The sequence below is a fragment of the Podarcis vaucheri genome, assembly GCF_965113315.1.
Source record: "Podarcis vaucheri genome assembly, chromosome: 16".
Classification (NCBI taxonomy): Eukaryota; Metazoa; Chordata; class Lepidosauria; order Squamata; family Lacertidae; genus Podarcis; species Podarcis vaucheri.
This window is the reverse complement of record NC_138754.1, coordinates 12123552-12231033: the sequence shown is the minus strand read 5'-3', so window position 1 is coordinate 12231033 and position 107482 is coordinate 12123552. Positions and strand designations below refer to the sequence as shown.

General features: G+C 47.8%; 5 protein-coding genes and 2 long non-coding RNA genes across 11 annotated transcripts; 1 reads left to right on the top strand and 6 right to left on the bottom strand.

Moving 5' to 3' along the window:
• Nucleotides 1-343: 343 nt before the first annotated feature.
• RPS6KA4 (ribosomal protein S6 kinase A4) lies at nt 344-37075 on the top strand. 2 transcript variants are annotated; one of them, XM_082202150.1, is made up of 17 exons: nt 344-741; nt 5932-6003; nt 7670-7888; nt 9149-9264; nt 14189-14296; nt 17418-17498; nt 21889-21992; nt 23394-23544; nt 24170-24331; nt 26841-26966; nt 29504-29637; nt 30940-31033; nt 31329-31499; nt 32537-32728; nt 34351-34510; nt 34959-35122; nt 36314-37075. In XM_082202150.1, the coding sequence occupies exons 1-17, from the start codon at nt 690-692 to the stop codon at nt 36521-36523; spliced, it is 2316 nt and encodes a 771-aa protein (XP_082058276.1). In that variant the 5' UTR covers nt 344-689; the 3' UTR covers nt 36524-37075. The 2 variants fall into 2 exon arrangements, with proteins under 2 accessions (XP_082058276.1, XP_082058277.1); XM_082202151.1 differs by lacking the exon at nt 344-741 and adding an exon at nt 1168-1188.
• An 866-nt stretch (nt 37076-37941) lies between these two features.
• Nucleotides 37942-39192, bottom strand: LOC309520725. The gene is made up of 2 exons (XR_014214342.1): nt 39154-39192; nt 37942-38816 (listed from the first exon to the last, which is right to left on the bottom strand). It is a non-coding gene; the product is annotated as an uncharacterized lncRNA (long non-coding RNA).
• Nucleotides 39193-41618: 2426 nt separating this feature from the next.
• On the bottom strand, nt 41619-51005 carry LOC309520631 (calmodulin-1). The gene is made up of 6 exons (XM_082202628.1): nt 50758-51005; nt 48076-48106; nt 47261-47404; nt 45911-46017; nt 44196-44331; nt 41619-42267 (listed from the first exon to the last, which is right to left on the bottom strand). The coding sequence occupies exons 1-6, from the start codon at nt 50758-50760 to the stop codon at nt 42239-42241; spliced, it is 450 nt and encodes a 149-aa protein (XP_082058754.1). The 5' UTR covers nt 50761-51005; the 3' UTR covers nt 41619-42238.
• LOC309520801 lies at nt 48203-50748 on the bottom strand. Its single transcript, XR_014214435.1, has 2 exons — nt 49892-50748; nt 48203-49771 (listed from the first exon to the last, which is right to left on the bottom strand). It is a non-coding gene; the product is annotated as an uncharacterized lncRNA (long non-coding RNA).
• A 2074-nt stretch (nt 51006-53079) lies between the features above and the next one.
• Nucleotides 53080-78282, bottom strand: SLC3A2 (solute carrier family 3 member 2). Of its 4 annotated transcripts, XM_082202263.1 has the most exons (11): nt 78135-78210; nt 67636-67690; nt 63892-64353; nt 60855-61028; nt 60465-60565; nt 59607-59675; nt 59180-59244; nt 57795-57999; nt 56995-57138; nt 55130-55240; nt 53080-54157 (listed from the first exon to the last, which is right to left on the bottom strand). In XM_082202263.1, exons 3-11 carry the CDS (start codon nt 64343-64345, stop codon nt 53810-53812), a joined length of 1671 nt encoding a protein of 556 aa, XP_082058389.1. In that variant the 5' UTR covers nt 64346-64353; nt 67636-67690; nt 78135-78210; the 3' UTR covers nt 53080-53809. The 4 variants fall into 4 exon arrangements, with proteins under 4 accessions (XP_082058389.1, XP_082058391.1, XP_082058388.1 ...); XM_082202265.1 differs by lacking the exon at nt 67636-67690 and having other exon boundaries at nt 78135-78282; XM_082202262.1 differs by lacking the exons at nt 67636-67690; nt 78135-78210 and adding an exon at nt 65141-65277.
• Nucleotides 78283-78662: 380 nt separating this feature from the next.
• On the bottom strand, nt 78663-82293 carry TMEM223 (transmembrane protein 223). The gene is made up of 2 exons (XM_082202557.1): nt 81254-82293; nt 78663-79699 (listed from the first exon to the last, which is right to left on the bottom strand). Exons 1-2 carry the CDS (start codon nt 81726-81728, stop codon nt 79407-79409), a joined length of 768 nt encoding a protein of 255 aa, XP_082058683.1. The 5' UTR covers nt 81729-82293; the 3' UTR covers nt 78663-79406.
• A 1042-nt stretch (nt 82294-83335) lies between these two features.
• Nucleotides 83336-102712, bottom strand: NXF1 (nuclear RNA export factor 1). The gene is made up of 21 exons (XM_082202220.1): nt 102410-102712; nt 100798-101011; nt 99409-99550; nt 95551-95634; nt 94472-94576; nt 93988-94068; nt 93564-93633; nt 93025-93113; nt 92454-92561; nt 92244-92353; nt 89700-89736; nt 89539-89607; nt 89252-89307; nt 88372-88479; nt 87714-87772; nt 87111-87226; nt 86542-86584; nt 86345-86417; nt 84967-85149; nt 84761-84821; nt 83336-84177 (listed from the first exon to the last, which is right to left on the bottom strand). The coding sequence occupies exons 1-21, from the start codon at nt 102438-102440 to the stop codon at nt 84139-84141; spliced, it is 1878 nt and encodes a 625-aa protein (XP_082058346.1). The 5' UTR covers nt 102441-102712; the 3' UTR covers nt 83336-84138.
• Nucleotides 102713-107482: the final 4770 nt, after the last annotated feature.

The window sequence follows — 107482 nt, the reverse complement described above, 5'->3', positions numbered from 1 at the left end:
CTATCTATCTATCTCTATCTGGAGGAGTCCTGTGACCCATTGAAACAAATGGACATGCCTAAATATTACATCTACGTTTTTCTCCGAGTAGACCCACTGAAATGAAGGGTCCTAAGTCAGTCCTGTACAATCATTCTAATGGGTCTGTAGGACGAGCATTGGCTGCAGGTACAGCCCCTAATTTGGATCCATTCATTCCAATGGGTCTACTCAGAGTAAAACTTAGGTGACGAAGATCCCCCGGGAACAATCGCGCTCCTGCAGGGGTGCAAGGCGCTGGACAGCGAGAAAAAAAACACCGCGCGCCTCCCCAAGAAGCAGCGTGTCCCTGGGATTGGCCGAGACGGGCCCCGCAGGAAGTCCGAGCGTGTGTGCGTGTGTGGTGGGAATCCAGGCACGGGGGTGACACGGAACTTCGGTCAGGGGGCGCGTTAAGCAGGAAGGGGGTCCCCTGTCCCTCCCTGGGGCGGGTCCCCTGATTTCCCTGGGCTTTTTCCTCCTCCTCTTGCTTGCTGTCACATTCCTGCCGCTTGAGTCAGGCCTGGAGGCGGCGGAGGCAGCGGCGGCGGCGGGCTGCTTGCTGCACCAGGAAGCGCAGGGCCCGCACCATGTAACCAAAGCGGAGGAAGGAGGAGGAGAAGAGCGCGAGAGGAGGGCAAGGAAGGGAGCAAGGAGAAGCCGGCCTGGCCATGGGGGACGGCGGAGCCGAGGAGGAGATGGTGGAGCTGCCTCTCACTGACGGTAACCAGGCGATCGAGGGGGAGGAGAGCCGGGCATGTGTGTGTGGAGGGAGGGGGCAGCTGGGTGGGTCCCCCTTGGCGCGCGCGCGGGCGGTCCTTGGAGACGTGGAGCCGCTGGCCCGGGCGCCCCGGGATGGGATCTCCGGCGGGGCGCGCGGGGTAGGGGCTGGGGTTGGCTCGTTGAGGGTCCCGCAGACGAAAATCTGCGGAAGGGGGTCAGGAGGACGCCCGACCCTCCAGGCGGCGTCTCCTCCTCCGGGAATGACAAGATGACCCCCAGCAGGGCGCACCGTAGTGGCGGCGGCGGGGTGGGACCTTGGGTTTCGGCTCAGGACCCGGTTGGAGGCGCGTGGAGGAGGAGGAGGAGAGGGCGCTGCTGGAGCGCAGGGAACGCATCGGGGGGCGTATCGACCTGATCCGAGGAAGGCGCACGTTGAGAGACAAGGAGGTGGGGGGTGTCGGCTGGTTGCACGGCTTCTTATGGGCGCCGATCGCGGTGTGTAAACATGATCGGGAGTGCGCGGCGTTAATATTTGGAGTGAGATCAAATTGGAGCGCGTAAACTGGAATAGGGGTTTTGTCCGCCGTGGGGACAACGGCACGCAGGTCCCGCTTCTCGTCCGTGATAAAGGAGCTTATGGAGATCGGGGGTGCCTGCAGATCTCGGTGCATAAACTGGGTCGGTGGAAGGGAGGAGAGCGAGAGTCATCTTGGCGGTGATGCACTGGATTTCGGGGAGGGCGGATGAACGTGACCTGGGCGCAGGAGGAGGAGGAGGAGAGACACCAGTTGCTTTCTGCCCTTGCTAAAACAGCCAGCTTTGCAAAGAGAGCAGATATCCCGGCTCGGCTGTGCCCGGAGACCTTTGCCGAGAGACAGAGGGCGCGATTGGGCAACGCTTAGACCCGCCTGGGGTTGCGGAGAGACGTCGGGAGTCGAGAAAGAGAAAGAGAACCCTTTCCTATCCCACCCGAGGGCCTGGGAGAGTGTTATCTTTCAAAGTGGCGGAGCTCCGCCCCTAATTTATGCACGCCCCGCCTCCCGACCCAGCTGGAGTGGGGGTGGGTGTTGCTGAATCACCAGCCCGCCCCCGCCTGGATTGGCAGGTGGGGGCAAGGGGAGGGAGCCGTAGGGGCGGCTGGAGGCGGTTGGCAGGTGGGTGGTGGGAAGTGGTGTGTGTGTGTGTTTGTGAGAACAGTGTACAGTACTGGCGAAGGCTGCCTGGAGTAAGAGATCTGCTCCTTCTCTTCCTCCCCCCACTGAAAAAAAAGTCGGCTCGCTGCAAGAGAGGGGCTCTTCAAACGATCTGGCCATCCGTGCATCCTCCATTTAAAGAGGGGTGGGGAAATAGCGAATAATAAAGAGTAGTTGGTACCAATGATTGCATGCTTTGTGGTGCAAACTTGCAGGGAGGCTTATATTTCTGATCCAAACATCTTGACCTTTCACTTCCAGATACAACTTTGTGTTGGTGAGTGCTGTGATGATGAAGCAAAGGTCTTTGCTCTTAAGGCAAGGGTGGGACAGCTCTGAGTCCCACAGATGTGGTTGGGCCCCAACTTCTATCAACCCCCTCCAGCATAGTCAGTGGTCAGGGATGATGGAAGTTGCAGTCCAACAGCATCTTGGGGGAGGGACACAGGTTTGGAAGAGTTTGGATTTGATATCCCGCTTTATCACTACCCAAAGGAGTCTAAAAGCGGCCAACAATCTCCTTTCCCTTCCTCCCCCACAACAAACACTCAGTGAGGTGAGTGGGGCTGAGAGACTTCAAAGAAGTGTGACTAGCCCAAGGTCACCCAGCTGCTGCATGTGGAGGAGCGGGGAATCGAACCCGGTTCCCCAGATTACGAGACTACCGCTCTTAACCACTACACCACACTGTTCCCCAGCACCTCCGTCAGAGGTACTTTCGTTTGTTGATTTGCATAATCCCAGGGCAAAGCACCCACCATTAAAAAATAAAAGAAAGGTTGAGCCTTGGCATAAATAAAACATGGTATCTGATACCACTCTTGGAGTAAGTGTGTGTGTGTGTGTGTGTGTGTGTGTGTGTGTGTGTAAAGCCTTTTTTTCTGTTCATTATACAGATGAGAAACAGAGACCCTGACAGACTAAAAACCATTTACATCAATTGTGGGGAACCTTGGCTGTTTATCCCAGATGTGGCTGAACTTCAACTCCTACCATTCCTGGCCATTGGCAATGCTTGCTAGGGCGGGTGGGAGTTGTAGTACAATTCTATGATTCTATGGACATTGGGTGGGCCAAGGGTTCCCCACGCCTGATTTACACACACCGCACACAAGAGGCACATGTTTCTCAATCCTTTTGGCATATGAGAAGCAGAATGTGAGAGTCTGGCAGCAGCATCCTAACTGTACCTTGCATGCCAGGCTGGGACAAATGTCTTAATTTGGGTGAAGGTTAGGAGTTGCTCAATCACACTGTCTGTCTGGCCATGTCACTTCCTTATGCATGACCTGAAATGCACTCCATCCCCTCTCGTTTCTCCTTCACATGCACTTGAATATCTCAGTCATATGCAGGTAACTGCACCAGGCAGCGTAAACTATAGTTAACTGCTGCCCTCCCTCCTCCTCCATACACCCCAGTTTAGGGCAAGCCAGGTGGGTTTTAAAGTGGAGTTGTCTATAGCAGCTTTTGCCACTTTGATGCTCTCCAGACCCTTTGGACTACAACTCTCATCATTCCCAGCTAACACAGCTGTAGTCCGAAATATTTGGTGGGCACCTGGTTTGGGCAAAGGTGTTGACTCAGATGTGGAACTTCCATGTTGAGAGGTAGTATACCTTTGAGTACTAGATGCTGAGAACAGAGAGCAGGCCTTGCTTGTGAGGAAGGCGGTATATTTTCATGCCTTGCTGCTGAGTTTCCCAGAAGCCTCTCTTGCAGACAATGCCAGATTAGATGGACTTTGGTCTGATCCAGCAAGGCGATTTGTATAGCACCTGATCTTCCCCTGAATATTTTCTCGTAAAAAAGAGAGAGAGAGAGAGAGATCTTTATATAACAGGAAAACAGGGGACCTGTCTGCTTCCACACTGTATTTGCTAGAAACTCCTTGATGGCAGATGTACTCTGCACATGCTCAAAGTGAATGTTACTGTTGTTGTTGTTGTTATTTCAGTTTATAGCCCACCCTTCCTCCCACCAGGGTAACAGAGCTGAGGCTGCTGGCATTAAAAGCAGGTTCTTAAGGAGACCTATGGGGAGACAACTGTATTTTAAATGCACTCAAGAGACTTGGGTCTTTTATTTAGTGAAATGCTTTTAGCCAATAAATAAAACAAAACTAGCTATTTGCGAGGGGATGAAAATGAGGAGGGTAACAATTAAAGGCACACACACACACACAGCTTTTTAAAGCATGACATATAAGACTAAGAAAATATTGATACCCATGTATAGGTCACAACCACATGTATTTAAAGCACCAGGATTCCACTGCAACTGTCATGGCTCCCCCCCAAATATTCCTGGGAACTATTCCCCTCAGCATCCTGTTTTAAAGTGAAGATGTGGCCATAAATGTGCAATTAGCAATAAATTGGAAAACACTGTAAGCGATAAGCCACCGGGCGGCAGCCCCACAGAGGGTGTTTCATAGTGGCTGTGTTTTTGTGGCAGGCCTTCTTGGGCTAGGTGTTCCTGTGGGCAAGTGCGGGCCCGTTCCCCCCCCCCTCAGAGTTGGCCAAGTTGTGACTCATAGGCCGGAAATGGGGCCTCCTCCCCTCTGCACCCGAGAACCCCAGGGAAGAGGGTGGGGACGGGTGCCGTGCGAGAGCAAAGGGAGTGTGCCATGAGGAGAAGGAGGGCCAGAAGTGGCTCATCAGCACCATTGGCACAATGCCCGCCCCCCATGCCCCATAGCCAGAGATTTTGTGATAGGTCCTGGTGGTTGGGCCTAAGTGTAGACCCTCGGGAAAACGGGTGTAGCAAAACGCATCATTCGCAAGATCCGAAGGGCCGTATCCAGCTAAATTCCACTCAAGAGTAGACCTATGGAAAATAGTAGGCTGAAGTTAGCCGGGTCTATTCATTTCAATGTGTCTGCTCCGAGCAGGACTAACGTTGGATACAGCCCAAGGTATTTTTTCAACATGCTATAATATATACCCAGTGTAAATGCTTTCTGTCAGTTTTACTAATTCTCTTTTCTAGAAAGTTGTTAAATAAATAAATAAATAAATAAATAGCGACCACCTTCATTAAAAAATGGGCCAGCATGTTTAATTTAAAAGTTATTTCATTCGTCTTAAATCACTTCAATACTGTTCAAAAAATAATAAGCACCAGTCTCTTGTAACACTTTGTAAATCTTCTGAACGTAAATTGTTTTAGCTTATTTCAGTATTGTAATGGTACATTGCTGTAACCTGCCCTGGGACCTTGTGCTGAAGGCCGGTTAAGATATAGTATCTATTAATATTATATTTATTATTAATACTTGTAATAGCAATAGGCCCCCAGAATGCCAGAAGGCAGAATAAAATTTAACTTCTTTATGAGTAACTGAGAAGATTATGGCTCACACTGCCCACCCCCATGCCTGGCCCTTCAGTCTCCATTAAGTAAACTATGTGGACCCCAATCCAACTGAAGTTTGTGAAGACTAGGGGTGGTGTCGCATAAGTCCATCCATTGAAATGAATGGACATCAGTCATGTTAGTTAATTTCAGTGGGTCTTTGATTAGGACCAACACAACACTGGATCCAGTCCTAAGCTTGCAATCTTTCTACACTTAACTGGGAGTAAGTCCCATTGAACTCAGCAGGGCTTTCCTTCGAGTAGACATGTACTGTACAGTATAGGTTTATGATGTGGATCCCACTGAAAGCAAGGAGGTTGGCAATGAACTTGTTCCATTCGTTTCAATGGGAGTCAAATCGGGACCAGTGTTAGTTGGACTGGGGTCTTAGGCTGCAATCCTAACCCCACTTACCTGGGAGTGCACCCCACTGAATTGAATAGGGCTTACTTTTGAGTAGACAAGGTTAGGTTTGCACTGTTACTCTTTATCCTTTTCATTTTTAATGGAAAGCTGGAAAGTCAGGAAAGGGGTCTTGGAGGTCTCCCTGGTGTTCAGCCTCTCCTTCCACACACACCCAGCTCTACCTTATTCTTCCCACCTGAAAAGTGTATGTTTTTGAATTTTCCCTCAACAGCAAACTTGACAGGCCATGAGGAGAAAGTTGGCATGGAGAATTTTGAACTACTCAAGGTCCTGGGCACTGGAGGTGAGTCGAAAGCAGCTGTATATTAGAATCTGTTTTATTGGGGGAGAGGTAATACTGCACACAAATTCATAACAATCAATAAGAAAACCAGAGTTGTAAAGCAGAAGTCGAAAACAAAGCAGTGTTGCAAAAATATATTTTGATGACTGACAGAGAGCTTGAAACGAAAGATGGCATATGTTTAGGCTCAGTTTTCTAAAGTGGTCAGAAACTGAAGGTGGAAAAATGAAATTCTTTGGAGTTACTTGCTGATATTCTTCAAGGCAGGGACAGGGAACCTTTTTTAACTCAAGGGCCATATTCCTTTCTGGGCAACCTTCTGAGGGCCATATGTGAGGTGGGTGGGTCAACAGATGTAAATATTATGTTTGTACATTAGGCTAGTTTCTGCACTCATCCGCCCTCTTTACCCTTCATCCTGACTAGCAGAAGGGGTTCAAGAACACATTCCAGCCATGCAAAAACCCCTGGGGGTAATTGGGGGGAGGTCAGTGAGGGGTGTGACCTGGGGGGTAGTTCTGGAAGGCCATACTCAACCTCTGAGCCTGAGAATTCCCCACCCCTTTTCTAAAGCAATATCATTGAGTTAAGCATGCTTTCGCCATATGGACCTGCTTCCTTGCTGAGGTCTAACAATGGCTATTCATCATGATACCTAAACAGAGCCCTTATGTTCAAGAGCACTTTACCTCTGAATACCCGATGCTGGGAACATAACAACAGAAAAAAGCTATTTGTTGCTTCAGCTTGCGTTTGGACTTCTTTGGAGCATCTGATGGGCCACTATGGGAAAGAGGATGCAGGAGTAGATGGGGTCTTGGATCTGATCTGGCAGAGCTGTTTCATTCTTATGAAGAGTCTGCGCTGGGTGTCCCCATCATCGGAGACAGGGCCTTCTCAGGGGTGGCACCCAGGCTTATGGAATCCGCCCCCCTAGATATGTTCATCTGGTACTCAGCTTTCTCTCCATTCAGTGGCAAATTTAAACAGTTCAATTCTGTCAGGCATTTAAGGAAAAAGAAGTTTGAAGCCTTCTAAGGACACTGCTTTGCTCCTGCCTTATTTGATGTTCCTGTCCTATAATTATAATTTTATTTATTTATTTAAATAATATTGTGCTGTTTTTGTTAGCTGCCTTGAATACTTTTGACAGAAAGGCACAGTGTAAATACTTTAAGGACATTCATCAAATGACCCAAATCAAATGCTTTTCCACACGCTGCAATTAAAAGAAGCAATGGAACTAAGAATATGGGAAATAGAGGCAGCCACTGGGTAGGAGAGGGGAACCTCAGACCTCCAAGATAAATGGATTGGGACCCAATGCCATCGGGGGGGGGGGTTTTATACGCTACTCCTAGTGCGATCTGCGCCTGAGGAGTGAAACTGGTGTCAGGCAGCAGATGGAGGCTGATAGAACTGTTTCAGGCTGGGTGGAGGAAGACCTCCACCCCATCTCGCACCCCACCCCAGGCAGCAAGAGAGACCAGAGATTTAGACTGCAGCCTATTACAACAAAGGCTGTGTGTGTGTGTGTGTGTGTGTTTTAAAAGGCCTGATTGGATTAAAAGGCCTTTCCCCTAAGGCCCACAAGATAGCAGGCGTAGGGGTTGAGTAGGGGACTCTGAGGATGGCCATCCTAACCCACCTGCCATTTCCACTCCAGCCTATGGAAAGGTGTTCCTGGTTCGCAAGCTCAGCGGTCACGATGCCGGCAAGCTGTATGCTATGAAGGTGCTGCGCAAAGCGGCCATTGTGACCAAGGCCAAAACAACAGAGCACACGCGCACCGAGCGGATGGTTCTGGAACATGTGCGCCAGTCGCCCTTCCTTGTGACGCTCCACTACGCCTTCCAAACAGACTCCAAGCTTCACCTTATCCTAGGTATGAGCATTGTGGGGGTGCAAACCGGGGGACGGATGGACATGGAACTGGGAGGAGGGATGAGGGGAGGCAATGATTCTGTTTCAAATAATATTTGTTATGGTTTTACTTATGTATTTATTTTGAGGTTTTGTATGCTGGTTTTCAGTGGGGTGGAATGACCACACAGTGGTTTATACTTATTATTGTTATTACTACTACTACTACGACTTCTACTGCTAAATGCGGTGGTTCCCAATTAGCTAAGTACTGCAGACCCACTGTTTTTCAAAAGCCAAGCCGTGGACGCCCTACTTTTGAAAATGTTGATATCTCTATGGTAGTTTTTGTTATGTGAATGGTGCCATGGACCCCTTGGGTGGGTTGTGTGGACCCCTTGGGGTCCACGGACCACCAACTGGGAACCACTGATTTAACGTATTTATATCCCTCTTTTCTCCTAAACTGGGACTCATAAAAATTAAGCATAGCAATAGGAACAAAACAAACCCCAAATAAGAATACAATTAAAATCCCAGCAATGAAATAATAACAATCAGCATAAAACACAGAAGGACTAGAGGTTGGAGGGTGGGGAAGTAAAATTAAAATAAACATGGTCTCTGAAAGGTGTGTGTGGGGGGGAATAAATACCGGTATTTGTTTTAAGCATCTGTATATCACTTTTCATATACAACCTCTCTAATGAATTTGACAGTTTGTTTAAAAGACAACAATCATATCAATTTCGGGGGGGGGAGCTCTTTATTCATAAAGACAAATTAACATCAGTAATAAGGAATATGTTAAAACAGAAGGACATGGCAATGGAAGAACTTTGAAAAAAAAAGTCAGGGAAAGTCTTTAGTCCAGAAACTGAACACCCCCCAAAGCCTGGGTGAATTTAAAATGAAGGCTACAAAAAAAGATAACAAAGAGGATGTTGCATGAGAGACATATCTCCCTGGCAAGTAAGTTCCAAAGGCTGATCATAACATACCTCATCTCAGATGATGTAGAGACCCCTAGAAAGGCCTATGAGGAATAAATAAATAACACTGCAGTTTCGTTTGGAAAAAGGCTGTCCTTGAAGTATCCTGGTCCTAAGTCCTCATGAAGAGGAATTCCTAACCATTTTTGGTCATGAACCCCTTTGAGAATCTGTCGAAAGCCATGAATCAGGAGGAGGGCATAATATTTTGAAGGTGGGGGGCTGGGGGATTGTTTTCAGGTTGGACCCTGGGAATTAATTAACCTTTTTGCCTCCCTCTTCCCTTCTAGACTACGTGAGCGGTGGGGAGCTGTTCACCCACTTGTATCAACGGGACCACTTCTCCGAAGACGAGGTTCGGTTTTACAGTGGGGAGATCATTTTGGCGCTTGAACACTTGCATAAGGTGAGAAGTGGGAAGGGAGGGAGGTGTGACCGAACCAGGCAGGGTTTGTGCTGTTAGTATAATTGCACGGGTGCTCTTCAAAAAGTAAATAACACACCTGGATTGGGGATGAAGGGCTTTGCGCCACTGCCATCCTCATCCAGATTCCCTCCATTTCAGGAGGGATACTCCTAGTGGCAACAGCTGTGCCTCAGGCAAACAGCAGTCGCAGAAGGGCCCCAGGGACTCCACCAGGCTGGAAGCAGTTATCTTATGCAGACAAAGAAGCCATTGTGATTGGTGCTCAGTTATCAGAGGCGGTGTGCATCTGTATACCTGCCGCAAATAGGGAGTGTGCTGTTGCCCACAGTTTCTGTCTGTGACTTTCCCATTGAGGCATGTGGTTGGTCAGTGTGAGATGGGCTGGGACAGGGATGTGACCAGATGCTGTAGGATGGGTGGGCTCTGATCACAGAACAGGATCCATCCCACAGATTATGGGTTATTGGCAAAGGATCACCTACCACAGGGCAAGAGCAGCCTAGCCACCTTAAGCTCCCAGCAGAAAACATGCTAGGCAAATATCTTTTGACAAAATGATAAGTTCACCAACAAGAAAGCAAGGAAGAAGTTGTTCAAGAAGGCTAGCAGTTTAACGATTATATGGTTCATTAGTTATTGAATAATACAGCACAGTTTGCTTGAACTTTGCAACTATTTGATTATCTGTACTCTTAATTGTAGGGGTTTTTTTTGCAAATAATGCTTATAAGATGCTGTGATGATTCATAACTTCCTGAGATCTGTAAGATATTTTGTTTGCATTCCGGTAAAGAAAGTTTGATAAAGTAGATGCTTTAATAAACATGAATGTCGATTCGAAAGATAGGCAAATGGTTTACAGCTATTTGTGAGTATATCTTAGCTGAGTACTAAATTTTATAATTATATATAGGACACCCGATCACAGTGATCACAGGTAGGTAGGTAGGTAGGAGGAGTTACGCTAGGACCAGACCATGTCATTACCGAGGAGTAAGGTTTAGTCATTGTTTGGAGACATAGGCTCCCAGTACGTTTCCAAGCGCAATTCAAAGTGTTGGTGCCAACCTTTAAAGCCCTAAACGGCCTTGGCCCAGTATACCTGAAGGAGCATCTCCACTCATATCATTCAGCCCGGACACTGAGGTCCAGCTCTGAGGGCCTTCTGGCGGTTCCCTCACTGCAAGAAGTGATGTTACAAGGAACCAGGTAGAGGGCCTTCTCGGTAGTGGCACCTGCCCTGTGGAACGCCCTCCCACCAGATGTCAAGGAAATAAACAACTAACTACACAACTTTTAGGAAACATCTGAAGGCAGCCCTGTATCGGGAAATCTTTAATGTCTAACGTTTTACAATTTTTTATGTGCTGTAAGCTGCCCAGAGTAGCTGGGGAAACTCAGCCAGATGGGTGGGGTACAAAAATAATAATGATAATGATGATGATGATGATAATGATGATGATGACGACGACGACAACAACAACAACAACAACAACAACAATGATGTCTGGTGTGGATATGAAAGCGACAGAGGCTGGTCCATCAAGGCAGTGGAGCCACCAAACTCAGTCTGCCCCTCAGCCAGTCCTCATCTGCCTGCTTTCTTACTTATATCCAGCCCCGTGGGTAGCATTGCTTGTCAGCTTCCTTCCTCCTCCTCCTGTTGCCCCAAGTAGAACTCAGCAAGGAGGAGGAGAGGCAAAAAACTGGAATGAGTTGGCTTGCCTGCCATTGACTCTGGCTCCTCCTCCTACTGGGCTCCTTGCCTTCCCAATGGGCAGCAGCCACCAGGGTCTTAAAGGCTTCCCACCTGAGACCCTGAAGATCTGTTACCAGTCAGAGTAAAATCACAGTGAACTGAATGGACAAATAACCTGACCATATAAGGCAGTTTTTCATTTCAGAGAGCATCTTCGCTTCTTACTCTTCTCCACCAGCTGAAACTCAAGGCCACAGCTATTTCTCCTCCCCACTTCTTTCCTTTTCTCTCTTAGATCAATAGCTTTGCCTCTCTCCACCTACCTGCTAATCAAAACTACAGATTGGGAGGGGGGATTTGCAGCCCTGGGCCTACCTTAATTTGGCCCCCAAGAGTTTGGATGGCCACCTGCCATGCATGTTCTAGTCAAGAGTCCTGTATTGCAGGGGGTTGGACTAGATGACCCTCAGGGGTCCCTTTCAACTCTACAGTTCTATGATTCTATGAAAAGAAGGAAAGGAGTTGACATAAAGGTAAAAGTAAAGGGACCCCTGACCAGTAGGTCCAGCCGTGGCCGACTCTGGGGTTGTGGCGCTCATCTCGCTTTATCGGTCGAGGGAGCCAGCGTACAGCTTCCAGGTCATGTGGCCAGCATGACAAAGCCGCTTCTGGCGAACCAGAGCAGCGCACAGAAACGCCGTTTACCTTCCCGCCAGAGTGGTACCTATTTATCTACTTGCACTTTGATGTCCTTTCGAACTGCTAGGTTGGCAGGAGCAGGGAGGGAGCAACAGGAGCTCACCCCATCACAGGGCTTCGGCAAGCCCAAGAGGCTGAGTGGTTTAACCCACAGCGCCACCCAGGAGTTGACATAGAGAGAAAGAAAAAGGTGTGGCAGGAAGGAGAGAGAGAAAATTAGCATTGCCCACCCTCTTTTCACTCTGGCCCCGCCCATTAGCTGTATGTGGACCCCTGATAAACTATGTCCTAAGGGCATGCAACTCTTAACAGAGAAAGAGGCTCCTCACCTTAGATTGTAAATTACTTGGGACAGGGATTTGCATTTATTTTGTTTGTATTACTCTGCAAAGATTTGTCAAACATTCTGCACAATGGACCTGACATTGCACTCAAAGGCTTGATCTCATGAAGCTTGAGATTATTTGGCCTGTAAACTGTTGCGACAAGAAGTTTCACTGGATCAAATGGGTTGTCGTCAATACCATTCCTGCTCAGAGTAGACCCACTGAAAATAATGGCCATGACTAACTGAGTTGGCTACAACCCAATACATTAGTAAATGCATATGAAGCTGTTAGAAATACAAATATTTCGGCAATATATTTCAACTGTTCATGGTCTATTCTTTTTTTAAAATTTGATTGAATAGGCTTTATTATATGTTTGAGGATGTGTTGTATTAAAGTGAGTGGATTAGAGTAGATCTGCATGCATCGTAAGGTCAGCTCTGCATGAGCTATTCTGCAGAGAGCTATGTACTTTGATGATGTTCTTTAAAATAATAATTGATACAGTACAGTATAACAACAATGATAATACCATTATTATTGTCATGTGTGTGGGAGGCCTCAACTCAGGTAGCGTCAATGCTGTGTAAATGGAACAGAACTTGGGGCCTTTCTAATTCAAAGACCTTGAACTTATTATTTAAATATATTCCGAGGCAAACTCATGGAGGATTGTGGGCATGTCTGTCTTGAGAGACAGTGGAGTGCACCTCGGGGGGTGAAGTCTAACTGCTGCGTTTGCAGCACAGAAGTAACCACTCCAGGGTGCAAACCTCTACAGTGTGTACTGAGGTGCTGGGCTGCCTGGACGACAAGACCCTCCTCTCGGACTCACTGATGTGGTCCGAAGGAGAGCAGAGCAATATGTTTGGCACCAGCTTGGCTGCGGGAGTTGCTGGAAGGCACCATCCAATCGTCTTAGGGACTCCAGATTTCTGTAGAGTTTCCTCCTTAGCCTTTTCTTCTCCCCAAGATATCCTGCAAGGCAGCGGAGGTTTAGAATCAGAGTTTTCCTTCTCCTAGATGGGCTACCTTCCCAGACTGACGAACCTCATCTGCCCCCCACTTCCCTCTACAGCATGTGCAAAAACCGCCTTCTTAACTGTTGGACCCAACTACAGTCATACCTCGTGTTGCATTAGGTTCATGTTGCGTCTTTTCGGCTTGTGAATGTGGCAAAGCCGGGTTTCGCCGCGTGCACAGAAGCGTTCTGCATGCTACGCTCCGGTGCAGAAGCGCTCTACAGTGGTACCTCGGGTTAAGAACTTAATTCGTTCCGGAGGTCCGTTCTTAACCTGAAACTGTTCTTAACCTGAAGCACCACTTTAGCTAATGGGGCCTCCCGCTGCTGCTGCACTGCCACCACGCAATTTCTGTTCTCATCCTGAAGCAAAGTTCTTAACCCGAGGTACTATTTCTGGGTTAGCGGAGTCTGTAACCTAAAGCGTATGTAACCTGAAGTATATGTAACCCGAGGTACCACTGTACTGTTCACCCCGGAACAGAACATGTCCGCAACTAGAGGTACCACTGTACTCTCATTTGCTCAATCTGCCAGAACCTGTCTTCACATGCAAGGGAAGTCCCTAACTCACTCAGGGTTTAAGTCCCATTGGCTACCCTCACTTGGTTTAGCCGGCCAGTCGAAGCTGCTCCAGGGTGCGGCCATTGTTGCATGCTGACATCATCTAGGAGCCACAGGTGAGAGCTGAGTGCAGGGTGGGGACCAGAGGTGGACAAACTGCCCCAGAAAGAGCATGATGTGTGTCCCCCACCAGAGGCATTACCCCTCCCCTAACATCCCTTCCACCCCTCATGGAGGGTGGCATTTCCTTCAAGAGCTAAGAAGCTTTGCAACAAATATTGTGTGTATGTAAGGAGCTTCATCACTGCTGCTCAGTGAAACACTTCTGAGCTCAGTTTTGCTATGTCGCACTTCCACAGTTGGAGGCAGTTTACATCTGAATATTAGTTGCTGGGAATCAATCACAAGTGGAGAAAGAGTGCTGTTGCACGCAGATCCTGCTTGCATGCTTCTTCGTTAGGGCTGAGCAATTTCTGGTTTTCAACATTGTGATATATCCAGCAATTATCATTGAGATGGAAGGTTGTAAAGCAGGAAGATCTCTGAATTTGCACAATAAGCTTTTCAACACTGACCCTTTCTTGTCCATAGCTCGGCATCATCTACCGCGATGTGAAGCTGGAGAACATCTTACTGGACAGCGAGGGACATGTGGTGCTTACGGACTTCGGGCTGAGCAAGGAGTTTGTGACTGAGGATGTGAGTCTTGTTCCCCCTGGCTCTGCACCCTCCCAAGAGATTTATCAGTGTTAAGGCCTATGAGATAAGTCAAGATCTAGGGAGCCACGGAATTGCGGGTTGACAGTTAAGAGCAGCCTTCACTAACCAGATATTTTGGGCTGCAACTCAGCCCAGCTATCACAGCCATGATGCTTTAGAGCAGGCATGACCAAACTTGGCCCTCCAGCTGTTTTGGGACTACAACTCCCATCACCCCTAGCTAACAGGACCAGCGGTCAGGGATTATGGGACTTGTAGTCCCAAAAATATGTGGAGGTCCAAGTTTGGCCATGCCTGGTTTAGAGGGTTAAAGCCAGCTGTCATTGGAGAACAAGCTGCAATCAACACATATCATCCTCAAGCTGGAATTATTATTTTTTTGCGTTTGATACCATCGACCATAGCATCCTTCTGGACCGTCTTGAGGGGCTGGGAGCTGGGGGCACTGTTATACAGTGGTTCCGCTCCTTCCTCCGGGGCCGTGTTCAGAAAGTGGTGGTGGGGGATGAGTGTTCAGACCCCTGGGCTCTCACTTGTGGGGTGCCTCAGGGTTCTGTCCTCTCCCCCATGCTTTTCAACATTTACATGCAGCCGCTGGGAGAGATCATCAGGAGGTTTGGGCTGGGTGTTCATCAGTATGCGGATGATACCCAGCTCTACCTCTCTTTTAAATCAGAACCAGTGAAGGCACTGAAGGTCCTGTGTGAGTGTCTGGAGGCGGTTGGAGGATGGATGGCGGCTAACAGATTGAGGTTGAATCCTGACAAGACAGAAGTACTGTTTTTGGGGGACAGGAGGCGGGCAAGTGTGGAGGATTCTCTGGTCCTGAATGGGGTAACTGTGCCTCTGAAGGACCAGGTGTGCAGCCTGGGAGTCATTTTGGACTCACAGTTGTCCATGGAGGCACAGGTCAAATCTGTGTCCAGGGCAGCTGTTTACCAGCTCCATCTGGTACGTAGGCTGAGACCCTATCTGCCTGCGGACTGTCTCGCCAGAGTGGTGCATGCTCTGGTTATCTCCTGCTTGGACTACTGAAATGCACTCTACGTGGGGCTACCTTTGAAGGTGACTCGGAAACTACAACAGCTAGACTGGTGACTGGGGGCGGCCGCCGAGACCATATAACACCGGTCTTGAAAGACCTACATTGGCTCCCAGTACATTTCCGAGCACAATTCAAAGTGTTGGTGCCGACCTATAAAGTCCTAAACGGCCTCGGTCCAGTATACCTGAAGGAGCGTCTCCACCCCCATCATTCTGCCCGGACGCTGAGGTCCAGCGCCAAGGGCCTTCTGGCAGCTCCCTCATTGTGAGAAGCAAAGCTACAGGGAACCAGGCAGAGGGCCTTCTCGGTAGTGGCGCCTGCCCTGTGGAACGCCCTTCCAGCAGATGTCAAAGCGATAAACAACTACCTGACATTCAGAAGACATCTTAAGGCAGCCCTGTTCAGGGAAGTTTTTAACGTGTGATATTTTATTGTATTTTTGGTTTCTATGGAAGCCGCCCAGAGTGGCTGGGGAGGCCCAGCCAGATGGGCGGGGTATAAATAATAAATTATTATTATTATTATTATTATTATTATTATTATTATTATTATTATTATTATTATTGATGTGGTAGGAAGCTTAGGAATATATTAGGGGGAAGGTCCCCAAGTCAAGGCAAAAGGGGGGGACTAAACAAAAACATTTTAATAAAAGTAAATTTACATAGCAGAATATGCACAAATTATTTAACCTGCGTGAGCATCCACTCATACACACACACACACACACACCTCTCAACCTCCAATGTGAGGTTAGAACCATACAGCTGCATATTCACCATACATTTAAAGCACATTGGAGGTTTTCTTGCAATCAAAGCAGTAGATACGGTCTATTTATTAAAGCAAGAAAGCATGGCTTTCCCCAAAGACTCCTGGGAACTGTAGCTTACCCACACACACCCAGAGAGCTGCAGTTCCTAGCAGTTTATGAAACTACAGTTCCCAGAATTCAAGGGGGGGGTTGTGTGTTTTCAATGTATGGTGTGTACACCTCCCTGACTTACTGCGGACAGCCTTGCTTTCTTGCCCCTATTCCTGGTGTGTTAGAATTGTGGGAGCAATGAGCTGCTCGTGTTGTCATTCCTCAGGGTCCAGCTCCCTCCCCAGCATCACAGAAATCAAACCTCTGAGTGTGTGTGTGTGTGTGTGTGTGTGTGTGTGTGTGTGTGCAGAGGGTGGGTTGATGGGAAAGGAGATGGATTCCTTTTGTCTCTGGCTCACATGTAGGTCGGCACACGTGCATGGAGCCTAAGGCACCATGGTGTGCACAGCCTGCCCATTTCACACACTGCAGCTGCCAAGCTATATTTGGAACTGTTGATACCATTGCAGAGGACAGTTGTGTTTTTGAATCTTTATCGGAAAAAAGAAGCACCTGCCTCTTGGCTTTTGGGTCAGTGCTACTGCAGAGTAAATGAAGGCTGCGTACACACCATATGTTTAAAGCGCCTGCCTTTCTCCCAAATAATCCTGGGGACTGTAACTTGTCCTGCACAGAACTACAATCTCCCTTGAAAACTACATTTCCCACGATTCTTTGGAGGAAGCCATGTGCTTTAAATATCCTTTAAATGTATGGTGTGTGCACAGCTAAAGACAGCATACAGCCTAGGAATGAAGAGCCTTCAACAGTGTATATTGGGGTGTGTATGTAGGTGAAAAGATGGGCTCATAAAGTGATCCTTGAGAGTTGACGCAAGCGCATCCCTATTTTCTTTGGTGCCGCATAATCTCCTGTTCATATAAACTCAGCCCTCTGAGATGGATCACATTGCCAACTGACCAGGAAAACAGAAAACAGCCCTGCTCTTATGGCTTTAACAGCTGTGTGCTTTTCCAACATTGGCAGGTGAAGCTTTCACGGTGGAGAGATCAGCCTTGTCACCTGCTCATAATAGTTGTGCTAAAAGCACAGCAGCAGTACCTAGCCTTAAAAATTGGGAGACCCAAGAAGGGTAGATTTGGAGTTGGATATGTTCAGTGTTCCCCTTCCCTCTGACTCTCTGTACCTTTCTCTCTCTCTCTCTTGTCGTCCACTCTCCACCACTACAGAAAGAACGGACCTTCTCCTTTTGTGGCACCATTGAATACATGGCCCCAGAGATTGTCCGAAGCAAAAGCGGACACGGCAAGGTGAGTTGTGTGGCGTAGATGGGGGAGGGGTTGGAAGCTGGGGCAATCATTCTGACAGTGCAAATCCAGCAGGCAAAGAAAAGGAAAGCGGCTGATTTCATATCTCAAAAATACGGTTACACCCACCTCACTCATCCACAGGCTGATTAAGAACAGAGATAGGGTGGAATCCAAGAGGTCAAGGGCAGAGCCAGTGTGGAACCCACTGAATTATGGGTTGGGCAAGGCAAATCTGGCAGATTAGGATGGAACCAGGATAGTTGGGTTCTGAGCAAAGCCTTGCAGACTCTGGCAGGTCAGGGAACAGATCATTATTTGCAAGGAAATCCAGAAACGAATACAAAAGACTTTGCATGAAAATATGTGTGGGCAACCTCTGGTCCTCCGAATGTTGCTGAACTACAGTTCCCATCAGTTCCAGCAAGCATAGCTAATGGCTCAAGGTGATGGGAGTTGTAGCTCAGCAACATCTGGAGGGCCAGAGGTTTCCCCACACCTGCATTAGGAGGAGGGTGGCCCTTATTTTTCCAAGGGAAATTTAACAAGCTAAGTACATAGAACCAACTGACCAGAGCTTCATTTGTAAACAGCATGTCAGACAGAAATTGCTGTGGAAGTTGTACCATATAGTAATTAAGCAGTATATGCACACAAGATAGAAAGAAAGAAAGAAAGAAAGAAAGAAAGAAAGAAAGAAAGAAAGAAAGAAAGAAAGAAAGAAAGGCGGGCAAGTTGCAAAAGGAGTGGGGTTAGTTTAAGAAAGACAGGGTTCTGGTAATGACGGGGCTTCATGGCAGAAATTTTAATTATTTGTATGCTGTTTGCAATTTGGAAATTGGAGAGTCTCAACCTAAACAAAAAATAAGACAGCCATATTGGTCTGTAAGGGGGGGCAAATACCACCAAAGTGTACAGTTTGGTCATGCCTTTAAGGAATTAGCTTTAACCCGTTCCTTCCTCCCACCCACCCCGGCTCCCAATTTAGCAATCCTAGTAGTCCCTCCCAGCAAGGCGTGGAAACTGGCATGTTTCATTTCCTCTCCAATTCTTGCAATCCGTGGTTGCTTTCTTGCTTGCTTCTGCTAGCTCCAAGCTAGGCACCAGCGGCTTACAAAGCAAGCAGTTGTGAGTTCAAATCCTCCTTGTTCTTCATTTTGTTCAGTCTTTTGTACTGCAGAGGCCACATAGAAAACCTACAATGAGCCTTCTTGATGAAAATTGTAGTTCAGGGGCTAGGTCCCTAACCCCCCCCCCCCCGTGAGTTTGAAGCCCTATTTAATGTTTCTTTCTGGTCAAGGAAGCCCTTCTATGCAAAGCCTTCAGCCAGTTCCCAAGAGTGGCTTACCCCAAAAGTAAGAACAAGAAGTTCTGTTTGTGCTTGGCTGCATTTTCGTTTTTGTTTGGAAACTGCAGACTCTAGATTCTCCAGTGGTATTCTAGGGAGACACTCGTATCCCTTTAAAAGTTGGCTCTGAGCCCTCTTGGCAAAGTAAGCTGACTGTAGAACCAAACAGTTACACGTCCAAATCCCCTCTTTGTTGACTTCATCTCTTAACTTGGAAAATCTTATTTTTCCTGGAGCCCCTGAATTGGGGGGAGGGGGGCTGATGGGAACTGAAGACCCACAACATTGCGGGGGGGGGGAGGTTCCCCACCTCTGCCCTAGACCACGCAAGACCTACTGTTCAGCAGCTGCTTTAGGCCATTTCTGAAAAGTTCAAGTCCCAACAGGTGACTTTCATTTCTGTTTTTCTTTTTTTGCACCGAGGCCACCCAGAATGGAAACTTTTAAGAATGACTTTCTGATGCACATTTCCCAACAGTTGTTGCCTTCAAGAGCCAGCTGTTGAGAGTTCAAATCCCTTGGACAGCTTAAACTCACTCTCTCTTCTTTCTGTTGAAGCAGGAGTGGGGAGCTGTTCTGACCTAGCGGGCCAGATATTTACCCCTGTGGGCCAACTTCAGCAGGTGAACAGAGCCACCCAACTGCCACACATCTGCCGCTAGGTGACTGGTGGCCTCACCCACCTGTCAAAGTTGACCCATGTGGGGGGAGGGGTCTGCTTTGCCTTCACGTTCCCCACAGGAAACAAACTGACAAAGCAGCTCCAGTTTAATCCTATCTGCGGGGATCTGCTTTGCCAATGCACTTGCCATGGGAATACACTCATGAAGCAGCGACCAGCAGGATTGAACCCCACCCAGAGGGGGTCATGGTTTTGAGAAAGTCGCCTTACAAGCCAAACTGAATCTCCTAGCAGACCAAGATTCACCCCCAGGCTGGAGAATTCCCACCCCTGTTGTGGAGTCAGCTTGGGGTTGTAGCTTCTAGGACCTTTGTCCAGGATGCGTTTTGTAAGTGCCCTTAGTCCCGCAGGCAAAGCCATTGCCCTATAGAGTCTGTTATTATGGGTCCACATCCTACTTGTAAGATTGGGTGCATCTGTCTTTTTGTTCAAAAAGGCTGCTTGAAACTTGAGCCTCAAGAATGACTTCTGCAGGTCTTTGCTAATCCGTTGGAATAGCCCAGTGAGGAAGAGAGGTGGGCTGGGGAGCCAACAGGTGGGAGTTCAAGGCCCAACAGGTTGTCTTAATTTTAATTTTAATCTAATTTCTCTTTTGACTGCTTGGGATTTGGAGCGTCTGCAGATCTGTACACACACACACACACACACACACACACACACATTTGTGTGTGTTTATTTGAATGTGAATGTTTATTTGTTTGCCATTAAAGATTTGATAAAATAACAGTTGACAAATAAGCAGGTCATGTAAGTGATTTATAGTGGTACCTCAGGTTACATATGCTTCAGGTTACATATGCTTCAGGTTACAGACTCCGCTAACCCAGAAATATTGCTTCAGGTTAAGAACTTTGCTTCAGGATGAGAACAGAAATTGTGCTCTGGTGGTGTGGCAACAGCAAGAGGCCCCATTAGCTAAAGTGGTGCTTCAGGTTAAGAACAGTTTCAGGTTAAGAACCGACCTCCGGAACGAATTAAGTACTTAACCCGAGGTACCACTGTATATGCTTTGTCCATATTTAAGTTTAAAAAACAACAACGCATTAGGGGTGTGGGTAGGGGAAGATAGAGGCTTGCTGGACAGCATTCAATTCCTATGTCTAAGTATTGGACGCCAGCAGGTTTACAGAGCAAAAGTACCATGCAAGGGATTTTAAAACTTGCAGCTGCTGGCTTTGCAGCCGAAGTCCTTATCCAGCATAGGCGCTCTCAGCTGCTGGAAACGCCTCCTCCATTCCAGAGGCCCCAATTCGAGACAAGCATGCCTTGATAAAAGGCAGCACAGAAATAAAGTCAAGAATGGGGGTATCTGACTCTTAAGAATCCTACCAATGGACAGCCACTCATCTCTCCCAACTGCTATGCCCACCTTACTCAAGTTTCCTGGGCAAACTGTTCAGAAAGATCATTTTAGAGGCAAGAAGGAATTAAACAAAGAATTAAAGGGCATAAAGTATTTGAACTTGTTAGCTGTGGGCAGTGCAGTCAGCTGCTGTAATCCGCTAGGGTATCCACCTCATAGGAAAAGCCAAAAATCACCTGTATGGACAGTAGTGCCCTCTCCAAATGCCCATTTATCTCCATGGATTTACAATGCAAACTTATATTGTACTCATGCCACTTTAATGCAGAGCACGGATGGAGAACCTGCAGCCTAGCAGATGTCATTGAACTACAACTCCCATCATCCTTCACTGTGCTGAAAGGGGTTGATGGGAGGAGTCCAACACCTCCAACAGATTTCCCCCATCCCTGATATAGAACATTGTTTTACTGGCTTGACCCATGTGGCTTAATTGACAAATCTAGGGGTTGGGTATTGGGATTGTTTCTTAGGGTACATCTACCCTGTACCTTTGAAGCAAACTTGTACCGCTTTCACAGTCATGGCTTCCCCCAAAGAATCCTGGGAACTGTGTCTTGTCACAGAACTACAACTCCCAGCACCATTCACAATACATTGGTACCTCAAGTTACATACGCTTCAGGTTACATACACTTCAGGTTACAGACTCCGCTAACCCAGAAATATTGCTTCAGGTTAAGAACTTTGCTTCAGGATGAGAACAGAAATCGTGCTCTGGTGGCGCGGCAGCAGCAGGAGGCCCCATTAGCTAAAGTGGTGCTTCAGGTTAAGAACAGTTTCAGGTTAAGAACAGACCTCCGGAATTAAGTACTTAACCCGAGGTACCACTGTACAGTTTCCAGGGATAGTGATGCATGGTGTAGACGTGACCTTAGAGGTAAAAGGACAATGAAACCTTGACGTGTTCAATAGGAAGGGAAGGGGGGGAAAGGATATGTGTTGTTGCTGCTGCCACCCCGTGTTGTTACCCCATATGCTTTTTGCTCCTTTCTTGTAGTCTGTGGACTGGTGGAGTTTGGGCATCCTGATGTTTGAGCTGCTAACAGGTGCCTCACCCTTCACGCTGGAGGGGGAAAAGAACTCGCAGGCCGAGGTGTCCAGGTGAGGCGGGCGTGGGATTTGGGGCTGATTAAGGAAAACAGGGTCTTGGGGGGCAGGATGGACTGACTCTACTGGAGAAACAAGGGCTGCTGGGTAACGTGCAAATGATTGGTGTGAACTGCCAGGGCTGCTGGGTAACAGAGGGGAGTTTGCCTGGGCTGATGGGTAATGGATTAGCGTCAGAAGTGTGAGTTGATAGATATTGTGAGAGAGCAGACACAGGCAGAAGCTGATGGGTAGCAGGAAAAGATTTAGTGGGAGACGCCAAAGTTGATAGGGCAAAAGGAGGGGGTTGACATGAGTAGCAGTGCCTGGACTGTGATTGGATGGGGCTTACCAAGAGTGGCAGGAGCTAATTGGTGGGTCAAGGGCTAAAACAGAGGTCACCAATATGGCACCCTCCATCAACTACAACTCACATCATCCCTGACTAATGGCTACGTTTGCTGGGGTAGATGGGAGTTGGAGTTCAGTAGCATCTGGGCGGCACCTCATTGGCTAGCCCTAGCTAAAGAGAACAAGACATAAAAATCTTAATAACAGTCCTGCTGGATCGTGTTGTGGGGACGACTCTTTTTGAGTGTTACTATAGTATGTATTAGGGACGCGGGTGGCGCTGTGGGTAAAAGCCTCAGCGCCTAGGGCTTGCCGATCGAAAGGTTGGCGGTTCGAATCCCCGCGGCGGGGTGCGCTCCCGCTGCTCGGTCCCAGCGCCTGCCAACCTAGCAGTTCGAAAGCACCCCCGGGTGCAAGTAGATAAATAGGTACCGCTTACCAGCGGGAAGGTAAACGGCGTTCCGTGTGCTGCGCTGGTGCTGGCTCGCCAGAGCAGCTTCGTCACACTGGCCACGTGACCCGGAAGTGTCTCCGGACAGCGCTGGCCCCCGGCCTATAGATGTGAGATGGGCGCACAAACCCCAGAGTCTGTCAAGACTGGCCCGTTCGGGCAGGGGTACCTTTACCTTTACCTTTATAGTATGTATTGCTTTTTTATATTGTCAACTGCCCTGTGATCCTCAGACAAAGGACGGTATAGAAATTTAACTGATGATGGTGATATTCTGATCAAAATTCCATCTAGCCCAGCCTCCTGCTTCCCCAGTGGCCAGCCAGATGTGGCTGGGAAGCCCACAAGCGGGACAGGAAGGCAATTGCCCAATCTCATTGTTTGTCCTGTGATTACCTCTCGCTTTCACTGTCCTCCCGGCTCTGAACCTGAAGGGAGCCTCTGGCCATCATGGCTGATAGGCATGGGTAGCCTTATCCTCCATGAATTTATTTGTAAGAGAAAGGTGAAGTAAGACTGTGTGTGTGTGTGTGTGTGTGTGTGTGTGTGTGTGTGTGTCTTGATGGATTTAGGGCAAGACTTTCCCTGACGATGAATCTATTCTTGGTTTCTAGGCGGATCCTGAAATGCAACCCTCCATTCCCGTCGCTCATTGGCCCCGTGGCTCGCGACCTGCTCCAAAAGCTGTTGTGCAAGGAGCCCAAGAAGCGCCTGGGCTCAGGGCCCACTGGAGCACAGGAGATCAAAGAGCACCCCTTTTTCAAGGTGAGGTCCTGCACCCGAGTTGCAAAGTGCACCTTCTGAGCCAGCCTTATCACCATTCCCCAGCTCCTTCTCTCCCCCACATCCGAGTCACTTACAATATTTGAAGGAGCATAAGCATTGCTTAAATATATAACATGTAAAGGTAAAGGTAAAGGGACCCCTGACCATTAGGTCCAGTCGTGGCCGACTCTGGGGTTGCAGCGCTCATCTCGCTTTATTGGCCGAGGGAGCCGGCGTACATCTTCCGGATCATGTGGCCAGCATGACTAAGCCACTTCTGGCGAACCAGAGCAGCGCACGGAAACGCTGTTCACCTTCCCACCGGAGCGGTACCTGTTTATCTACTTGCACTTTGACATGCTTTCGAACTGCTAGGTTGGCAGGAGCAGGGACCGAGCAAGGGGAGCTCACCCCATTGCAGGGATTCGAACCGCCGACCTTCTGATCGGCAAGTCCTATACTCTGTGGTTTAACCCACAGCGCCACCCGTGTCCCACAAGAGCCCAGAGCCCTGCTTAAAAAAACCAACAACAACTGAAACTCCCAGGATTCCATGGGGGAAAGTCACGGCAGCCTGTGTCCACAATGTTCACCATCTCCTTCACCTGCCATCCTCTTCCCCCAGGGTTTGGACTGGACAGAGCTAGCGGCGCGCACAGTGAAGCCCCCCTTCAAACCCCTCATCCGCAGTGAGCTAGACGTGCGAAACTTTGCCGAGGAATTCACCAGCTTGGAGCCCATCTACTCCCCCGCTGGGACTCCTCCCAGCCTCGAACGTTTCTTCCATGTGAGTGCCAAAGGGGGCGGATCTCAACCTGTAGTGTGGCTTGCAGTTGTCGCCATGCTGGGTAAAAATTCCTGGCACCTGTTTCCAAAAGGCTATTGAAAAGGTGGGAAAGGTGCAGGTGAGACAAGATGACAGAATTGCAGACCGGGGGGGGGGGGCGTTTCCCTGTGAGGGAAATCATAGCACATTTAACATGCTTTTGGGGGGAGTGGGAGGGGGGAAGAGGACTGAGGGGAGATATACTCTGGAGAGAGTGATCAGAGAGAAGTCCCTGAAAAGTGAAGATAGGAATGTGTCAGATTATATGCACTAATACAGTGCTACCTCGGGTTAAGTACTTAATTCGTTCTGGAGGTCCGTTCTTAACCTGAAACTGTTCTTAACCTGAAGCACCACTTTAGCTAATGGGGCTTCCCGCTTCCGCCGCGCCGCCGGAGCACAATTTCTGTTCTCATCCTGAAGCAAAGTCCTTAACCCTAGGTAATTTTTCTGGGTTAGCGGAGTCTGTAACCTGAAGCATATGTAACCCGAGATACCACTTTCTGCCTAACCTCCCTGGCTTTAAAGCAGGGCAGGGGGACCTGAGGCCCCTCCAGATGTTAGATTACAGCTCAGATCATCCTTTGCATTGGCTGGAGCATCTACTTCACAAGGTGATGGCAACCTGTCTTCCCTCATCTCCTCTCTCCCTCAGGGTAGACGTGAAGCTAGTGCAGCCCTAAGATGGCTACAAGCTTCAGATGATTGCTATAGCTCAGCATCACTGGCCATTCAAGGTGCGGTTCAGGATAGCAACTCCGTTCCAAGTTTGCAGGCCAGGGCAAACATTGTACTAGGAACATAGGAGATCATTGGTCCATCTAACTCAGTACTGTCTACTCTGGCTGGCAGCAGCTCTCCGGGATTTCAGATGGGGGCATTCTCAGCCCTACTTGGAAATGCTGAGGATTGAACCTGCGACCTACTGCTTGCAAAAGCAGATGCTCTGCCATTGAGCTCTGGCCATTCTCTCAGGAAGAGACAAGACATTGATTTTTGAATTACAGGATTATATTAAGTAGGAACCTTTCTGGGGTTTCGGACAGGCCTTCCAGGCTTGTGGTTCCTGCCCCCCACCATTTTACAAAGACAAATAAATTAGAAACCTTTTTTAAAAAAAGTTTTTTTGATGGCAAAAGCGTCATTTCTTCCTGTGTGAGAAAGGGGGATGTCTGTTCTAAGGCAAGGCCTGCAGTGATATAGGCATGCAAAATCTGGCAACGAAAGTATGCTCATTTGCTTTTAGAATTCCTCCCCCAATTATATATGCAGGTATAATTGATCAGTTGCCCAGCTAACAACTGATTACAATGTTACCAGAGCCCTGCATTCATTTTCAAAAATGTTTATGTCGTTTGAGGCCTGCTGCAGATGAGACTCGTTCCCCAGCTCAAATGCAGCTCTTTTTCCTAATCTGATAATTTTCAGGAAGTATCTTGCACACACTTCCTCATTATGTGGAGCACATCGTTAGAATGAAAGTGCTTTTCTGTCCCCCCCCCCTTGTTGGGGTTTTTTTGTTTTGTTTTTTACAACCCTCCAGGTTTCTCCCGGCTGCTCGTTTTTTCAGCTGCAGTCTTGAGCTTCCTCATTTTCCTTCTCTAATTTGCAGTCGCCTAGAACCAAATGTGCAAATATTCTGCGGGAACATAGGAAGCTGCCACCTGCTGAGTCAAACCATTGGTCTATGTAGCTCATAGCTAACTATAAATCTGCTGCATACACATGTCACGTTAAGCCAAACCGTGGTTTAGCACAAACCCAAGGAGAGGAGATGGCAGCTGTTTTACTCCTCTATCAGCTTTTTAGGTCAGTGCTAAGCCAAATATTACCGTATTTTTCCGTGTATAAGACTAGGTTTTTCCCCTAAAAAATAATGTGAAAAATTAGGGGGGCGTCTTAGACACAGTTATATCTCCCCCATTTTCTTAAATCTGAGTCCCCACAAATAGGAGGCGTCTTATACATGGGGGCATCTTATAGACGGGAAAATACAGTAATTTAGCATGTTCTCTGAACGCAGGATCGTGGTTATCTTCTCCTTAACCACAGTGTGTAGCCATGGCATGTCCTATGGCTGCAGGTCACGGTTTAAGAGATACCTTAACCTTAGTCCTGGGATCAGACGAGATGCTGTGCTGTACTCTGACTTACAATGACATGCAAAGAGACTTGAACTTTGGACCTCCTGCATGGCCTGACACGGAACCGCAGGCTGAAAGCCCTTCCAGATTAGGGATTGGGGAGATACGCCATGCAGTTTGCATCGAAAGGCAAAGTAATCAAATGTGCTCTTGTCCAAAACAATACGCGAACCGTAACACGGCCATCCTTTAGTGTTTGCACATCTCTGAATTCCGTAGTGCAGTTCCCCAGCCCAAGGAATGTGCATAAAGATGCATGTACCTAGGGTAAAGCACTCTGGAGGACCCTGCTGACTCCCAACCTCTGCACGGATTTGTTTTTAAAGGGATACTCCTTCATTGCTCCTTCCATCCTCTTCAACCGCAACGCTGTGACAGCTGACGTGCTCGGAGCGGCACTGGACGGAGAGCGCCCAGGAAGTGCTGCTGTGGCCCGCAGTGCAATGATGAAGGTAACGTCTGCCCTTGGGAGGGAGATGCAGGGAGCCACAGAAGGTTGGGGAAGACTGCTGAGGCCGTGGTGATGAAAGCATTCGAGCTTAGGGCAAGGCTGAAGAAGCTTTTTTGACCTAGTAGGCCAGATCTCCCCCCCCCCGACCCTGCAGCCCAACTTTGACAGGTGGGGGAACCACCATCAGGTGATTGGCAGGTGGGTGGAGTCAGACGCAGGTCAGCAAGAAGGGAAACAAATTTCTGGTGCCTGTGACATTAACTCTTTATTCAAGGAAATGAAATACAACTCAGCCTTGTGGCCTCAGCAGCCCTTCCCAGTAGGTCTTGCCCCTATGTAGCAGTTGCCAGGACTGAAGGTCCACGCCTCCTACTACCCTTAAGGCTCTTCCTCTCCTGAATGTTCCCCAAGCAGTCTCAAACTTCCTCTGCACACTTGCTCTTTTCGTTACTCTGTGTGTTCTTGGAGTCTGGGGGGAGGGGAGCTTCTTGCAGCAGGAGGGGGAGACTTCCTGGATTCTTCTGCCGTCTCTTGAGCCCCCTCCTCTGCTTCAGTCTTGGAGTCTGAACTGCTCCCTGTCACAGGTTCTTCTTGCTCACTAACCCCTGTTGCCCCTCCAGCTTCGTCCTCTCACCAATCTTCTCCCTCTGACCGCTCCTCTGTGTCCCTCCACCAATCCCCTGGCTCTGAGCCTTCCTCCTCTGGGTTTTCCTTTGAGAGTTCCACAGCTGGTACCTCCCACCACTCCTCTTTGCCCTGCCAGTCCCTGACATCTGGTTCCGGTCAAAGTTGGCCCACAGGGATAGAATAATGACCAAGCAGGATTGAACTCCCCAATCATCAGCTGATATGTAGGGAGTTCAGCTTCATTGTTGTTGTTGTTGTTGTCAATTTCATTTTTATACCACTTTATATTTTAAAGAAAAAATCTCAAAGGAAACAATCCAGAATAAAGCTAATTCAAGCTTCTAGGAAAATATTTCAGATCCTTCTCATTTTGCTTTCCCCATATTTATTTACCTACTTCATTTATACCGCTGCCCCATAGCAGAAGTACTCTAGAAAGCAAGTGTGGCGTAATGGTTAGAGTGTTGGACTAGGACCTGGGAGATCAGGGTTCAAATCCCCACTCGGTCATGAAGCTCATTGAGTGACCTTGGAGTCAGTCACAGCCTCTGAACCTACCTCACAGGGTCATTGCAGGGATTAACATGTTTCCCGGCCGTTTCTCAAACCTGCCGCACCTCAGGCACAGAGCAGGTGAATGTAGTTTGGAGGAAATGGCCTCACAGGCCACATGAGGAGGCCTGGCAGGCCAAATTTGGCCCACAAATTAGTGCCTTAGGGAGAACCGGGCAGTTGCCGAGGGAAGCATTCTCTGATCCTTCCCACAATATGCCCTGATGGACAGAAAACAACAGTACCAAAGTTGCTTGAGTTTGGTGCCACCCAAGGCTTTTCCAGACAACCACTTCAAAACATGCCCTCACAACATTTTCACATTTGGGGGTGGATAGTTCCTGTCAGTCCCAAATCTAGGGCAAAGGCTCCCTAGGAGGAGAAGCCAGGTGTGCAGGAGTGGCTTACCTGCAGCGATATGTTTTGGTGGGCTCCTGGGCAAAAGACCTTCATTGCCTGCTCCAGAGGCTACCAGTGCAGCTGTATAATGATCTGTTTTCAGCCGGGAGGCCCATGGTGAAGCAGGAAGGGCGCTGGGCTGTGTCAGCAAAGGGCTGTCCCAAGAGAAACACACTTCTTCCCCCCACCCCTCTGGCTGAGCTGCCCCATGGACTCGGTGCCAAGGCCTGATAGTCCCATATTCTGGAACCAGCCATCCGTGGGCCTGGGCATTCATCCTGCAGCTGTATCCCCCAGGAAGGCAATGCTGGAAGGCTTCCATCCACTTTCAGAGATGCTTTAAAAAATAAAAAATAAAACGGTGGCCTAAAAGGCTTTACTGTTTATTATCCAGGCTTTGTCAAAGCTACCTGGCTGCTGCTTAGCATCACCAATATCATTGTATCATTATTATTATTTTCCATTTAAAAGTCCAAACAATCTTTCATTTTCAGATTTATTGTGTATTTGTAACAGAATATTATTATTATTATTATTATTATTATTATTATTATTATTATTATTATTGCTATTTAATCTCAAGCATGTAGGCAGATTAAATTTATGAAATTTACACTCAGTTGATTGACATGAGTAATTTTGGTTTGTTAATTTCTGTGGGTCAGCTCTGAGTAGAACTTAGCTGGATGGAGACAATCCTATTTCTCCCCCATTGCCTTGGGTGAACTTGTGACATTGGGGTGAGACCACCTGCCTGTCAGTCACCTGATAGTGCTATGGTGTCAGATGATTGACAAGTGGGTAGTCCTGCCTGTCTGCCAGGGTTGGCCGATGGGGATGTAGGGAGGTAATGCTCCACCCCACTGGACCAAAAATGTTCCTCACCCCAGAGTGTGTGTGTGCTTGGGAGAAGATCTTTCTTTGTGGGTTCTGCTCTAAAGCTCCTCCTCCTCTGTCCAGGATTCTTCGTTCTTCCAAAAGTATGAGATGGACTTGAAAGAGACGCCGCTGGGTGAGGGCAGCTTCTCCTTGTGCCGCCGCTGCCGGCAGCGCCAGAACGGGGCAGAATTCGCCGTCAAGATAATCAGCAAAAGGTATTTGGTCCTCTTCACAGCTATGCACACTCCTTCCCCCTCCCGAATGAATTCTTCTGCGCAGAAACTCGCAGGGCATTTTGACATTGAACAGTGTCAAAATGGACATTATCTTTTTCAATAAGAACATCAGAATGGCGCTGCTGCAACACCAGGAGGGCCAAAGGTTCCTCCACACCTGCTTTACGCCATACAGTTCAAGGGAATTCACTGCCACAAGTTTTGGGGCTGTGACTCTGAGAACTTAAGGTGGCTTTAAAAGTGTGTTGGTCACATCCATGGCAGAGGAGGAAGAACAGAGTTCCATCACTGACTAAGGCTGAATAGAACCCCCAGGTTCAGAAGCAGTCTACCTCTGAATCTCACTTGCCAGAAGCAGGAGAAGGGTGCTCTGATGATCATGTCCTGCTTGTTAGGCTTCCAAGAAGGAAGCATGATGCCAGACTCCTTGGGCCTTTCGTTCTGATCCAGCAGAGCCTTAATTGCTTTCTGAATGTTAGTGGCTTCTAGTCCTGATGGCTTGTGTTTTACACCCACTGTCAGAGGCAGTGATGCTTCGGAATGCCAGTTAGTATTCTTTTTCTCTCTTTTCTTTTTCTCCTTCTTTCCTTCCTTCCTCCCATCTTCCTTCTTTCTTTCTTTCTCTTTGTTTTTGTTTTTATTTGGGTTAGTTTTTTAAAATCCTTTTGTATTATAAAAAGTTACTTTGTAGTTGATCTTAATTTGTGTACAGTGGTACCTCAGGTTAAGTACTTAATTCGTTCCGGAGGTCTGTTCTTAACCTGAAACTGTTCTTCACCTGAAGCACCACTTTAGCTAATGGGGCCTCCTGCTGCTGCTGCTGCACGATTTCTGTTCTCATCCTGAAGCAAAGTTCTTAACCTGATGTACTATTTCTGGGTTAGCGGAGTCTGTAACCTGAAGCATCTGTAACCCGAGGTACCACTGTATATCTTTTTTAAAACTTTAACAAAATCTGTTTTTTAAAAAAGTACCAGTAGCTGGGAACTACAGGAGGGTAGAGTTTCTGTAGTGCTCATGTCCAGCTTGCAGTTTTCCCACAGGCCTCTGGTTGGCCAATGTGAGATCAGGATGTTGGCCTGGTCCAGCAAGCAGACGCTTCTTATGTTCCTAATGGATTGGAGATTTGATTTATAGGTCCTGGCCATTGGCTCCTTCTTCAGCTCTCTCTGCCGGACAGTAAAGATGAAGTAGCAGTGTATTTCCATGTGTCTGATGGCTGCTTTGTATGATGTTGAAATAAAAAAGCAATCCCATTTTGTACCCCAACCCCTAATCCAGGATGGAAGTGAACACACAGCGCGAAGTGGCTGCCTTGCAGATCTGCGAAGCCCACCCAAACATCGTCAAGTTGCATGACGTCCATACTGACCAGGTAATGCTCCTGTGAATTTTCCACGCCAGGCTCTCTCTGCCCTCCCTGTAGAGAGGGCTGAAGAGACTACTCTGCTCTACTGGCTGGGCAAGGAAGAGAAAGAAGGCCAGACTCCTAGAACTTCAACCCATGCTGGCCAATCCAGACACTGCAAGCTGCCTGCCAATCACAGAGCCAGATGCGACACACACCCCTATTCCCAAGTAGTTCTCTGGGCTTAAGTACCAACCCGTGTCCTGGAACTTCCTGGATTGAGCTGCTCTTTTCTCTTTCTTGGCACATTCCTTCCCTACAGTACCACACGTACCTGGTGATGGAATTGCTCCGGGGTGGGGAGCTCCTTGATCGAATCAAGAAGAAGCAGCACTTTAGCGAGTCGGAAGCCAGCCAGATCATGCGCAGCCTTGTCTCTGCCATCAGCTTCATGCACGACGCCGGGGTAGTGCACCGCGACCTCAAGCCGGAGGTACCGGGGGAGAGCAGGGTGGGGAGCTGGTGGGGAGGGAGGGAGGGAGGGAGGGGTGACAGGACGCCCACAGCCTCCATGATAGAGAACAGGCAACAAGAGGTTGCCGATGCCTCCTGGAAAATGACAGCGCAACAGCAAAGCAAACTCTCTCTTACACAAACACAAACACACACACACACACACTAACACACTTTCCCCCTAAGTTCTCTGGGACTCAGCGGCAAGCAAGGCTTGGTGAAGACCACAAGAAGTTTTTATTGATTTAGCAACATTTATAGACCAAATAAATACATAAATCTCTCAGCGGTTTACATAAAATAGTATAAGATATTTACACTGAGTTTAAAAACAACTGGATATACAATAATAGCATTATAAATAAAGGGTTGGATCCACCTGACTCCTACTCAGAACAGACTCCTTGCCATCAGCAGGTCTACTTGTGAGAGGAGTTAGCTGGGTACAACTCCTAATCTATAGTTTAAGTAGTGTACATTATAAAATTGCATGTCTGGATTGGGCCACCCAGACAAAAGCATTTTCATCAGGTGTTGAAAACAGTACAAATAGGCAGAGCATTCCAGAACATAGCTGCCACACTGTTAAAAGCTGGATTTCTTGCTAGTGCACAGCAAACATGAAAGTGTCCTTTTTTCCCTGGGGGTGGGGAAGGGATGTCCACACCATTTTGTGGTGCTGGCTCTTTTCCTGCTCTTTTAGACGTGTCGTGCCACGCCCCCACTGCAGCCATTTTTTGACTGGTGCCCACGGAACTCCCTTAAAATTCCAGGTGTGACCACTGGCCCTAAAAGGCTCTGGGTACAGCTGGCACATGCCTGGCTGGTCACAAACGAGAGCTCAGAGGCTACCAGAGAACTCACAAGAGCTGGCGCATGGGACCTATGGTTTGCTGCAGGGATGGGGAGGGTGCTCTTCTGAGAAGATCTCTGTCTAGGCATGGCTGTTGATTGCCACCCTTAAAAAAGAGAGAGATGACTCAGGCTGGCTGTTGTTCTTGGTGTGACCCCTCTTAGAATATCCTGTACGCGGACGAGTCGGAAGGAGCTCCCGTGAAGGTGATTGACTTCGGCTTTGCCCGCCTGCGCCCCCAGAACTCGCAGCCCATGCAGACGCCCTGCTTCACCCTGCAGTATGCCGCACCTGAACTCTTGCAGGATGGGGGCTATGATGAGTCCTGCGACCTCTGGAGCTTGGGGGTTATCTTGGTAGGTGGAGACGCGGTGCAAATGAAGAGAGGTCAGTGGGACTGGCCTGAGGGCTGTGGTTACCCGGGGGGGGGGGCGCCATCCAGGCCACAACACAAGCTCCTCCATTCCTTTCTCTTCTTCAGGTTTCTCCCCTTTCATGAGCAGTGTTGCTGCCTCTTTACATATTTAATAAAGCATCTATATTTTGCCTTAAATCATCCTAGATTGCAGGGTAGGGCACAACTTAAAATGAGTGTGCAGAAACTTCTTTTGCGGATTTCACTGCCCCCTGCCACACAACAATCCTGTCTCCTTCTCTCCTTCCCCGCGCCCTCATTCCATCCCACCCCAAACCCTGCATCCCATTCCTGATTAGCAGTGCCAGGACCTCCCTCCAAATCCAGCCCCACCTTCACCTTTTTGAGTACTTCTTGACCAATTTCCGGTGCTTCCTTCAGCAATGCATGAGAGCTAGTAACTTGCTTCATTGTACTCTTAACAAACTCAGATTCCCTTTCTTTCTGTTACTTGTAGTTACTGATTTTCTGTATTATTTTGATCCCTCCCTATCCCTAAGGCAGCTGACAATTACAGTTTACAATTAAAAAACAGGGGGGGGGAGAGAGGGAGCGAGGGAGAGGACGCAGCAGGGTGTGTAGGGACTTGGTCAAGAAAGACTACCGTATTTTTTGCTCTATAAGACTCACTTTTTCCCTCCTAAAAAGTAAGGGGAAATGTGTTTGCGTCTTATGGAGCGAATGCAGGCTGCGCAGCTATCCCAGAAGCCAGAACAGCAAGAGGGATTGCTGCTTTTCCTGCGGAGCGATCCCTCTTGCTGTTCTGGCTTCTGAGATTCAGAATATTTTTTTTCTTGTTTTCCTCCTCCAATAACTAGGTGTGTTTTGTGGTCTGGTGCATCTTATAGAGTGAAAAATGCGGTAATTCGAGAAAGTATGGCTTCCCTTTATCAGCTCTGTAAATAGAAAACTCTTATTGTGCCTTGCGACTTCACATGTATCCTTGAGGAAAGGATTTATACATAATAGCCCTCACAAAGAGATGGATGTCTTGCAGCCTGATAGCCAGTGCCATTTTTCTAGAAAAAGAGGTGCCAGAAATTACCCTGAGCGTTTACCTTGTTCTCTTATAATGTCAATGGGGCCCATCTGAGACGTGCCAGAACTGAGTTTCGGTGAGTTCCAGCTGAAGAAAGCCCTGCCAATAGCCAACCTGGTGCTTATTTAAGTTCAGGTATGCACATCAAAGTGCAAGTAGATAAATAGGTACCGCTCCAGCGGGAAGGTAAACGGCGTTTCCGTGCGCTACTCTGGTTTCGCCAGAAGCGGCATAGTCATGTTGGCCACATGACCTGGAAAAACTGTCTGCAGACAAATGTCGGCTCCCTCGGCCAGTAAAGCAAGATGAGCGCCGCAACCCCAGAGTCGTTCGCGACTGGACTAAACTATCAGGGGTCCTTTACCTTTACCTTTTTTTAATGCAGCTTTAATGAGTTATGTTTTCTGGTAATTGAGTTTACTCCTCACTGTGTTTCTGTTTGTAGTTGTATTGCTTTTAATTGTACTTATTTTGAAAACCATTGTCCTTTCTGTTGTTCTCTTCTCCCGCCCTCTCTCTTCCAGTATACCATGCTCTCTGGGCAAGTCCCCTTCCACAGCAGTCAGGAAGGGAGCGCAGCGAGCCATGCAGCCGAGATCATGCACAAGATCAAGGAGGGACAATTCTCCCTGGAGGGCGAGGCCTGGAAGAACGTTTCTGAAGAGGCAAAGGAGCTGGTTAGAGGTGATGGGGGAATACACTTAAGGCACCAGATGGGGAAACGTACATGGTGTGTTCCTGTCTTGAGTGTGGGAAGGTTGAGGGGACTCAGTTGGTGCTAGGGAAATGGGGTAAAAACATTTTGCACTTGAGATTCTGAAGGTTTTGGAAAAACCCAGGCTTAGGGAAGTTTTTAATATTTAACGTTGTATTGTTTTTAATACTTGATTGGGAGCCGCCCAGAGTGGCTGGGGAAACTCAGCCAGATGGGCGGAGTATAAATAATAAATTATTATTATTATTATTATTATTATTATTATTATTATGACTGAAAGAAGCTCCTTTGTATCCATAAAAACAACCCTCAAATAAAATGTTGAACCAGGGTTATCTGTGGATTTGGGGGTTTCAGAAGGTCTGTAAGCATTGCTAATGCGTCTTCCCTCTTCCTCGCTTGCTCTCTTCTTCTCAGGCCTCCTCACAGTGGATCCTGTCAAGCGGCTGAAGATGTCGAGCTTGCGCTACAGCGAGTGGCTCCAAGATGGAAGTGCCCTCTCTTCCACACCCCTCATGACTCCGGACATTCTGGAGAGCTCAGGGCCTGCCGTGCGAACTGGCGTCAACGTTGCCTTTATGGTAAGAGGTTGGACAACCCGAGCAGGAAGTTTCTTTGGGGGAACCGAATGAGACGAAATGTACTCGCTGGGGAGCACCAGGGTTCAGAGGATCCTGCCGGGAGTGGGGGGCACTCCTATGCTGGTGCGGCCTGCAAGGTTCATGGGTTACACTCACCCTATGAACCTTAAGGCGTGGCAAAGCTTCTCTGGAGCAACGGCCATCTTGTTTCCCGAACACTGCTTTTCGTGTTATGTTGGGCCTGAGTGTTGAGAGGAATACCGTATTTTTCGCTCCATGAGGCACACCTGACCATAAGGCGCACCTACTTTTTTTTTGGGGGGGGGGTATTCAAGAAAAAAAATATTATTTAAAGGGAGTGCTGAGCAGAGCCTGTATGCATCCCAGGCTCTGCTCAGCGCTCCATTTCATGAGCTGCGTGGAGCGTGTGTGTGGCTCTTGGGGGCTTTTCCCCAAGGAGGGAGAAGGGCAGCCGCGCTCTGTCCCGTCCCTCACCTCCCGCAAAAGCCAGGGATAGCCACGCGAAGCCTCCCCAGGGCAGTGGGATGAAGGCTCCCCACTGCCCTGTGGAGGCTTCGCGGGCTACCCCAGAGCTGCTCAGGAGCTTGTGGGGCTGGCGGGGGAAGCCCGGGTTTCCCCCAGCCCCAAAGAGCAGGGGGGAGCGGCCTTCCCACTGCTCCCTGAGCTTGTGGGGCTGGCAGGGGAAGCCCGGGTTCCCCCCCCTGCCCCAGGGACCACACATTCGCTCCATAAGACGCACAGACATTTCCCTTTAGATTTTAAGAGGGGGAAAGTGTGTCTTATGGAGCGAAAAAATACGGTAAATGGCAGTCGGATGGCAGCTTTACCATCCGGTTAGGGTGGTTACCTTCTCCCTTGAAAAGTATGCAGAGTGGAAGGAGGAAAGTGGGAAAACAGCACTCTTCCCCACTTCTTCTTTCAGCTGTGTGCTTTCAAAGACATAGTTTTAATTCTACTGGATCTGATCCCAGATCACTTGGAAAAGCACTTTCTTTCCAGCTCTCTGGAGGAGGGTTGTTGGCTGGGGGGAGTGGGAAGAGATTGACCAGATGGGTTGGCACTTCGTCAAAAACACAAATTTTGCCCACAAACCTAAAAAAGGTGGCTAGGGTTTCGAGACAAAAGACAAAAGGACAAATCCTCAAGCTTCAACTCTTTCTCCTCTCCCAGGCCTTTAACAAGGGCAAGCGCGAAGGCTTTTTCCTGAAGAGCGTGGAGCACGCCCCCCTTGCCAAACGACGCAAACTGAAGATGTCGAGCACTGGCGCCGAAGCCCGTCGCAGCAGCAGCAGCTCCTCCTCCTCTTCCTCCTCCTCCGCGACTTCTTCTCGCCCCCACAAAGCCAAGGTTCCCAGAGTTTGCCACAACCCTCCCTCATAGCACCCTGGGGAGAGGAGGTGCATCGCTTGGTCAGGAGGGAAGTGGGTATTTATTGTCTATGTTGCTGTTGAGGGAGGAAGCCCCCTCCCTCCACCCCACCCCACCCCCCCAATTCCACCCCACCCCCACTTTCATTCATGATGGGGTCTGTTTTGTTGTTCAAAGTGGCCCACGTCTTTCGGAGGAAAACTCTCTCTGCGGGGAGAGATTTGCAGCCCCCACCCCCTGCCCAGAAGACGACTCCTTGTGTTTCTTGCGGGGCGCTCAGTTGCTGTAGGGAGAACAAGGAGACCATAGGGCAGCCCCGTAAGAAGGCACCGCACCTTTAAAAATACCAAATCCGTGTTCCCTTTCTGATGGTTCAGGGCCTGCCGTCCCATTGCAAAGGCAGGGCCAGGAGACGTTGGGTTATAGGTGCGGAGTTTTTTTACACTGATCAAGCGGAGGCCATGTGGAGGTGATGCCTCTGCCCTCCCCCTGAAAGCCCAAGAGGGGCTGGTCCCTTTTCCTGAGGGACTGGAGTCAGGTGATTTAAGGTCAGGAGTTACAATTGAAGATAGATAGATAGATAGATAGATTCTTTATTGTCATTACACAAGTGCAACATTGCACAAAGTGCAACGAAATTGGATGCCATCCCTTAAAACAACAAAAGCAAGACAACAACAACAACCAAACAAACCACATTCCAGCCACACCCACACCACACCCATCAAACTCCCAGGTCACACTAACGAGTTACAGCATTCAAGACGTGGGTTTGCCTCCCTTGAGTGCAAAACCATGTATTGCGGGAAAATGTATAGACATTTTCTCCTGGGAAAGGCTGCTAAAAAACAGCAAACAACAACAACAAAAAACAGGCAGGTTTTTATCCTGGCACACAGCCGAGTGCCAAGGAAAATTTTCGGCACCTCCCGCTATTGTTAAACGACAGAGGGTGGTCTCTAACATTAGTAATGCACAGAGCAGACCCACTGAAATGAATGGGCATGCTAAGTTGGGAACATTTGTTTCAATGGGTCTACTTGGGGATACAACCCAGAGGAAGAGGGCCAGGCAGGGAACAAGGGCTGTGTATTGCAGGGACGGGGCAGGGCGGGGGGGAAGGGGCAGAATCACTCACCACTTTATTTAATATAGGATGCACCGTGGATGCAAATGGGTTAACAAGCCAAATAGGAACCTCTGCGGAAAAGCGGGGTAGGGGGTGGGAGGAGATGTCTGCTGAGGGATTCCCACAAATTTCTGATAATGTGGGGCAAAAAGGGTCTTTGGTTTTTGCCTTACAGTGACAGCAGAATCTACTGTGCTGGGAGATTTTGTATATTAAAGCTCAGGCACTTCAGGAAACAAAAATGGGATGAGAGGGTGGGAATGTTGAGGGGGAGAGAGAGAGAGTGAGTATATTTTTAGAAAGAGAGAAATATCTGTATGTTTTTTATTATAAAAAATGCTGCAGGCAGGCTTGAGGGGTGGAGTTTGTGTGATAACACACTTGAATTTAGCAGTGGGAAGGGAGAAAATCATTCTCTCAGCTTCAGAAATCTGTCCCATCTCCTTGTTCACTTAAGAGGTAGAACAAGATAAAATGTAGAAAGATGGGGAAGGAACTTCATCACATTGTTAAATCCAGTTCTGTTAACACCTTGTAACTGCACTTGGAATCAGATTTTAGTTAGAACCAGTTATTTCCCACTTTTTAAGACAGATAAAATGGAAGTGTTGAATTTTGCTCACTTCTAATTTGAGAGCAGGATCCTGATTGCATTAGCTTGGATAGGATCATTAAAATAAACATAAATTTAGAATTTTGCTCATCACAACTTGGAAGTTTGCACAGAGATCCCATTTCCAAAATTCAGATTTATTTTTTTTACTACTAAGACCCAGCCCATCTGTGACTGTATAAATGAATGTGAAAGTCATGTTGCAACATTTGAAGTTTTTAAGCAGAGGTTGGATGTCCATACGTCACTGATGCTTTAGATGAGATTTCTGCATTGCAGGTGGGTTAAAGATGACCCTGAGGGTCCCTTCCAACTCTAGAATTCTATGATTAATTTGTGGGGGGTTTTGTAACCCCATTTTGCTTACACTACTGTTGCAGAAAGGTTATGTTCAAATTTTGTCAAAAGTCCAAGCTTTTAAAAGCAAATAATTGTACGTGTTTCTAGAGCACTGAGGGATTCTAATTACCTAGCATTTGTTCATCAGATTAAGAGGGAATGACTGAAACCTGAGGTCAGCCAATGAAGACTAGTAGGAGATTCAGAACAGATAAAAGGGAGGACTTACAGTGGTGCCCCGCAAGACGAATGCCTCACAAGACGGAAAGCTCGCTAGACGAAAGTGTTTTCCCTTTTGGAGGTGCTTCGCAAAACGAATTTCCTATGGGTTTGTTTCGCAAGAAGACAATGTCTTGCGAGTTCCTGCTGTTTTTTCCCCCTTTCCCCCCTTTTTCTAAGCCGCTAAGCCGCTTATCAGCTGATCCGATCAGCAGATAAGCCGCTAAAAGCCGCTAATAGCGCTAATCCGCTAATCCGTCAATGGGCTTGCTTCGCAAGACGAAAAAACCGCTAGACGAAGAGAATCAGAGAACGGATTCTTTTCGTCTTGCGAGGCACCACTGTATTTAAAAGGTGCATAATTAACTATGGAACTCACAGTTTGGCCTGACCCAGTAGTTCTTCTCAAAGATGCAGAACTGTGTTAAGGTGGTAATCATTACTGAGGCCCAGATCTAAGAAATTCTAGTATATAGCAACTGTATGAATAGAAAGCCATGTGTATGTGTCTGTCTAGAATTATCAAATCTGGAATGAAAATGTTATTGTAGTAAAATAATGAGATGCCAGAATGCCCTGAAATAATACAGGAAAAAGGAGAATTAGGTTTAGACAGCAATCCTTTACACATATACATAGAAGGAAGTCTCACTGAAACAATAGCACTTGCTTCTGAGTAGACATAGATAGGAGTGCATTGTTAGCCACTTTAAAGGGAAGTGCAATTAGAGATGTAAACTACCTGGTAACTTTGAAGCCAGAGAGAGGGAAATAATAGGTTCCTCCCTCACCAACCCCCAAAAGTGGAAATTTTGGAATCTATTTCATGGCTTGACTAGCTGTATCCATTCAACCCAGGATATGCAGTGAGGTCAGCCTCTTAACTAGCTTGAATTCCCTCAGTAATCACCTTACATCCTCAACAGCTGAAGAAAACTGCTCTCACCTCACTATTTATAGCTAATCTAGCTTTGGTGTTAGAATATAAAGTGTTCACCTTAAGGGAAAATATTTAACCAAATGCTTTCTTTTCCATGTTTCACAAAGTATCCACCCCCCCTCCCCTTTTAACTGATATAGAGGGGCAGGAAAGTGAAACCACAGATAATATTCCCCCTCCAAAAAAAAACCTTTTTCCCCCTTCCTGGGCATGACAAAGTGCAATTTCTTTCAGAGATGAATTGGATTTCCTGGGCAGCTCCCAAATGCTTCTTGCTGGTTGAAGGAAAATGGACTAGAGGAGAGAAAATGTGTTTGTTTTGGTCACAATGTGATGGGGAAAGGGTCCCAAAACAGCTCTTCGGCTTCCATTCCCTTTGGGAGTGAGCGAATGTGAAACACGTATCTGTTCTTCCCAGGAGAACTCATTCTTGCTTCATCACCAGTGTGAATGGGCCAGTGTTTAACAGAGAAACTCTGGGCATGCGACTTATTTGAACCATCTAACTTGTTTTAAGTGGACTCTCAGCTAAGGAACTCTATTTAAATAAACTGCAAAGATCTCAAACAAGGAATTCTCAGCACCTGTACCAAAACTACATTTCCCCTTTTGGGAATAGCACGACAATAACTGCCGTTTAAAAAGTTTAGATTTGTAGCAGAGATGCTTACCGAAAAGAGTCTTGCCAGCTGCTCCCCCTCGTTCATTTTTTTTGCACTTGGCAGCTTTTTTCATTTGGGGAGGGGGGCTCCCCCTCCTTGGGGAACTGGGTATCCATGTATGTTTGTGTTTATATGTGTGTGCGTGTGTGTATGTCTTAATTGCCATATCCCCCATACTCTATGCTGAAGAGATGGTGGAGGATTGAGTGGGAATGTATTCTTAAGTCCTTCTCTAAGCAGCACAAAAGGCCAAGAACCAGCCATCAGGGGCATCTCATTCATGCAACCAAACCTTGTGTATTTTTTATTTGAAAATAAAAATCACCTCTTAAGCCAACGTGTTTTGTCTTACTCTTGGCACTGGGAAGCCTATGCCTCCCTCTCCGATTGCAACAAAGGTTGTCACCAAATGCAACAGCAAAGTCCAATTGCCCACTTAGCCAAAACCGGAGCACTTACCAGTCATGAGATAAACCTGGCCAGACTGAACTTGATTTCAGGGATATATACTGGACCGAGGATAATCCAAAGGCAAAATGGAAATTGTTCGGTTGATGCATTCCTGCAGTAAATCCAGATGAGCAGTCCCAACCTCTGGTTTGATTTGCACAGCTTGGTGCAAGAGGCCTGGAACAGGTTATGTGTCAAGGTTACCATGCAGAACTCAAGATGATCCCTTGATTGTACTTTCATTAGGCCCCAGAAATCCAATTGCCCCCACTGTCTGCCTATAAGGATCCCCCTGTGGCCACACTTGCAGTTTTGGATGCCAGTGTAGAATTTCCTTCTCTTGCCTTGCCCACTTTTTGGACACTTTCCCATGTTGGACACCTAGTGTGCTGTAGCTTCTGACTTCCTCCAATCTGGTGCTGCTCTGAGGTCATCATAAACACCCCTTATGCACAAATAAAACCTCCCTACAGGCTAAAATGCCCCATTGGCTGTTTGCCCCATTTTTAAGCCACCCCCATTCAAGAGAACCAGAAACAGCCCCCGTGATGATTCACACAAGGTGGGAAGCTTGTGAGAAAATGCTATTCTCTAGTTTCTGGGAAGACAAGAATGAAAAGGGATCTGTGGAGCTCTTTGCATGGGAAAGGGATCTCTACAGAGATCTGCTTCCAAGCCGGTGAGAGGAATAGATGATGCAGCCTGTTGCCTTGAAGGAGAAAACTGTCTTTAGACAAAGCACACTGGGCCCACCCTTTTGAAACACACAGACTTTATTCAAAAGAAGAAAAAGAAACCGTACACCAACTGGAATGGAACAGAATCATTCCCTGAAGCCACTGGAAGGTAAGGGAAGAGAGGGTAGGGTAGGGCACGGCAATTATTAAGAGGTTTAACAGTTACAATATACCCAAGATATGCAGATATTCCCAGGAAGACAACTGCAGATGGCGGAAGGAGGCACTCAGCTGAACAAAACAGTCCATGGATGCAAGGGTTACACACTAACTGGGGTGTGGCCTTTGGAGAGGGATGGAGCGCAGGCACAAGGCAAGGGTGGAGGGGCGCCTTCACTACAGCAGCCCCTCTCCACCACTGGGCCACCCACAATGCTAGGAGTTGGGCCTTGCGTCGCTTCTCCTGGCCAGGGCTCTCCATTGGCTTCCTGCCATCCCAGCTGTACCCACTGCGGGCACAAGCATGTAAACCAAGAGGGAGGGGGAAGAGACAGCAGAGAATGGCCACAAACCGCTAAAACATCAATGGAGGCGTTGAGTGCCAGACAGACAGGAGGAGCTGGAGAAGATTTCTATGGTAAGCAGACAAGTCCTTCCATTCTGCACAGGGAAAGGGAAAGGAGTGGCCGCTGCTTCTCTTATTTGGCAGTCATCATCTGTACAAACTCTAGAGGAGCAAAGGAGACAGGAAAGGGAAGTAAATCAGGACATTCAAGAGGCAGGCACCTTTCCAAACATATCCTCCTACCAATGAATTTTAAAAGATAAAAATAGTGGATTAATTTTTTTAAGTGCTCACCCAGGGTTGCCATAGGTCTGGATTTCCCAAGACATAGCCAGACATATGGAAGTCCATGGCAGTGCTCAAAAACGGCTTTTTGTGATTTTGCCCAAAAAGCTTAACAACTTTGGCACGGAAAGAAAGCAAGTAGTGTCAGGAGACTTCATAGTGCTACTCAGATGTTTGGGAAGACATCAGTCATTTTGGTACTATGGATGAACTTGCAAGGCATCTCTACCAGGAGATAGAATTTGACAAAGATGACCCAGCTTAGCACAAATATCTGCACCACTGATGTTGGAGTGGTTGCCATCAGTGAGCACTCTGTGTAGATCCACACAGTGGGCGGTAAGTGCCTCTTCTGGTAGCTTATAAAGGATGTACAAGTATCCCCATGGACTCCTGCAAAATTCCAGCTGCTCAAGTCACTCTTCAGCTGATACATGAGCAGGGTCAACAAAAGTACAGATCTCCCGTTTGAAGATTCCTTTTGGGCTACTGCACTCATCGTGAATCTGACCCTCATATTCACAATGAAATACTCAATAATAAGATTAGAGACCAATCTACCCTTACTCTGGGCCTGGGGGATTTTGCCAGCCTGGTTACCTCATTCCAACAAATGGCCTACTTCTTGTAGCTGCGGAGAGAGAGTGATGGAGCTCAGGGAGGGGGACTTGCAGCCCCAGCCATTGTGTGTGCTGAACATGATGAAGAATAGAGGCCTAAAGCTCCACAAGGCTTTCCTGCGAGAGCAGCGGAGAGGAGGCCAGCAGCAAATCACAACCAGAAGAGATGTAGCTCCAGGAAGCAGAAAGAAGCTCCACCGGAAGGGGTTTGGAATTTGGAGGAGGTACTCTGGAGAAGCACAAGCCAAACTCTCTTCCATTATCCCCACAAACTGAAGCACACCTCTCAGGTGATTTGCTCCCAGGGCAAGGAGGTGTTGCGAGCAAGGATTCTCCCATGTAGTCATGGGATGCAACAATTGTTTCATATGGCCCCCGACTTCATACACACATGCATCAGTCTTTGTAGCACGGCCAAACCACACTTGCCCAAGTCCCCATAAGCCCTGTGAGCAGCCCTGCAAAACTGACCATGGGAGAGGAGCACAAAGAAGGCTCTTCTCGCCCAGGGCACTATTTGTCCCAGGGCCAGAGTCTGCCCTTTCATCATCTTCATTATTATCCATTATTATTATTTCTATTTATATACCGCCCTTTATCCAGAGACCCTCGGGCAGAACATAGTTTACGCAGCACAAAAACATAACATACAGCTTAATAATAAAATAACCATAATAACAATCCCCCCACATTTAACAGGCCATAGATTATTTAATGGATGATGGCCTGGGTAAAGAGGAATGTTTTCACCTGGCACCTAAAGATATGTAATGATGGCGCCAGGGGAGAGCATTCCACCAGCGGGGAGCCACCACAGAAAACACACGTTCTTGTGTTGTCACTTTCTGAAGGTCTATGGAGTGGGGTATAGAAAAGGGCCCCAGATGACAAGTGCAGGGTCCAGGTTGGTTTGTATGGGGAGAGGCAGTCCTTAAGGTATTGAGATCCTGAGCCATGTAAGGCTTTACAGGTCAAAACCATCACTTTAAAAAAATAATAATGAGGTTCTTGGGGCTTTTTTAAAGATCTACACAAGTTTCTAGCGTCCATCTTTCTAAACAAATCTCTGAAAATTATGTGGGCCATAATTCCTGAGCAAGACCCATTGAAACAAAGACGACTTGCCCAAGAGGATGGCGGCTCTGTGATGCCACTTGTGCCACCACATCCAGCTCCCCTCCTCACCTTCATAATTGACTTGTCCATCCCCATCTATGTCAGCTTCCCGGATCATTTCGTCAACTTCTTCATCCGTCAGCTTTTCGCCTAAGTTGGTCATGACATGACGCAGCTCCGCAGCACTGATGTAGCCGTTGCCATCCTGTGTGTGGAACCAGGAAAGGGAGAGAGGCAGAGGACGTCGACACCCATAATAACCTATTACTCCATCCACAACTGGCTTGTCCATCCTCACCATAAAGCAAATTAATGCACTTTGAAAGAAACATCAAGAAGCAGCACAGATGCATGTGACTATTTATGCAAGGATTTATGTGGCTGTGCGGTGGTCCCTCTTGCTGGCCATTGTAAGAACAGGATTGCTGGAGCAGATGGACCTTTGACCTGATCCAACAGAAAGGGTCTTCCTATGTTCTTAACCCACACACTTCAGATACTGATCCTTTCCGCTGTGGACCATGGAACAATACTTCCAAACAAGCTACACGGCTTCTAACCCAGTTATTTTCTCTCTCCTTCCACTTTTATTCCTCTGTAAAGATGTTTTCCTCCTTGAAGAGACCCTTTCTCCATTCCTCTCTACAAATTGACAATGCACACGAAAGCTCATACCAATAACAAACTTAGTTGGTCTCTAAAGTGCTACTGGAAGGAATTGTTTTTATTTTATTTGCAGATTTGTTTTGTTTTGACATTTTCTCCAGACAATTTTCTCTCAAATTTCAAAGAGGGGAGGGGGAACATGTGTGATAACCTGGGGAACAGATTCCTCATGTCCTAGCCAGTTGGCCAAGTGGCCTGGATTCAGATGGTAGTGGAGTTCTTGCCCCAGGGCTTATTTGGTGCCCAGAATAAAACCCAAAACGACTCAATGAGACTGAACGCGTGTGAGGAACGTTACTGCACTCACCAAAAAGCTGCACTTCACAAAGGAGCCTAGGAAGCACTTAAAACCCCACCCCCAGTTCACACATAGCACCAGCCAGGCCTGTTGGCTTCACTGTTCTCCCATATGAACCAAATGCATCTCTAGTAGGACACCAAACCATCCTCTGTAGTAGAAGATGGAGGATCATAATGGCCGCCACTAAGGGGAAATGCTTTTACCACTACGGGACTTGCCGCCAGTAGTTCCTAGGAAAAGTGTTCAGCAATTTTCAATCTCTGGCTAAAAAGCAGCAGTTTCTATTGTACAACCTTTCCCCAGTCATTGGAATAATTTTGCTTCAAAGAAAAACAAGAGCTAAAAGGGCAGAGAAACTGGAAAACCTCTGTGAAAGTGTTGCTCCCAACCAGGAAGAACGGCAGCTAGCCAGCAAGAAAGCTGGTGTTATAGTTTTACTGTTCTAGCTATAGGACTGAGGTGACCTAACGAACTTTTGGCAGTCAGGTTCAGCTGAAAAATTCCTACCCGTGGGCTCCTTCCTGAGGCCTTGGAATTAGAGTCTCATATGCTGGGATACAGCAGAACCTTTGGCTGATGTTGCTGAACTACAACTCCCACCAGCCCCAGCAAGCATTGCCAATGATGGGAGTTGTAGTTCAGCAACATCTGGAGGGCCAAAGGATCCCCACACCTGGGATAAACAACTCTCCTGCTGTAGGCCATCCACTGGAGAAAAGGGCTGCTGACCATGTGCAGAATGCCACTAGTTCCACAAGTAAACAAGTTGTGTAGAATCCTAGCAAACATCTTTTCATCACAAAATTAGCCCCCCTACCTTGTCAAAGACTCGGAAGGCCTCACGAATCTCCTCCTCGCTGTCCGTGTCCTTCATCTTCCGAGCCATCATAGTGAGGAATTCTGGGAAATCGATGGTGCCATTCCCTGGAGAAGGGTCAGCTCTTTAGTGCTGTGCCTAAAAAACTGCTGCTGAGATCACCTGTGTAGCAACATGGAAGTCTTGTCCGCTGGTCTGCCCTCCCGCCTAGCAGGGTCAATACTTTTCAAGGGAACAATGGCTGCTGAAAACGCTTTCCTCTTCCCCCTGGACAGGACAACAGTGGCTTTGCCAAACACCAGATTGGGTGGAGAAACCCAGTTTCAGGTATGTGCTCAAGTAACTGAGGGGAATAAGGGGAAAGGGCCATGTAAGTGCCGGATAGGCCCTGCTCTCTTTAGGAAGGAGCCACAACCTTCCATGAATGCACTTGGCTTATCCTCAAGCTGGGAAGGCAGCTAAGGGAGTTCACCCATGAACAACTCAGGCAGGAACCCAGTTGGGTGGTGGGTGAATAATCAGTCCAGAGGGTGGCAAACCAGGCTGTCCTTCCACTAGAATCAGCCTGTGAGTTCAAGAAGGCAACTCCTCACCTTCCTGCCCAGGTTTCAACAGCACTCCAAGGACAGCTTGCTGTCGCTTTCACCCCAAAGGCTGCCAGAATCCTCCAAATGTTCACTTCCATCTTCTACTTTGGCTCTGACTGATTAGGACTGGGGCTTATGCATCTCGTAGGATGCAACTACTGTTACCCAAACCTGAGACCTTTCACTAGGGCAAGTTAGGTAAAGGTAAAGGGACCCCTGACCATTAGGTCCAGTTGTGTCCAACTCTGGGGTTGCGGCGCTCATCTCACTTTCCTGGCCGAGGGAGCCGGTGTACAGCTTCCGCGTCATGTGGCCAGCATGACGAAGCCGCTTCTGGCGAACCAGAGCAGCGCCGTTTCCCTTCCCGCCGGAGCGGTACCTATTTATCTACTTGCACTTTGACGTGCTTTCGAACTGCTAGGTTGGCAGAAGCAGGGACCGAGCAACGGGAGCTCACCCCGTCGCGGGGATTCAAACCGCCGACCTTCTGATCGGCAAGTCCTAGGCTCTGTGGTTTAACCCACAGCGCCACCCGCGTCCCTCAGCTAGGGCAAGTTTCAAAGACTAAAATAAATGTGTCAATTTCCCACCTGCACCATGTAATTGTCCAAAGAAATGAGACAATCCTAACTGGAGGGCCAATCCTCCAGTTCCAGCTGTTCCAATCCAATCCAATACCTGTTCCAGTTCCAGTTCCAATCCAATACCTGTTCCAGCACCACCCCATTTCCCACCCGTCCCCAGTCTTGAGTGCCCAGCTCACCATCAGCATCCACCTCATTGATCATGTCTTGCAATTCCGCCTCAGTGGGGTTCTGCCCCAGGGAGCGCATGACGGTGCCAAGCTCTTTGGTGGTGATGGTGCCATCGCCATCCTTGTCAAAGAGGGAGAAGGCCTCTTTGAACTCTGAGAGAGGCAGGGAAGAGAGATAGCTCAGGGCCAGATATTACCCTCTCCAACCCAAGTCCCAGCCCCCAAACTCAGAAAGGAAACCAGAAAGGAAAGGGGCTAGCTGAGTACATTTGTAACCTCCTCCTAAACCCAGTTATCACCTTGGCAGGTATGGAGAGGGGAAGGACTACCCAGGCTGTGTCTGGGGGAAGAACGCAAGTATTCTCCCATGCAGGTTATCCAAGTCTTGCTGGGGGATAGAACTGCCCTAATGCATCAGCCCTTAAAAGATCCTGGGCCCAAACACCCAGTACTGTTTTAATAGCATTTTTTCAGGATGCAGCTACACCAACATGCGCCTCCCCTCCCTCCAAGGTACACTCAGCTGGCTTTAAGGGTTTAAATCAGTAGGGTAGAGGTCAAGCAGTATTCAGAGAAATACTTTTGAGGAAGGACATTACACATGCTCCTGTTTTACACAGGAAAGGAGCAAAGGCTGGGAGATTGTGAGGCAGTGAGTTTAGCTAGGACGTTCAGGGCCAAGCAAGAGTTTGGCTGGAGGACCAGGTCCAGCACCAATTGCTGGCTCTCTTGGCATTTATGCCACACAACTGCTAACACCAACTCTTTAGATTTTGACAGATGCTGCCAATGTTCCTGGCCCCAGGAGCAAAATAATTTCTCACCTGCTATTTGCTCCTCTGTCAGCTGATCAGCCTGAAGGAAGGCCATGGAGAATGGTGGGGGAGGAGAGAGAAAGTCAGTAAGTTTTGCAGGTCTCACCTTCCTGGTCCATGACGGCCGCACCCCATATCTCTCTCTCTCTCTCTCTCTCTCTCTCTCTCTCTCACACACACACACACACACACACACACACTGACTTCTGAGCTCAATGCAGTTGTTGCCTCCACTCTCTCCCAAAGACTCACATCTGCACTCAACCCAAGTAGAGGGAGTGATATGGACTAAGAACAGAACACCCCCACAGGCCTGCCTTATGCTTACTTGGACCATTTGTCCATCAAGCTCAGGACTGTCAAGACTGATTGTCAGCAGTTCATCAGGATTTCAACTTGGGGTCTCTCCTGGCCCTTCCTGGAGATTGAAGCTGGGACCTTCTGCATGCAAAGCAAGTGCTCTTCCCAAGGTACAGTCCATCAACTTCAGCCTTCAGGAAGGGCAACACGAGGCCACCAGCTCCTCTCTGACTCTCTTCTCCACGCACCCTGTACTGCCCGCTTCCAAACTTGGATGGGCTCCTGCCACCTATGCTTCCCACCTCACCTACTTCAAGTTCTCCTAACCCTTCCTTATGTAGCCTTATCACATGCTCCAAGTTCCTGTGTCAATAACCCATTTTTGATGGTTAGCATTTTTCTATTTATAACCAACATCTATGGTGGTTTACAAAGCAGTATAAGCACAAAAACAGGAGAGAGAGGGAGGTCTTTTCCCTAAGAAGGCTACACGCTGCGTTTTCACAGTCGGAGGACACAACAGAGCCTGGGAACATGTGCCCCTCCCCTCTTCATCTGAAGGTGGGTGAGCAACATCACACCAACCCCTTCAACGTTCTCCTTTTATAATCATAAGAGGAGTTTTTAATCCTCTCTCAGGGAAGCTCCTCTTTCCAGTTTCTCAACTGTCTTTCCACTAATTCTTCCTTTAATGGAAACCACATGAGGGAGAGGGAGAACAAACACAGATCCTCCCTCCTGTCTGCTCATACTGTATCTCCCAACCCCATCATCTGTCTTGGGATTCACCCCTGCTCCCTTCATATTTCCATTCTCAAGGCCTTAGGTAAGGGCTGGAGCTCAGTGGAAGAGCACCTCCTTTGAATGCAAAAGGTCCCTGGTTGGAGCTCCAGCATCTCCAGGCTGGGCTAGGGAGCACTTCTGCCAGAAAACCCAGATGGACCAATGATCTGGATCTCTACAAAGCACATTGTTTTGCATTTTTAAAACTTTGACTTACTATCCACTCCTCACAACCAAGTCCAACGTTCCTATGCATCCTCTCTTTGAAATATACTCTTGTCTATATATTGTCATTATCTCATTTTTAAACTTCAGATGCCTCAAGCACAGTCATTTTCTCAAGCATGCACACAACTCCTCAAAGGGTGTGTCCTCCACTTCTTACTCTCACCCCCCCTTGCATACACAAGCCTCTTTCCTCCCCCATCAGGTGTCCACTACCATTTCTCTTTCTCAGCAGTTCAAGTACCCTCAAAATGAGGTTTTCTAGTCACACAACAGAATCTTCTTTTAAAGGCACCCCCTTTCCTATCCACCTGCTCTGAATTTTGCAAATTATTATGTTCTTCCCATTTCAGGAAATGCAAACCCCTTTATCATATTATCTCGTCACTACACCACCCTCCTTCTTCAGGAGTTTTCTTACCAATGCTCCATTTTTATCAACTGCCTCTTCTTAGCTGAGCACCCCACTTTTGGGGCAATATGAGGAAACCCCCCCCCACTATCCCATTATCCACACTTTTATCAAATCCCCCCTTATTTAAGGGATCCTCTTCTCAGCATCCCAACCTTTATAAAGCTCTCTCTGCCAGGGCTGCATACTTTTATGAGGCCTTTTGGGACTCCTCCGCCCCAGCCCATTCCAAGAAGACATCCACCTTCATTTTTAAGCGGAGGTTGTTCCACAGGTGCAGCTGTTTTTGAGGCAATTCCTTTCTTGGCTCCTCCCGCTTTTGGGGAGAAGTTAAAAGATTCCCCTTAGACTTCATCACCCCCACATCCTTTGCAAAGGGAGGGGAAAGCTGGCCATATACAGCTTTTTCTTCCTCTACACCCATCTCCTATTAACCCATCCACTTCCAGCTGCTCAAACCCCCAACATGGGTAAAAATAAAAAATGGGGGATGGGGAGGGGGAAAGACACTTTGAACCCCTCCCACTTCTTCACCTTCATAAGCTTCCACCCTATAATATGCCATCATTGGTGGGATGTCCCAGCCCCCCCCCCGTGACCCAGTAATATGATAAAAGCCACAAAGGCCCCCATCTTCCGTCCCCATCATACATGGAAGCACCCCCCCCATCTTTTATTAACCCAACTCCACGCACATCCTATTTGGGGGATGGGATGCGAATCCTACAAACCTTATTTATCTTGAACTTGACCATCGTAAGACCTCCATGATGGAAGACCCCTTCTCAACACACACATATCTTCATTTTGGAGAGGGTCCCCTCCCCATATAGCCCTCCATTGAGAAAAGGAGCCTGACCCCTTCCCTCCTTAAGACGCCACACTGCGGGGGGGGGGAAGGTCGAGACCCCCCCTCCTCACATGACCTCACGCTTCGCCCCCTCCCCATTTAAGCCCCCTCCCTCGCTCACCATGGTGACGTGGGGGAGGGGAAGCGGCGCTGCGACCTCTCGGCTCCTGGCTGGCGTCCGTCTCCCTCCACGCGGGGCTGAGTCGTCGCCGTTGCCCCGCTCGCGCAAGCGCTCTCGCTCGCCCTCTTCTTCCTCCTCTTCTTCTTCCTCTGCTCTAACGGCAAGCGCCGAACGTTACTTCCCGGGCCCCGCGCGCACGCGCATTCCCCTCCCTCCGGCGAGCCCCCGGCAACCGCGGCCGCAGCAATAGGAAATGCGGCCCTTTAAATAAACCCCCCGGGCCCGCCCCCTCCGCAGTCACGTGCGCCGCCGCCCGACGTCCCATTGGCTTAGCCTCACCTGCATTGCGTCAGGGGAGGCAGCTTAAAGGGAAAGCCGCGAGGAAATAGGGCGTGTTGTGAGCCGGGAAGGAGGAGGGGGCGGGAATGTAAATAAGTGGGTTACGGGGAAGAGGAAGTTGGGGAGGAGAGAGGGATGCTGTCGGCGGTATTTTTTAGAGGGTAATTAAAGGGGAGGTGGAAATCCGGGGGGGGGGGCACACAAGTAAAGGGGAGCTTTACTTAAAGGGATGGCTGGGTGTGATAATTCCTATTTCTTTTCCTGTTTAGGACTACTGGGAGCATATGAATGAATGAACCCATCTTTATTTGCGTCAGCCATCTGCCATAGCAATAAAACAACAACGCGATATACAAAGAAAATAAATAAAAAGTCGACTATATAAAATGCATTTTACGGTTTTGAATCAATAGTCAACTACTGGATCTTATTCTAATTGCCCCAGCTAAAAACCTTGCAACCTTTGCTGCCACCTGCTCATCTTGATCTGACAAGAGAAAGGACCCTGTGGCAGTGGCTGGGCGGCCAGAAATGAACAATAAAAGAGGGGCGATAACCTCATTCCTCAAGTCTTTATAAAGAGTGCAAGCCAGAAGGCATATCAAACTGTCCTGCACTCCTTTGTCAGTTTACTGCAGGGCTGGGGACCTTGTAGCCCTCCAGGGCTGCTGAACTACAACTCCCACCAACTTTCCCCATTAAGTCTTGGGGGCTCATGGGAGTCCAACATCTGGAGGGCTCCCCACAAAGGTTCTCCCCATCCTTTTTGCAAGGTTTTGAAATTCCAAGGGATTTCACAGATTGTATTTTTAAATACCTAATTCACAAAATAATTAAATGAAGTTTGGCAGTAACAACAAGCACATTTGAGTATCGTGTGAAGGGTACTTAGGCAGGCACTGTAGACAAGTACCAAAACTCAACATGTTAACAACTCTTCACAAGAGTTTCTTTTGCAGGAATTCATACACATCCCACTTTTTGTGGAAAAGGGTGTAAATTATGGTAGTGTACCCAAAACCCACAGCCCAATCGTCTACACAGCATTGTCTGTGGCCCCCAAGCCCCAGCCTGCTAGTATCCACAGATTATTCATTAGTCTTTAATTGCTGAGTCAGAGCCCACTACCAGCTCACAAGCTGGTCTCAGGTGGATTGCAATAAAATAAATGAGCATCAGCAGTATTACCCCCATATATCTATGACAAAAAGAAAAATTCCTGCCTGCTCATTTTGGTTAAAGATGAGTCCCATGTCAGAAAAAGTTGAAAGCTACCGTAACCTATGTTTACAGCTGTAAATATGGGTTTTGAAGAAGCAAAAGAGAGCCCAGAGATATTCAGGCTGTTTAATTATTTGTCCCAATCCCAAATTCCACACTTGTGCAACATGATCAAGGTAAACACATGTCTGGAAGTCACCCAGTCTAGAAAACACCCTCTCTGCTGGCTCTCCTCCATCAGACTCAAACCTATAGCTAGAGCTATTATGCTCCTTGTTTAACAGGTATTCTTTAACAAATGTATAAAACTGTGTCACAGCCTGAGGCCATCAAAACACAACGAACAATGAATACCATTCCTACAAACTTTTTTAAAAATCTTAAAGATATAAAATTAATATTCCATAAATGGCTGGGTCACTCCTCAAGGAAAGACTTCTTAAAGCAAAATATTCAGTTGGCAGCTAGCCATCAAGACACTTAGGTGCCTGTCTAATTTCGGCTGATAATTGATTCCAGATTGCTGGTTTCTAGTACAATCTAAGCATGTGCTACTCTCAGTGGTGACCCATCTGAGGAGCACATGTACCCTTAAGTAACCTGGTCCCAAGCTGCTGAGGGTGTAAGTCCAGGCCATTTGCACTACTACTACCCCTGCCACTGACAACTGTGCTGTTCAAGGAATTGGGATTTACCAGGGGAATTGAAAGAGGCTGTGTGCACATGCATAAACACTACCATTCTGAACAGAAACCACAAGAGTCAGCAGAGAGAAATTTATTAAACTCATTCCATACCAGTTCACAACAGTTTTGGCAAACAGGACAGGCACACGAACAGGACAGGCTCGCACGGACACTATGCGCCTGCAGTAATATTCATTCCACAAAGTACAGAGGCTTAGAAGGAGCTGGGTGGGGCATGTAGTTTGCACAAAAACATATAACTTTACTTGTCAGTTCTCAAGGATGAAAGCTGCCCAGCCAAATGACAAGCACACACACCATGTGGAAATGATATTCAAAACTGAAGCTGTGGACAGTCAGTTCACGCACATGACATGTTAGTGTATCCGGTGGTGGTGGGGACATTAAGCTCTACACCACGGGTGAGGGACCCCACAGCCCTCCAGATGTTATTGAACTACAATTCCCATCCTACCCCACAACTGGCCACCCTGGCTAAGGATCATGGGAGTCAGAGTTTAACAACATCCTGAGGGTCCACATATTCCCCCCTCCTACTATAAAAAGTTTCTTTTTTCCAGATACTGGCAGGTCAAGGAATGTACAAGGAGTGAAGGAATTAGGGGAGCAAAGGGAGAGAAGAGACAGGTGTTTAAAAAAATCAGGTGATACAGGAGAGAGGAAGATCAGAATGCTGTGAAAACTGCGCCCTTTCAAGAATTCAGAGGCTGCTCCTTTGCAAGGAGAGTTGCACAGACCCTGCTCTTTTGCTCCTCCCTGTCAGGCTGGGGGAGCCACAAGTCAAACTAGGCCACATACGGGAAACTGAGCAGGAGCCCTTCCGAGGGAGCCAGCCTGAGTTCCCGTACACTCAGCTGTTTCTTCTCCTCCGTGGGCTGCGTGCTGAGCTCCACTGTGACTTGGTCTGGGAGGGGAGGGGACGTCACTATGGAGATGGTCTGGTCCCTGGGAGCAAAGTTGAGGACCACTAGATAGCGCTTGTTCTGGTCCCAGACCCGCAGGTAGGCAAAGACACTCGGGTTGCTGGTTTCAGCCTCTGTGTATTCGCCGTGAAGGAGGGAGCGCTCCTTCCCCCGCAGCTCGCTCAGCTGCTTGAAGAACGACAAGACCGAAGCCGGGTCGCTGTTCTGTGACTGCAGGGATTGTTCAGAAGGGGTAGGGGAAGAAAGAGAGAGGGGAGAGAGACAAGGGGAAAGTTATTCATTACCGGCGCTAAAAATCTAAAAACTGCTTAGCGATTAAGGCTGCTTACACACCATAAACTTTAAGTACAAGCAAACAGAAATCCTGGGAACTGCAGTTTGCTAGGGGTACTGCTGGGAATTGTAGCTATGTGTACGTTAAACTATAGTTCCCAGGATTATTGCAGGGAGGAAGGTGAATGCGCTTTAAATGTATGATGTGTATGCAGCCTAAACTTCTGCCTACCAGACACTGGGGGCAAGCAGCAAGGGAAAGCTCTCCCGCTCAATGGTGACTTTCAGGCAGAAGTCCGGGGCCCCAATTCAGCAGAATGAGCAAGAGGGAGCCCCAAACACAGCAGGGCCGTTTTCCCCTGTTTTGAGGTGAGTGAAGGCATGGGCAGACATCAGCACCAGAGGCCCTCCATGCTGGACCATTAAGTCCAGAGTCTAAAAATGACCTAACGGGCACCAGCGGTCTATACTACACTGAGCTTGGCTCCTGAGTTATCTGGCTGGACTTTGCCTGGAGAAGAATGGGAACAGAGGAGACTGCCTTGCCCCAAGGTTCAATCCCCAGCCCCTGCAGGAGGGCTGGGAATGCCGCATGTCTCGAAACCTGGAGGGCTGCTGCCAGTCAGTGTGGGCAATACAAAGCCAGATAAACCAATGACCAAACTCAGTACAAGACAGTCTTTCTGATGTTCCTATGACAAGAACCTTCATGCCCTGCTGGTGAGCTTCATGGGCGCATCTGGCTGACCAGTTAGAAGCAGGATGCTAGGCTAGGTGGAGTTTTGGTTGGCATTAAGCTGATAATTTTGGGGATATATTTATTTGTGACATGCTGGCATGTGTCCCCATATCATTTGCGAATTACTGGCAAGAGCCACCCACATTTCCCCCATCACTCCTGCAACTCACCTGTACAGTGACATTGCTGGCTGCTGAGTTAACCTGCTGCTGATTTGCTTTCGAGAAGCCAAAGTTTGCTGAATTATCCCACTGCATACGAATGACACTGGAGGCTGCAGGCTGGAGGGAGAAAAGAACTTACTATTAGCATGGCTGCAACTTGGGGGGGGGGGGAGGTCAGAAAAAGACAAGACCCATCACACACGACCCATTACAGCACCTTAAAAACCACCACCACCACCACCAGTGTTTTGCAGGAAGAAATCTGAATTTCCAAGTCCCAAAAACCACAATGCAAATATAAGTAACGTTTTTGTCCATTTAATTTGCTCAGATTCCATTCTGCCCCCGGAGGCTTGACACACTATAAAAACACAAGTTTGCATTTCTGCATGTGATGTGGGATGGAATATGACGGCTATGTTCTCCATCCATTGTGAAAGGCAGTATCTGGGAATCAAACCTGGGGAGAGTATTACAGCTGCGCTCAGGAACTGCGTGAGAGCTTTCCATAAGAGAATCTGGTTGGGCTGCTTAAGAAGAGAATGCTAGACCAGATGGGATTTTGGCATGATCCAGCAGGGTTCTTTTTATGTGGTGGGGAGGATACCACTGGGCCAGATCTGATCCGCTAAGAAAGTGCTTGTTGTGTGAGGAGCATTGAAAGGTGCCAGGAGCTTCAATGTCCCCCACAGACGTGCAGGAGACGTGCCCCACAGATTACAACTCCCAAGATCCCTGACCATCAGCCAAGCTGACCAGGGCTGATGGGCACAGGACCCTTATCTCTGATTTACCCTTCTGTAAGTGCATTTAATATGTGATCCCTGATTGGCTGAGACATGTGTCCAGAACAGAAGGCGTGGCCTTCCACATGCTGGACTGTAACTCATGCCCTCCCTGACCATCGGCCCTGCTGGTTGGCGCTGATGAGAGCTGGGTGTTCAGCAACATCTGAAGGACCACAGTTCCCCATCCCTGCCCTTGCAGGTATTTCGCCAGCTCCAGCATGTTACAGACTCAGGATCTGCTCCCTGCACCCAGAGCAAGCCTTAAAATGGTCCAACAAATAGATATTGCTGCTTGAGCATCCGCCCACAGAGCAGATGGCTGTTGTTTGTGCACCTCCTGCTAGGAACCATGGGAACTCCGGAAACAGCAGGCCCCTTCGCAATGCATTTGTTGTGCTGCCAAGATTTTTGTTTTCATAAAGTGAAAACTACAATCCTTTGGCAAGAACTGGGTTATCCAGCAGCAGGGGCCAAGGAATGCCTCTCCTGCACGTCTGTGGGGGACATTGAAGCTCCTGGCACCTTTCAATGCTCCTCACACAACAAGCACTTTCTCTGGTTTCTCTCCAGTCTTCAAAAACAGTGTGCCCACATTTACATGCCTATGGCTGATGAAAAGGCAGATGCCTTTCCACTGGGCTGCCTTGTAAATCATCAGACCATTGGCCCATCTAGCTTCCTGAAACCACCAGAAAGAAGAACCGAAAACTTGCCTCCGCTGCTGTATCTCCTCAGCCTCATTGACCCTTCCTGCTCCCACGCACCCTTTGCAAAACAACAGACCAAACAGACCTTGCTGCCTGAAGCAAAGGACATGCAGGTTCCTTGCACAGACTAGTGCTTGCATGTTATGTAGAACTACAGGGTGTTGCCTTATAAAGAGTCTAACCATTGGGTCCATTGAGTTCAGTATTATCTACAATGACTGGCAGCAGCTCTCCAGGGTTTCAGGTGGGGGGAAATTGCCAGCCCTACCCAGAGATGCAGAGAACCGAACCTGCCTGCGGCGTACACACTCTACCCCACCATATCTGTCCCTCCACCCGTCAGCAAAGCACCCAGACCCTGACGTCACACCCTGACCTGTCCTGGCAGGTCCCGCAGCCCGATCTCATCTCCGTAGTCCGTGAAGGGCGTCCCTGGCAGCGTGTAGAGCAGCAGGTGGAAGAGGCGAAGGAGAGGCTCGCCCATCGGAGAGGCCAAGTGGCCAATGTCGGGTCTTCCCACCTGCAGGAGGAGGACAGACAGTCAGCATCCAATCAAGCTTGGGGTAGAATGGGGCCATTGGAGCAGCAGCAGCAGCTGTCTATGCCTGCAAATGTCCCTCCTTCCTCTGCCTGTTCACCTTCAATTCACCCATGGTGCCCTTGCATTTAACTCACGTGATTTCAACCATACGTGGCTGAAGGGCCGATGGCTGAAATTCCGTGAGGCAAATGCAAGCAGGGCAGGCAACTGAAAAACTCTTTTTTCCACTGGGTTTTCCCAACCCAGCCACATCTCTCTTTCTTTCTCTCTCTCTCTCTCTCTCTCTCTCTCTCTCTCTCTCTCTCTCACACACACACACACACACACACCCCTTCATCCAGGCCTGTGCAGAGCTTGTCTGAGGCCTGGGGGTGAGAGTTTTGTAATAATAACACTGTAAACTCAAGCAAAAAAGCAGCCACTCCCTGGCGGGGGCCCCCAGCCAGCTTAGCCCTTTGAGGGCTGGGGCAAGTGTACCCAGCTGCCCTCGCCATCTGCACAAGACTACTTCCAACCACACACAGGCCACAAACGGCGGCCAACCACGCCCCTTGCTCTCTTTCGCACACACACACACACACACACACACGTATGCAGACGCAACCACAGAGTCTGGCTCCAAGGCTGTCACTCACACTCCAACTGGGCCACTTGTCTCCAGCTTCTTGGATGTACTGGCGTATCATCTTGGCGGCTGCTTCCCCTCGTGTGCTGTCTTCTTGGCCGCCTTTCACCAGCCCCAGGAGGTACTGGCTGCTCAGCAGATCCACGCCTGTGGTCTCGTTGAGGAGGGAGAAGATGCCCTCGGCATCCTGCCTGCGTGTCACTGCAATGAGCACCCTGAAAGGAGGAGCAGAGAGAGAGATGGAGATCAGTGGAGGCCGGTTCATTAGGACAAGTGCCGCACTTGCCCCATCGATCTCAGTCTGCCCTCAGCCAACCCTCACCTGCCTGCTTTCCTGCCTACAACCAGTCTGGGATGGGGGTGGCCCTGCCTCTCAGCTTCCTCCTCCTCGGTCTCAGTGTTGCCCTTGTAGAAATCAGCAGGAAGGGCAAAACTAGAATTAGGTGGCTGTGCCTGTGATTGGCTCTGGCTACGCCTCCTGCTTCTGCCCCACCAGCCAATAGGCACCAGCCACCGCTGAGAGACGGCTCAAATGAAAGACCCCCATGGGAGGCAGCTGAGTGACATCAAGGTGACACAAGCCCTGGGCCAAGCACAGCACAACTGGTTTTACTGTGCTTTCTTATTTCTATTATATAAGTATATTTTGATTCTTGTTTCCTCCAATGAGCTCAAGGCAGCATACTTGGGCCTCCCCATTTTGTCTGCACCACAACCTTGCGAGGTAGGTTAGGCAGAGAGACAGTGACTGGTCCAAGATCACCCCATGAGCTTCATGGCTGAGTGGAGATTTGAACCTCGATTTTTCTTCCAGGTCATAATCCAACAACTACACCACGTTTAGAAGCTGGGTTTTTTTTTTTTTGCTTTTTGTTTTTTAAATGGAATATGGATCAAATAGGCCTGGGGTTGTCATGTCTTCAGTAGAAGCTCAGAAGGCACTGGGGCTTTTCCAGCGCCCTGTATGGCATCTTAGTCCTCACTCATAGGTACCAACTCCTAGGAGCTGAGGGATCTTCGGCAGCCCCAGTAAAATATTTGAGGGGACCAGACCCCCTCAAAGTTGATGAGGATTGCCATTCAAATGGTGTCCGTGCACATCGCGTGATCAATGATGCAGGGCAGGGCTTACTTGGGCACCCCAATATTTTATTCAAATTGGCACCCCTGTCTTCACTCATTATTAGCAAAAAGCAGAATTTTAAAAAGTTAAGAGAAAATGGGGGGCAAGGGGTGGAAACGGCAGAAGGATAGTTTGATTTGGCACAGATTTATCAACTTGATTTTCTTTTCTTATGTAAGTTCACTATGTATATGCAGCACAGCTTGGAAGCTTAAAGGAGGAGGAGGGGATCAGACTAGGAAGCTGTGCATCTTAGGGGGTGTGGTACCTACCTGGTGTGGTCGTCCACACTGTATTCTTCTGTCAGGTTCTTCCACTCACTCAGGATTTGGGTGTCCTGAGGAAATAACATGTTTGGCAAGTGAGATAGATGCACGCTGAGGGAAGGAACTTCAAGCTCCACCCCACAACCACTATCCCAAACAGGAAGGAATGCAGGAAGTGGCCTTATAACTACTCTGACCTTCTGCATGCAAAGCAGATGTCCTGCCACTGAGCTTCCACTCTGTACAACCCAAAAGTCCCTCCCCCTGTAAGAAAAAAACAACCTCCATATATCTGACAAGAGGAAGCCATCACTCTTTAATACCAGCTCACAAGGGAATTCACTTTGTCCCTTAAGCGCTCGTGCCCTGACCCGGGGTGGGTAGGGAGAAGGATGAATCAATGGAGACTGGTTGGGATGGGCTCACCACGTACATTTAAATGCTCCACGCCCCCGATCTGGATCCCAGAGACACCTTCCTCCAGCCAGAACGTAATTGCTTCCTGAGGGATGGGAAGAAAAAAACAGGACCAGACAAGCAGTTAGTCCTCAAGGGTCACTAAAAAAGATCCCAAATCCTGTTGTGTTGGTTGATTCCTCCTTCTCAGTCCCTGCTCATTAGCCGTTGGTGAATGTAGTTTTATTTTGGCCCACCTGCTATAAGGAACAAGTGTTGTTTCACGTTAAGGAGGCCATTGCTCAGACCCCTCCCTGCTATTTCAGCCTACCTTACGGGATTGTTGCAAGGCCAGTAATGCTATGTGCACTGCCCCAAGTTGCTGGAGAGACGGGCATATGTGACCAATTACAGGTTTGTTTAGTTTCTAAATTTGATCTAAAGTATTTAGACTCAAACCAGTTAGCTCTGTTGGTCAGAGCGTGGTGCTGATAACGCCAAGGTCGCAGGTTCAAACCCTATATGGGCCACCTGCATGAGCATTGCAGGGGGTTGGACTAGATGACCCTTGGGGTACCTTTCCAATGCTACAATTCTATGATGTTTAATGTTTGGTGCCTTACTGCGTTTTTATATCATTTGTTGGAAGCCGCCCAGAGCGGCTGGGACAACCCAGTCAGATGGGTGGCATATTAATAAATAAATAATAATAATAATAATTCTATAAATCAGATGGGGGGAACCTTAGCTCTGGGGGGTGGGCAAGCAAGCAGCAACTCTCCTCACCTGTGATACCCAGGCACAGGTGTAAAGAAATTCCTCCCCATCACCACCCAAAAAAGGTGGCAACCTTAGGATCTTCCCAATGCTCCATTGTGTGCTTTCCCCCCCTCACCTTCATTTTGTCCTGCAAATCCTTGTTAAGACTGATCTCCTGGCTGAACCAAGGCGACTGGCTGCGATAGTTGGGGGTCAGATCCAAAACCACCTTCAAGCCTGAAAGAGAGAGGCAAGGCACATCACAAGTCAGAAAGGTGACTCCTAGAACTTCTGCAGAGACCTGTTGCCGGCACTGCGGCCAGGGATATAAGAGCAAGATCCTGGCTGATGGATCAGGCCAAAGCCCAGAATCCTGTTGTCACAGTGGCCAAACAGGTGCCTTAACAGGAAGCCACCAAGCAGGATTTGAGCACAACAGCACCTCTCCTCCCTTGCGATTCCCAGGAACTGGCATTCAGGGGCAGAGCAATGGCTAGTCGCCATTGTGGTTACACTTGGCCCTTACTTTTTTTCTTTGCCACCTGCAGGACTTCCCGGAACTCATCCAGCGTCCCATATCTTTTGTCGATGTCCTTGAGGTTGGTTCCAGCCTGGTCATTTTCAGGATTGACGTGGAGAGGCCCAATCACCAAACCTTTCACTTTGAGTTTACTTAAATAATCCATTTGCTGCTTCAGACCTGGAGTGACAGGAAGAAACAAAGGTGTTATTGGGGGGGGGGGATAAAGGTTGGGCTGCCAGTGCAGCAAGAGAGTGGTTCCCCTGCTCAATTCTAGCTCCAGAGATGATGTAGGACTCAGCCAGCGGAGTTAACAGCCCAACTATGGCCACAGACTATGGCCATAGACTTAACAAGCCGAGTTTGGAGGATCAAATCCTGACTTTACAAGCCAGAATATGAATGCACACTGTGGCTCCTTGGCACGAACTTTGCCCCTCCTTTTGTGTGAGCAGGGACTCAAGCCAGGAACCATATTTTCCTGTTACATCCAAACTGGGAAACATTGGCTTACACAAATCATAGCTTGTTTGGAAGACACTAGCCACGGTTCCCAGTTTGCACAGAGCAAGGAAGCCATACTTAAGTGCAGTTTCTTAGTTTGCTTCACAGTCTGCAACAGAGCACAGCAGTTGTGTGCGACGGAAACATAATGAGTAAATCAATCAGTAAATCAATCAGTAAATCAATCAATCAATCAATCAATCAATCAATCAAGTAGAGCCTTCCAGCCCTCAGTGCTGTAGAGACAAACTTGAAAATTATATGAGCCAATAGTTTATACAATGGCTTCCCAAGTCCTCCTTAGTGTCAATTTGAGTCTTTCTGTTGTTAAGATTTTAAAGGCCAGGGAATTTAACAGGGCTGAGGAGGAGGAGGACTATTAGAGGCATTATAGAGGACTATACGCTGGCTCCCTCAGCCAGTAAAGCGAGATGAGCGCCGCAACCCCAGAGTCACCCACGACTGGACCTGATGGTCAGGGGTCCCTTTACCTTTACCTTTAGAGGACCACTGGGAGACCCGGGTTCAAATTATTACTGTGCCATGGAGTTTAGTGGGTGGCCAGGCAGTCCCTCAGTCTAACCTACCTCACAGGGAAGCTGTGAGGGTAAACTTGAGGAAGAGAAAAAGACATGTATACTACCTTAAGAGTGATGGATTGAGACCCTGGGAGAACAGGGTAAATTCCCACTCAGGAATGGGACTCAGTGGGTGACCTTGAGGGGCCAGTCGCAGTGTCCCTGCCTCAGCTACCTCACAGATTTGTTGTGTTGATAAAAACAGAAACCAGAGAAACAATGCATGCCACCCTGAGGGCCTTGAAAATGGCTCTCATCTCTCCTCTCGGTCTCCTCTTTACCAGACTAAACATGCCCAATTCCCTCAACTATTCCTAATAAGGCTTGGCTTCCAGACCCATGATCATCTTGGTTGCCCTCCTCTGCACATGTTCCAGTTTGCTAATATCATCCTTAAACTGTGGTGCCCAGAACTGGACACAGGACTCCAGGTGTGGTCTGGCCACGGCAGAGCAGAATGGTACCATTATTTGGTTTAATTGGTTTGTTTTTGTTCTTATTTTTATATTGTAATTTTATGTTTTAATTTTATGTGAACTGCCCTGATATCTACAAATGAAGGACAATATATAAACTTTGGTAATAAATAATAATAATAAAGAATCTAAATGTAGTAAGAAGTCTGCTCCCAGCCCAGTTTTGCTTATTTATTCTATTCTATTTGTTATAAAACATATTAATTAATAACTAGCTTGGGAGCAAACTTCCAATGTTGTGAGGGAGAAAATAAGCCCTTCCTGAGCTTTGGATGCCCCCCCAGCCCCCAAATGCACTTAGAGCTGAGCAAATAAGGGCACAGGTTCACACAACCAGCCACGAGGCTCTATCTGCCTGATCTCCAGAGGAAGCAAGGTCAGAGTGAGACAGTGGAGGAAAGGAAGTGGAGCCCCAGCCAGCCGCCTCCGTGCTGAGTCAGCGTCCCGCTGACGTCAGGAACTGATGAAACAAAGGCCAGTGGTTGCTTCAAAGCCGGATAGAACCGGCTGCTTGGCACAGGGAAGTCTGGCTGGTACCAGTCTATGGGTGGGCAGCCAGCAAAGGGGAAGGGGGGGTGGAGAGGCAGCTGCTAATCACATGTACTCAGAGCACTGCTGAGCGCAGCAAGAAAAGCCCAATAGGGAGATCCTGAACTGCCCAGGAGGCGATTTTCAGAGCCATAGAAGCCTCATTGCGGGACTTGCCTGCAATGACCTTAGCCAGCAACTCTGCATTGAAAAATAGTCGTTTTGACGGCAGTGGAGAGGAATAGGGAGGGTGCATTAAGGGCAGGCAAGCATAGGTCCCGGGTTATATTCCAGGAACCTTCTCAAGTTTTGTTTACAGCAGATCAGTTACTTCTGAGCAACAACACCCTGTTAACTAGCTTGGAGGGCAGATATTCATGATGGGTCCCACCCCCCACCCCGGCATTCAAGGCTGTTGAGTGAAAAGGGAAGAGTCCTTGACTGGCATTCACACAAGCACTGTGCCCATTAATTACATCACGTTACTACTAGGAAATCTGGACCTACAAGCCCGCAATAAATTTTCTAAGCAGGTGAGGGGGGGGGGATCAGGTTAGTTTCTGAACACACAAAAATAAAAATAGTGCTCATACTTGTTGTCCCATGTCTCGGGTTCTACAAAGGGTAGATAATTGCTCTTTTTTTGGAAAGCTGGGAATCTGGAAACGATGATATCTCACTCACCCACCTGAGACGTTCCAATGCTGATCCACAACCCTTCAAATAGAGTGTCCTTAAGAGCATAGGAAGCCGGCTGCTACTGAGTTAGACCACTGGGTCTATCCAGCTTAGTGCTGTCTACACTGACTGGCAGCAGCTTCCCAGAGATGCTGGGGATTGAACCAGAGACCTTCTGAGTGCAAGGCTTTTATTCTTGAGCCGCTGCCCTCTCCTGCAAAGGAATAGCTAGGACTTGTGGGGAGGAGAGACCCCCACGCCCCCCCTTGCAGCACCCACCTGCCAGGTCGCCCACGTTGTCGTCCCCAGAGTCCTGGAACGCTGCCACATCCTGGATGCGGTAGATGCCACCTTTCTGCCACCACTCCTGCTTGGGCAGGTCCTTGCAGCGGGGGGCCTGGACGATGATGACGACGGCCCCCGCCAGCATGCCCAGCCAGCCCAGCCAGAAGAGGATGAGGAGCGCCCAACGGGTGCGCACCCACGTGGGGGTGCCGGCCACCTTGAGCAGCTCTTCCTTGGAGAGCCCAGTGAACTTGGCCACCATGGCGCTTTCCTCCTCCTCCTCCTCGGCCACCTTCACCTTCACGACCCCGTTCTTCTCGCCCGGGCTGCCCGGCGAGCTGGCCAGCGGGGAAGAGGCGTTCATGGGCTGCTTCTCGGTCTCCATCTCGTTGAGCTCCACGTCTTTCATGTCGAGCTCCGTGTCGGGGGTTACACCCGGGGAGGTCATGGTGCCACCTGGGGGAAAGGAAGCAGGCGGTTTGGAAGCAATAGAGGAGCCCCCTTAGTTCACAAGGCCTTTCTGGGGGAAAAGGCTCTTCTTGACCCAACACACCCGTCTTCCACAGAGACCAGCTACCCTTCCTGGATGCATCCAACAGAGGGGGGTTCATCAAAGGCTTGGCCTCCAAACCTATCCTTGGTGCCCGTGCCCCCCCCCCGGGGGGGCACCAAAAGCCCGCCTAGCTTCCCAGCAGCCACAATGAACAGCTGCACAGAAAACCTTCCAGCAGGCTCAAACCCTAGAACCTCACATTTTAGAAATTGGAGACAAAGTCCATTTTTAAACCTCCGTTCCTCCAAAAACTGCCTATCTTCCTGGATACTAGTAACCCCCCCCCCTTACAGAGCCCTCTTTAGGAATACCCCCTTATGTATGCCAGAGACTAGACCCCCCCCAAAAAAACCCCCTCAGCAGCAGTCACTATGCCACCCCTATAAGATCCCTGGGGCAATTAACCCCAAATACATTCCCCTCCCTATTATAAGAGGTGAAATTCACACGCTCTCTAATGGCAACCCTATGGAGAGGGGAAGGGGGATTTTGAACAGAAAGCTCCTTTTACCGAGGCGTTGCGCTGCCCCTCCCGGACCCTATCCACCCCCCCTAATCCAGATCTTCTCTTCTGCCTTTATCCGCTTTCTGGATACCAACTTTAGGAGGTGTATCTAGTGCGTAGACGCGGGTTGTAAAATCAGGGGAATGGGGAGCGAGCCCGGCAGGTGGGGTCTCTCCAATCTCTACCTGGAACGATCCGGAACTTGGCTCCTCGAGGAAATCCGGTTCGATCCGATTCTGAGCAAAGCCTCGCCGGCCGGCAGCTGAAATAGGCTCGGAGCCTCCGCCCCCGCCCCGCCCTCCCGGCTCCCCCAGGCCGGCGCTTAAGGTGGAACAGAGCTTGCCTCGCCAACCTCACGATGGCGAAGGCGTCTGAGTACGTATCATCATCATCACCACCACCCCGGAACGAAAAATTGGGACAATTAAGTCCATCTCTCTCTCTCTCTTTGCCTCTAAGAACAGCCAGCCAAATGCTTTGGGGGACTCACGAGAGGCATAGAGGTGCATGGCAGCTCACCTTACTGTTTGTCCCCAGCCAGGCATCTGCTAACTGAGGTATACTGCCTCTGAACCAGGAGGTTCCATCTAAGCTTTCATGCTCGTGAGAACCTAAGCTTTGCAGGAGGAGACAGCCAACAGGGATGCTGCTAGGCTGGAGATTCTCAAACTGTGGTCCATGGACTACCAGCAGCCAGTGAGCTTCATGCTGGTGATCCACAGCGTTTCTGTGGATTCGCCATTGAAGATGAAAGATTCGTGTTGATTTTTGATTTTGTGTGGGGGGGGTTGCTTTTTTTGTTTCTTACGCCATTTATTTCACTGTGTCGCAATGTTTCTATGAGATTCAAACTTTAATACAGCAAAATGCAATATGCAAGAAAGAAAAAGACCGTTATAAGTTTAGGAGGTCACTCTTGGATGGTTGGTGGCCATGACTGCCTCTCATGGCAACAAATTTCAAATTAACTATGAGCTGTGTGAATAAATCCTTTCGCCTGTTATTCAGCTTTATTGGTTGTCCCTCAGCTGGGTACACATTGTGCCTTTAAAGCACATTCGGGGCACATTCTTTCCCTCAAATAATTCTGGGCATGGTAGTTCACCCCTCACAGAGTTAAAATTCCCAGCAACACTTGACAAACTACATTGCCTAGAATTCCTTGAGGGGAGAGGGGGGTTTTCAATGTGTTGTGAAGATATTCTATGTACGCAGCTTTAGAATTATGAAGAAAAAAGTGACAGAGAGAAAAAGACAGACTTCCCCCATTCACTTTCTCCACACCAAGCACCCACTTACAATACCTCTAACATGTGCCACTGGCACATTAACTTTTCTTCTCAACTAAAATGCCCTGGAAGTTTCCTCAAGGAGGGCTTGCTCCAACCCCCTTGATCACTTTTCTTGTTCTTTTATGAACTTTTTCCCCATCTGAGAGCTGCATAGGCCTGCAGGCTTCCCATCCCAGATCGAGTACCTTCTATCAATTGTTAAAAGGAAGGAAGTCAATAAGCAACAAAAATTAAACAATTAAAGTAAGAAAATAACTTCCCAGCCAGTTTCTCATCATTCAGTGCTCCATTCTTGCTCAGGCAAGGCAAAAGTGGGAAGAGGAAAGTGGGGGCAATTTTCAGATCCTTCCTTGCTATACAATTTCAGCTCCAAGACAGAACTGTACCAGAAATGAAGAGGGCGGGAGTCAGTGTCAGACTTTGAGCCTCTGTGGCGGCATCTGTGGGGAGATCAAAGGTGTAGACATCCGCCTTGGGACAATTGCAAGAAGCAACTGATTATTCCCTGCCTTAAATTGGGTGCTTTCAAGTGCAAACAATGTTCCTTTGAGGAGTGGGCAGCAGGCATGAAATCGTGCAGGGATCCTGTACAACACAGAGGCTAGAACACAGAGGTTGTCAATGTGGGGCACCCACAGAGGCCTCTCCTGGAGTATCTGCCACGCTGAAATTAGGCTTGAAAGAAGCCTCCTGCTGCATTTATCCTGATTTGTTGCAGGGGAATGTAAGCCTGGCTGCTGGATCAAGCAAATAACCCATTTAGTCCAGTATCCTGTTCTCACAAAGACCAGTCAGATTCCTAGGGGAGATTAGATGAAGGTTGCTGTTTAATCAGCATTCATCCTGATTTGCTTGTGGGGAGGTTATTTTATTTATTCATTTTATGTTAAAGCATTTAGAAACTGCTGGATATTCTTAAAAACCTCTAAGGTTAGACCCATATATTGCAGATATTAGTACAAATTTTTAATTTTTAATGCTATTTTTGTGATATACAAACAACATGAGAAGACTTGGTCTCTTCATTTGTATCATTTATTTTTCCTATGATCCTTGCTAATTAAAGCCAACAAAAAGCTATTTAAAAACCCTCTAAGGTTAGATGACTGTTGAGCCAAAGCAAAGTTTATACCACACACTTTTGAGTGCATTTTCCCCTTTCCTTATCACAAAAAGCAGTTTTGTGTTGCAAGACCTTCCAATCAACTATAATTGTGCAACATGAATTTGGTGACATGTGATTGAATCCCACCTGAAAATAACAACCATCTATAATCCATGCATAATCTCTTTATCTTGTCTCTCCCAAGCACAATTGCCTTTTCCTCCCTTCCCTAAAATAAGAAAAGAAAGCCCCAAACATCTTATCATTTCTTTAAAGTGCTTACTTAGCTTGTCATAAATTGTGCAGGCTCAGCGCGGCCTCAGCTGATCTTGGAATTCCTTTGGTAGAAAGAAAAAATAGAATTTTCCCCCAGCAAGAAGCCAACCGCTCCAGAGTCTTCCACCTTAAGCCGCATCTCCTGACTCAGCAAAACTTGTCAAAGCTCCAGTCCTCCTCTCTCTCTCTCTCTTGTCCTCTTTCCCTCCCTTCCCCCCATCCCAATGTTCATTGCTAGGGCAGTAAACAACTCTCAGACAAGCCAAGACTGAAAGCAGACTTTGGCTCTTTTAACTTGACCTCCCTCTCCCCTCAAGCTAAGTGGATTTTGTCCCCGCTGCCAAAACATCCTGACACCTAAACTGGGGGGGGGGGTGTCAGTGCCTCCACCCACACAAGACATTTTGTACATCTAACAGACCTGCATATATTTGTGAAGGGTTAAAGGTAAAGGGACCCCTGACCATTAGGTCCAGTCGCAGACGACTCTGGGGTTGCGGTGCTCATCTCGCTTTATTGGCCGAGGGAGCCGGCGTACAGCTGGTCATGTGGCCAGCATGACTGAGCCGCTTCTGGCGAACCAGAGCAGTGCACAGAAACGCTGTTTACCTTCCCGCCAGAGCGGTACCTATTTATCTACTTGCACTTTGACGTGCTTTTGAACTGCTAGGTTGGCAGGAGCAGGGACCGAGCAACGGGAGCTCACCCCGTTGCAGGGATTCGAACTGCCGATCTTCTGATTGGCAAGTCCTAGGCTCAGTGGCTTATAACCCACAGCGCCACCCGCATCCATTTGTGAAGGGTTGGTGGACCCAAAAAGCCCAGCAAGAGGGGATTCAGTAACCCTGTGAGATAGCTTAGGCTGAGAGACAAATGACTGGCCCAAGGTCACCCAGATGGTTTCATCATGGCTAAGTGGGTGATTTGAACCCAGGTCTCCCATGGCGTGATGTCACTCACACGTGTTGTGGGGCATGCTGACGTGTTGTGCTGATGCTCTGAAGCATGTGTACATGCTGCCGCAGAACTTTGGTGGGCCCCAGCCCCTTCAGTGAAAGTTTGGGGGGCCTCGGGCCCTACAGCCCCACATAAATGGCGCCCCTGACTGGCATCATGGACCAAGGCATGTCTGGGTAGTAATCAGTTGGCCTGGAATAGCACTTCCATGCCCAACATTATATAGTATAAAAAATAGTTGTTGTATTTGTATTTTGTATGCTCATGCACCTATAGTATTGCTCATCTTTTAGTAGCGTGGATTGGCTTTCTTAATATCTTACTGGATGCACATTTTATGGATTTTGTATTTATGTTTTTAATGTTTGCTTGTTTTAAATTTCTATGTGTTATCCAGTTCAGCCCCTTTAAAACTTCCTTTTGTATAAAGTGACTGATAATAATAATAAATAGGGACTTCCAGGGGGGATTTCTGGAAGGTGCCAGTTTGTCCTGGATCTTCGGCAAGCAACATTTTTTGAGTTTTTTCTAACTAAAAAAAGCTGGTTTTACTTTTTGAAATATGGCAACCCTAAATAAATAATAATAATACACATCTGATTTTTTGTCAGTTCCACATTGTTTGGAAATCAAGGTATAAGTCTCAACTACTTATACTACTTAAATAAATATAAACATTCTAGCCAGTTGTGCTTGTCAACCCAAGGGAGAAACCATCTGACCTCAATATCTTATTTCTAGAGGACCTGGGCAAAGAATGCTGGCAGAATGGAATATCCTCTTTTTTCCTTAGCAATTTTCTCCCAACTCCTGAAGGGCACTCATTCCTGAGCACCCTCACTCCCAAGGCTCTTAAACTCCAACCGTTCCTCTTTTGATTTCCATCAAATACCTGTCCAACATTTGGGTCAGGCTTCCATCACGTTCAGGCTTGTGTTCAGCCCAGGGCTGGAGGAGGAGGAGGAGGAGAGGTGGGAGGAAGCCTCAACAGGGGTGAGGCTGCCCCAGAGCTAAGTAAGGGATCCACGTGCTTCTCGCCCCACGTTGCCTGGAAGGAGGCGGGCCTGCAGGCCAGATCTTGTAGCCTCTATAAAGGCCTGGGCTCCGAGCCAGCTTTGAATCCCAGATCTGAAATCCCATCGGAGCAGTCAGGCATCTCAAAGCAGGGATAAAGCAAGGCACACATAACAATGTCCTTTTTTCTGGTTGCCCTTTTCAGGGCCTAGCAGCTATTAGAGCCTGATTAACCATGATGCTATGTGGGGCCTCATTGTGTGGGGCAGGGCACTGCTTTGATTTAAATATCTGGATTTTACTAAAGGTCTAACAGCATCCATTTTGTTTATGGCACTGAACTTGTTGGAAACACAGCTAAAAGATGGTTGCCTTTTTAAAAGATGCTCCTGCACCTGTGTCTTTTACAGCAAACTAGTATGTGGCAGCTGTGTGGTTAGCCACACTTAGGGCACGTGTTTAGGGGACCTTTGACTCACCAGATGTTGAACCACAATTCTCTGTGTCCCCGGCCATTGGCCACATTTGCTAGGAGTGCTAGGAGTTGCAGTTCAGCAACTCCTGGAAGGCCAAAGGAATTTAGGGAAACCTGAGGTGGCCCTCCAGACCTCTCTATCTGGCCCTTGGGACTCTCTGCAGGCCTCACACCCTCCCCAGCCTCACACCAGCCCTGCCTTGCACCATCCTTGGGTGTTCTTGCCTGGCTGCAATGCAACTCTATTAATGCTTCTTGCCAAAATGGACGATTGTGTGTGGGTGCAGAAACTAGCCCACCATACAAAGGTCAAATTCACATTCATTGCTCTGCTCACTTTTGCTTTCTGCCACTGCCCAGCGGCCCCCAGGTGGTTGCCCAGATGGGAATGTGGCCCTCAGGCTGAAGAAGACTCCCTGTGCCTGACTTAGGGAAATTTCAGTCATCTTACAAAGCAGATGAAGGAGCTCTGCAAAAAGAGACAGTAATCCTACCTGATGCACAGAATTCCTGGTGACCCTATTTTTCCCTGCATTAAATGCTGTCCTCCCCCAGTGTGTTTACACCATACAATCTTCCTCCCCGAATTCCCAGAATCCTTCCTCCTCCTGTTGTTGTTGTGCCGCTCAATGTTATTCGGGACAAGCAGAAAGGCTGGGTCCTTGCCAGGCTGCGGAAAATAAAGCGGTATGTTATTGCCGCATGTTTATCTGCTTCTCTAATGGATGGTGGTGCACACTCCTGTTGCGTGATCCCGCCGAGACTCACTCGAGTTCACACAGATAAAGGCACTCTTGGCCAGAGAGCAACATGAGTCCTCTCTCTCCCCTCCGCCACCCGCTACGGTTCAAAAAGAGCTGAATGCTTTGGCCACAGACCAGTCCACTGAGCTGAAACGGTTTGAAAAATGCTTGCTGTTGTAAACAAGCTTTGAACTTTTTATCTGTGTCCGAGATGTTACCTTCCCAGCCACGTTTGCCCCAGAAAGGCAAATGAGCTCCCTCACTTTGGCAACAACATTGCAGTTAGAAAACCCCGTTGCCTCCCACTGTTTTGTAATCACCGTGGCTGGTTATTCCAGCACAGGAATCCAGCAGAGAATCCCAGGCAGTAAGATCAGGCTCTCAAATCAGATCTACTTCAGTTCTCATGCTTCCGCAGCCCCACCTTGCTAAGTGCGTGGAATCAGTACTGCAGAATTTAACCTTCCGAATTAAGAAACTCCAAGATTCTAGCCCTTAAGAATACGTACAATGATAGGCCCGAAACTATGCTGAGTTCAGATAAATCGCTGAGTACGATTTCTAATGGTCAAAGAGCAGGGCCATAATTCCCAGCATCGTTCTTTCCCCTTCTTGGGCCAACCCCGGAACTCAAGGTCCTTGGGCGCAGAACTTTGTTTGGCAGCAATTCAGGGCTTAAACTTTGGCCCCTGTTACTGCAGGACTGGAAGGAAAGGGAAAGAGTATCAACTGCTCTTAAACAGCAGTGTGTATGAGTCGAAAACAGGCTTTGGTTCCAATTCCAGCCCAGTTTGCATTGAAGTTGCATATACTGTACACCATACAGCAGCAAACACCCCCTCACAATAATCCTAGGAACTTGATATTTTATCTGTCAGAGCTACAATACCCAGCACCCTTAACAAACTACAGTTCCCAGGATTCTTGAGGGAAGTGTGTGCTTTAAACGTATGGTGTGTACATAGCCTCAGTCTGTCCTGCCATGCCCCCTTGGAACCACATCTGTCACCATCACTTAGATCTTGTCTGCGCTATACATTTAGGGCAGAATCAGATTGATTTAAACAGTCATGGCTTCCCCAAAGTATTCTGGGAACTGTAGTCTGTTAAGGGTACTGTTAGGAAGCCCCTAGTTTCCTCACAGAGCTACAATTGTCAGAGTTCCCTGGGAAGAGAGATTGATAGTTAAACCACTACTGGCAGCTCTTTGAGGGGAGGAAGGGTCTCCCAAGACTACTCTCAGTACTCTTAACAAACTACAGTTCCCAGGATTCTTTGGGGGAAGCACTGCCTGTATAAAGTGCTGCTGCTTTAAATGTATTGTGCAGATGAGGCCTTAGTATACCACTGCTGTGCTGACTGCAGAGGCTGCGAATCACAGTCAGGGTGGGCCTAATGCCAGAGAAGCAAGCAAGCAATCCGAGAACTGGCTGTGCCGCCAAAATGCTCTACTTCTCAGAATCAAAACAATAATAAAAATCCAGAACAGATGTGACATTTCCCTCCCCCTCCCCCCCCCCCCGGTGCAGTCAAGGCTTAGAAATACAGTCGCAGACACCCAAGGAATGGAAATTTGGGGGTTGGTCATTGGTCCCACTTTGTGCAGGCCTCTATCTGAAGACCACCCCCTTGACTGACAAATACAGTGGTACCTCGGGTTACATACACTTCAGGTTACAGACTCCGCTAACCCAGAAATATTACCTCGGGTTAAGAACTTTGCTTCAGGATGAGAACAGAAATCGTGCTCCGGCGGCGCGGCAGCAGTAGGAGGCCCCATTAGGCTAAAGTGGTGCTTCAGGTTAAGGACAGTTTCAGGTTAAGAACGGACCTCCAGAACAAATTAAGTACTTAACCCGAGGCGCCACTGTATTCAATCAGCCACCTGGCTAGCTTCAAGGTGCTGGGTTTGGTGTGTAAAGCCCTAGACCGCTTGAGACCAGGATCCCTGAAGGATGGTCTCACCTTTTTCAGCCAGAGCACAGTTCAGGCACTTCTCAGCTTCAAAATGGAAGTTGGCCCCATATGGGTCTCTACACTTTTTAAAATATATGACTCCACCTAGCTCTTAGCCTCTCCTAGCTATGATTGGTCAAGCTACAGCACGGGGCCAATTTGTATTTCCTTTTCTGTCCCCGTGTAGCAGTGTCGGGCTTTAAGCTTTCGAGCCAGGCCTCTACTATTGCACATGCGCACGTTTGCACGAGGGCCCTTCTGAACTGCCCTAGCCACCCGCCTGAATCTAAGAGAATGAGGGAGGCGGGGGTGCATTTATTTGACCTGCACCAGAACTAGGGGTGACCCCAAACCAGCTAGGGAGACAGCTTGCAGTAGCTTTTAGCATTCCGTGAGTGGTGAACATGGTTGTTGTCAAACCTGCATCTGTTCAGGGCTGCCCCGACTCACCCGGCCACTTGTTGTAACAACTTCATGGTGAGTTCTTGCACCATTTTTCTTGGAAAAAAGCACTGGTCTCACTGCATACCCAACTAACCACTGCACTCCGCAGGTGAGGGCCTCCTGCAGAGACTGTCTTATCAAAAGATTGATGCCAAACAATGTAGGAATCTGGCTTTTAGTATCATGACAACCACCTCTTGTTAAATATTAGACAGACGCCTGCTGAAGACCTACCTCTTCCAACAGGCCTTTTAAGCAGAGGACTTTCCCAGCCTGTAGCCTCGTTGGAACTGTTTGCAAGGTGTTTGAACTGTTTTCTTGTTTGTGTGTTTGCCACCGTGGGCTCCTCGGGAAAGGAGGGTGGGATATAAATTGAATAAATAATAAATTGAATAAATAATAAATTGAATATATAGTAAAAGGAAGGAGAGTAGGTGCTGGAGGGCCCTTGAAATTGCTCATCAACAGCACCTCAAGAGCTGAGCAAGCAGGCATACACATTGCTTTATCATAGCTTTTCCCACCATGTTGAGAACTGTATTTCCAAACCCTCCAACATGCTGAGTCCCAAAACTGGGGTGCACATCTTTCTGTCCATGCTCCTGCGTGATTCACATGACCCGCATGAGATCACGGAGCCCAAAATACACACTTTTTCAGGGCCGTGCTTTCACACCGCCTAAAAATGTATGTTTGGGGGCACTGTGCGAGGTTGCGGCCCCGAAAAAAGTGCTAGTTCTAACTTAGACTTGTTGGACTTACAAGACAGCGTTCCAACTCATCACTATCTGTAGCTGATGCTTCTTCAATTAACATCCACCTTAGCTAGGTAAGACCTGTGTCTACTTGGTGGTCTGATCAACCATCCAGTGTATTTTAAGATTTGAATGTGTATAAGCATATCTTCTCTATTGTTAATGAGCAGCCTGTGAGCTGATGTTGCTTTCAAATTTTTAGAAACAAACAAACAAACAAACAGCACAGTTCTGCAATCAGTGAAATTTTTAAGGTCCAGTCTGCCATTTTGATTCAAAATGGCACCCAACTGTATCAAAACATAGATGAAAACTGGCTCCTCGATCTCAGGAACCATCACACAAAATTTTGTTGCAATATCTTAAGAAGTGTCTGAATGCATAGCAAACTGACAAACAACTTTTCAAAATTTGCTAATTTACTGGTGTTAGGGATGCATGTCCCAATAACATTTTATGTTGTAATAGAGCATTCAAAATGATTTCTGAGTCGTCTTTCTTGACTCAATTAAGCTATCTCCACTGGTCTTTTGGACAATTAAAAACATGTCAAACGAAGTAAAAAGCTGTCCAGGTTAACAGTATTTGCGCTTGTTGTAATGAGTAACCAAAATAAATTGGAAAGGAAAGAGAGATGGAAAGATCTGCAAGTTTGAAACTGGAGAAACAGAAACCCTATGTTAAAATGAAATCTACAAGTCTTTGGGGTTTCTAGGGAGGTCTGGAAATACCACGGCAATTACTGAGCATGTGTAAAATAAAATAAAAATCAATGGAAAGGAGGCTCATTATTTCTTTGGAACGATGTACCGCAAGATCACATCCTTGAGCCAGGTGACCCCATCAAGATAAAAAGTGAGGCAGCTGCTCTCAGTGGAAGATTTCGTAGTGGTGGTTCTCATACACAAACACTTAACTCAGAGCAGGCTAGGATTACATACTGAATGGGCAAGAGTTCAACGAGGGCATCCATCTGGGTGCCTGTCTCGGATGTCAGGATATTCAGTTCCTTGGTACAGACATACTGTACTGGGTCAGATCTTGGCTTATCTGGGTGTATTCCATATGGTGGTAGCTATAAAGGGGCTTCTCTTACCCTATTGCCTGTGATACCTGGGAGTGAACCTGGCACCTTCTGAACATAGTTAAGAGCCTGGCAGCTGGATCCTCCCAAAGGCCCATCTAGTCCAGCAACCTGTTCTCACAGTGGCCAAAGGGATGCCCCAATGGGAAGCCCACCAGCAGCACATAAACGCAACAGCAACTCTCCCCATTTGTGATTCCCAGCAACTGGTATTCAGAGGCACATCACTGCCCCCAACAGTGGCGAGAGAATATCACCATCAGGCTTAGTGTCCATTGATAGCCTTATATTCCATGACTTTGTCTAATCCTCCTTTAAAGCCATCCCAGTTGGTTAGCCATCAATGCCTCTTGTTGGAGCAAACTTCACAGTCCCAAGTACATGCTGTGTGAAGAAAGTACTTCTTTTTCTTGTCTGTCCCCTGGTTCTGGTATTATGAGGTTTGGGGGTAGAGAAACCTTCTCCCAATCCACTTTCTTTACATCATGTGTAATCTTAAAACTCCTCTCTATTTTAAATATGCAATAACTGCCACGAGGACGCTGATAGCTCAAAGGTGGAAACAAGAACAAGTACCGACTCTGGACGAATGGAGAAATAAACTAATTGATTATGCGGAATTAGACAAACTAACGGGGAAAATTAGACTTCAAAGAGACCATAAGTTTTTGGAGGATTGGGGAAAATTTAGAGAGTATTTGAAAACTATATGTGAGGAGAATACAACGCTAGTGTGTTTTAAAGAGGCTTTGTGAAAAGTGAGGAACATCGCAAAAATGTAAATAAGGATATAAAGAAATTACTTAAAGGTGATACTATATATTAAGAAATGTGTAAATAGGAGAATTATTATGGATGACTGTCAGAGGAGTGGAGGGAGGTTCAACAAACTAAAATACGTGATGTGGAAAATGGAAAGATGGAAGTTTTTATAGAAAATGTAATAAAAAATATTTGCAAAAAAACCCAAAAAAACTCCTCTCTATTTTAAACACCTTCTGCATGCAAAGCAGTGGCTCTGTCACTAAGCTGCAACCTCTCAAACCTGCCTGGGAGTCTCTTCCCTCCATAGCTCAGGGGCTTTGCAAGAAGATGACCCCTGGTTCATTCCTGGCATCTTAAAATTATAAGGCACAATTATAAGGAACAACAGGGTGGGGACAGAGTTCAAGATTCATAACTCACATTGCCAAATGCTCCCTCATATCCTAAGAGCAATATTCCCAGTACATTAAAAAACCTAGCACATCAGGGAGGAAGCTAGGCTTAGCACTCTTTTCCGTGGTGTCCTGGGTTTCTCTTTGCAAGGATTTAGCTCCATTTGTAGAGCATCTGCTTTGCACAATGACATCTCCAGGTCAAGCTGGGAGAGATGCTCTGCCTGAAACCCTGGAGAGCCGCTGCCTGTCAGTAAAGACAGAACTAAGCAAGACGGACCAAGGATTTGAGACAGCATAAGGCAGCTTCTTATGTTTCTTCTCCCTAATCTGAGCGACTTGCATCACCTTGACTCCAACTGGACCTAAACGCTTTCAGCAAAATGCTTTTGGTCGAGGTCAGAGAGACTTGGGACTTTGGCCTGGTGTTAAGGCTAATTCAGCATTATTCTTCCGCAGCTTCCTAAGGAGGGGCTGCACTGAAACCCTGGAACAATTTAAAATAAAATAAAGGGTGGCTTATTTTGTGGGGTGGGGGAAGGAGAGGAGGGGGTCCGAAAGGCTCTCTCAAGGCAACTGAGCCACCCAAAATGGGAATGTGATGTAGCAGGAAGGGGGGAGGGAGTTACTGCCATTTTCCAGAATGGAAAGGACAGGGAGAAGAAAGAGAAAACATATGGTTCTTAACTTGCATACTGTTTAATCTGGGGTTGGGATCCTCAGGTTTGAAGGCCAAATGCGGCCCTCTAACCCTATCTGGCCCTTGGAATTTTCTTCACGCCACATCCCACCTCCAGCTCTGCTTTGCACCCCCTTGAGTGTTTTTGCTTGGCTGAAATATGCCTCTGAACTCTGGCGATGCCTTGCACTTGTCTGGAAGGAGGCAGGGCCATAGCTGGGGGTGGTGAGGTGGGTGCTACCAGGGGCGCAGGCGATGGGGGTGGGCACAAAACTGGCTAAAAATATGTCAATAATATATCGATTATTGCCTCATAAGAAATGGTTTTAAATAGAGGGTGAACTGAATGGGTGGAGGGGGGGGAGACAGAAAGAGCTAATTTGTCCGTGCCTAGGGGGTGCAATCTGGAAGGTTCTCCCAGAGGCGCAAGATCACCTAGCTACAGCTCTGGATGGAGGACAGAGAGGGGAGCATGCCTGAAGAAGCTAGCCTGTTGTACAAAGCTAACTTCTACATTAATTGCTCCAGCCATTTTTACCTCTGCCCCTAGTCACCACTGCTATGTGGGCCTTGGAAAGATGCACAGAAGGGAATGCGGCCCTGGGCCTGAAAAAAAGGTTCCCCACCCCTGTGCTGAACCAACAAGGTTAGATTGCTTGACAGATGACCCAGGTTCAAATCCTCCACTCAGTCATGAAACTTACTGGGTGGTCTTGGGCTGGTCTCTCCCTCCCTTCCTCTCACCACCTAACCTACCTCACAGGGGTGTTGTGAAGCTAAAAAGAGACTCTGTGGGGGGTGGGGCTGTTTGCTGCTGGGAGCACCTACAAAACCCCTGTCTACTATTTTTGATTTTTTTGAGAAAGGACACGAAAAATCCTCATAATTAATAATACTATCAGATGGGGTTTCCTATATATGTTAGGAGAGGAAGAAGGGGGTCGGGTGATTAAAAATGGACCCAACATGAAATCCATTGGACAGAGGCCCACAAGGTTATTATTTTGCAAGCCATAAAACTGCTTGAACAAGAGGCTTAATCAACTGCCTCCCCCTGAGCATGCACAGAGTGCCACACTTCGGGGGGGGGGCTTTATTCTATCGTCATTGCTTTTAGAAATTGATGCAAAAGAACAGGGTGGGGAGCAGAAGGGGAGGCTGTGCTGAGAATGAGAAATGCAAGGTCAGCAGGGGTTAGCTAGTAGGCTTCAAACGCTACTTTCAGAAGCGGCAGACAGTTACCTCGTCTCCCCTCCTTCTCTAGCTCTCTCCTTCCTAGCCGCCTGTCCGGAGTCTCACCGCCGCCCAACTCCCCTTTCCACACGGCAGCCATCTTGATGCCACTGAGACCAGCATGTTTCCATGGCAACCAGAGCGGCCAAGGAAGCTTCTGCTCAAGACTTGGCAGTGGCTGGTGGGACCACACCGAAATGGAAGAAGACAGGAGACAATTGTCAAATTTGGCTGGGCCCCTCTCCCCACAACACTTGGGGAGGGGGGGGCAGGCAGAAATTCAGCAGGTGAAATGATCATGGAACGGGAAGGCAGTGACAGGGAATGGGGGTGCACGAACTTGACTGTTCAGTGTCTATCACACTTCCTCAGAGACAGGGAATCTCAGGGCCAAGGGTGGCCCTCCAGGTCTCTCTGTCTGGCCCTCAGAACTCTCCCCATGCCACACCTCACCAGCCCCATGAAGGTGTCTGCCTGGCTGGAATGCAGCCTTGAACTCTGATAATGCCTCCTGGTTGTCTGGATGGAGGATACAGATTGGTGTGTGTAGAAACTACTTTACTCTAACAAAAGTCAGGTTTACATTCATTGTTCCGTTCACTTTTGCCTCCCCCCCCCCACTACTGGCAAGTGGCCCTCAGAAGGCTGCCCAGAAGGAAATGTGGCCCTTGAGCTGAAAAACGGTTCCCCTCCCTTGTTCTCCCTGTTAAAAAGCACAGGAGCCTCTCCAGAAATAAAGGTGGCAACTCTACAAAGGAGAAATTCAATGATCTCCAGTTAAGGCAGGATGAGTTCCTGGAGATCAACCCAGCAGCCAGCACAACCACCATAATTCTTGCTACCAAGACACAAGCACACATTTCCCACCCCCCTCTGTCATCCCAAAGATTACAGAAAAAATGTACTGTGAATGCAGCTGGGGTGTGTTGGGAGGTACGAAAAAACCCTGCAAAAATCAGGATGGTGCTTTCTAGATTTTTAACAAACAAGCTAATCAACTCAGGATCCAGGGCAACTCTGCGCAATCTCAGTCTCTCTCACTCTCTCTCATTCCCCCCCCCCTCTCTCTCTCTCTCCAGATGAGCTTCCATTTACCCCGAAACATCATGCATCAATTGTCTTTTTCAAAGCACAGAAGGGCTAAGAAGCCATTTAAGAGCTGCTTCTAGGCCTGGGATCTGTCTGCCGGATGTGGCCAGTCCATCTTTCTCCATCTGCACAACAGCCCAGGATGCAGGAGGGGCCCTCTCCTGCACCTTTTCCCTCTAGCAGTGCTGTGCCTCACAGCTTGCGATAGGCGCCAACAGTAATGTCAAAAAGCTTTGTGTTGGTGATCCGTCCCTGTTTGTCCAACAGGAAATAGAAGGCTCTCCCCTTAACCTTGAGTGGCATCATCGCCGGCACCTCCGAACGATGGGACATGCAGGACACATGGCGAAGAGGGACCGTGAAGGACGAGGTCCAGCCCAAGGGGTAATAGGTGGTAAAGGTCACCTCCTGCCCACCTCGGTGCAGCAAGATCCGGCTCACAGAGCGTCGGGAAAAGACAAAACCTGCCGCCAAGATCAGAGAACCTGCAAAGGAACAGAGCAGGATGACAAGTCGAGCTGAGATAACCTAGTGGTCAGGCTACTGCAATGCCTGATAAAGCCTAAGGCTGCCCTGGGAGATGGTTCAGAAATGGCAGGTGGTTCAGAATTCAGTTGCTGGGTTTCTGACTAGGAAATTTAATCATCATGTACAGTGGTGCCTCGCAAGACGAAAAGAATCCGCTGTGATTCTCTTCGTCTAGTGGTTATTTCGTCTTGCAAAGCAAGCCCATTGATGGATTAGCGGCTTATCTGCTGATCGGATCAGCTGATAAGCGGATTAGCGGTTTAGAAAAGGGGGGGGGGAGGAAAAAAACCAGCAGGAACTCGCAAGACATTGTCGTCTTGCAAAGCAAGCCCATAGAAAATTCGTTTTGCGAAGCACCTCCAAAACGGAAAACTCTTTCGTCTAGTGAGTTTTCCGTCTTGCGAGGCATTCGTCTTGCGGGGCTGAGCTGTGACAGACCTATGTCAAGGAAAGGCCTGTTTTGTGGTAGCAGCCGCCCTGTGCAATTTCGCACAGAAGCTGGACTTGCGCCTGCTTTGATACATTTGGGTGCCTGTGTCAACCTGGTGCCTTAATGGGTGTTTCAGACTACACCTGCCCCAGCCATGGATGTTGGATCTGATCCTTGGTCCTGGTTATAAGCCTGAGTTGGGCGGGGAGTGTCTTATTTTTATTGGGTTGTATCCGTGTTGATTCTACTCAGAGTAGACCCCCTGAAACAAAGGAGCATGGCTGAGGCCTCATCTGCACCTTATATTTAAAGCAATATTATGCCACTTTAACAGTCATGGCTTCCTCCAAAGAATTCCAGGGCCTGCCATTTGTTAGTGGTGCTGAGAGTTGTTAGGAGACCCCTATTCCCCACCACAGAGTTACACTTTCCAGAGTGGCTTAACAATCAATCCTTCTTTCCAGTAGTTCTGTGGGGGTGACGGCAGGGCAGGTCTCCTAACAACTCACAGTACTGTTAACAACTACAGTTCCCGGCATTGTTTGGGGGGAAGCCACGCCTGTTTAAAGTGGTAGTGATGCTGCTCTAAATGTATAGTGCAGATAGGGGCCTTACTTAAATAAATTAATTTCAATGGATCTATTTGGGGGTAGAACTAAGTTGGCTACAACCCATGGATCTGAAACCCACAATATTACGTTTGGATACATCTTCCTGCTGTGCCCCACATACTATCTGTCACCAACAAGAAGCAAACCTACAATTTCATGAAAGTAAGACTGCAATTTATATTGTAAACTCCTCGGGGTTAGGGGTCTTTTTTGTTTTGCTTAGGAAAATGCGCAAAGCGCCATGCGCATCGCGGCACATAGCTCAATCGCTAGAGCATGAGACTCTTAATCTTAGGGTTGTGAGTTCAAGCCCCATGCTGGCCCAAACGATTCCTGCATTGCAGGGGGTTGGAGTAGATGACCCTCGTGGTCCTTTTCCAATTCCACAATTCTATAACAACGAAGAGCAACTAATGCTAATAAGTTAACCCCGGAGGAGGAGCGGGCAGCGCAATCCAGCCCTTCCTTACCCACGGTCAGGCAGGACGCAGTGAAACCGAAGCGCCACTTGTTGGAGCTCAACTGTATCGTGGCTCCTCCCGGTAGAGTTGGCAGAGGGCGCTCCCCATGCTGGGGATCCGGCTCTGGCCGGCTCGCCCTAACATCCCGCAAGCCGTGGAAAGCGAAGTGTGCCAGATACGCCCAGAACACGAACTGGCCGGCGCAGAACAGCCCGAGAATACGGAAAAAACGACCTCGATCGTGCTGGAAAAGCAAGACATCCCGGGGCACATTAGTATCCAACGGGAAGGCGGTCTGCACGCCCCGGGCGCCCCATCGCCGAGGCAGCTCCGCGCCGCGAGCCCTTCGCGCGCCCCAGCTCCAAAAGCGCACGGGGTGTTGTGGATCCGAGCGGCCCCAGAGCCTCCAAACCCCGCAGCTTCCAACCCCGCCACCTGCCAGCCCCCCGATCCGCAGCCCAGCTCGCCATGTGCAGTGCAACATTCTTGAACCGCTTTTGCCAAGGTCAGCTGCAGCCCAAGAGGCTCATGGGAATTGTAGTATTTCTCCCCTTCCTTTTCTTTTTAACCCACTTCCCCTTCTCTATACAGTCATAGGCGGATGCTCGTTTCGGGCGCCATCTTTGGGGAGGGCAGCCTTAGCTTCCGGTCAGTTACCCAAACTGGCAAGGCTGAGGAAGTGCACACGATACCTTGAAAGCACATACTTTCCCTCAGAGAATAGTCAAATTGTGAAGAGTGCGGTTTGTGGAGCGCCAGGAGCTGCAACAATCATTTTAAAAAGAGACTACTGTACATGTGTTGTGTACAGAGGATAGGTGACAAAGATGGAGAGGGATCTAGAGACCCAAACTCTAAGAGGAAAGGTTGAATAAATTAGGTCTGTCCAACCTGGATGACAGATTAAGAGTTGATGAAACCTGAAGAGCTATTGTAGAGGCCAGGGTGAGTAAAAAGGTAGTCTACATTCACTACTCCTGGCATAAATCAAAGAGCCAATTTATTTTCTGTTGCTCAAAGGGTAGGACCCAAAGTAACATATTCAAATTACAAAAGGATTTAGACTAAGAAAAAATTGTATATAAATTTTGTTTAAAAAATGAAAATAAAAAAGGATTTAAACTAAAAGTGGATAGCTATCTATCAGGGTTGTTGTAGCAGTGGATTCCCTGCACTGATAAAGGGTTTGGACTTGAGTTGTGAGTCCCCTTCCAACTAATTCTGGTCACCTAAGCACAATTCAGTGTTGGATAACACCCTTCTCCAGGGACGCGGACTTATAAAAAATATTGGGGGGGCCCGGGAAAGCTCGCGAAATGTAAATAAGCTCATGAATATGCAAATAAGCTCATGAATATGCAAATAAAGTGGCGCCGCCCCCTCATGAGCGAATAGGAGAGAGCGTGCTGCTGCCTATTTATCAGCTCCGGAACAGCTGATATGCGGGAAACCTGGGGCTAGAGGCAAGAGCCCCCGCCCCCGGGGATTCCCTAATCTCGCTGGGGACGGCCGGGGCTCTCCGGCTAGGGCGCGCGGCTGGCTGGCTGGCGAGGGAGCAGGTGGGGAGGAGGCGGGGGACGGCGGCGGCGCCCGAGATTATTGGGGGGGCTGAGCCCCCCCAAAAAAATTTTTGAGGGGGCTCAAGCCCCCTCAAGCCCCATGGAGTCGGCGCCTATGCCCTTCTCCATCACAGTCTTAAAAAATAAAGCTTCGTCCAAGGCTCCTGGGTCACTGAGTGACGTCTCTGTATGTAACACGGAGCAGGGGATCTTGCAGATCTCCAGGGCTGCAAGAGGAGCCATCTTCCACAGGGAAGAAATTAATGATAACATAACCTTGCTCTCCTTTTCAGAGGAAGCAGGATAAACTCAGGGCAGGAGGCCAAAGCATTAGGACCTCCCTACACACTTCTTTTTAAAGTAATAGAAGATTGTGAAAGATGGGAAGGTCTGCTTATTTACATAATTTGTACATTTGACAGATCTTCCATAATTATAAGTCGTGCATGGCCAAAACGGAAAAAGAAATCCACATAGTAAAAGGAAGTGATCTTATATCTAGTTTAGAACACCATCACATGAATGCACACCATGGTTTTAATAACAATTTTACTAAACACAGTGTTTTCAAGAACTACAGGCAGAAAAGAAACACGGAAGCTACAGCTTGCTAGGTGTGCAGACCACAAAGCTTCCTCTCATTTAAGCAGTGAGTGACAGCAAATCCGACGTCCTGCAAGGGCTGTGCTTCAGAGGCCATCCATCCATATGGGGTCTCACATACCTAAAGTCCTCTAAAGCAACCTAGAACTAGGAAACCCACTGTCTCTCTGGCGCCATCAGGATGATCAGTTGTGCCTCAAAGGCCACAGCGGGGGGTGCTGCTGCTGCCTCTGCCTTTTGCAGGTTGGAGGTTGACCATTCCCCCTGCCCTCTAGGGATATAACCCTTGTTGCATGTTGGGAACTACTGACTATTTCTTACTCTAGGCACATACAAGACTCAACTCCCAAGTCGGTAGCAGCAGGGGAAAAAGGGTATGCTAAAAATCAGCTTTACAAATTAAAAGGGAGGTGGGAGAACCCAAAAACGATCCAAGTGCCTTTCCTCCAAATTTCCATGGTCGTCAGTGTCTGTTAGAAAATCAGTGTACACAGCAATTCTTCACGCCATCTGCCGCTGCAGGCAGGAGGTGCTGCCTCTTCCACAAGCGCCTGTTTTCACTGCTTTTGCCCACAGTCCAATGGCAACACGGACAGGTGCAGCCTTCACAGTCACAACAGGGTAGGAGTCTCTTTAATTTACATAGTGAAACTTTCATTTATTTACAAAACAAGAACCCAAAGGATAAAACGCTGCTTGGCTGGCTTTGGTAAGGGCAATGGTGGCAAACGCTCAGTTGATGAACGCCACTTCTGGGATCTTCCCCTCAGCCTAGAAGAGAAAAGGAAGAGTAAGAAGTTAACAGCAACCACCTCTCCTCCATGTCTGGTTCTAACAAGGGGACAAACAAACATGAAGTTGTCAGCAGAACCCAGGGGTTTTCCCCAGGCTCACAGGGTTGTGATAAAAAGTTTTCCCAAATCCGGACTTGACTCCTCTTCCAAAGGTCAGTTAAGAGGCCAGTAAGGGGACAAAATATTCTGAGGACAGTCACCCGTCCAAAGGTAAAGTCTGCTACATATCAGCTTCTCATTACTGCACTATGGATGAAAAGCAAAAGAGCAGAAACCAACAGAAATGGTTTCTGGATGCTCTCGCTTCAAATAACTCTGAATACACACATCAAGGCATATTACATAGGGGATGGCTTTCCTTGCAAACTTCCTCTGGGGGAAAACATGACCCTCAAATATGGCACATCAGACCCTGAGAATGAAGGAAAAGCCACCCAGGGTTCTCCCCTGTAACAGAACTGCAGTGCAAATCCATCCCAGCCATCACTTTCTGTCTCCAGTTTTTAAGCCTGGCAGCAGGTTCTGGTGGTCTCACTCTAGAAAAGCACCAGGGCACTCACCTTGAGCTGTGTAAAAACCTGGGCTGCATGAGCGTAGTTCCAATCATTGTCCAAGAGGCACCTGGGCAAGGGTAGGGAGAGATGATAAAGCAATGAGGCAGCAGCCTAACCTAATCTCATTTTTCCTCCCTGCCCCCCACCTTCATCTCAAGACCATCTCCCACTCCTTTTTCCCAGCTGCCAGTCTCCAGCAACTCCAGACTCACTTCTGAGACCACTCAAGATTCATGCCCGACTGCAGTGAGAAATTCTGCAGCATTTCCTGCTGCTCTGCCGTGAGCGTGGGTACCGGGCTGGAGGAGGGCGTGGGCGCTGGCATGACGAAAGCTTTGCGGATTTCCTTGTTGGTGGCCTTACGAATGAATAGCTGATCATTCACAATGCACAGCCTGCAAAGGAGGGGAAAAGAGCCAGGAGTGGTTAATGGAAGGGCTGCAAGTCTACACCCAACATAAGGAGGAAATATTGAGGGTAGGGTAGCCAGAATTCCCCCTTTCAGTCTGAGACCTGACTATTCCTGGCCACCCCTCTGATGGCAAGCAGAGGTTAGGATCTGCTAATGCATACACAGAGCCTCCTACAGCTTGCTTGCTTGCTTGCATCTCTTGCCAAGCACTGCAGGATGCTCCCATAAATAAAGGAGCAACAGCTAGACACTATGCTTGCTTCTGCCTTCACCAAGGAGAGAAGGTCGCCATATTCTAACAGTAGCAAAAAGTGTGGCAAATATTAGAAGTGCATCTAGCCAATGTTCAGTAAAATGGGTCCTGAAGTCAGAGAAAAAATGAGACACACCAGCATGATGTTCTTTGAACCATGCTCCCACTGTTCCTGTAGAAAGTCAACTACAGCAAAAAGGAATTGTCGCTAGATTCGATTTCTGATAGCAGAGTGGAAATCAGGTGGCAATCAACCTGTCTTGATGGCCTGGCTTTTAAAACTGTGCTCCAAGGAACCACTTTAAAATTTACTGAGAATATATACTTTGGAACACTGTAACTGTTAAGTAATCTGTCATCCCCCCTGCTTCTAAACATTAACGTGCTTTCTGAAAATGCCAAAATCAATGCTAGCCCCACATCTTTTGCAAGAATTGTGACACACGAAGCTGCCTCATACTAAGTCAGACTGTTGGGTCTAGCTCAGCATTGCCTGCACTGACTGGCAGCAGCTCTCCAGGGTTTCAGGTGAGAGTTTTTCCCAGCCCTACCTGGAGTTACTGGGGACTAAGTCTAGGACCTTCGGGATGCAAAGCAGATGCTCTAGCACTGAGCTAGGGCCCTTCCCCAACCAGCGCCAGGCTGTCCCCTAGAAATTGGCCAGTGGTCCACCAGTGCAGATATAAATCACTGGGAGAAATCAGATTGCTCCTCCATAAGCTGGCCAATCCCCCAATGCCTCCAGCACATGGGCTATTTTTAAAAGCCTTTGACATTCCCAGCTCCTGACAGACATGGCTGCTAAGGCTCTGTCTCTCATCCCCCTATAAATATTTCATCATCCTCTCAATACCTGCCCCTTTCGGAGACACACCTGTCTTGCAATCCCTGGATTTGTCAATGCCCTGAAGCTCATAACCCTTACCCATTATTGCCAGCAGGCACAACGATGAACACACGGGTGAAGGCGCGCACCGAGTCGCGACACTTGCCATCCACTGTAGAATTTAGAAAGAAAGCGCAGGTTAGAGTTTTCAAGAAGGGGCACTGGGTGCTGCAAGTGTTCTGGCTTTCCCACTGTTCAGGATGTGTCACAAAGCAGCCTTTTAACAGCACACTCACCCTCCTTGAAGACCCCATTGACGGTGAAAGACAGCAGCGTGTTCTGCAATGAGAAAAGAAGGGTCTCAAGGCCAAAGAGATTGTGGCAGCAACCCACACAGATGTTATATACATCGTTTAACATCAAGATGTATACCCCACCTTCCTGTAATGAAATACTCACAGCCGCTTACAAGATAAATACACAGCAATAGAAACAATTACAATCATGCCAACTGAAAACAGGCTAAAAGGACTGAAACAGTAGCAGCATAAAAAGAGATCTATGGATGGTTTTCCTGGAAGTAAATTGCCTTTGTTTTATTGAAAAGTGAGCAGCAATAGCGGGGTATGTACTTATTGGGGGGGGGATAATACTTTGTTCCAGATTCCAAGATTTCCAGCTGAACAACACATATTTTGACCCTGCATAGAGGGAGCAATTTTTCTCAACTCCCATCGGCTATCAGGAGCAAGTCAAATTTCCAGCCAACCAACAACCCATCCCTCATCTTTCTTGTTGCCCATTGACCTCACCTACTCCTTGAAAGGTGGCAAGTGCTTGGCCAGTTCCTTCTCCCCTGACTCACCGTTTGGGCACAGACGTCCACAATAAAGGAGTTGATGTCATGCTGAGTCTTCGGGAGCTCGCTAAGGAAGGCCACAACATTTAGCTTTGTGTGCTTGAGGAGCCTGAAGCGCATGGCTGGGGGCAGAGAGAGCAGAGGGAAGGTCAATTACTACCTTCACTGAAGTAGACCCAAAGTGGAGAAACCAGCAGCAGATACATATGTGTGTGTGTGTGTGTGTGTGTGTGTGTGTGTGTGTGTGTGTGTGGTGGGGGACAATCCACTAATGTAGGAGCGTCTGCCCCAACCCTAAAAAATAAAAAAATCACTGCTCTTGTTCCAAAACAGCCAACCAATACAGTTTATTCACTTTAAGCAGGGGCTTTTCTGTTATCCTCTTCCACAACTGGACTGCTACGAATGAAGGGCTTCAGTGTGGATTTGAGCATTGTCCCAAATCCTTTCACCATTGCAGCTCCCCTCTTTTGTGCATTGGGGTCCCAACCTCCACAGCAGAATCCCTGGGCAGGGCCCGTCTCCCATGAAACACTTCTGATTACACACTGTCCTTAAAAGAGTCTGTAGCCTTGTACGCCCACCCCCCCGCCACTGGTCATTACTTACTGGGATCCTTAAGCTTCTTCACATTCCTGCTGTTCTTGAAGTATTCAGCCAGAGTGCTCCTGAAGACAAAACAAGAACATAAACGCCTACCCATTTCCCCAGGTCTTTCTTTACATAGCAGGAGGTGTATACTTGGCTGCAGTAGGCAAAATGTTGGATTTGGAGGCAGAGTGCTGAGGGTTAAATCCCAAGCTGGCTCCAAAGTAAAGCAAGCAGCTCCATGTACTTTCAACTTAGTCTCTCTCTTGGTATGAGGATTTTTTAAAAAGTAAGCTGTGGAAGCACCACAAATCCCTGCCCTCTGAACAGTCTAGTTAGATTTATTTAACACCAAATCTTCTTCCCAATCAACACAATGCAACCAAATGTATGGCATCTTACAAAAAGATTTCATGCTTGCAAAGCGTGAAATACTTGAATGGGAGGCATGTGCAAGATCCACACACAGCTCTTTGAATCTCCTTGTGACTAATACAAGCAACTCCTGTTTACTTAGTATAGGTTGCAAAATACCCCACATCTTGGCACAGAAACTTTGGAAAGGGTGCACACAGCCTGTCTCACACCATGTCACACCAAAACCAAAGCACAGTGTAGTAGGGCAACGTGCAGTCCTCTCCCGTTGGCAAGGGAACAAATGTCAGAAGTGTAAACTTACCTGGAATGGTTGTGTAGTGAGAAGGGGATGCTCAGTGAGCAGCAGGCTCCATCGTGGTAGGCGTCCAATAACCCTTGCCGGTCCCCAGAATCATAGACAGTGTAATATCTGTGGGAGAATACAAACATTGCTAAAGAAACAGCCAGAATGGAAGAGAGGCTTTAGCCGCTTTATTATTTCTATTACGTTATTTCCATTGTATTGGGTTAAAAGGTAAAGGTAAAGGACCCCTGACAGTTAAGTCTGGTTGCGAATGACTGGGGTTGCAGCGCTCATTTCACTTTACTGGCCGAGGGAGCTGACGTTTGTCCACAGACAGTTTTTCCGGGTCATGTGGCCAGCATGACTAAGCCACTTCTGGCGAAACCAGAGCAGCGTACAGAAACACTGTTTACCTTCCCGCCAGAGTGGCACCTATTTATCTACTTGCACTTTGATGTGCTTTTGAACTGCTAGGTTGGCAGGAGCTGGGACTGAGCAACGGGAGCTCACCCCGTTGCGGAGATTCAAACCGCTGACCTTCTGATCGGCAGGCCCTAGGCTCAGTGGGTTATACCATAGCGCCACTCGCGTTCCTATTTTATGGGGTACTGTGCCTCAATAAACCCTTTTGCTTCATTCAATTACAGTACTGTCAGTGATCCTTTTTGCTAGCCAAGTTTTAAACACTGGAATGCAATTTCAAACCCTGGTTTTTAAGTACCAGCCAGCATCATTACCACTACCCTCTTCCCAGGAACTAACTTAAAACTTAAGATCTTTACCCTCTCTTTTTTTTCTCCAGCTCCCCTTTTTGTGTGTGCCAAAACCCCCAGGTTATAAACTTGTTGGCAGGCGCTCTGGTTTTCTTTAACGTACAAGACCTTGCAACTCTACTTACTGTTGCAGAAATCGCAGGATCAACGCTTTTAAGTCTTCAGAGCCAAAATAGCTGCCCTGAGTGGGGAGAGTCAAAGAAAGAAGCTGGATGTTAATCTGTTCCCCTCCATTCCTCCCAAACACCAAGCAAAATCTACCCAGTACCCACTCCAGCACCAGCCCTAAGGCATCCTATGCCACAGCCCACACCGAGCAATGGGACTGAAGCAAGGGCTCGAAAGGCACCAGCTTTCTCAGGGCAACAGCAACACAGGCCCTCTCCCCTGCCCCTTCCGAGCATTTCTGTACCTTAGTAGGGGGAAGCGTGGTAGGTGCTTCAAGATCAAAAGCAATAGGAGGGGGGAGTTCATGGCCGTCCTGTGATGGGAGAGGCAGAAGGGTAAGGCAACAGTCCTGTCAGATACAAAAGCTGGCTCAGAATCCACCTGGAATTTGAACAATTCACTCACCAGCCTCAGCAGCTTTGGAAACCGTTCGCGGATGGCGCTGTCAGAAAGGGGGAAAGGAGTGAATGAAAGAGCTTTGTGCCCCAAGAGCACTGCCCTCCCCCCACCCGTGGCCTACCTGGGTGGTCCCCACCTTCTGCTACCACCATTTTCCTACCTCAGCCAGTGCTACCTGAACTACATCCTGTTGTGGCCTCTACCCACCCTGGCCACTGGCCATCATTCTCTAAAGCATCCTTTAAAACCAAGGTGGGAAGTCTTGCAAAAAGAAGTTGCCTCAACTGCTGTCAGGAGGTGGAGGGTTATCAATTTGTTATCCTGGGCCAAACAGATGCCCACCGAATTATATAGGCTGCCCACTGGTGATTCAGAACTCTCACCACACCTCACTTCCTGGATTCTGAATTACAGAGCAACAACCAGCTCCCCAACTGGAAGAACTTAGGAGACAGGTCCCACAAGTTTCATTCCACGCATCTGGGCTTTCTTAGGAGCGTGGAGAAACACCACAAAATGGTGGCATTACCAGAATCTTTTAACAAAAGCCCCCTGCCCAAGGCTCTCAAACTGTATGTTTCTTTGGAAGCCTAAGAAATTTACACGTACAAGCATTTTAAACAAAGGTAGAACGTGTACAAAATCAGGGACGGGCTGCTAAAGCTGCACGTGGAACCGTATTAGGCTCTGCATCTTCCGTTAGCCACGGAAGAAGCAACACGAATGGGGTTTAAAAGGATTGTACTGCTTATGCTGGATTAGAGAACTACTGCAATCCAGTTTAAAGAGACATCTGATTATATTTGACATTTCCCACCCTGCGTATTAAAATCTGACTCAAGTCTCACCTAGGAGAAAATGCTGAGTCAGCTTTCCTTTAATATTGCCAGACAATTTAAGGGAAAAATTGATCAATTTCATTATTATGGTTCTGTCACTTGATACCATACAAGGGCGAGTGACAGTTAGCCAACTTCAAAAAATTAGTAGGTAGCAGAACACAGTCTTTAAAGTAAAATGCTCTGGTACTCTTCCCGTGGTAGTTTTACACATGCACACGGGTGCGAGAGGCAGAAGTCTCCAAAGCCATGCTACTCAAAGTCTCCCTCTGCACTTACCTGAGTGTGTACTCACCCGCATGGCCCAATTTATAGGAGGAGCGCTCCACTGAGGCCAGAGGGCAGGGGCAGGGAAGGGAAAGTAGGGGAATGGACAAGAATTCCCACTGGTCATGGAGATGCCTGAGCCAACTTCCTGGCACCCAACTTAAAACAGCTTTGGGAGAGTTCCTGCATCAAGGCCCAAATCTAATTAATGACCATGGAAGATGCGGGTGGGGGAGGGAGAAGCAGAGGGACGCCAGAGGGATGGAAACAAAGAAAAAAAGGCCTGGAAACTCCTCCCTACCGATGCACAGCCTCATCCATCCTCCACACTGCCCCTCTTGACGCTCCAACCCTGCAGAGATACAGATGCCTTGGCCACACAAACAGGACTTCCAAGTGCACAACTGAGGGAGAAAGAGTTTTACTTGCAAGAAGCTTGTCACTTCAGTCTGCTGCTGCTGCTGCTCCACCCAGAGTCAGCACCATCGTCACTCCCAGATCATCAAGAAGCAAAAGTCTCCCCATTAGAAACGGCGCAGAGGCTGTCCAAAAGCTACTCGCCGACGACAAGCCTGTGAAGGAGGGTTCTGGTGCCTTGTGTTTGCCAACTTCCCCGGAGGCGGGCGGAAGGGCTCCGTTTGGCCACTGTGCGGCTGTGCCTGTCTTAGGTTGTTCCTTCCGCAAGGAATCTTACCCGTCACTGGCTAACCAGCCATCTGTGAGAGCCAAACGCACCAGGGGCACCCCAGGATTTAGCAGCTTAGCTTCAATTCTCCATAAGAAAGACTTCCACGTGCCTCTGTGCAACATGGTACTTCCAGGTACAGCATTGGGGAGCCGCAATATATAAATATCGAAGCAGGCAAGGCCACGAGCAAGGTGGCTCAGCATGGCAGGCTCAAAGGAGGGTGGCAGTGCACAAGGGGAACTTGAGAGGATGGAACAGGCTGCGCATCCTGAGGTCCTAGAGCCCCGGGGGCAGAGAAAAGCAAGTGGCGTGTGCAGAGCGGAGAGCGGGAGGCAGACAGAAAAGCGGGGGAGGGGGGAAAGGAAGATTTCACAAGGAAGAGAAGCAAGGCTGGGGTGGCTGGGAGGTGCGATATGGCAGATCATCCACAAAAGCAAATTTCAGCTAATAAATGTAGTAATATCAATATGGGGTCAGGGAGGAGACGGGGCTGGGCAGTGCTCCAATCTGGCTGAAATAAAACCATTATCACAAGAATCACAACTCAGGATCCAGGAATGGGATGCAGCATCTTCAGAGATTTGGCTGCAGCCAAGGCAGATGGTGCTATGGGGTCAAAATAACCAAGCTGGCACCCCTAGGAGGGCAAAATATGCCTTTTGGCAAGAAACATCTTAATCATGCCCTGAATGCCCTCTGGGTAGGTGGAGGTGCACCCTTCCAGGACATCTTAGTAGCCCCAGGGCTACTGCTCACCTGATGTAGGTAGACTGGTCGCGGAAGCTATCACACAACAGGTTGCCATCCAGCCATAGTTCCTCAAGCTTCAAGTCTTTTAACCTGTCCAAGTCACGGTCTGTCTTCAACTGAAGGGAGCCAGGAGGGAAAGAAAGAGAGCATAGTGAAGAGAGTGAAGATTTTACCCAATGGAAGATTCAGGCTGAGCTAGTTAGCATCCAGCCCTACCTGGTTAGAAGACAAATTGAGGATCTTCAGGTTGGGAGCCTTCTGGGGCAGCTCAGCCATATCATCCAGGCGATAGAGCTTGTTGTCACTCAAGTTCAGAGAAAGGAGCTGCAAGGACAGATGGGGGGGATTTGTGAGGTGTGAGTGAGAGATGTGCTTTTTGCCACCAAGTCACCTCAAGGCAGTTCTTGTTTTTTTTAAAAAAACCTCATTAAAAAATAAATTAAACTACAGTAAGATTTCTTTATTTCTTTATTTCTATTCGTATACTGCCCTCCATCTGTAGATCAGGACAGTTCACAACATAAAAATAGAAGATAAGACACAAAATACACGATAAATACAAGAACAGATAAACAAAAAACGCAAACCCAATACCGCCACCCCTTCCAGGATGTTTGGTGTATGGTTTGTAATTACGGACCGCTTACTTACAAGGGTCCATATTCATTTGAGGGCAAGCTGAAATGTTTTCAGCATGAAATTTCAGAGAAATCACCAATCCCCGAGTGCACCAAGGCAAGAAAAAGGCTGGGTTGAAGAGAGGGAAAGGGAGAGAGAGATGGATGACCTCAGGAATGTTCTCCTGGATGATCCGCAGCACAGCTAGCATGCAGCTTCGGCGACTCAACACCATGTCAATGTTCTGGGCTACCAGATCTGGGGAGTTAAAAAATAGCATGAATCTCACTTCCCTGCCAGCTGGAATCTGCAACAGAAACCCACCTCCGCCCCTGAAGCTGGAACCAGAGTTCTAGGTGTGTAGAAGAAGAAGAAGAAGAAGAAGAAGAAGAAGAAGAAGAAGAAGAAGAAGAAGAAGAGTTTGGATTTGATATCCCGCCTTTCACTCCCTTTAAGGAGTCTCAAAGCGGCTAACCTTCTCCTTTCCCTTCCTACTCCACAACAAGCACTCTGTGAGGTGAGTGGGGCTGAGAGACTTCAGAGAAGTGTGACTGGCCCAAGGTCACCCAGCTGCTGCATGTGGAGGAGCGGGGAATCGAACCCGGTTCCCCAGATTACGAGACTACCGCTCTTAACCACTACACCACACTGGTAGTGGTGTAGAAGAACAGCAGTCCCAACAGTGAAAAGGTGAGTACGGTGTCCTACCTGGATCTGTGTGAAGGTTCTTTAGATCCAAGGCCTGCTGGGAACCATCATATCTTTTACTCATGCAAAGCTGGAAGGAGAGAGAAAATTTCCATTAGATAGATAAGGCCTCAGACAGGTTTATTCCTGCCTGCTTGAGGGGAAGAACAGAATTTCAGTACCCGAAGCAAAAGAAAAACCCAAACCAAAGTTGGGAAGAGATTGTACAATACTCACAACCTGAACAGGGACTTGTTTTCCCACTAAAGACAGATGGCATCTCCCATTCCAACTTGCTAACCACTTGAGACAGTTTAAAATCAAGGATCATTGTCAGGTTCCCAAAGAGAAAAACACCAGACATAAACCACTTCTGGGAATGCAGGGCAGACTGGCAAGTGGATGGCAAGAAAATAGTACTGAAGTTCTGGCACATTCCACTCACCTTCAGCTGCTCAATCTCCTCTGGTTTCAATTCACGCTGGACAGATGTTGGTGAACTGCATGGGTTTAAAAGTATCACAATCTGAAAGAAATACCAGTTGGAGATTGGATGGGTGCAGGTTAATCCCTGCCCAGGCTTCTTAATGTATGTAGAGAGGACTGGAGAACAAGATCTTGCAGGTGGGCTAGATCCTAAGCTCCCCCACTCCCCTTTGAGCCACTCTGGCCGATGTTGACCATCTCTCAATTACCTGACCTCACAACTTCAAAGGAAATAATTAAGAGTGCACTCCTGATTCTTTCCTTTCTTCCTTTGAAGGCACTGCTTGAATCTAAGCTGTGTCAGCAAAGGACGATCACATGAGGCAGGTCAGAGCTATAACTGATCAAGCAACCTCACTAGTCTGGACATAGCTAATCGCCCTCCAACCTCATGTATCCCCGCCCCCACTAGCCCCAGGCCCACAGAGGAAGAACAAACCAACCTTGTAGCCATCTGGGGCAACAATCTTTCGAGACACCTGTTTGAGGGCGTTGGCTGCAGAGGCATCTTCCACATAGAACACTACCCGATTATTGGCATAGTGTAGCTGCGGCAAGAGGGGGAAAGGTCTTGGTGTGAGACAGAGCTCATTCTTCTTTAATTAGAAAAAAAGGAGCTGATCTTCATAATTAATAAAGACTATACAGCATGGAAGGTGCCTTGTAACGCCTCTGGGCACAGCTTTGAGTGACCAGAAGGTGCAGGGCTTGGATCTTGTAAGCTTTCCTATCACCAACACGTTCTGCTAATGCCAGACTCACGCCACCCCTAGTCTCCGCATTCCTTCATATTTTTATTTCATTAGCACCAGCATTTCCAAAACTGCTGAATTATCTACAACACAGTAAGTTTTTTCCTAGATTAAAATTGAAGGCACAATTCACTCAGATGCTCAAAAATGACTAACATTTTATTGATTGGTTCTGAGGGGGGGAAAGAGAGCAGTACCTCTCCCTTCAATTGCAGAGAAGTACAATTAATGCCTCCTGGCATCCTGCTCAGGTGGTTAAGGCCTATAGAAGCAACTGGGCATTCTAAGCAATGGTGGTGACCCGTCAGCTGCAGCATGGGATGCTAGTGTATTGAGCTTCAATTATGGGAGAAAGTTGAGGAACTTCACACAAGCTCCATTCCTTGACTCCTCTTTTCCCCAGTTCTAGCCAAACATTCTTGCTTGGCATTTCTAAAAAACAGTAGCTAAGTTTTCTGAGTAGAATCAATACTGGGCACACCCAAGGAAATGCAGCCTCTGCCCAGCACCTTATAATCTGAGTATTGCTGGTGCAACTTCTATCAGAATACCATGGCAATTTACTAACTGGGGTGGGGGCAAGATCAAATCAATGCCACATACAACCTCCTGATCCAAATGACAATGGGTGCTGGATGCATCTGACATGGCAGTTTCAAGGAACACCCCAGCTCCTATTGCAGCACACAATTTAGGAATCACAAGACTGTCAATTCTGTAAAACAGAAAGGAAAATTCTTGCCCGGGGAACATGTGTATGCCTCTCTTACCTCCACAGGAGTGAAGGGAACGCTGCACAAATTCTGAATGACATTAATCAGCCAGGCCTTTTCATATTTCCTTCCATAGGGAATCTGAGGGAGAGAAAAGCAAAAAAGCCAATCAAGGCAAGAAGCAGAACCATACCAAAGCTTTGATGTGGTAATAATATCCAGCTCTCAAGTCCATTTGCTAAATGGTAGGTTGGGGACATTTTTCACTGCATCAGTGGGGAAGGAAGAAAAGCTTTTGGCTAATCTGGAAATGTGAAACCTGGGAGGCATCCATTTTGTAAGTTATGGGATAAAAAATGCTACAATTCAGCTGGAAAGAGAACAAAGAGAGATGTTTCTAGGCAGAGGTGAAATGGGAGCAGCAAGATTTTGACTTCCAGTTTAGGAAAGTGCAAAGGCTATGGAACTGGAAGTCCATTGTAGATGACTGAAGGGCTTTGGCTAGGGATGCACAAATCAGCCTATTTCCATTCTGTGTCCATTTCCATGTCAATCATACGCCCATCCCTTCCCATTTTTTTGTGGATAAAGGTAACACAAAAAGTTGTATGTAGATTGTGTATAAAGTGTGTACATTCTTCCCCTAAAATATGTTTATTACTTTCAATGCTTTTTCCTGCTTAACAAAAATGAATTGTGTATGCATCATCCCCCACAAAAAGATTCACATGTTTGAACCAAAACTGTGGAGCAAAATTTGGAGAAATGTGTCATCTTATTGACAGCTAAGTCTGGGATCAGCAAATGAGGTATGTTCGCTTTAAAATGCAGACTGCACAAATTTCTCCTCTATTCCTAGCTCTGGCCTATCACCCTCTGACATCTCCTCACATCAGCTCTCTAGCAAAACCAGCTGACCCAGGCATATACACTGAATGGCTGGACTGGGCATGTTGGGAGAAATAAATCAGATGTAAAAGCCTGCAGCTGGAGAATCAGCTCAGGAAAAGATTTGAAAAGATGTCTAGATCCAATGGTTGATGACTTTCACTGAAGTTCCTAATCCCATTAAGCTTAGGTATAGCTATATTTAGCATCAACTGTACACAAGGGCAAAACCCATGAGTACAAACAGTCTCTGGATACATTTCAATATGTGCAACTCAAGGACATGGACTGTTGGAGAAGTGAGACCTGACTGCTCAATCCCTGCTCCTCCTGGCTCATAAAACCTGCCAGTGAGGAGATGCAAATGCCTTGTCACAAGATAGTACTGTTCCACCAAGTACAGAGGGTAGTGCTAAGATATTTAAAGGCGGGGTTCCTCCTTAATCCCCCACATACTGGATAATTTCTGGCCAGTTCCAACTTGGGCAAAAAGAGGGAGCTCACCCCTCCTGGTTTGTTCTCCTGAGCCTCTCTGCAGGTTTCAGTAGCATCAACCTTCTGAACAATCTGGGTGTGATGGGACTTGGAGACATAAGTTTGTGGTGGCTCTAGTCCTTCTTAGGGAAACAGTTTCAAAAAATGGTGCCATGTGAATCCTGTCTGATGCCCTTGTTGATGGTCAATTGCATCTCTTGGGGTTCCATCTCATTTCCCATGCTATTAAACATCTACATGGAACCATTGGGGGAGGTATTCTGCAGTTTGGAGGATCTGTGTCACCTACACCTCTTCCATGGAGGTTTTTAAGCAGCGGTTGGATGGCTATCTATCATGGATGTTTTAGTTGAGATTCCTGCATTGCAGGGGGCTGGACTAGATGACCCTTGGGTCCCTTTTAACTCTATGATTCTATGAACATGCTGATGAGACGTAACTCTCTCATTTCCATCTAAATCCCCCCCAAAACCTAGAATCATAGAATCATAGAATCATAGAGTTGGAAGAGACCACAAGGGCCATCGAGTCCAACCCCCTGCCAAGCAGGAAACACCATCAGAGCACTCCTGACATATGGTTGTCAAGCCTCTGCTTAAAGACCTCCAAAGTAGGAGACTCCACCACACTCCTTGGCAGCAAATTCCACTGTCGAACAGCTCTTACTGTCAGGAAGTTCTTCCTAATGTTTAGGTGGAATCTTCTTTCTTGTAGTTTGGATCCATTGCTCCGTGTCCGCTTCTCCGGAGCAGCAGAAAACAACCTTTCTCCCTCCTCTATGTGACATCCTTTTATATATTTGAACATGGCTATCATATCACCCCTTAACCTCCTCTTCTCCAGGCTAAACATGCCCAGCTCCCTTAGCCGTTCCTCATAAGGCATCGTTTCCAGGCCTTTGACCATTTTGGTTGCCCTCCTCTGGACACGTTCCAGTTTGTCAGTGTCCTTCTTGAATTGTGGTGCCCAGAACTGGACACAGTACTCCAGGTGTGGTCTGACCAGAGCAGAATACAGTGGCACTATTACTTCCCTTGATCTAGATGCTATACTCCTATTGATGCAGCCCAGAATTGCATTGGCTTTTTTAGCTGCCGCGTCACACTGTTGGCTCATGTCAAGTTTGTGGTCAACCAAGACTCCTAGATCCTTTTCACATGTACTGCTCTCAAGCCAGGTGGCACCCATCTTGTATTTGTGCCTCTCATTTTTTTTGCCCAAGTGCAATACTGTTCAAGTTCAGAATCAGTGTGCAGTGTTGCTAATGGCCTGGATGCTGGTGAAGAACTTGGTTCATTTAAAATCAGGGAATGGGGATTCATGCTGTCTTGGATGGAACTGCACTTCTTCTGAAGCCTTGGGTTTGCAGTTTGGGCGTACATGCAAGGACATGACCTAAGGGCCTTCTCTAATGTCATTTCACAGTCACACAATCTTTTTTATGTAACTATCCTTTGGCCCGTCAAGCTGACTTTTCTTTTTTAAAAAAATCATGACTAGTCTTATTATGTTTGTGGCCTCAATTTGTATCTTTGATAGGTTTTATCTGCTCTATTTACTTATTGGTTTTAAAATGTGTTATTGTAGTATTATTACTGGGTGGAATCTACTGAAGTTCTATTTATTGTACCCTACTGAAATGAATGGGCCTAAGTTAGTCATGTTGGTTAATTTCAATGTGTCTACTCTGAGCAGGAATAACATTTGATACAGCCCACTGTTAGCTTTCTTGGGTGTTATATGCATAAAGGCAAGATAGAAACTGGAGTAATAAATGCATTTAATCTCCACCCCCAAATACACAGTGTTAAGAGGCTTGGTTGTCAAAGTCAAACCATAGTGCTGCTTGTTTCTGTTATAAAAGAAGGCAGCATTATCTCAACTCCAATCCTGTGAGGTTTAGCTATTTCCCCTCCCAAACCACATGGGACTGCAAAGCTACCATGTAGGGAAGGACTGACCTGCAGATTACCAGCAGAACTGAAACTGGGAAGCCCCCTTTCTACCCTGCTTAACAATGTTCTCATGCCTAACTCAAAAAGCGGTAGCTCCTTGTGTTTTCAGCACACTCAAGTCTGAAAATTATTCAGGTAAACCAGCTGCTCTGTTAAACAATTAACAATGAATTGACACAAAGATTGGACTGATTGTTTCAGATCAAAGTGTGCATGAGAGCTAACCTCACCTCTACAGCTCTTTTCTGCCCACTTCTCCTTTTCTTTCTCCTCATGCTTCTGGAACATTCAATATTCAGTCCTCACCTCCTACCTTGGCCTCATTGCCTCTGGTCTGCTGTTTTCTCAGTCCCCTGCTTGGCCTGTTCTTCTTTGCTTAGGAGGGCATTTTGCCAGCCCCACCCTCCCCTTTAGAATCTAAACAGTTTAGCCAATGACACGCAGCATTGCTTAGGAACTGAATAAGCAAGAGTCCGTCAAAACAGCAACTCTACAGGAACAGAGCACCTCTGCCAACAACAGCCAGGGGTCCTTCAAGCTCCGCTTCCAAATCCCTCCCCTCCCCTATGTGACTTACTGAAACCTTGAACCAGGTCTTCTTGGGGGCATTGCTTCTGGGGCCAAGCCGCTCTAGGGTACTCAGATTCTGTCTCACTGTGAGGCTTATATTGCTTAGACCTCCCCGCTCCCGATCTCTGTTTGGACGACCGTAAGGAGTGCTGAGGAGTAGAAAACAAGATTTCAGAATGGAGTATAGCAGAGTGTCAAATTAAGATATGAGAAACCTTGCCCAGAAAGAAGTCTGGATCAAACACTCAAATTATTCTACTTCGCTGGTTTGTTTCTGTGGACAAAGCAGTAATAAAAAGCATTTGGTCCCGTCCCCCCCAAAAAAATTTTTTTACAGAACTAATCAGACATTTAAATGGTAATTATACCCGCAACTTAACTTTACTCAATGAACTAGGTAACTTGTGATTCTAGCCTTTTTTCCAAACGATGAATACATTCAATTATCGGTTCCCTGATTATTATTATTATTATTTACTTCACAGATTCTTCATCTGGTTGCAGCCAGTTAAGTGCTATGCTGAGGAATGATTCAGATGACCTCAATTTTCCATCTTTGTAGGTGCAGGAAATGTGCACAGAGTCCCTCCCCACAGCAGAGAACCTGTACCTGGTTAGGCAAGAAAGGTTCACATCCCTTCAAAGAGCTCCACCTTCTATGCTTTTTTTTAAACTAGGGTGTGTGAGGGCCTGTAAACTAGAGCATTAAAAACAGAGCAGGTCACAGGCTTTTACCATTCTGATCTTCGTTAATGCCAGCTCCTTGACCTTATTCACATCCTGCCTTTAACCAAGTGATGCCCTAAGAAATGGTCCCCTTATTTTTCCTAGACTTGCTACAAAAACCTTTCTATGGGGTTGGCTGGAGATCTTATGAAATTCACACACTTAAATGGTTCACTAGCAAAAAAACAAAAAAGGAACACTTTTTAAAAAGTGTCCTTAATAGGGAACATCTATTCTTTTTGAGAATTACACTTTTTGGCCCCAGTGTACTTCCGAAGAAAAAGGAATGAGTAGTCTCTTTGCTGAAAACTATATAACCAGTACAGGATTCAAAAGTGCTTCAGACCTTACAGGAAAATGGTGGTGAAGTGTCATTCTGCACATAAGGTGGTTCTTCCCCCCCGCCCCCACTTAGGGTTGTATCCAACTAAGTTCCACTCAGAGTAGACCCACTGAAACCAATGGATTTAAATTAGCAGTATCCATTGATTTCATTGGGCCTACACTGAGTAGAACTTAGTTGATACAACTCATAATGCCTATCTTATTACAGTCTTCTGATATAAGTCGCTGTTCCCATTTGACAGATGGGGTAACCGAGGCTGACCAACAGCAGCATGCCTACAAACTAAAGTATGTTTATGTCCACCCACGAGAACACTTTACTTACTAGCGGGATCGCAGCACATCATGAGGGTCACTCATGGGAACATCTCCATCCTCCTCTTCAAGTCGGCTACGAGGACTGGGGCCTGCGCCGCCCCAGTTCCGCGGGTGATGGTTCATCTCACTGTACATCTTTCCTCGGAAGGGGCCTCGACCTTTTCGCCTCCTCCCTGGGAAGCCCCTGTTGCCACCACCTCCACCCACACGGTCATCATGTTCTATGTAAGGGCAAAAAACTGAAGTGTCAGAAGGCTGTCAAGCAAAGTATTCAGAGAAACAATCACACCAGGCAAGTCTCAAAAAGCAAACTAGAGCAGGGATAGCCAACACGACACCTTCCAGACATTGTTGGATTCCAGTTCTCATCATCCCTGAACCACTGACCATGCTGACTGGTGCTGAAGGGAGCTGCATTCCCAACAATGTCTGCAGAACACCACACTGACTACCCTTGGGCCATCAATTGCCTTCTTCTACACTCTGTGCTCCCTACAAAATTCAGCAAGGTGCCCTCATGCTTCTGAGTTCTCCACAGACAACTAGAGAATATCATGAACTAGGACACACCTTCCCATTCACTTCCTCTTAACAAGTCTCCATTCCCTATCCTCCACCACCATTGCCTCCCTTCAGCTTCCCCCAAGGACCTGAAATAGTGAAATTCCTCTCTCTGTGCTCTTTAACTCTATCCAAATCTTCTTAGTTATCCCTGGAAAGGAACCCTCTCCAAGGAGCTGCCCCTGCCACCTTGCTTCATTTTTGTACAAAAGCAGATTCTCCTACCCCTGTCAGTGATACATGTATGTGTGTGTGTGTGTGTGTGTGTGTGTGTCACATTGACAATACTATAGACACAAAAAAGAGCTGACTCTCAAGCCTTCAAGCTCCTTAGCCTTTTCTCAAAAAGGAACCTCTACCCCGCCTAAGGTTCCCCATAACACCTTCCTCCATACCCCCCTCGCCTCCCCTAATAGCCACTGTCTTCACCTCCTCTCTCCTTCTGCCCTAGAGCATTCCCTGCCTTAATTGCCCCCACCCTCCTGCTCCTCCCCCTCCCATCCCGGCCCACTGCCCACAAACCCGACCCACCCTTCCTGGTCTTCCATCCCTCCTTCCACAGGACTGCCAGTGGCCCACATAGTCACCCCCCAAAAAGGTTCCTGACTCCCTAGAGCAGCGGTGCCAACTTGAATAAAATATTGGGAGGGGACGGACGGACAGGTAAGCCGTGCCCCACACAATCGATCACGAGGCGCACACGCGCCGCGTGAATGACATTGCCCATCAATTTCGGAGCGGAGGAAGCGGGAGGCGGACCCTTCAAGTATCTCACTGGGGGAGCCGAAGGGACCTCGGCCCCTAGGAGTTGGCTCCTGTGCCCTAGAGCAGCTCTCCAGGCGCTGCCGGGCTTCTCGCTAGCGACGCGGGCCGGATGGGACCCGGAGTCCAACAGGACCTGGAGGCGCAACACGTTGGGCTACCCGTGTCTTTAAAGTACCCTCTCAGCTTCGGCCCGGTTCCCACCCCTCACGCCAGCGAAGCCCATCCCCCCCATATCCCCTGGCCTGACCCACCCCCGCTGCTCAAGAGCCCCCCGCCCCCGTTCCTCTCCTCACCGCTGTAGCCTCCTTTTCCTCCGTCGGCCATCGAGGGAAGCGGCCCTGAGGGAGCGTCGGCGCTTCCCCGAGCGCAGGATGAGGCCGAGAGAGAGGCAAGGACTCGGACAGGTACAGGCACCTCGCCTCTCGCTCGGAAGATCAAAAACAATAGCAGCAGTAGCAGCAAGAATGACGGCGGCGGTGATAAATCCGCTCTCGAGTCGGTTGGAAAGCCAAGCCAGTTGCTCCCTCCGCTCTTTCCCTCACGAAGTATTTTTCATCCAACTGAGGGGGGCCCCACGCGCCGCACTGCGCATGCCCGAAACGGACGCGCTCCCGCCCTCCGGTGATTATAGTACGCGAGCACGTCAGGCGCGCCCTCAACGCTCGGCTTTGTGACCATAGAGGTGCCGCGGCTAGAGCTTTCCGCATCCGGAGTTCTACTTCCGGCTCGTTTAAAAGGAGAAGGAAGACGACTTCTTCGGTTCACCCTTTTACCTACAGTCGCGGAGAGAGGGAGCGGCGCTCGTCGTAGGGATGAATCTCTTTTTTTTTTTTGGCGCGCAGCTGTGGTGGGGCAGCAGCTCCCGAGCAAACAGGGCTGGGGCAAAGATAAAACACAAACGGGAGGCCCCTGCGCTTTTACGCTCCTGTGAAACGTCTGTGGTTGTTTTGTTGAGTTTTTTCGAGATTGTAAAAGCCATGCCAATGTAAAATGTAGGCTGGAGGGAGAGAATATCTTCGAACAGCAGTGTAGTCCGGGAGGAAGCAGAAAGCAGCTTGGGATCTGCTGCCCTGGGTGCTTGATTTATTATTTATTTATTTATATTATTTATTAGTTAAGACTTAAGAGCTCACATTTCCTTCAATATGGAGCCCAAGGCAGCTTACAGAAATGACATGCATGTCTCTTTGTATGATATATCAAAAGGATATACGGATAAACTATAAAATCACCTATAGAGTTCCATGATGTGCAGAGTAAAATAGAAGAATAAAAAATAGTTTCACCAAACACATGGTGAATAAAAGGTGTGGTGGTGGGACTTTCCTTGTTCCTTAAAACTGCCCACTGTGGGGGTTGTATTTCCCCAAAGGAAGGAGCTCCAGAGTCAGGAAACCACTACAGGAAATACCCTGTCCTATGCCCCTGAACATTTTTTATATTTGTTTTATTGTTTTAAAATTGTAAACCGCCTTGGCTGCCTTCGTAGAAAGGCAGTATATAAATCCAACAAACAAACAAAATAAAATGAACCCTATCATCCCTATTGGCCACACTGGCTGAGGGTGATGGGACCTGGGTGTTGACCTGAGAGTTCCAACATCTGGGTGGGAGCACTGCATTGGCTACTCAATATATAGAAAGGTGTTCTTGTAGGTATCAAGAGTCCCAGATAGTTTAGGGCTTTACAGTGGTACCTCTAGTTACGAACATAATTCATTCTGGAGCTCCGTTCTTAACCTGAAACTTATTAACTAGAGGTGTGCTTTCGCTAATGGGGCCTCTTGCTGCCACTGTTGCACTGTTGTGCTGCACACAATTTCCGTTCTCATCCTGGGGCAAAGTTCTCAACTCGAGGTAACTCTTCCTGGTTAGCGGAGTTTGTAACCTGAGGAGTTTGTAACTCGAGGTACCACTGTCTATGGCTTGTATCAGGAGTGAGGAACCTATGGCTCTACAAATGATGTTGGGAGTACAACTTGCATCAACTTTGGCCATTGTCCATATAGCCTGAGGGTTGGGTGTCCAACAACAGCAGCAGAACCATAGGTACCCCACTGCTACACAAATAAAAGTGCATATAGCTCAACAAGGGTTTCTGACTTTTAAAAAGAACAATGAATCTGCACACACCCACCCCTTGCCTGTGGGACTTGTTGTCTAAAGCCTCCATCCTGGAACTGAGCCTCATGACCACACCAGCAGCCTAATTTTTGTACTTTTTATGCTCTTTGTTTCTGCTGATGGACCTCTGGGCTTTAGCAAAAAAAAAAGAAAAAGAAAAAGAAATCCCACATGCTTAAATGATGCCAACCCCTGCTGTAATTCTCTTTGAGTATTGCATATTTTCCCACAAAACAATTCCTAAAGTTGCAAAAAAGTTCAGTTTACTGAAATGCCCACACCCTGGCTCCTTCCCAAGCCAAATCCCACACTCACGTTGCATACAGAAGCCTCGTGCTCCACTGACTTGCATGGAGATGCACTGTTTTGCAAAAATAATACATTTTTGCACAAAGGAAAGAGCAGGGATTTCAATCTTTGCTGCTACTTTTTGTTGTTTGGGAACAGGGAGGCATCTGCTACCTAATCCCAGATACCATTAAAATATTGGATCTCCAAATAAATAGGGTCTGTTCAAATCAGAAATTCAAGGAGTGCCTCTTATCAAAGCATTTTGTACCTATGCCCAAATCTTGAGTTCTTCACTGTTTTCTGTGTATCTCTCACTTCCATCTCAGCAAAGTGAGAGATCTAAGGAACTAGAAGTGGAGGCCTGTGTGTTAATCTAGCCATCACGGATGCCTCTGAACTGGCTGCTAGGAAGCCTATAGTATTATTACTGTTTGTTCTAGGGTTGTACTGTACTTCCAAACACACTTTCAAGGACGTAATCTCCATTTTGCTCAGTGAAGCTTACTGCTGGCCCAAATCCAAATCAGACAGCTTGCAAAATGAACCTTTAAATTCTACATCAATGAATAAAAATGTATTCATGGCCTTACATGACCAGAGAACCAGAAAAGGGAGATCCGCAATGTACACTACACATTTTCTGAACCTGAAGCTCAGAATGAATATTTGCTGGGTAAGCTTGAAGTCTCTGAAGAACAGCAGCAAAAACTGCAAGCAGACCTTCAACAAATTATGAAGAGGGCAGCTTCATAGGCCAGTGAATCTGGCAGCATGGATGAGCTGTAGGGTCAACTTTTGAATTAGCAAGAAATCTTAACTGAGTCTGAGGATGTACACCAATAGGCAAAATCTGCCACAGCTCTAAGAATGGCACAAACTGAAGAGGAGAGATGGTGAGTTTGAGTTAACATTAGGTACTCTGTTAGGTTGGCAAACGTTAAAAGCAAATTGACAGTGTCATAGAAAATTGATTATCTGTGATTCATTCTTGCAGCAAGAGCCATACAGTGGGGTAGCTGGCTGCGGCTATTGTCTAGTTTATAGTATATGCCTGATCCTAAGAGTTAAATTTAGTTCCAAATTTGCCTACTACAGCAGATGATTTTTTATTTATTTATTGTACTTTTATTGCATTTTCTTTTGAATTCATATTCTGTTTGCTGCTTTGGGGGCCTCCGAGTTAAAAGGAAACATGTAAAAGAGGCATAAAAATAATGTAAATCTGCCTCTGGCAGCATGGCCAATGCTCAGGGATGATGAAGTTTGTATTCCAGCAGCATCTAGAATGCCAAAAGTTCCCTATATTTTTGCATTGTAGATTTTAAGTAAAAAACCACCTTATACAAAGCAGGCCAATAAAGATCGCAGTGGTGTAACTCTTACTACAGTGGTTCCTCCGGTTAAGTACTTAATTTGTTCTGGAGGTCCGTTCTTAACCTGAAACTGTTCTTAACCTGAAGCACCACTTTAGCTAATGGGGCCTCCTGCTGCCACTGCGCTGCCGGAGCACAATTTCTGTTCTCATCCTGAAGCAAAGTTCTTAACCCGAGGTACTATTTCTGGGTTAGCGGAGTCTGTAACCTGAAGCGTATGTAACCCGAGGTACCACTGTACTTTCCTCTGTGGTGAGGTTTATCCAACACACATCCTCTTGAGTCTTTCACAAGAGCCACCCATCAATCAGGACTACGAGCAACTCATAGTGCCCACCTGCTGCCTAAAGACAAAACTGAAAATGTTCTCTCCCTCCCATGCTGAGCTTATCTTTGTGCCTTTTAAAAAAATACAGTACTTTGTTTCTAAAGTGAGAATTGCTCTTGTAGCAAGAGCATTCTCCTTCGCTTAGATAGGGAAGAGCTGTGCATGGGGTGGTTATTTAGAGGTGTACCTGTAGGAATTGCACTCGCCCCATGCTCAGAAGTTATGACTTCACATTGCTCAGTGGTGACTGCAGGCACAAAGCCAAGCCCTGGCTCTGCATCTAGGTCCCTACACCCCGGGGTGAGGAAGGGATTACACAGCTTCTCCCAGCAGGATGGCAAATTGATGTTTCCAAGGCCTTACCTTACATAGTCTAAGTTGGAGACTCATAAAATCATGACCTAATTTCCACCCACCTGGAGCTCCCAAGTCAAAGCTGCAATATTTTCCGGCCTGCTATTGATGTTCTGTCATGCTTTCTCTCTCCGCTTCCGCCCACCAATATAACTCAAGGATCCTGTGTAGATTGGCCTGCAGCAACACTGTCTAGTTCAGGCACGTCCAACAGGTAGATCGTGATCTACTGGTAGATGACCGGATGTCTGTGAAAGATCACTGGTAGAACCTGGCAGCTCCCCCCCCCCAAAGCTTCGGCTCCCCCCCAAAAAAGCTCAACAAATTTGATCAGAACCCTCCAAAAACGGGGCTAGATCACTGCCAGTTTTTAATTCTGAAAGTAGATCACAATCTCTTGGGAGTTGGCTACACCTGGTAGTTCAAGGGTAACAAACAGCCCTCCAGATATTGCTGTATGGACAACTCCCATCATCCCTGACCTTTGGCCTCACTGGCTGGGGCAGAGGGGAGCCCAATATCTGGAGGGTGGGTCGAATTCAATCTAAGCAAATTCAACCAATAAAAGATAGGCGCTATTCTGAGCATTTTCAATCAGGAAGAACACCTGCTGACTACACTTGTTTGGCAAGGGAGAGCTGGATTCTAATGCCTCTGCTAGGACAGACCTCTGCCTGAGAGCCAAGCAAGCCAGTGTCGGATGCAGAATCAGTACCAAGTTAAATTAACCAACTCGCCTGACTTGCACAAAGGAGCTTCCTTAGGGGCCGGAAAAATCTCAGCCAGAACCTCCCGCCGCAGCTCTTTCTGGAAGGAAGAGCTGGGAAGATGGACTGTACGACCAGTGGCCAAGGCCCAGAAGAAACTGCACCCCACTCATTTATGCTGTATCTTCA

Coding starts and splice junctions, on each gene's coding strand:
- LOC309520631 (XM_082202628.1), bottom strand. Junction 44,332..45,910: donor CCTTCCGAGTCTTTGACAAG/GTAGGGGGGCTA, acceptor TTCCACACACAG/GATGGCAACGGCTACATCAG. Junction 42,268..44,195: donor TGGACAAGTCAATTATGAAG/GTGAGGAGGGGA, acceptor TTGCTCCTCTAG/AGTTTGTACAGATGATGACT.
- NXF1 (XM_082202220.1), bottom strand. CDS start 102,440: ATGGCCGACGGAGGAAAAGGAGGCTACAGCG. Junction 94,577..95,550: donor TTCCCTTCACTCCTGTGGAG/GTAAGAGAGGCA, acceptor CTCTTGCCGCAG/CTACACTATGCCAATAATCG. Junction 89,608..89,699: donor TTCCAAAGCTGCTGAGGCTG/GTGAGTGAATTG, acceptor CTCCCATCACAG/GACGGCCATGAACTCCCCCC.
- SLC3A2 (XM_082202265.1), bottom strand. CDS start 78,225: ATGGCTGCCGTGTGGAAAGGGGAGTTGGGCGGCGGTGAGACTCCGGAC. Junction 64,354..78,134: donor AGAGAAGGAGGGGAGACGAG/GTAACTGTCTGC, acceptor CCTTTCCCCCAG/GTGGCACCATGACCTCCCCG. Junction 58,000..59,179: donor AGTGTGGACGACCACACCAG/GTAGGTACCACA, acceptor TCCTCCTTTCAG/GGTGCTCATTGCAGTGACAC.
- RPS6KA4 (XM_082202150.1), top strand. CDS start 690: ATGGGGGACGGCGGAGCCGAGGAGGAGATGGTGGAGCTGCCTCTCACT. Junction 21,993..23,393: donor TCGCAGGCCGAGGTGTCCAG/GTGAGGCGGGCG, acceptor CTTGGTTTCTAG/GCGGATCCTGAAATGCAACC. Junction 26,967..29,503: donor CCCGCAGTGCAATGATGAAG/GTAACGTCTGCC, acceptor TCCTCTGTCCAG/GATTCTTCGTTCTTCCAAAA.
- TMEM223 (XM_082202557.1), bottom strand. CDS start 81,728: ATGTTGCACTGCACATGGCGAGCTGGGCTGCGGATCGGGGGGCTGGCA. Junction 79,700..81,253: donor TGCGTCCTGCCTGACCGTGG/GTAAGGAAGGGC, acceptor GTTCCTTTGCAG/GTTCTCTGATCTTGGCGGCA.